The sequence below is a fragment of the Pan paniscus genome, chromosome 8, assembly GCF_029289425.2.
Source record: "Pan paniscus chromosome 8, NHGRI_mPanPan1-v2.0_pri, whole genome shotgun sequence".
Taxonomy (NCBI): domain Eukaryota; kingdom Metazoa; phylum Chordata; class Mammalia; order Primates; family Hominidae; genus Pan; species Pan paniscus.
Window position 1 is genome coordinate 122084645 of NC_073257.2, and position 144179 is coordinate 122228823.

Sequence of the window (144179 nt, forward strand, 5' to 3'; positions counted from 1 at the left end):
TCAGCACTTTTTTGTAGATTTTCTTCAAGCCATTGTTTATTTTGGCTTTGGTCAGATCCGTGGCCCAGCTTGAAGATTCCCACTGGGCTTTCTGAAACTCGCAGACCTATGAGAGATGGAACAGGGATAAATAAATAATTACAAAACACCCTTCTCCCACCATGGCACTCATGCATGCGTGTGCCTGTCTTGGTGGCGCATGTATGTTGCAGTACTATACATCTGACCCGTGCCACCACTGGGCAATTAAAGAGAAAGCAAGGTTTTCTCTGGGCTTAGCTGGTTCATTGTCTCAGTACCATCTTTCATTTGGGGCAAGAGAGATCAGAGCTGTTTCACACAAGGGCCAGTTTTTGCAAAATGGCATTGGAGAAAGCTTGTTTGAAACTGTGCATACATGAGGTCTTCCTAACATTTTTAGATGTTTACAGGCATTTCAACACGAATAACTCAGGTTGTGGTTCTCACAGAAGCAAAAAATCAGTAATTGTTCTAATAATGGAAGATAAACTTTTTTTTTTTTTTTTTTTTTTGAGACGGAGTCTGGCTCTGTCGCCCAGGCTGGAGTGCAGTAGCGCTATCTCGGCTCACTACAAGCTCCGCCTCCCGGGTTCACGCCATTCTCCTGCCTCAGCCTCTGGAGTAGCTGGGATTACAGGCATGCGCCACCACGCCCGGCTAATTTTGTATTTTTGGTAGAGACAGGGTTTCTCTACGTTGGTCAGGCTGGTCGCGAACTCCCAACCTCAGGTGATCTGCCCGCTTTGGCCTCCCAAAGTGCTGGGATTACAGGCGTGAGCCACTGCGCCCGGCCATCAAGAGTTTTTATGACAATGTGTATGAAGCTGCCTTTGAGTAGTGTGGCTGCATCGCACACCTCCAGGGGGCAGCATTGTCTTTGTCCTCTATATAAATTGTTCCCCTGGAGGAAAACTCCAGGTGACTTTGCAAAGTAACCATATTTAGATGGGCTTGTCATAGAGATATTTTCCAAGGAAGTGCAGAAGAGTCTTGTTCACTACATCTTGTTCCTTTCTTAGATACAAGTTACATCAGAATAGGGGACTCAGGCTCTTGCCTGGGTCTGGATTGGAAGAAAAAGAGCTTACCATGGGCCAGAGTGTGCTAAGTCAGATACAATACACAAGCATCTTATCACACATTTCAATGATGTGGAAACTTAGGCCAAGAGAGGTTAAGGGACGTGTCCAAGTTCACACAGTCTGTATGCAGCAGAGCTGGGATTTGAACCCTTTCCTATGGCACTCTAGAGCAGCCTTCAATCATCACCTGACGCCTCCAGTACTTCCCAGGGCTGGAAAGCATCCATGATTGCGGACAGCAGTGGCAGTGAAACAATGTCAGCTGGGGTAGGGGTTTTCAGAGGCAAAAGGTGGAATTCAGCTGGGGAGGGGGGTGGTTCCTGAGCTGCCACTTCTGCCTCTCAAATTAAAGGGAGCCAGGTGTGGAGGCATCCTGGTGTGAGCTTTGCACAGCTGAACCAAGGCTGGGCAGAGGAGTGTGGAGAGGGATGCTGACATCTCCTCCCACTTCTGGAAAATAACTTTGCATTTGAAGGGAGAAAGGCATGAGTAAATCTGTAACTCGGATTTGGACGGCCTGGGATTTCATTTGGCTGTGTGAAGGCACACACAGGTGCCTCGCAAGTGTGTGCGTGATTACGTATGTATGTGTGTCTGTGAGTAGGAGTGTTTGTGTTGGGGGTGGGGGGATCTTCTGGTTACACACTGGTTCCCTTCTTCCCATTTGGATTGGGGAGCTTTTATTTATTTTTAAGTCATAGCAGCCACCATGAATGGGGACCTAACTATGTGCCAGGCATTGTGCTGGACACTTTTTGAGGCATTATTTTTCTGTGAAAAAAGTAGTTTGTTTTTATGCAGGTGCACCCAGAGACATCAGGTATTTTTTTCCATTCCGGTTAAAAGACAGTGTTCTACTCTGTGGTAAGCCTTGGGGAGAGGCAGGGAAGGCTGCGGGTACGGGCAGGGGCGGTCCCTGCCTCGCTCGCTAGTCTCCACCTTTTATTTTGACCGGTCCGATGGCGACAGGCTCGCACTAGGACCCAGGCGCCAGAGTGCCTCCGTCTGTCCTGTAGGTTCATTCAATCTCCCATACACACAGACCCACAGCGAGACCGACACACACTCCCATACACTCACACACACAACTGCAGGCAGCGAGGCTCGGGAAGTCAGGCCGGCTCTTCGCCCCGGCGCCTTCTCTGCTCCAGCCGGCCGGGTCTCCCTGGGGGCCCGGAGCTCGGCCGGGCCGCGCAGCCCCGTTAGAGGACGAGCTCGGCGGACCCCCGCTCCTCCATGGGCAAACGCGGGCGGCCGCGCAAGGAGGCGCGCTGCGAGGGCGCGGGGCTGGCCCCCGCCGCGCCCCCGGCTGTGCCCCCCGCCGCGGCCGCGCCCCAGCCCCCGGCCCTGCCCGAGGACCCCGCTGGGGCCAAGCCCAGGTGCCCCTTCTCAGACATTTTCAACACCAGCGAGAACTCGATGGAGAAGCACATCAACACTTTTCTGCAGAACGTGCAGATTCTGCTCGAGGCCGCCAGCTACCTGGAGCAGATCGAGAAAGAAAACAAAAGTAAGTTTGGGGGCCCCTGCTCTTCCTCGGCGCCCGGTTCTTTCTTTCTCGCCCACTTGGGCGACCCCTGTTGCGAGCTCGGCCCGTCCCCCCCCCGCCCAACATACACATCCAGCCCTTGGCAGTAAAGCCGATGACACCGGAGAAAGGACACGCACGCACAAAGCTGCTAAAGATGTAACAAAGACGGGCGAGGGGGAGAGGGGCCTGTCGGTGCGTCGGTCTGTCCTCTCCGGCGGGCTGGGGCTGGGAGGATGGCCCAGCGGAGGAGCGGGGGAGTGTTGTTGTTTGCTGACAACTGAGCCGAGAGCTCATCTCTTTGAGGTCGCTTTTCTTCCTTTTTTTTTTTTTTTTTTTTTTTTTCCGGAGCCTTCTCAGGCAGACAAGTGGTGTTTTTCTGTTGCTCGTTCCTGGGTGGGGTGGGGATTAGAAGCCGAAAGTTGGAAACCATAGGCAGAGCTCAGAGGTTCCAGAAAGAAAACACACAGACACACACTACAACAATAACAACCAAACAGCTCTCCACGGCGTGGGCTCGGCTCTGTCTCTCTCTGTCCCTCCTACTTCGCCTTTTTCCTTCCCTCTCGCAGCAGGACTAGGCTCAGGCCATCACGTCTACGGACACAGTCCCCCTGCACGTCCGTTGCCCTGGGGTGCCACCGCCGCCCCCCCCCCCAAAGAAGGAGGCCGGCGGGGCCAAGCAACGCCAGCAGCTCGCCCCGGACACGCCGTCCCGAGCCCGGGAAACTTGGCCGTGGGGACGCGGCTAGAAGGAAACTTTGGGATCTTTGAGAAACAATAGTTGGGGAAGAAGGTGTGGGCTGTTCTGTGCTTTTTCTTTATTTTCCGGGAGACGGCTCCTGAGTGAGCGCACAGGGCAAGCAAGGCAAACGCCTTCCTGGTCGATTTCTACCCCCCCCCACCCGCCCACCCCCAGATTCACGTGGATAGTAGTGCGTGGGTGGGGGTGTGCTGGGAACCCCACCCTGGCCTGGCCTCTTTTTTGTATTCATTTGTTTCATTTTTGCCCCTACCAGCCAGGTCCCCCAGCTTTCCCCAGGCAGTCGACTCAGCGCCCTAACGGGGGCACGCGTGTGCAGCGTATCCGGCACGGTCCTCAGAATAATAGCTGTGAAAAGGAGGAAGGGAACTAGGCAGACAGACCGACAGATAGGGGGAAACCGGGATGTTTAATGTGTCCGAACAAGTAGGAAGATCAATGAGGCGCGAGTGTGTGTGTGTACGTGTGCGCGTGTGTGTGAGAGAGAGAGAAAGAAAGAAAAAAGGTCCCGATTGCAACGTGTCAGATCTTGCAACCTTCCCCCCACCCAACACAACAACCCTCAGACACAAAAACACCATTGCTGACTGATACCCCAGGTCTTCAGGGTTAAAGGAACCGTGTGTTGGCAGCGCAATTGTGCAGACGCTGTAAGGCCAAAACGAGGATTTGTGTTGTGAGGTCGGTGGTGCGTTCTTTTCTTTCTCTTCTCGCCTGTTTTCCCGGAGTGCCTGGGTTGCGAGAAAGGCGCATCGCAGGCTATGCAGCCGAATCGCTTCGCAATTATTCATGCTGGTCGGAGGGGGATGGGGCGCGGGAAGCTACGTGTGCATTTGTCTGGAGGGTAGTTTCTGAAAAGCCAGAGCTGGTGGGGAGCTGGGTGAAGACGTGGTTTTGTTTGGTGTGTTTGCTTTTGTTGCAGGGGGGAGGGGCGCGATTTCTTCAGCTACCCCCATCCCCGGCTACCAGTTCTCTGGAGTCTGTCCCGTGGCGTTGGCTCTGACTAGGGGTACACCCCATGAGGGCACGTTGGCAGTGTGTGGCAAACCTGGCTTGCCCCCCTACCCCAGCCACCCCCCCTCACCAGCGAGGTGTATGGAAGAGGCGGTCGGAGATTCCTCAGCGTCCCGCCCCCCACTTCGCACCCGCAGACAATCGGAGACCTCCCCCCGCCCCACCCCCCACCCCGCCGCCCTGGCCGCCGCCACCTCGTTGTTTACCCCGTGCCGGGGCTCCGGCGTGGCCACCAGTCACGTAAGCAGAGAGCCGGGCGCGCCGGGCTTGGGCTGCCCCGCGCGGGGCGGGCCCGTGGCGGCGTAACCGGGCTCCAGAAGCTGGTGAAGCCGAGGGGCTTCCTCCCAGCCCATCGCCCGAGGCGTCCGCCCTGCAAATCTGCCAGCCCCCGAGAGGGGTTTGGAACCTTAGCACCTAAGTCTAAGTCAACTTCATGTGCGTAATAGGTCCCTCGGCCCCGCAGCCCCCCTCCTCCGGCCGGCTCCCAGCGGGAGTATTTTTAGCTCTCTTGCTTCTTTTCGCCGCTGCTGTTTGGCTCTAAATGACGTGATGCCAACGGCCCCCAGATTTCCCCGAGAGCTTGGGGCGCCGCGCTGTGCCCAGTTTGGCTGCAGAGACCCCGCTCCAGGCCCTCGCCCCGTCCCCAACAGCTCGAACAGGCTGGGGTGACCTCCGGCAAACTCCGTGCGACCATCCGCCAGGCCCTCTGTTATCCCCCTTGCAAAGAGAAGCGGTCCACGGGGGCCACTTTATCCCACCCCCTCTCCTCCCCTCCTCCTGCCCGGTCTAGGTCTCTGGGTACGGAAAACGGCGGGCCCTACATCTGCCTCGTTTTATGGGGGGCGCTTCTTCGCGCTGGCGGCGCTCGTCGTTGTTTTCTGCTCGCTGCACACAATGCCCGCGCGTCACGGCAATCCGCGTGTGCACAGCAATAACGCGAGTCGGGGGGCGGGTCGTGCGTGCGCCCGGCTCGGGCACTGCGGGTCGCTCGGCGCGCGCGGGGCTTGTTTTGCTCCCGAGCTCTGCTTTCCGAAACGCTTACATCATTCAGTCGTTGGGGGAGGGAGAGGGATCTGGGCGTTCCGATAGGATTCCAGCATCTACCGGGTCCCTGGTTTCTGGAAGGAAGCAGGGACCCTAGCTTTTTAGTAGTTATTATTGGGGGTGGGGTTGGGTAGTTTGTTGTGTACGTCTTTTTTTTTTTTTTTTTTTAGGTCACTACTGCAAAAGGGCATCGGTGGCCGACTCAGGTGCACAACCTCCCCGCCTTCATTTCAGCGAGTTCCCCTATAATCACTTGATCTCGGTTTCTCCGCCTTCTCCTCCTCCCCCTCCCAGCTAGAGACACATGGTTTCCACATGGAGACAAACTTCTTTCCTCCGACTGGACTTGACCTAGCTGCGTCGTTCAGCCAATCGGCAGCTCCAGCCTCTTCTGACGTCACGCGTTGCTGGGGCCGGAGGCTGGGGGTGGGGTGGAGCCAGGCTGCAAGCCAGGAAATCTCTGGGAGCTGTAGTGCGGCCAGCTGGTCCAGTCTCTTCTTAAAGGGACGCTCTTCTGTCCGGAGATGAGTGTCGGGCCCCGATTCTCCATTTCGGGTTCGGTGAGACCTTTCTGAGATGCATGGTGGACCCTGGTCACGAGTTAACACGTTCCGTTTTTACTGCTGTTTGCGAAGTACTTACTTGGCGGGAGCTTGCCTTATTTTCCATCGTAGCCAGAACTGCTTTTCGTTCCCTTGTTGAGGTTTCCGTACTGGTAGTGTTCACCAAGTTGTGGCCACATTGCTGAATTATTTCCAGTGGAGAGGTTGAGTTTTCTTGGAGGAGGGGTTCAAATTAAGTCACCTATTGTTGACTGTCTGCTGTGTGCAAGGCAGGGGGGATTCCCTAGGAAAGGCAGGTACATTCTCCCAAAACTCCAACTGATGTGAATCTCCACGGATCACAAATTGAAGGCCTCCAGAAATATTAATCATGAAGGCTGTGATCCTATTACCACAAATTCAGAAATTATATGTAAATAATCTCTGACATCATCACCTATATGCATTTTGAGTCCAGTGGAAGGGTGGGAATTAAGGACTGACTAATAAGTAGAAAAAGATCTTGGAAAAGGTTAAAACTAAAAGAGAAGAAGAGATCCATAAAGGGATGTTATGTGCATAAGAGCCGACTGGCAGGTAAGTGAAAGAAGCTGTGAGAGCAGGTAAGGTCTGGAGGAGAGAAATGGGCTTCCTAGTGTCTGGAGGAGGTTGCTTTGGAGGCAACACTTCAGATAGGGAAGGACGATCAGATGAGAGTAGAAAGCCATAAGGCTCCTTGGAGTGGATCACCTGGGTTTGAGGGTGGGGTGCTTTCCTAGGGGCACGGACAGCCCAAGAAACAGCCTGTTCCTCCTGGTAGAGGAAGCTGCTGTTGTGTGGTGTCATTTGGCCCCACCCTGCCTTCTGACTTAATCTCCTCTTCCTTGCCCTGAAACTTCTGTGTCTGTGCAGCAGATCCACCAGCAAGCAGGCTTCACAGTCGAACCTCTGTGCTCGACTTAGACTCTTCCACTGTCTAGAATGCTTTCATTCTCTTACTCCCCTAGGGATATCTGTATCCTACCTTCTCTTCAAGACTTAGATCAGTTCCCACCTCCTCCAGGAAGCTTCCCCTAGCTATTTCAGCCCATTTGGCTCTATTTGTTAAGTCATTGTACTTGAGAGAATGAAACCTTTGCAGTCACATGGAGCAGGGCCCAGCTTGCTACTCTACTGCTTACTGGCTTTGTGACTTTGGACACAACTTACTTAGCCTGAGGTTCCATTTCCTTTTTGCAAAATGGGGATAACAATAGTATGACCCTCATATCATTGTCAAACAACTCAATGAGGCACTGCACTTAAATATTTAACGTACCTGAAATATAATAGGTGCTCAATAAATAGCAACTTCTCTGAGCTTTGATAATCAGTACCATGCACTTCTCTACTTGCTTCCTGTGTGTTAGCTTTACCTTTACAAGGAGTTTATTAGTAACTTAAGAGAAAAGATCACTTACAGTATTCAATGCATGTTACCCATTGCATATAGCACACCACTGGGCATACAGTAGTAGATCCTTAATATAAATGTTTTGATTGGTTAGATTTGTCATTTACTGCTAGCTATGGCACGAGGATCAGGTTTGGAGGCCAGGGGACACATGACAGCCTTTCCGAAGATTTGGAGACGAGTCAGAAATACTGATCTCCAACTCCCTTGGGTGGTGAGACCAATCCCTGCAAGAAGATGATAGTTCAGACCTGAAGAGCTGAGACTGCATCCTGTGAACAGCTGTGACCCTGAGAAACAAATAAGAAAGAAGGAGACTAGAGTGACTTCTGCTGAAATCGAGGGCTTTGATGGCAACTAATGTTCAAGCTGGTCACGTTTTTGCATGGCAACAATCTTATGAATTCATACATTCTTCAAATGTACATTGAATGTCTACTATGTGCAGATGCTTCTTTCTGAAAACTTTGTAGGTTGAAGTATGGTGGGGGTGGAGTAGGGTATTTGTCTTTAGTGGAGTTATGTGAAGAGCATTCTTAAATCAGGCCCTATTTCCTCTGCATCCCAAATTATGTTCCCCAGATTCAACTTATTTTTTCCAGTTTTAAATATGATCTCTGCTGACTGGTAAATACCAGAAGAAGGCTTTTTTGAGGATATTGTTACGGCTTTCAGAATCACGGAGCTCCCAAGGACTGTGTGTCCTGGAAAGGAGATCCAGGGAAAGGGGACAGGGCCTTGGAAGTTAGAGAAGTTGAATTGAGCCATTCCTGGTTTGGGAGCAAAAAGGAGGCTCCATTAGCTACCAAGGCAAAACAGTAGCTGCTCATCCATCTCTCATCTCTGATCGAAACAGTCTCCCACTGACACGTCCAGAAATGGGGATTCATCTGGAGATGCCTGGGCAAAAGTCTAGAGGTGAAACTGAGGAAAATGAAGAGGGTGCCGGCGTGCAGCAGCAGCAACTAATTGTATGGCATAATATCAATAATGGCTACAATTTATTGAACACTGACTGTATTCCAAGTATGGGGCTGTGCATTCATTATCTCCCCTGATCTTCACAACAACCTTCTGATGGATGCAATTTTATTACCCCCTTTTATGGAGGAGGGAACTGAGGAGCAGGGATGCCAGGTAATTTGCCCAAAGGATATATAGCTAGTAAGTGGCGGAGCTGAGTTTTGAACTTAGGCCTCTGATTCCAGAGCCTGTGCTCTTAACCATATACACATGTACTCATTTTACAGCCAAGGAATGAAGTCCAGAGAGGTGAAATGACTTACTCAAGGTCACCCAGGAACCTGAAGCAGAGCTGGCATTTGAAACACCTTGTTTATTGTCCAAGGTCTTCCTGCACACACCTTGCTTAGAAAAGGTTTCAAAGTGAGGCTGGAGTCAGAAGAGCCAACCAGAGAGGCTTTTTTTTTTTTTTTTTTTTTTTGTCTTTCAGAGTTGTTCAACTCTCCTGGCCTTAACTCAAGTTTAGGGCTCCTAGGAAACACCACCCCCCTCCTGCTGCCTTTCCCAAGTCTGTCCTCTGGGCATATTAGAGGACTTGGGGCTGTTGCTATGGTACTGGGGCCAACAGCAGGTTCATCAAAAGCGGGGTCTTTTGCCTTTTGAAAAAAAAACCCAGCCCTGCAGAAGCGAATTGGCCACAAAGATTTGCATCAGTCATTGTGGCTTGTTCTGTTTTAGATCCCCCTGCCTCCCTACCCCACCCCCTCCTCCCTACCACCACCACTTTCTATAAATACAGTTGGATAAATATTGATTTAAACTGGGTTTCTGGAGGAGAAGCACATGCTTGCCCTGGCTTGGTCTTCACTTAGATACCACCAGTATGTCAGGCCTGACACACCTAACCCCTGACAGCTCTGGCTTCCAAATGTCCTGTTTTGGGGAGATGAATTGTGGTTTTGTGGCTTTTGAGTTTTTTTTTTTTTTTTTTTTTAAAGGAGAGAAAGAAAAAGAAATAAAAATGTAACAACCCAGCAAGAAATGGGAGTCTTCCTGCAGAATGAGGAAAGCAATTTTCAGCAGGCAGAAATGGGGGAGCTTTATAGTAATATGGCCTCCTGAACCATTCTTCTCCTTTCCCATTTTTCTTTCCGCTCCACTTCAGTTTTTTTTTTTTTTTTTGAGATGGAGTCTCACTCTGTTGCCCAGGCTGGAGTGCATTGGCACAATCTTGGCTCACTGCAACCTCCACCTCCTGGGTTCAAGTGATTCTCCTGCCTCAGCCTCCCAAGTAGCTGGGACTACAGGTGGTTGCCACCACGCCTGGCTAATTTTTGTATTTTTAGTAGAGACAGGTTTTCACCGTGCTGGCTAGGCTGGTCTTGAACTCCTGACCTTGTGATCCGCCCACCTTGACCTCCCAAAGTGCTAGGATTACAGGCGTGAGCCACCACACTGGGTCCAGGTTTTGTTTTTAAAGGAGGCAGGTATTAGCACAGAGCATCAGGGCCAGAAGGAGCCCCAGAGGTCACAGAGCATCCATCATCTGTACAGTCATGGAGTCTGAGACCCAGAGAGGGACACTGGCTTGCCCAAGATGACACAGCAGAGGCAGAACCAGGTCCTTCTGGGCTGTGTTCCCTCCTACCTGATACGAGAATGGGTTCCAGGTAGAGTCCCAACCTGGGCATTTGTTTCACAGGTCCAGTGCTCATAAAGTCAGCAATTTTCAAACCTGGTTTACTGATCCCAGGGTGTGTCCGGTTATTGCAAAGGTCGTTGCAACATTCTCAATAGTCTTTCAAAATGAAGCTAATTTCAATTTGCCATACTTAGAAAAATACTATCTTTTACATTTGGGGGCTGGGAGGAGGGAGGAGCTAGAAGGTGGTGGCAGTGATGAGGTGGCTATCCCAAGCCTTGACTGAGGAGGAGGAATTCAAGTCTTGGGGGATCCTTCTGGAGGTGGAGCTCTAGGCTCACAGTGGGGAGAGAGAAAAAAAAGAGAGGGAGGGAGGATGGAAGGGAATGGGAGAGGCTTCAATTCCCTGTCCCAGGGACAGACACCTGCTCTCTGGCTCTTCTAACTTAAAGGAAGCAATTGTCTCTGATGTCATTGTACCCGAGTGGCCTGGCTAGAGGTGTTAAAGCTGTCAACAGCTGACTTGATCTTTGTGGTCAAAAATAATGGGCATTTGCCATCATCATGCTGAGCAGGAGGCTCCTTCTTTGCTTCCTCATCTTGGCAGAAGTGTGCTGGGCCCCTTGCTTATGAAATGTTTTGAAAGTTCAGGTGACCCTTGGTTTGAGCAGTACGCTCCAGGGAATATATGTAAACAGAATCCTTTTTCAAAAAAATTTAGAGAAACTCTCTTGAAAAGCCCTTGTGGCAACTATTTTGGTAAGATGTGGAATTATGTTGTGAGCCATTCTCCCTAAATTTGTGTTTATTCATTCATTAATTAAACCAGTACATAAGGAGTACATACTTGCTTAATGGGAGGCACTGTGCTAGGTCTTGGAGGTAGAGTCCCTGCCCTCATGGAGTGTATTATTCCAGTGCCAGGTTTTAGAGGTAGAGTTCCTGTCTTCATGGAGTGTACTGTTCCACTGCCAGGTTTTAGAACTTCACTTGTCTTAAAGTGAACCCCAACAATGCAGGATGGCATTTGACTTGAGTATTTTTGTCTTTGGTTCTAGCTATCATTATAGACAGAATAAAAATTTAGCCTGGGCTTCCAAAAGGAGTAGTTCTTTCCCTCCCTGTCTCCCCTATCTGTGTTTAATGTTTTTTTTTTTTTTTTTTTTTTTGGAGACAGGGTCTTGCTCTGTTACCCAAGCTGGAGTACAGTGGCACAATCTCAGCTCACTGCAACCTCTACCTTCTGGGCTCAAGTGATCCTCCTGCCTCAGCCTCCCGAGTAGCTGGGACTATAGGTGTGTGCCACCTTGCCCCACTGATTTTTTGTATTTTCTGTAGATACAAGGTTTTGCTATATTGTCGAGGCTGATCTCGAACTCCTGGGCTCAAGCCATCGACCCACCTCGGCCTCCAAAAGTGCTGGGATTACAGGCATGAGCCACCGTGCCCGGCCTACAATCCTTTGTGTTTTTGTGTTTGTCCTTGTAATTTCTACAGATGTTTTTTTTTTCTTTCACTGCCTGAGCTTAGGAAACTGTGTAAGCAACCTTGTAAGTAAATACATTCCACTCTCAGTTCTTTACAGATAGGGGCCTTCTGCACTTGGAGGATTGTCCACACCAGCATTCCTCCCAAGTCCACTCTCCTGTACAACATGCTCTTGGCCACAGACCTCTAATATCCAACTCCAGTGTCTGTAAGGAAATTTAGACACAGCAAAATTAGAAAGATAAACACACTGTCCTGAGGGAGAGGGAGATTGAGAAATTCAAACTGAAGCCAATTAAAGGGGATCTGGATTACCTACTATTTGAAATTTCTTTTTCTGTGTCTTTATTGCCATTAGCAAGGATACTTGAATAAAGGTGATTTGGGAGTAGGAAGGCTATTGTATTAAAGTGGAGGACATGCCCAGGGCTGCTCTGGGCAAGTGAGAGCTGGTGTGGACTTTGTTTTTATTTCTACAGGGGCCCAGAACTACCTTATGGTGCCCCTGTGTTATCTTCCTCTTACCTCCACCACAGCCTGACCGTCCTGCCATATTTCTTGGCTCCCAAGACTGTGTGTGCCTTGCATACAACTTACTTTCATTTTTTTCTGCCAGTGGTACTGAGCTAAGTTTTTGTTGAACTGAGCTAAGTTCAACAAATAATTTCTAAAACCTGCCAGGGAGCCAAGCTCTGTGCTTGGTGATTCCAAAGTGAAGCATGTATGATCTCCAGTTCCAGGTCTATCTTCTAGTTCAAATGATAGACGAATAGAAATCAGTCAACAATTCTTGTCTGTCTTCTGGGAGAGTGTGATAACCTGTCCCCAAGAGAGCTGCTGACAAGTGCAATGTCTTCTCTGTTTTCCAAAGGAGTGGTGATAATGCCCTCCTAGTATTGAGCATTTACTATGGGCCAGCACAATGCTACGTGCTTTATATTAAATTCTCACAAACATCCAATATGCAGGTGCTATAATAACCCTCATGTTGTAGATGAGGAAAGCCTTAGCTTTAGCAAGACTAACTTTCCTAAGGCCACAGTCTAATAAATAGTGGAGTAGAGACGAAAACCCCAGATTTTTCTTTCTTCCTAGAGAGACCTTAGGGCTCTGGGAAAAGCCCCAGGGAGTAAGAAATGTGCAAGAGTCAAGAATTGGAATCTGGAGGCTGGGCACGGTGGCTCACGTCTGTAATCCCAGCACTTTGGGAGGCCGAGGTGGGCGGATCACGAGGTCAGGAGATCGAGACCATTCTGGCTAACACGCTGAAATCCCGTCTCTACTAAAAATACAAAAAATTAGCTGGGTGTGGTGGCGGGCGCCTGTAGTCCCAGCTACTCGGGAGGCTGAAGCAGGAGAATGGCGTGAACCCGGGAGGCGGTGCTTGCAGTGAGCCGAGATCGCACCACTGCACTCCAGCCTGGGTGACAGAGTGAGACTCCATCTCAAAAAAAAAAAAAAAAAAAAAAAAAAAAAAAAAGATTTGGAATCTGGAATGTTTTAAGTTAGGCTGAGGGTGCCCTTGAGGATGCCTCCCTGGAGCGACTTCCTTTTCTCCCCACTCTTGCTAGGGTAGAGAGTGGGCTGTCAGAACCTCCAGGGCCCTTTGGGTGTTGACAGTGGAGCCAAATGGCTCCTTTCTCTAGACGGAGATGGTCTAGGGTGTCACTGCTTGCACCTGCAGTAGTACCTTGCCCAGCACCCCCTGGGGAACTCACCCAACCAGTAGATCTCCTGTGGTTCTGCATACTAGGGTGTCAGGGTGTGAATCCACACCCTGTCAGACTTATTAGGCTTCCTGGAGGCGCCCGAGCTTGTAAGGCAACTGGGCTGGCCCATACATGGAGCCAAGGGCTTCTGCCAGGGAAGCCAGAGGAGAGAGGCAAGTGTGAGCTGCAGAGATGAGCATTAGGTCCTCGCTGCCACCGTGACAGTGTGGGCCAGCTGGTTCCAGTCAGACGATGACATAGGCCAACCACTTCCTCTCGCTGATCCAGAGCTAGGAAACAAGGGATCTTAAATATAACTGGATTTGTCTGGGCGAGGTGGCTCATGCCTGTAATCCCAGCACTTTGGGAGGCCGAAGTGGGTGGATCAACTGAGGTCAGGAGTTCGAGACCAGCCTGGCCAATATGGTGAAACCCTGTCTCTACTAAAAGTACAAAAATTAGCTGGGCATGGTGATGGGTGCCTGTAATCCCAGCTACTTGGGAGGCTGAGGCAGGAGAATTGCTTGAACCCGAGAGGCGGAGCTTGCAGTGAGCCAAGGTCGTGCCACTGCACTCCAGCCTGGGAGACAGAGTGAGACTCCGTGTCAAAAAACAAAAACAAATACAAAAACAAAAAACCCAAAATATAACTGGGTTCCTATTACTCACTTTTCAAAAGCCCTTCAATAGCTTCTTTCCTGCCTCACTTAAAATAAAATCCAAACTCCTTGTCATGGCCTTCATCATTGCCGTTCAGAGTGAGTGTGACTGGAGGATGGAGAGCCTTGGTACCCCCTGGGAGCTTGTCAGAAATGAGACTCCAGGTCTGCTGCAGCAGAATCTGCATTTGCCACAATACCCAGGTGATTTGTGTGCTCCTTAAAGTTTGAGAAGATGTCTTAAACAGTCTTTGTGATCATCCCAGAACTCCTCACCCAGCCACCTAACCTTATCCCATTTTTATCATTTATCCCATATCCTGCTCATCACAATTTACACTTACTCTACTTGCTTATCATCAGTCTGGAGGGCTAGAATATAAGCACATAGAGGACAGGGACCATAAGTAGTTTTGTTCATTATTTTATCTTTGGCATCTAGCTTAGTGCCTGGCACATAACAGATGCTTAAGGAATATTTATTGAATAAATGATTAGTTTTCTGTCTTTATCTTTCTGACCTAGTGTTTCTCAACACAGGAGCTGTTGGTGTGACAGTTCTTGTACAGATTAGTTTGGAATATGGCAGGATTTAACATCCTTGGTTCCCACCCACTAAACGCCACTGGAACCCCCCCAGTCATTGTGACAATAAAAAAGACACTCCTACAATGTTTCTACCGCCTCCTAGTGTGATGGGATTGCCCTTGGTTGAGACCATTGCTTTAACCAATTTCATTTGACCTGACGCGATTGAACATAACATGATGTATGCTGTAGGGTCCAAGGGTCAGAAAATTCAAGTTCCAATCTGTTCATAGCCTGTGTGACCTTGGGCAAATCACCTAACCTTTCTGGGCCTTATTTGTAAAATAGGAATCTCAGAGGTGTGCTGAGGATTAAATGAACTGACTGGAGGAGCAGCACCGTGCATGTTGGCCCTAGTTATGTGGCAGCTAGTAGGCAAATGGATGTGTATTGTTCTAGGATCTAGGGACAATCCCAGCTTCCTCAAATCAAAACACTATTGCTGGAAGAGCTGGTGAGATCAGCTATACCTTGGACAGGCAAGAGAATGGTATTTTTATTATAAGTGCTGCATCTGAGGCTGAGAGAACGCAGATACAAGGCGGCAGGAGCTGGTTGTGTGGTTTAGTGTTCAGGGCCTGGCTAGACCTAAGTGTGACCTCCACAAGTTTCTGCTGCCTGGAAAAGGGTGGTGATGCCAAGGGGTGGGGGCAGGGCAACTCGAGGCCAGCTCCTGGCAGGGGAGGGAGGGTTACCCAGGGCTTTGGCAAGAATGTGGGGCATCCTCTTAGCAGCAGGAGAAGGCCTTAAAAACAAGTTACATCTAACTTTGAAAGAACAGACTATTGCAATACCAACATCTAGGAAACACAACAAAAAATACAGTTTACTTTTGCTTTCAAATATGGATGCAGAAATCCTAAACAAAAATATCAACTCTTGGAACTGAACAGTGCTTCAAAACAATAACACACCGTGGCTGACCAGGTTATTTGCTAGATATTGCTGAAAGTCACAAAATCTACCAGCATAGATGATTACAGGCACAAATTAAAGAATAAAATGTGTTTACACTAACAAATGTTGAAAAGTATTTGGGAGGCATTTCTAATGAAGAAAACTAATTCGGCACAACAAAGATTGTTTCCTGTGGTGGTCTTTTAATTTTAGTGGAAGGGTGAGGTTGGGCCCAAGGTTTGCGGTCATCATCAGGAGGGAAGGAGTTGACTCTGATGGCAACCTTTCCTTGGGGAAGAATGAACCATGAACAGAAAAAAACAGCATTTGGATCCTTTGGGAATGCAACTTCGTCTTGATATTTAAAGGAATGGGCCCCACGGGTTTAAAAAAGCCTGAGTTCTAACCTTTATTCCATCAGTTTGATAGACAGCTGTTGTCCTTGGGCAAGTTACCATACCTCTCTGAGCCTCAGCTTTCTCAAGTGAAAAATGGGGACTGTATTGAGAAACAAGCTTAATGACACAAACTTCTATGACATAAACCTTGAAATGTTATTTGGGGAAATATTCACTTGGCATGGCCCTAGCAAAATCCTCCCAAATACCTTATCAGTAGCACCCTGGTGTCACCCCAAGTGGGGTGCTCCAAAGTAAGCAAGCCGCTTAGATGTGCATGTTAATTGAGTCCTGCAATGCAGATGTCTTCTTGGATCCAAGTTCATGCAAAAAAGAAGGAAAAGGACATTTGAGAGATTAACACATCCATTATAATCACTGAAATAGGCTGCTGTAATAAGGGCCATTTAATAAAATGTAAGAAGCCCTTTTCTAAGAGGGAAGAGATGGGTCAGGATGGAAGTCAAGTGCAGCTGTTTGAGCCTTTGCCAGTGGTCTGATCTCACCAGTAAAACTGGAGTTAAAAAGCAACAAACTTCCAGATTCAGCCGTCTCAGATAAACACTGCCTCCCCCTGGCGTTCCCCCCACCCCATGTCCTTTCCCTTTCTCCCCAGCTCGGGCAGCACCTGAGTCGCTTGGTGCGTTTCCGTGTGGTTGGGATGTCAGCCGGCAGCCCTGGCGACAGGAGCCCTGGGAGGCGGCAGCTACCTCTCGGGTTTAGCATTACGTCATCCCTTCTAGACCCAAATTTATCTCGGCTGCACACAGATCCGCAGCTCTGAGCTGCCGCTGACTTGAGGAGAGCTTACGCATGAACTTAGGCAAGGCTGACTCACTGGGCGAGGGAAATGTTTTCTGCTGTTCTTCACGTTTCTGGGCTCTGGGGGAAGAGGAGGGGAGGAGGCTGCAGTAGTCATTTTGGGATGGGGGATGGAAAAATGTATAACTGTTAACGGTTCTCATTTAAGAGCTTGGAGTTCACCTCCCGTGTCCCCAGTGTTGATTATTTGAAAACGCCCATCCTTAAAGATAATTGCAGAAAACAGTGCCCTACTCAGTAAACACTTTGCAGTTTCAGGGAAGTTCTCCTAAGTGCAAGGTGTCATCAACACAGTAACTTTGGACTTGTAACTTAACCTCATGGCCCCTTCCTCTCTCCCCATCTCGCCTCCCTGAAGAAAAGATACAACACATCAGCCTCCATTGTTTATGAATCTGCAATAAATCACTTGGAAATTGTCACTAAGTAAACTGTGCTGAGAAAGGACCCTTAAGAATTGAGGGCTTTGCCTGCTTCCTTCAGAAGGCAGATTGTCCCCATCCGTGGCTGTGATCGTTATAGGCCTGGGGTATTCTGGGGGACTTTCTCCATTTTCAAATGACTCCCTTGAGAGAGAGATATACTTTAGGGAGAGGACAGAACAGAGACTATGGGTAGGATTCCAGATTCTTATGTCAGTAGACTTTGGAAGCCTTGCTTTTCCTGTTTCCCCATCTGCATTTGTAGTGCAAACTAGTTCATCGGAACAAAAGAAAGGCTATGGCTGCCTCTGGGTTCCTCCGGGCTGAGACTGTTGCTGAGGGATGGTTTGTGGGTAGCATTACTTTCCTGTGGATAGAGCCCTAAGCTTTGTGCTGGAGAGGCCCTTATAGCTGATGTCCAAGGAAGGACTCCAGGAGGCAGCCAGCGCAGGGAGAAGGAAGTGGCACCTCAATTGCTTTTAGAAAAGGCTGGAGATTTCTGTACATGAACCAGCCGTTAATACTGCCCACCATGATCATCATCTCTCCCCTTCTTCAATGCAGGTGGGCTTTTGGTGAGTCTCGCTCTACTTTCCATGTCCTCATCTCCCTCTTGGCCATGGCTCTAGAAGAAGGGCTCTAGGTTAGTTCACCTGGAGGTCAACTGTGGAAGGCCATGCATAGGCCCCAGGCCTCTTGCATGTAGCCATCTCTTCCTAACCAGCTATGGTTCTGTGACCTCTGGAATTAAAGCCATCTTGAATTCATGTATATTTTCAGTTTGTACTACTTTTCTTGATTGCTCGTCACACAAGTTTACCTCCTATTGGGAAAAGTAGAGTTGTATTTGTCCTAGCCAGGGACACTTTGGGAGGCTGAGGTGGGCGAGTCACGAGGTCAGGAGTTTGAGACCAGTGTGGCCAACATGGTGAAACCCTGTCTCTACGAAAACACAAAAAATTAGCTGGGCGTGGTGGCAGGCGCCTATAACCCCAGCTACTTGGGAGGCTGTGTCAGGAGAACCCGGGAGGTGGAGGTTGCAATGAGCCGAGATCGCGCCACTGCACTCCAGCTGGGGTGACAGAGTAAGACTCCGTCTCAAAAAATAAATAAATAAATAAATAAAAAATAAATAAATTCTACCCTCAACTAACAGATGTTCTAAATGAATGGTATTTTCTTTAAAATAATCCAGTCCCACCCCTACCGAACATGGCCCTTGTTGAGGGTGAAGGGAGGTTGTTACCAACACCCAGTGGGAAAGTCCAGATCCAAAACGACCTGGGAAAGTCCAGATCCAAAACGACCTAGTCAAGAGCTAAAAGAACAGTCCCTTTTTGAAAGCCTTTACAAAAAAAAAAAAAAAAAAAAGTTCTTCTGTGGCTTGCGAACACCTCTCATTTTGGGTCTGCTTGCATTTGATGGAACGTCTATTTGGTCTTAAATGTGGTGCCAAGTGTAATATTTAAAAGGACTGGCAGAATTTTGCAGCTTGTGACCTCACTGGAGATTTTGTTCACTTTACCAAAAAGAAAGAAAAGAAAAAAGAAAACAAAAGGTATGAGGGAAAGGTAAGAAAACAAAAGGTATGAGGGAAAGGTATATTAAAATGCAGCATGAAGCCGATAACATTTTTAAGAGGGTAAGATTTCCATCTCAAGATGGTATTTTCTGCAGGAGCCAATGGAATGACCACGGGAGGGGGAAACTCCCCCCTCACCAGGAGCTTCCTGTTATTTTGGATGTGATGTCAAGCAGCAGGTTAATATAATTGGGGTGGAAAAAAGTTATGGGTATGTTTGCACGGTTCCCAGCTTGTTCCTAGAGCATTCAAGTACGATTCTCTTGTTCTTCCTCTCCCTAGATCCCTTGTTCTCAACTGGGGGACAAGGGAGGGATTTTGTGCCCCAGGAGATATTTGGCAATGTCTAGAGGCATTTTTGGTTGTCACACCTGAGGGGTGGTGGTGTGCTACTGGCATCTAGTGGGTAGAGGCCAGGGATGCTCCTAAACATCCTGCAAAGCACGGAACAGAGCTCCTGCTCCAAGGAGGAATTACCCAGATCAAAATGTCAGTGATGCTAAAGTTGAGAAACCCTGGTCTAGATTTTGAGGATTTTTTAGATGGAGGACTTAGAAAGAGAGTGGCCATGAGAGCAGTCAGTGGCTTTTTTTTTTTTTTTTTTTTTGAGACTGAGTCTTGCTCTGTTGCCCAGGCTGGAGGCTGGAGTGCAGTGGCGTGATCTCGGCTCACTGCAACCTCCGCCTCCCGGGTTCAAGCGATTCTCGTGCCTCAGCCTCCCGAGTAGCTTGGATTACAGGCACCGGCCACCATGCCCGGCTAATTTTTGTATTTTTAGTAGAGACAGGGTTTCACCATGTTGGCAAAGCTGGTCTCGAACTCCTGACCTCAGGTGATCGGCCCACCTCAGCCTCCCAAAGTGCTGGGATTACAGGCGTGAGCCACCGTGCCCGGCCAGTGGTAGTCTTTTAATGTGGTCTCCGCTCTCTAACTTCCTTTTTAGCTACAGAGGAGAGCATAAGAGAAAACATAATCATCGCTTCTATTTACTGAGTGCCTAGTATATACTAAGTGCTGGAATTATTATATTTAATCTTTGCAAAAAGCACTACTGAATACACAAACCTCGAGAGCAGGTCTGCGTCTGTTTCTCTCTTACTATGCAAACTAAGTCTAGTACAGTGCCTGGCACACGGCACGCCCTCAAGGCCGTGGATATGATCATATCCATTTTATACATAAGGAAAATGAGGCTGGAAGAGTTCACACAGGTCTCAGTGTAAGTAGCAGAGTCAGGATTTGAACCAAACTCTGTTCCGCACCAGGGAGAATTTTCTGGCGTCTAAAAGCACTAGTGAGGGACTGAGGGAGGAGAAAGTTTTAAAAAGTAAGATTAAAGAAAAAAGTAACTACTTGTCTGTGTGGAAGCTGAGGTGGAAGAAGGGCTTCATGGAAACCCTCTCTGATGAAATCATCCCTCGTTTTTGAACAGCAATTTTGGCTTTTCCAGTTTCTGTGTGCGCTGTTGGTGCAGGTGTGTTACTCTTCTTATTTTGCAGATGAGCAAACTGAGGCACATAAGTTACATGAGAAAGTAGGAGATAGAGGACTGGAACATGATACTTCGAATAAAGAATGTCTCAGCCCCTGGGCAACCGCAGGGAGTCGCTGAGAAACAAGTTTCCCCGGGAGTAGACTCCCAGCTCGCTCAAATCCTTCCCATTCCACATCGTGTCTGGAGGGAGGAAAAAAAAATTCTTCCCTCCCAGAAGCAAAGTCCCGCAACTTCTTAGTCTTCCCTAGAGACAGGAAAGGAAACCCAGCGGGACTACACCTTCCGACGACCTTTGCGAATCTTGCGGAACGCAGGCGCCCTGAAACGGCGTGCGCACTACGATTCCCGGCAGCCGCGGGCGGGTGCGGGACTACATTTCCCAGGGGGCAAAGGCAGGGGCGGGAGGGGGCGGGCCCCGGCGCTGCTCCCGCCCCTCCCCCGTGCTCGCGGGGAGAGGTAAACAAACCACGCGCGGGCTGCCCGCGGCACGGCAGGCGCGGCTGGCGCGGCTGGGGCGGCAGGGGCGGCGGAGAGCGCGCCGAGCCGCGGCCGGGCTGGCCCGCCAGCCCGTCGCACATGTTCCGGAACGGCGCCCGGCCGTAGCCGCCTGCGGCGCCTCCTGTCGGCCCGAGAAGGGAGTGCGGAGAGGCGCCGGTCGCCACCCGCGGTGCCCATGGAGCGGGTGAGGATGATCAACGTGCAGCGTCTGCTGGAGGCTGCCGAGTTTTTGGAGCGCCGGGAGCGAGGTAATGGCTGGGCGCCGCTGCGTGAGCCCGAGCGCTACTAATCTTTTTCGGGAATGCGGTGCGGCCGGTAAGGGAGGGCACGCGTGTGAGGTGCGCGCATGAGGTGAGGGGTGCGCGCATGTGAGGGGAGGGGTGTGCGCGCGTGAGGGTAGAGGAGCGCGCGTGTGTGGGGAGGGGCGTGTGTGGGAGGGGCGTGTGAGGGAGGGGTGCGCACGTGTGAGGGGAGCGCGCGTGTGAGGGGAGGGGCGTGTGAGGGAGGGGTGCGCGCGTGTGAGGGGAGGGGCGTGTGAGGGAGGGGACGCGCGTGTGAGGAGGGGCGTGTGGGTAGGGGAGCGCGCGTGTAAGGGGGGCGTGTGAGGAGCGCGCGCGTGAGGGGAGGGGCGTGTGAAGGAGGGGAGCGCGCTTGTGATTGGAGGGGCATGTGGGGAAGGGAGCGCGCGTGAGGGGAGGGGCGTATGAGGGAAGGGGAGCGCGCGTGAGGGGAGGGGCGTGCACATGTGAGGGGAGGAGTGTGTGAGGGGAGGGGAGGGGCATGTGAGGGGAGGGGAGCTCGCGTGTGAGGGAGGGGTGCGCGCGTGTGAGGGAGGGGTGCGCGCGTGTGAGGGGAGGGGCGTACGCGTGTGGGGAGGGGCGTGTGAGGGGAGGGCCATGCGTGTGTGCGGGGAGGGTCGCGCGTGTGTGAGGGGTGCGCGCGTGGGAGGGATGGTGCGCGGGGGGGAGGGGCGTGTGCGGGAAGGGCGTGCGCGTGTGGGAGGGGCGTGCGCGTGTGGGAGGGGCGTGTGCGGGGAGGGGCGCGCGTGCTTGGGGAGGTGTGTGTGCTGAGATCGTGAGTGGAGGCGTGTGTGAGAGGTCGCGCAGGTGCTGGGGGAGGTGCGAGGGTGCGCACGGAGGGTGGGGTGCGGCGAGCGGGAAGGAGACGGGTGGAGGGAAGTTGGAGAGAGGGCGGTCTGGGGCTGGAGAGAGGGTGACCGTGGAGAAGCCGGGAGGGCCCCGGAGCGGGAGAGGGTGCTGGGAGATAAGAGGAAGGAGGAACAGGGATGCTGGGGGCGGTCAGGGGAAGGGACGAGGCCGGGAGAACACTGAGCGGGGGAAAACCGGTGGAGAGGGGCCTTTGAATACCTGCGGGGTGATGAGATGGGGTCCCTTTAGCGGTGGCAGCCCAAGGGGCTGTAGAGATGGCGCAGAAAGAGCAGGAACTCGGAGACTGTGGTGTCGAGAGAGAAAATGTCTTTCTAAGACTTGTTCGAAGTACACAAAAATATTGGGCTTAAAGAGACTCTTTAGAACAGAGAGAGTTGAAAGTAAAGGGGAATTTTTGAGGCAAGCGAAGTCAATGAGGTGAATGGTAACTGGTCACAAAATTTTTGTTCTAAAGCATCTGAAATCTCAAAAAAGTTCTTGGGAGAGAAGGATTTTGGAAAGGGGGGATAAACTCTTTGGTTTAGAGGAGGTATCAAAACACCTTCCAGCTGATGGGGTGTCACAGGATTGATGTCCAGGCGAGGGACATTAATTTTCTAACCAAAAAGAGTGGAAACATTTTACCTCTTTTCCTGCTTTCAAAAACCTGTTACTGCAAAGACCTCGGATTTGTGGGTCAATGGATTTGGGTACTATATTCTTCTTACCGTATCTTTTTTTCTTGCTTTCTTCAGAGTGTGAACATGGCTACGCCTCTTCATTCCCGTCCATGCCGAGCCCCCGACTGCAGCATTCAAAGCCCCCACGGAGGTTGAGCCGGGCACAGAAACACAGCAGCGGGAGCAGCAACACCAGCACTGCCAACAGGTAGCAAGCTGGGAACGCTTAGAAGAGGGAACTGGAGGGAAGGAGCACATTTCTCCTGTAATCCCAAGTCTGAAGGAGCAGCACTTGATGGGTTCCTTTACCACTACCCTGGGGATTTGGCCCTTTTAAAATAATGAAGTCTAGAAATCATAACCTGGTTTTGCATGGAAGGAAAGGAATATAATCTGGAAAGACAACCAAAGAAGTTCTTGCTGGGATTATTAAGATGGCTATGCCAAGTTGAGAGACTTGGCAGCATGTGTCCATGCATGCAGCCACCTGCTAAAAGTAATTGTGGGCTGGCTTTCAATATTCTGGCCAAGTTTTGGACAGTCCAAGAAGATTAAAAAAAAAATCAGAAATAGGTCTGGCAGGGTATAAAGCAGAATCAAGGGTTTGTTAAAGGAATAAAAATATTTAGGTAGAATTGGTAGTGAGCGGATGTGGTTATTTGTTGAGGAGAAAAGGGAAGACCATGCTGTGAAAGTTTTGCCTCTTTAAATGATGAGATCGGATTGGTTGGTGGGCTCTTAAAGCAAAAAGGAAAAAAAAATCTGTTTATCTTTCAAGCAGAATAGATCTTTAAAAATATACTTGTCTAGATGTACTTGGAAAGGCTGGGCCTAGTGGCTCACGCCTGTAATTCCAGCACTTTGGGAGGCTGAGGTGGGAGGATTGCTTGAGCTTAGGAGTTCAAGACCAACCTGGATGACATAGTGAAACTTTGTGTCAAAAAGAGAAAAAAATAGATGTACTAAGATGTAGCTGACTTCCATTTTTGAAAACTTTTGAGTAGTATGTGGCTATCTCTTCGGTGTTTTTATTCTAGGGAGCCAGTGAATTCCTAGGATTCATCTCATAGGAAGTTTTCAAAAGGCCTTTCTTAACAGAAGATTAACAGATGGCTGCCTTTTCCATTGATAAGGGGAATTAAATGAGACCTTTATTTCTGTTTCCCAGAGCTTTGTCTAGAGAATATAATAAACATTCATTTTGAGGAGGACAGAGCAATCCCTGGGTAACCAAATTTCCCTGAAGGCTTTGGGGAGCTTCAGTCAGGTGGTTGGTTAGTCATTTGGGACAGCAGATTGGGTCAGAATGGGGCTCTTGATTCAGAAAGCCTGAGGCTTCTACAGATAATAATTGGAACTCATGAGGTTGGATCATCCCACTCTGTATTTCAGACATCACCGAGGAAAAACTAGGATTCACTTTTCTCCTTTGACTTCTCTGTAGAGCTGCACGTTTCCTTTTTTAGCTTCTTTTCATTAAGACTACTATATAGTTTTAAAACTTAATTTCTTAAGTTATAAAAATAATTAACCATAAGCTTGATGTACTATCTGTGTTGTGTGTGGGTCTAGAGATTTTGTTGTAGTATGGTGTATTTGAGATGAAAATATGTAGTATGATATACAGCATTTTTAAAAATGTACATTTGCTTGCCCTTACGGTTTCAATGTTTAAGCTATCAAGAATTAAGACCTATTCAGGAATTTATGTGTCTTTCAATCCACATAGATTAAAAAACTTTTTTTTTCAACTTGGAGACATAGGAAGAGTACACATAGGAAACCAGACCTGGGTTCTGTCATGCTGCAAGTATTTAAGCCTTTCCTATTTTCTAGAAATTAGGTATATAATTTCAGTACATTTCCCATCCCTTACTGTATTCATCTGTAAAATAAGATGCATTAGAGTCTCACCAAGGTCCCTCGTTCTCCTGAACTTCTGTGACTCTGATTTATTGACAGTTTTAGAGATTGGTTACTATATTAGTAATTTAGTATGTCTCCCATCATTGCAGATGTGACATTTTTAGGAACTCAAGGATTATAGAGGCATAAATAAGATGCACATTCCTAAGTTTTATCAATTATGTTACCAGTCATTAATAAGAAACTCTTAGTCATCTGTTGACTTACGCTTTGCTCAGCTTGGGGTTTGGGCTAAGTGATGTTTCTTTCATGCTAGTGTCTCTGTTAGGATTCTAATATTATGTGTGGGACCACAGTGCTAATTAGTGTGTTTTAGCATAGCATGTCGGAAAATTTGTAAAACTGCAAGCATGCCATATTGTTCTGATAGTGCCCAAAGGAGAATATGTGTACATTAGACCACCTAAAACAGGAGAAGATACTTTTTTTATGGGAATATAAGTAGCAAGAAAGGGAGAGAGAGAGAAAAATATATTTTAGAATATATGATCTCAAGATCCACCAATGTGTGGGTTTTGGGCTGGGGCTTATGAGAGAGAACTAGTATGTTAAAATGAAAAACTAGAAATTATTTCTCCTTTGCCACTTATTTAAAATGCCTGCTTCATGGAAGTAAGAGCTGAGGTAGAAATTCCAATACTGGGGTATTTGGACAATAGTGTTGGTCCATTTGAAAGAGGACACTGTAGGCTTCTTCTTAATTTTAAGTTTACTATTGGATTTTAATGAGATTTTATTATGTTGGTTACATAAAGCAGAAAGTTAGAAGACTTACAGAAATTTCCATGTGTTTATCATCTGAAACAAGGAAAGGAATGGACTTCATAAGTATATATGTCTTATTTTTTGCTGATCAAAAAGCTACTAGTGTGGAAGTAGCTGTTATTTTATTACTATACATCTTGAACACTGATGTATGTTATAAAATGACATTTGTTTCTCTGACATCGTAGCATCTTTAAGATATAATGGTGATTGACTATTTTACCCCTGATATTCTCAGGTATTATATGATATGCCTGATAAAATGTTGCTTTAGGCAGGGTGCAGTGGCTCACGCCTGTAATTCCAGCACTTTGGGAGGCTGAGGTAGGTGGATTGCCTGAGGTCAGGAGTTCGAGACCAGCCTGGCCAACATGATGAAACCCTGTCTCTACTAAAAATACAGAAATTAGCCAGGTGTGGTAGTGTGTGCCTGTAATCTCTGCTACTTGGGAGGCTGAGACAGGATAATTGCTGGAACTTGGGAGGCGGAGGTTGCAGTGAGCTGAGATTGCATCACTGCATTCCAGCCTGGGCAACAGAGCGATAATCCATCCCCCCTCTCAAAAAAGTAACTTTATAAATTTATGCTGAAAGTTAACTCCTAATATTATAAATTCCTATTCCCCTTTCCCCCATTCCTTAAAATCTTATTTTCAAAGAAGTAAAAAGGAGAGAAAATAAATGATATAATGTGATATTACAAATATGTTCCTTGCAAATACCAGTAATTTTATCATTTGGGATCCTTCTGATAGTTGGAAGTGGCACCTATAATATATAATTATTTTTAAAATAAATGCTTGATTTTACTGTGGTCTTGGTCACAGCCTTCTGGCACACTTCCAAAAATCAACATTGCTAAGATGTTACTGCTGTTAGAGAATGTGGCTGCAATAGCTATCTGGCTTTTTGGGGAGCATCAGATAAGTTCAAATTCCAGCTTCTTTACTATTTGGTACCACAGGTGAAAAATCTCAAGGTCTGTCATCCTTAAAACTCTACTAAATAAGCCATGACTGCAGTGTAACACTGATTTCTTCCTAAATATCTCTTCAGTCGGCCTTCTTTCCTGTTACCCTCATTACTATCCTCCTAATCTCGGCTACCATCATCTCTTACTTGGACGACTGCGGTAACTTCCTACCTGGTGTCCCTGCAACTACAGTTTTTTTTTTTTTTTGGTCTGGTTCTGTTGCCCAGGCTGGAGTGCAGTGGCGCGATCTCAGCTCGCTGCAAGCTCTGCCTTCTGGGTTCACGCCATTCTCCTGCCTCAGCCTCCCGAGTAGCTAGGACTACAGGTGCCTGCCACCATGCCCGGCTAATTTTTTGTATTTTTAGTAGAGACAGGGTTTCACTGTGTTAGCCAGGATGGTCTCAATCTCCTGACCTCATGAACCGCCCGGCTCGGCCTCCCAAAGTGCTGGGATTACAGGTGTGACCCACCGCACCTGGCCAGTTCTTATGAATTACATTGGCCAGCCTTCTTTTGATTCCTTCAGTACGCGTTTTCTTCTACCTCAAGATCTTTGCATACTTTCTGTTCCCTGCGGGGAATCATTTTCCCTCCCCCTTTGTTATCTCTGTTGAATAACACTCTTCCTTCAGCTCAATCATAAGTTCCTCAGGAATGTTTCCTCATCTGCCGTAGTAGATCAGGTCTTCACATACTTCATGGCACCCCTATTTTTCCTTCATAGTGTTCATCACATTTGTAGAAATACAGTTATCCAGTTGTTTCTTAAATTCATGTCCTATTCACTGGATTAAAAACCCTGCGAGGCGGGCAGGGATTGAGTCTCTTCTGCTTAAACATTTATCCCTATTACTTATCACAGTGCCCCGTAAATAGTATGTGTTTCTTAAAGAATGGAAGGTTTTCAAACTCCAAGCAGACTGTCTTAAATTGAGTTTCTTTTTTGTGCTGAGTACCATATTAGACTGGAAGGAAAAGTGATAAAACCCCTGCTTTGGCAAACTCTGATTACTTTGTGTTCCAAGGGATGTTAATGATACATTTGGAAAAACAGCATGTAGTATTTAAAGAATAAAAATCTCTAACCTGTCAATTCTTTTAAGCAAGCAGGCTACAGAATGCTACACTTAATTTTGAAGAACATTCAGTGTCATCCTGTGTCATGAAAATAAAATAATACCAAACTTGCATATTGAAAGAACCAGAAGTCTTTCAGATATTGGCAATAAATATTCATATGAGCCTGTGACACACACATAGTAATTGCATTGTTTTAAGGTAATCTGGGAAGTAGTAAATAGCCAATTTATGCTTTAATTTCAAGCTGATATATTTCTTCTCTTTAGTGTCCTATGGATACTAAAGAATCTCATAAAAGCAGTATCTCAGTTCCACTTTCTAAGATTGAGGACACTAAAAAACAACTTTTCTGTTGTTTATAAGGCTTTAGTTTAATTTTTCTTAAACTGTAGAATAAAGAAATGCTTTAGTCTTATTTTAGATAGAATTATTGTATTGTTTTTTTTTAGCTTTGCATCCTTTTCGGCTATCTTCATGGATTTTTAGTTTTTCTGGGGAGAGGGATGGTGGTGAATTATTTTCCTAGGATAGTTTCAAAGGATTTTTTCCAGTAGTAATTTGAGATGCTTTATCTTCTCTTTATTCTACGTGAACCTATTTGTTCACAGAAGAATTGAATGAACCCTTATTTTTATTTTTGTGTAATTTTTTTCTACTATTCTGTGTTTTTCAAATTTTTTTATATTAAAAAATAGTTTCTGGGTCTTTGTTCCGTAGAAAACTCCCAAAGTTTCAGGACAAAAATGTAGATTAGTAGCAGTTAAACTCTTAATGATGTTGTTATTATTCTTAAGTATTTTCTGCATTTTGAGTGATTAACACATCCAGTGAAATGTGTAGAAGTCTGTCTTCTACCAAAATTGACTTAAATGAAAAATTCCCAAGAATTACTTATATGCCTTTACTAAAAAAACTCAGGCTTTCCTTTAAATGCTTCTTTGAAGTGTAAGTTTGCTATTGCTGGGTTTCTTAAGGTTATATTCCTCTATGGAAGTACTGAAGGAGACTTGTATGATCATGCCTTGTAAGTCAGTAGGACAGCTGTTTCTGTTCCTAGTCGATGAAAGGCATTTTTGTCAAAATATTGAATATATGATGTAGAAGATCACAAAATGTAGAAAGGGAATTCTTTAGTACAATTCTCTGATTTATGAAGACAAAATATTATCACTCATTTTATGATTAAAGCACATGTGGCTTAGAGATGGTGATTGCTTAAGCCTTACAGCTGTAGATGATGGTTGACTTTATTGTCAAGCTGGATTTTAAGCAATATATGCATCATTGTTATAATCAGGCAGTACTGTTGACTGGAAGAAAGCTTTCTCTTCTAGATTTCTCCTTGCAAATGAAAGAACATTGCCTGCTTTTGAATATAGCATGATTCTTTGTCATTTCTTCAGTAAGGACAGTTTTCTAGATACTAATCTAATCAAAGAGGCTTGATGGTATGCTTTGACAGAGTGTATTTCCAGGTCCCATTTTTAGTGTGATTTTATAGTGCTGATGAAATATAAACATGCATTTTTTGTTAGATTGTTTTTTTGTTTTGGTTTCCTACATTTTAAAACACAGTTAGTGGTACCATAATTAACAGCATTACCCATAATATCAAACCTATTTTTTTGAAGTTGCTCCTAACTTTTATATTATTATTAATATACTCAGCTCCTCCCCATAGATGCAGGTGTTATACATCTATGGTACCACTCATTTTCCCCCCAACAGTTATTTACTGAATGTTTATTTCATGCCTGACTCTTAAAATGATTACCTTTGGAAGTCAGATGAGTTAGGAAATTGCTGATATTTTCTGTACTTTTAAAGGTTTTTTAGAATATTGCTCTGTAATAGAATTTGTTAACAAATGAAGTAGTCTAGATAATTAGTTGTTTACCTTAATGTGTTTTTTAACTTCGAGAATATGTTTAAGAGCAATTATTTTAACCTTCAAAATTCTCTGTAGTTTCTAGTGTTGCTGCCTTACCTAAGAAATATTATTTTACAAACAATATTTAACTTTAGAATGTATAAAATGCTTCTTAATTTCTGCCGCTACCAGGTGAACTAGTTATTTTAAATTCTTAACATTTTATAAAAGTAATATATGTATATAGTTTAAAAAGTCAATTAATACTAAATAGCTTATAAAGGAAAATAACATCCCCATGCCCCACCTCTCTCCATCCAATTTCTGCTTCTTAGAGACTACCACTTCCGATAATTTCACAGCTTCTTCTGTTGTTTGCTTTCATATTTCTAAATGAGAAGCTTTTCTTGCTATAGAAGATGAGAATTTGACTGTCATACTCTTTGACTAACAGCAGATTAATATGCCAGAAATGAAGATTTTTAAAAAGTACATGAGAGCAAATATTCTCCAAAGGAATGATGTTTCCAAATGAGATACTTTGTAGTACTGTTTATTATTAATCACCTACAGAAAAACATTGATATTTTACTCTCATCTCTGAGTACTTTATGGTAAATTATTGCCTCAGTTTCATGATGAGGTTTATTAGTTAAAAAAAATAAGCTTGGCCGGGCACGGTGGCTTACACCTGTAATCTCAGCACTTTGGGAGGCTGAGGCCAGCAGATCATGAGGTCAGGAGATCGAGACCATCCTGGCTAACATGGGGAAACCCTGTCTCTACTAAAAATACAAAAAAATTAGCCAGGCATGGTGGCGGGTGCCTGTAGTCCCAGCTACTCGGGAGGCTGAGGCAGGAGAATGGTGTGAACCCAAGAGGCAGAGCTTGCAGTGAGCCGAGATTGCACCACTGCACTCCAGCCTGGGTGATAGAGCAAGACTCTGTCTCAAAAAAAAAAAATAAATAAATAAATAAATAAGCTCTATTGGTCGGGTGTGGTGGCTTATGCCTGTGTTCCCAACACTCTGGGAGGACGAGGCAGGCGGATCATGAAGTCAGGAGTTCGAGACCAGCCTGACCAAAATGGTGAAGCCCGTCTCTACTAAAACACAAAAATTAGCCAGGCATGGTGGCACGCGCCAGTAATCCCAGCTACTTGGGAGGCTGAAGCAGGAGAATCACTTGAACACGGATAGTGGAGTCTACAGTGAGTTGAGATCATGCTACTGCACTCCAGCGTGGGCAACAGAGTGAGACTCCATCTCAAAAAAAATTTTTTTCTCTATTTTCTTCTAGCAGTTTATAATATTAGGGTTTACATTTAGATTTAAAATTCATTTAGAGTTAATTTTTGTAGAGGGTGTGAAGTAAAGGTTGAAGTTCTTTTTTTTTTTTTTTTTTTTTTTTTTTTTTTTTTTTTTTGCAAATGGACATCCAGTTGTTCCAGTATCATTTGTTGAAAAGACTATACTTTATTCATTAAATGGCCTTGGCACCTTTGTGAAAATCAGTTGACCACAGACTTGTGAGCCTTATTTCTGGATTTTCTGTTCTGATCCTTTGATCTAAATATTCATCCTTATTCTAATGCCACACTGTCCTAATTATTATAGTTTTTCAAAAAGTTACGAAATCAGGTAATGAATGTATTCCGACTTGGTTCTTCTTTTTCAAAAGTTCCTTTGGCTATTCTAGGTCTTTTGCATTTTTATTTTAATTTATTTTTTTGAGACAGGGTTTCACTCTTTCACCCAGGCTGGAGTGCAGTGGCATGATCATGGCCCACTGCAGCCTTAACCTTCTCGGGCTCAGGTGATTCTCCCATCGCAGCCTCCTGAGTGCGGAGCTGGGACTACAGGTGTGCACTCCCACACTCCGCTAATTTTTATATTTTTTGTAGAGATAGGCTTTCACCATGTTGCCCAGGCTGGTCTTGAACTCCTGGGCTCATGCAGTCCTCCCACCTCTACCTTCCAAAGTGTTGGGATTACAGGCGTGAGCCACTGTGCGTGGCCTGCATTTTTACATAAATTTTAGAATCAGTTTGTCAGTTTCTACAACAGAGCCTGCTGGAATTTTTATTGGGATTGCACTGGATCTATAAATTAATTTGGGGAAACCCAACATGTCTTAACTATTGAATCTTCTAATTCATTAACATGAATTAACAGACATGGTATGTCTATTACTTAGATATTTTCAAATTTCAGCAGTATTTTTTAGGTTTTCAGAGTATGGGTCATACACATACTTTATTAAATTTTTCCTTAAGTATTCTTTGATGCTATTTTAAATAGCAATTAAATTTGGCATTTTGGTTTTGTGAACTGACTTCGCTAAACTTAATTGTTCTAATAGTCTGTATATTCCTTAGGATTTTCTAAATAGACAGTAATGTTGTTTGCAAGTAAAGACATTTTTATTTCTTCCATTTCCTTCTGTGTATTTCCTTTTCTTGTTTTATTTCACTGGCTAGAACCTCTAGTACAGTGCTGGATAGAAGTGATGAGAGTGGACATTCTTGCCCTGTTCCTGATCTTATGAAAAAATGCATTCTTTGACCATTGAGTGTGACTATAGTTTTTCTTAGATGCCTTTTAGGTTGAGTAAATTCCTTTCTTCCCTTATTTGCTAAGAGTTTTTATCATGAATGGATGGTAAATTTTATTTAAATGCTTTTTCTACATCTATTTAGGTGATACTGTCATTTTCTTTTTTATTCTGTTAATATGGAGGATTACATTGATGGATTTTTGAGTCTTAAACCTGCATTCCTGAAATAAATCCTACTTATTCATGTTGTATTTTGTACTGTTGCAGTACTGATACTAACAACACAGAGCTAAAACAAACTTCACAGGTTTAAGGATTTAGTCCCCAACATGTCTGCCCTCGCTACAGATGCCAGCCATAAGTTCAGGAGTCCTCAGGCCACTCTCACATCTGACCAACTGGCTGCAAATTCAGAGGTTCCTACAGCCCCTTCAGGTTTGATAATTTGCTGGAACTACTTATAACTCAGGAAAGTGCTACACTTTGTCTGTGTTTAGAGACAGAGTCTCAACTGTCACCCGGAGTAGAGTGCAGTGGTGAGATCAAAGCCCACTGCAACCTCAAACTCTGGGCTCAAGGCAGTCCTTCTGCCTCAGCCTTTCAAGTAGCTAGGAGTACAGGCATGCGCTACAATGTCCAGCTGCTATGCTTATAATTGCAAGTTTTATTATAAATGATACAGATCAGGACCAGCCAAATGCCCAGACACAGAGAGAGAGGTCTGGGAGGAACCTGGACACAGAGCCTCCGTGCTTTTTCCATGGAATCAGGATGCATTACTCTCCTGGCACATTTATGTGTTTACCAACCATGAAACTCACCCAAGTTTCAGGTTCCAGAGTTTTTATTGGGATATTATTACATAAGCATGATTGATTGAATCATTGGTTATATGGTTGTGAATTCCCAGTACTTCTCTCCCCTGTGTTGGGCCAGAATCAGTGACTCAAAGCCCCAACCCTCTAATCACATGGTTGGTCTTTCTGATGTGACCATCCCCTATCCTGAGTTATCTCTCCTTGGCATAAACTCAGGTGTAGTCCGAAGACCCACCATGAATAATGAAGACACTCCTAATTACTCAGAAAATTTCAAGGTTTTAGAAGCTCTGTCCCAGGAACTAGGGTACTTTCTGTATATTATTGGGTTCAATTTGGCAAAATTTTGTTAGAATTTTTGTGTCTGTGTTCATGAGAGATGTTAGTCTTTGTTTTGTTTGTTTTCTATGTAATTTGTCAGGTTTTGGTATCAGGCTAATACTGGTCTCATAAAATGATTTGGAAAATGTTCCCTCTCTCTTTATTTTTTCAAAGATTTTATGTAGGATTGGTTTTATTTATTCCTTAAATGCCTGGTAAAATTTGCCAATGAAGAACTTTCAGGCCTGGAGTTTTCTTTGTGGGAAGGTTTTTTTTAAAATTATTATTTTAATCTCTTTAATAGATGAAAGGCAATTCAGAGTTTCTGTTTCTTCTTGAGTCAGTTTTGATCATTTGTATCTTTCAAGAAATTTGTTCATATCATCTAAGTTATCAAATTTAGATGATGTGGACAATTATTGGCATAAAGTTGTTAATAATATTCTCTTATCCTTTTAATGTATGATGTATGTAGAATCTGTAATGATGTACACTCAATACTGTTTTTGTATTGTAATTTTTGTATTTTATTCTTCATCAGCCATAGAGGTAGTTTATCAATGTGTTGATTTTTTAAAGTCAGCTTTCAATTTTACTGATATTCACATTTCTCATTTTCCATGTCTTTCATTCCTGTCCTTGGTTTTTATATTTCTCTACTTCAGTTTCTCAACGTTAGCAGTCTTGACATTTGGGGTCAGATAATTCTGTTTTGTGCATCATAGGATGTTTAGCAGCATTCCTAGCATCTCCTCACAAAATGCCAGTAGCCTCCTCCTGGTTGTGATAACCAGAAGATCTCCAGACATTGTCAGATGTGTTGGTGGGCAAAATTGCTTACAGTTGAGAACCGTTGCTCAACTTCTTTCAGTTTAGTTTGTTCCTTTTTCTACTTTCTTAAGGTGGAATCTTGGATCATTGATTTTGGACACTACCCTCCCAACAGAAGGATTTAAAGCTAAACAGTTGTGTTTAAGCACTGCTTTAGCTACATTCAACAACTTTTGATATGTTGTGTCATTAAGTTCAGAATATTTTCTAATTTCTCTGCAATTTGTTCTTTGAGCTGTGATTTATGTTCCAAATATTGGGATTTTTCTAATTAGCTTACTGTTGCTGATTTCTAATTAAATTTCATTGTGATTGGAGAACTTACTCTGTATGATTTCAGTACTTTTAGATTTGTTAAAAATCATCCTTTACAAAGCACATTTGTTTGAGATGTAGTATGCCAAAAGATTTGTCAAGGACTTACATTAGGGTGTTTGCTATATTTGAAGTAAGAATTGATTTTTAAAGAATTCAGTTTGTATACTATTAAAAAATTTTTTCCTGTTTACCAAAGTAAAATGTACATACGAAAAAGCATACAAATCCTGTGTACAGCTCAATGAATTTTTACAAAAGCAAAGAAATATTACAAATCTTAGAAGCCCCCTCCTGACTTTTCCAGTCACTGTCACCCCTTCCCCAAGGTAACTGCAATTCCAACTTTTTTTTTTAATTCCAACTTTTTATGCCATAATTTAGTTTTGCCAGTTTTGAACTTTATGTGAATGGAGTTATGTAGTGTGTACTTTTTGTGTGTGTTTGGCTTTTTTCATTCAACATTATGTTGAAATTGTGTAGATTAATCCATGTTATTGCACAATAGTTGTAGTTTATTCTCATTGCTGTGTAATATTACATTGTATGAATATTTCACAATTTATCCATTCTACTATTGATGAATGCTTCCAGTTTGGGGCCAGTATGAATAGTTCTATACAAGCATTCTTTTGTATGTCCTTTGGTGAACATGTAAACATATATTGGCTTGGTATATGCCTGTAAGTGGAAATACTTAGTCATAAAGTATACATATATCCAGCTTTGATATGTAAGTTTTAAGGAAAAAGGTTATTGATTATAGTTATTGTTGTGCATCCTGTTTAGATACTTGATGTTCGTGGGCTTAGTTATTGTGGTGGTAATTGTTTTGTCATTGTTAAGAAAGAAGCAATACATTTCTTATGAGGCATTTTTTCTAAAAGTTTATAGTATTCAAATTTTACTGTTTTTAATGGTTTTTAAAAATGAGATGTACTTTTCGATGGAAACAAATGCACAAAACTACCGTCTTAAAAGAAGAATAATAATAAATAGAAGTTTTACTGTTCCACTAATCCCAGTATATTTTCAATCTCAACCCCTTTGGTATATCCTTGAAAGATACCTGCTCTACTATAGCTAAAATTTTCTGGTTTTTTTGCCCTCTACATATATGTGTAAGAATTGTAAGCTTTAGGATACCAGTTAGTTAGAATTTAGCTTTGTAGAATATGCTCTTTTCATTGTGTGGAGGGCAACATCTGTGAGGCACTTTAGGATTAGAAAGTAAGTTAAATGATGAAAATGTTAACAAAGTAGGGATTGGCTCATTATTTCTGCAAAATTAGAGGTCTTTTCTTTTGCTAGAAGAGAGTATTGAAATTCTGGAGTGGGGATTTTTATTTTCTTTCCACAGTGGTACTACTCTTGAGCCAAACTGTACCATTTCGTGTAGTTTCATTTCTATGGTTCATTTCTTTGACTGCCACCAAACTACACCCTAAATAATCACAAGTTTATGTATTGGAGCTATGTTGTAGTCAATGAAAAGTCACATATCTGGTTAAGGTAGTCACATTTCATAGATAATGACTCCCATTCAAATAGGGAATACATTAGGATGCCTCTCTTAAAGGGATGCTGTTTGCGAAAAAGATTACCTGTGATTCAATGATAAAATGATAGAAATGTCTTTTTCTCTGTCATTGGAAGTTGTTAAGCATTCAGGGTAAGGGTGTTTGAAAGGAAGACACAATTCATTAGTGTTTGCTCTCAGAGGTGCATTTTATTGGGAGAAGAAAAGTGGGCTAACTAGATGGGTTATTCAGAACATCTCAGCCTTACACAGGGAATTTATCATAATTGAATATTTCAATGGAACATTATTGGAAGGGCTTGGTTGGACACATAGCTCAGAGAAGCAAAGGGGTTGTTTCTGAATGTGCTAGTGTGTGATACATTTAATTACTTGTTTATTGCCTGTACTGTTTGGATTACTTTCTCTGTGTGCGTATAATTAGGCATCTCTCTCTGTAATATACTCCTAAACCTTGTACTGTCCTCACAGCTGACTAAATGATAAAGTAGCTTCAGTCACCTATCTTTTCTTTCAGTTTCTCTTTCCATCATTATGGTTGTTGTTTGCTTATTTCCAGGCTAATTCAAAGTAGTATTGAGAACCTATCAATTTGTTGTCCCATGTAGTATAGTTAATAACGTTTTGGGTAACATAATTTTAGTCTTTTAAAAAAGTAATAAAAATACTAACAGTAGCTAGCATCTATTAACTACTTATTAGGAGCTAGATGTTTTTACATCTGTTTCTCTAATTCTCACAGTAACCTGGCCAAGGCATGTGTAATACTCCAGTTTTACAGATGAGGAAACTGTAAACCAGCGAGGTTAAATAATTTGTCCCAAAGTTACACAGCCTGTGTGAGTGACAGAGTTAATATTTAGATTCAGGACTTTCTTTCTCTAACACCATGGGTCTTTATGATCTTTTTGTGTTGTTTGCTGGTTTTGCTTTGGACTTCACAACTCGACTTGTTTGCTTATCTTATCCCTTCCACTTGGAATGGCATCTCCTTAACAGTTTCAGACTCTACTAGTAGCAAATGTACCTATCATTTAAGCCTTAGACCAAATGCCACCCTTCTAAAGCTTTTCTTACAGTGCCATTTGGAAGTAAACTGTCTCTTTTGAGCTCCCACAATACTTTGTACCTTTCTTTGTATATTTATTTTGCCTTCAGTTATAATTATTGCTAAACATATCTTAATTTACCCAATGGAGACTGTCTTTGATTTCCTGTAGTGTAAGACAGCCTTGAACACTGAAGGTACTCAGTATTTGTTGACTTGACATTACAGGTAAAAACCCATCAAAATAGGAGTAAACACTATTGATGCTTTTGTAAAAAAAATTGGAAGAACATGGCAACATGGTAATGATTTGTATATTTATGATCATTTTTGCTTCTCGTTATTTGAAAATCTTGCTAAATTTTGCTGGTGGTATAATTAAATGTGGCATGCATTTCCTGGTTTGGTGAAAAGGTTCATAATCTTAGCTATCATTTTCTTTAAAAAAAGATAATAAAGAAATGTCTGTTTGGCAGGCAGGAAGAACCTGCTGTTTTAATTTTGTTCACAGCAGTGGGTCAGATTATGATCTTTTGGAGCTAGCTTTGATAATAGACTCAATATAATATTGGAATTCAACAATTGGTTATTGTTGAGTATATTATCTCTTGCACTGATGGCTGTCAGTGGGATTGCCAGACTGTTTAGAATAAGTTTATGGCTGTTTAGAATAAGTTTATGGCAAATAGTCTACGCTTCTCTAAATACAATGTTTCCATTTATTACTTACTGTAGTATTTTATATGTGCATTGTCTTTTTGTTTTGTTTTTAGTTTTCTTCTCAGAGAGAGGCAATTAAACCAAAACTTGCTCACCAGTGGGGGTGGGGAATCTTACTATTGATTATTTATTCAAATTTTGAATTATATTTTTTCTTCTAAACGTCTTTAAATAGGCCTTTTCCCTCTTCTAACTTGACTGATTAACATTTAATTCAAACAAAGATTAACAAAATTTTAAATAAACACTTTTATGGTGATAAAGGCACACTGTGGTTATAATTTATTGAATTTTGAGCTCCGAGTCTCTGTTACACTAGGATTTCTGACTGTGCTTTTATAGTTTCTTCTATCTGAATTCTTGAAACATCATAAGACTCTATTTACTTCCCTCAAAGGAGAAGTCCTTTTGTTAAGATAATATTTTTAAATGAATATCAGTCTTTTTCATTTCATGTCTCTTGGACTTGATGAAATTACTCATGAAGCAAAAGGTGGATAGGAGATAGTAACTCAAAGAAGTCTTTTGGCCCTTAAGCTAAGACAGTGGGTAAAATTTACACAAATTATGAGACCAGCAAAAGCACTCTTAATTTTAAGGTTTGAGAATCTGATTATTAAATATCCATTGAAATAATCAGATTAAAGCCATAAATATTCTTTACGCATTTGACATTAACCAGAATCTACAAAATGATTAAAGTTTTAGTTCTAGTGACAGGAATTTAAATTCTCCTTCATAAAATTCCTGTTGTTGTTAATGTTAAGTTATTGCAAAAGTAACACATGTTAATTCTAGGGAACTAGTATAACAATTCTAATAGTAGCTAACTTTAGAGTTCATTATATTTTGCTATTTAGCATAAACCTGTTAGTCCTTATAACAATCATATGAGGCAAATACTGTTATTTTTCCTATTTCATAGATGAGGAAACCGAGCACAGAGAAATGAAGGGACTTTACTGAGGCCATACAGTATTTGGACTCAGGCAGTTTGGCCTTAGAGTCTGTGCCCTTAACCTCTGTTCAGTATTGCTTCTCACTGAGTGGTTAAGATTTGGGGATTGTTAAGATAGACCTGGATTGAAATCATGGCTGCCACTTTATACTCTTGGGAGAGGAGTATATTTCTTGACTTCTCTGAGCTTCAGTATTCTTGTTTATAAAACAAAGGTTGTTTTAGGGATAAAATAAGATATATTAACTGCTTATCCCACTGTTCCCCAGATGCTGTGCTTGTTCAATAGAAGGTATCATTTAAAACAAATAATGAGAAACAAAATGAAAAAAGTCACCAAAACTAAACAATAACCATTGCTAACATTTCGAATTATCCAGTCTTGTAAAACATGTTTCTTGATTTTATTAATATATTTTTTCTTTATATTAATTTTCTTTCATGTATAACTTTTTCTTGTTTTTGTTTCACAAAATAAGGTGGGAAGACTTGGATTTGCCTGTATCACTAAGCAGTAACGCAAGCCTTTTTCAGCTTCTGTGCTAGCCAAAACTTTTTTTTCTCTGTTTAGAAGTGGGTAGATGGAGATAGAGGAGGACATGGAAGTACACCCACTTTTTTTTTTCCTTTTTAAATAAAAACAGGATTATGTTTAAAATTTCTTATATAACATCTGCAGATCAACAAAATCTAGGATGCTAGAAGTAGGGAGAACATGTGCTAGTATTACTTTTATTAAAATAACAATGAAACTCCAGTTTCAGACTGTTTAGAGTTGTTAACTGAAAATACTATATTTGAATAAACAATCCTAATGAATGTAGACTATTTCCTCTCGATGAGTGAGCTTGTAGAAGTCTGACCATGTGTTGCATTGTTAAATAAATTCACTAGGTGTAGCATAGCAATAACTAATCTGTCTTTCTATAGCTTTAGCAACAAAGCATGGCTAATGCTTTTTTTTTTTTTTTTTTCTTTTAGATCTACACACAATGAGCTGGAAAAGAATCGGTGAGTCAGTGATGAGGTACAGCTTTCACTTATGTTTAAAAGCAAACTCACCATTTTACCTGTGAAAATAATGTAATAGTGCATATGTAGTTGTAATTTTATTTTTCAGATGTATAGCCTATTGTGAACCTGATATATATGTATTTTCTCCAAAAAATGATTTAATAGTAAGCTTATAGCAGCTAGAAGACGTAAATACATTTTTAAAGCTTACTCGAATTTGAGTTTTAGGTATAGCCTTTATTTCTGTCTCTGAAAATGAGTTAATTGTTACAAGCTCATGGTTTAAATGTAGTTTTGCTAAAGGTAGGATTTCTAAAGAGTAGGTAATAAGCATTACAAATTGGAGGGCATTGAATTTTTCTTCCTTTGTAATTTGTTCATTCATTCATTCATTTATTCATGCATTCAACAACTATTTATCAAACATGAGCTGTATGTCAGTGCCAGGCAGGCAGAATGCTTTATATAGGAAATACAAGAATATATATGATAGTTTTTGTCCTTAAGGAATTCAGAACTTTGTAAGGGAAAGACAGGTAATTAAAGTACTATATAATGTGGTAAGTATGGTAATGGAGAAGCAGAAGGTACTAGAGGGTACTGAAAGATATTTTGGAAGGTCACCTGATGCCTTTTTGAAGGGAGTCTTGGAAAGTTCTGCAGAGGATGGTGAGTGAGCAGTGTATACTGAGGAAACTGCAAAAGGTTCAGTGTGACTATAAAAGATTGTAACATGAGTAAAGCATGCCAGGTGTTGAAGAGTCTTGTCTACCATGCCCAAGAGTTTAGACTTCCTGAGACCCATAGGGAGCAGTTAAATAATTTTAAAGTGGATTATCATATGATCAGCCTGTGTCTTGGAAATATCATTTTGGCTACAGCTTGAAGAATTGGTTGGTTGGGAGAAGGGATACCAGAGGCATAAAGATGCTTTTGAAGGCTATTGCAGTAATCTAGGTAAGAGATGATGGTGGCCACTGAGATAGAAGTAGACAAAGTAAAGAGTATGGAATGGAGTCAATAGAAATTGGTGATTAGTTAGCTATGGATAGTTGAGTCTTAGATGATATTACTGTTAATCAAGAAAAGAAATAGAAGAAGAGGACAAATTTGGAAGAGAACATAAGAATTGTAAGAGTAAAATACTTTCTTTTTGGTGTAGAGATTAGATTAATAGCAGCCAGGCATGGTGGCTCATGCTTGTAATCCCAAAACTTTGGAAAGCCCAGGTGGGAGGAGCGCTTGAAGCAAAGAGTTCGAGACCAGCCTGGGCAGCAAAGTGAGATGCCCTCCATCTCTACCAAAAAAATAAAAATAAATTAGCTGGTGTGGTGGCATGCAGTCCCAGCTACTCAGGAGGCTAAGGCAAGAGGATCACTTGAGCCCAGGAGTTGAAGGTTTCAGTGAGCCATGATCATGCCACTGCACTCCAACCTGTGTGACAGAGAGTGAGACCCTGTCTTAAAAAAAAAATGAGAGAGATTAGATTAATAACAAACTGAAATCATATGTACCAGCTGTTTTTGACAAATAAGATCTCATGACCTTCAACTTTTTGTCCTCCCTTTAACAAAAAATAGATTGGCTAGCCCAACTGCCTCATTGCAAGTAAGTTTAAATGTCAAATCCCCTTGAAAAGGCTTAGCATAGTTTTTCAGGCAGACTCAGTGGCTTTTACTACTTTGCACGGTGCTGTGTTCTTGTCTCTTATTGTAAGGCTGAATAGGTAGCATTGTAATTATTTCTGCCAAATGACTATGCCCCAAATGCAAAGATACTGTTTTTGTTCAATTTTGTATCCTCAGTGCCTAGCATTTGAGGCATGTATAGGAGACAATGGCTCTAGTATTGAGTGAAGGGTAAAACTGGAACTCAAAGTTGAGTGGTCTAGTCAAAGACATTTTGGTAGTTAGTGGTAGAAACTCCTTCGTTTTAAAGAATCTCTTTTCTGCCTTTTATTTCTGATTTATTAAAGATCTGGATGGATAAAGGAAGGACATATCTGGCTATTTTAAACATAACAAAAAAGACTAAGAAATGAAACTTCTGAGGATCCTAAAAATAAAACCTTAAATTGAAGTTTACTCTAAATTAGATCATAGAGTATGTTTTGGGCCCATGGATTAAATATTGATAAACATGTGGCTTTTATAGTTATTTCATTTGAATGTGGTCCTTGGGAGACCTTCATTGGAAACCTGGCGAAAACCATTAACACTGGACTAGGGACTCTTTTTAGTAACTATTTGGAATGGAGCTTTAAAAATCTTTGATTCAGTGATGATGAGCATTTTTTCATGTGTCTTTTGGCTGCATAAACGTCTTCTTTCGAGAAGTGTCTGTCCATATCCTTTGCCCACTTTTTGATGGGGTTGTTTGTTTTTTTCTTGTAAATTTGTTTGAGTTCATTGTAGATTCTGGATATTAGCCCTTTGTCAGATGAGTAGATTGCAAAAATTTTCTTCCATTCTGTAGGTTGCCTGTTCACTCTGATGGTAGTTTCTTTTGCTCTGCAGAAGCCCTTTAGTTTAATTAGATCCCATTTGTCAATTTTGGCTTTTGTTGCCATTGCTTTTGGTGTTTTAGACATGAAGTCCTTGCCCATGCCTATGTCCTGAATGGTATTACCGAGGTTTTCTTCTAGGGTTTTTATGGTTTTAGGTCTAACATTTAAGTCTTTAATCCATCTTGAATTAATTTTTGTATAAGGTGTAAGGAAGGGATCCAGTTTCAGCTTTCTACATATGGCTAGCCATCAGAGAAATGCAAATCAAAACCACAATGAGATGCCATCTCACACCAGTTAGAATGGCGATCATTACAAAGTCAGGAAACAACAGATGCTGGAGAGGATGTGGAGAAATAGGAACACTTTTACACTGTTGGTGGGACTGTAAATTAGTTCATCCATTGTGGAAGTCAGTGTGGTGATTCCTCAGGGATCTAGAACTAGAAATACCATTTGACCCAGCAATCCCATTACTGGGTATATACCAAAAGGATTATAAATCATGCTGCTATAAAGACACATGCACACGTATGTTTATCGTGGCACTATTCACAATAGCAAAGACTTGGAACCAAGCCAAATGTCCAACAGTGATAGACTGGATTAAGAAAATGTGGCACATATACACCATGGAATACTATGCAGTCATAAAAAATGATGAGTTCATGTCCTTTGTAGGGACATGGATGAAGCTGGAAACCATCATTCTCAGCAAACTATCGCAAGGACAAAAAAACAAACACCGTGTGTTCTCACTCATAGGTGGGAATTGAACAATGACAACACATGGACACAGGAAGGGGAACATCACACACCGGGGCCTGTTGTGGGGTGGTGGAAGGGGGGAGGGATAGCATTAGGAGATATACCTAATGCTAAATGATGAGTTAATGGGTGCAGCACACCAACATGGCACATGTATACATATGTAACTAATCTGCACGTTGTGCACATGTACCCTAAAACTTAAAAGTATAAAAAAAAAAAATCTTTGATTCAGTTTTGTTTAATGCATTTTGCAGATTATTTCTGACTCATTGATAACCTTTTTAAAAACCCTCACAGAAGATGTGTGCATCACTCATAGTATTACTTTGGTATGCCATTATAAGTTGTTTAATCTAGCATCTAGCTGTGGCATAGGTATAACACATGTGGTTTTATTACCTGGGCTGTGTGTAATCTCCAATAAAAGTCATTTGTTCCTATTTTATTTACTTAGATATAAGACTTTCAGACTGGTTTCTTACCCTACCTTACTTCACTTAAGGCATGATTTCCTCATCATCTTCTAATAGCTTTGGAAGTGCTAATAGATATTCTTTATTAGCCCAAAGGACTAATAAACATTGTTTATTTCTCAAATTATTTCTTCCACTCTCTCTTTACTCTTTTTCCTCCTTTACTCTGTCTATTCCCTGAGGCTTCATTGAAAGATGATATAGAATTAACTTTTCCAAGATATATTTGTTTTTAAAAGGGATTTTTATCAACAAAAATAAAACTCGAATTTAGAATAATAATCTGTACCCTACTTCTGGGAAGTTACCAGTGGTGGTCTGGCAAAAAAACAAAAATACTGGTAGACTTGGGATAGGGGAGGTGGTTTAGCAAGAAGGTGGCACAGGAATATTTTTAAAATTTAACCCTATATTATTTTTACATTTTAAGGCCCCCATCCAGTTCTGTTTAACAGTCCTTTTTACCAAGGCATCATTTTTATTTGACGTGTTAAACAAAGAAAAGTTATTCTAGCTTTGGCATCCTTTAAAATAAATAGAATTTTGGCTTTACCTTTGATCTGCCTTTGAGTGTGATGTTATATGAAGATAGTAACTCACTATGAAAAGATTAGTTTTGTCTTTGTTCTGAAAAGACATTCCTGAAGTAATTCATATTCCTTAAAATTTGCCACTTTGTATAACATATTCATGTCAGAAATTGCTTTTTTCCTTTTTAGCGTGGTTCTGAAATCTTGGATATAAGCTTCTCTGAGTTAGATAAGCTGGAACAACTGATACCTCAGTATCAGTTGTTACTGATTACAGTATGTTAAATACAAAAATTAGCCAGGCATGGTGGTGCATCCTTGTAATCCCAACTTCTTGGGAGGCTGAGGCACAAGAATTGCTTGAACCTGGGAGGTAGAGGTTGCAATGAGCCAAGATCACACCACTGCATTCCAGCCTCGGTGACAGAGCAAGACTTTGTCAAAAAAAAAAAAAAAGAAGGTACACTAATAGTGTTTTTCATACTGAAAAATGAAACTCACTAGTGGTCTATGTGATCATTTAGTGAATCATTTTGAAAAAGAAATGGAAGAAAATACCAAAGTACACTGCATGAAGTAAAGTTAAATATGGAATTGTGAAACCTGTGTATACTGGATTATGATATAAAATACTGTGGGTCATAGTCAAAACCTACTACTCTGGATATAAGCTTGTCTGAGTTATGATAAAAAAAATAGATTATTTTTATTGGAGCAAATGCAGTGAGATTTGGAGTAGGTGATTTTAAATTGCTGGTGAATGGCTAAGTAACTCCAGATAGCTATCTCAAACAAAGCCGTGAGATTGTTGAAGCCCTGGGGTCTGGCCTTAATTAAGGAGATAATAGCCACCAAATGTTGAGGTTCATACTACCAGATCTCCAAGGGAAGCGTAATGGTGGAGATTTGGGTTTCGGCAGGCCCAGAGTAGTTGGTTGTGATCCACAATTACCCCAGGATTCCCATAGCCCATTAGGGAGCTCTAGGTAGTTTCAGGACTGATAGAGAAATTCAGATTTTTTTCTTGGATGGGTCTTGGGAGCTGATTTCTGCCCAAATCCTTGTTGGTTATACTGAGTATGCTCTAGATGGTTCAGAGCATTTGTTACCTATGTACCAACCCTGTCCCCCTAGGCCCACAACAAGTCATAATAGGCCTAGGAGATGGAGGGGAAGCAAAATACTTCAGTTGTTCTGCATTCCTCAGGAACCTATGTGAATCATCTCATGGTAAACTTAATGAGACTTTGAGATTGAAGAATTAAGATATTACTTTGCCCATTGGCTTATCTTACAGGTTGGGTCCTTTGCCAGATAAGACACAATTCAGTATCAGTACAGATTTTAGATTGCCTCATTGTTTTTTCATTTTCTTAATTCAAATTGCTGATGATGTTTTAGAAAGAATCAACAACTTTGGCCAGGCATGGTGGCTCATGCCTGTAATCCCAGCACTTTTGGGAGGCCGAGGCAGGTGGATTGCTTGAGGCCAGGAGTTTGAGACTAGCAGGGCCAACATGGTGAAACCCCATCTCTACTAAAAATACAAAAATTAGCCAGGCATGGTGGTGCATCCTTGTAATCCCAACTTCTTGGGAGGCTGAGGCACAAGAATTGCTTGAACCTGGGAGGTAGAGGTTGCAATGAGCCAAGATCACACCACTGCATTCCAGCCTCGGTGACAGAGCAAGACTTTGTCAAAAAAAAAAAAAAAATAACAACTTTAACAGGACTCTGATGGTCAAGAACCTTAGTGCTGACTGCAGGAGAGGCCATTTAACTTTAAATAGCTGTTATTCCATCAAAACAAAAGGCTTACCCTTATTATAACTTTGGCAAAGCTAGAAGGGCCAAGGAGAAGTGACTAAGTATTTGTTAAAAAAAAAAAAAAAAAAAAAGAGAAGGATGTCTAGTGAGTAGTAATAGGTATTCTCCATATAAGGACTTTCACCTACCTCTGAGGGAAAATTGGAAATTAGCATTTATAGAGTTCTTACTGTGTTCCTCCACTGTGCAAGGCTATTACATAATTCTGTAAGGTAGAAAGGCAGAAAGTTTGAGTCAAAGTGTCAAAAACTGGCCATTTTATCATCATAGCTACAATTTGAAACAAGATGGATACAAACACAAAACAGTTCTAATCATGATCCTTTTTGATCATGAATATGAGAGATACGGTTAATATCAATCTTTCAGCAACAATTAATAAATACCATGTGTGGCATCATGATAGATCAAATGAAGTATAAGATACCCTATTCTATTCTAGTTAAGGTTAAGGTCATTATAGTTTGGTATTTATATTTCACCTTTCAGTACCATGATCTAGTTAAGTTACCAGTAAATGTCTAGAAAGGTACACTAATAGTGTTTTTCATACTGAAAAATGAAACTCACTAGTGGTCTATGTGATCATTTAGTGAATCATTTTGAAAAAGAAATTGAAGAAAATACCAAAGTACACTGCATGAAGTAAAGTTAAATATGGAATTGTGAAACCTGTGTATACTGGATTATGATATAAAATACTGTGGGTCATAGTCAAAACCTACTACTCCGGGTAGTTAAGGAGAATGTATACTGAGCCGTGAAGAAGAGAGATAATTTGAATATAAGAAAAGAATAAGGAAAGGAGTCAGTGTGAGTAGAGCCATGGAAGCAGGAATGTAGCATCATAAGCTGTGTTCAGGAAGGAGTGGGTAGACCGTATTGAGTTAAATAGCAGAGTCTTATCAGATTAGTAGTGGAAGATGAGGCTGAAAAGGTGGTTTGGAATTAGACTGTGGAATGTTACTGAATGCCAAGTAATTTGGATTTTATTTTATTGGCAGTGGTGAATTTTTGAGGCTTTTGAAGCAAAGAGATAGGCATGTACAAAGCATTTAAAAAAGTACAATCTAGTAGCTGTAGAAGCAGGGAGACCAGTTTGGATGCTTTCTGAAGTAGTCCATATAATAAAAAGATATGAGTCAGCACTCAGGTGATAGAATTGGGAACAGAAAGGGAAACAAAGGTCTAAGAAACACTATAAATAAAAAGTATTTTCTGTTAATTGGTACTACTTATTTCTTCACATAGCTGCAAAAGTTATCTTCTCTTAGTGCCTACTGCAGCAAGGAAAAAAAAAGTGATCTTCTCAAAGAACATATCAAATTGAGTCATTTCTCTGTTGACAGTCTTCCATTGGCTTCTCACTACAATTAGATAAAATCTGTGGCCTACAAAGTGCACCACTCTATCCCTTCTGTAGCTCTTCTGACATTGCTTCCTTTCTTTTCTTTAAACACAGCGTGATCATTTCCATCTTAGGGCTTTTGCACTTGCTGTTCCTTCTGCTTGGAAAGCCCTGCTCTAGTTCTTCATCATTATTTAGTTCTCAACTCTCAGGTCATCTGCTTAGAGAATAATAATCACCTCCTGGTCACACTCTATCACATTACTTTTTATGTCGCCTTAACATTTATATCTGTCTGAGTTATTTATTCATTTATGCTGTCTGACTTCTTTCACTAAAATATAAGTTTCAGGAAGGCAGGACTTTGCCTTATTTACCCTAGCACATAGCAGTCATTAAGTAAAAATTCATTGAATGAAAAAATGATATGTGATAGTAGATTTATAATCAACATGTTTTCACATTATAATGACTTCAGTGAAAAGTGATGAAGATATATACTCTTGAGAGTTCAGTTGACATAATAAAAGAATTTTATAATAGGCAAATAGAAAATTTAATGAATTCTTAAAATGTAAATAAATTATATGAGAAAACTTGATAAGTAAGAACAGCTTAAAGGATTTTTACCATGCCGGAGTTTATCGTACTTTTTTAGAAGCATATGGACTCATTTAGTCCTTTAGGATACCATACAGTGCACTAAGATAAGGATAGGTAATTTTATAAAAGAGAACACTTTATCTGATGAAGTTTATGCTATACTTGTGGGATCTTTATTCCTTTCTCATCCCATGACTTGAAAATGGTAAGCATTTTTACAAGGAAAAGATCTGTTTATACTTGTAGGCAAGAATCCTGTAAAAAATTTCATATTTTTCATGTTAGAATTTTTGATGGATTAGTACTGTTTATTCCAATTGTTTGGACACGATAATGAATGCATTTTTTTTTTCTATACTGCCTATCATGTCCCCATTTTACATGGATGTTTTGAGAGAGTGATGGTTTTGGTCTGCCTTATCTTAGAACAAAACGTAAGAGTAAATCTTTATGACTGAGGGTTAGGCAGTGTTTTCTCTTGGTACATCATCAGACTAATTCAGGATTCCTTGGCAGGAAGAGCATATCTGAAATGGTTTTCACTGCCTATTTTGTATGCTTTTAAGATATTTGTTTAAAAAGGGCATACTTTTTTTTACACGGTGTATACATTCTACAAAAAAATGTACACTTGTTAGTAGGAAAGAAACAACATTGGTTTGACAGAACTTTCTTTAAAACTCTTACCTCAACTAATAGTACTTAAAGGGTATTTGCTTGCATTAAAGTCAGGTTGCAGGGTTAGGGAAGTCAAACTTTTATTTTAGGTTTGAAATTAACCTATAACTTCAGCTGGATTAAAAGTCTACAGTTTTAGATTGGGTCCTGTAATTTTGGAAAGTTTAGTCAAAATCCCATTTTAGCCTTGGTTTTTACTAAGATGCAAAGGGTATTAGTATGTCTCAATATGAAAATACCTTAGAGTAACTTTCTCAACCTGATAAACAGCATTAATGACAAACCCACAGCTTATGGCACTTGTAACGGTGAAAAACTGAATCCTTTCTCCCTAAGATCAGAAATAAGGTTGTCAACTTTCATGACTTATACTCAACATTGTACTGGAGCTTCTACCCAGGGCAGTTAGATAAGAAAAAAATAATAAAAGGCATCCAGATTGGAAAGAAAGAAGTAAAACCATTTCTGCTTGCAGATATCATGATCTTATGTACAGGTATACTTCATTTATTGCACTTTGCAGATGCTGCATTTTTTAGCAATTGAAGGTTTGTGTCAAGCAGGTCAATTTCTAATCGCATATGTTCACTTCATGTTTCTGTGTTGTATTTTGGTGATTCTTGCAATATTTTAAACTTTATTATAATTTTATACGTTATGATGATCTGTGGATCTGTAATCTTTGATGTTATTATTGTAATTGTTTTAGGGTGTCACAAACCATGCCCATATAAGATGCAGACTTAATAAATGTTGTGTGTGTTCTGATGGCTTCACTGACCGGCTGTTGCCCCATCTCTCTCCCTCTTACTGTCCCTGAGACACAGCTATATTGAAATTAGGCCAATTAATAACCCTACAATGGCCACTAAGTGTTCAAGTGAAACAAAGAGTCACATGTATTTCACTTTAAATTTAAAGCTAGAAATGGTTAAGCTTAGTGAGGAAGGCATGTCAAAAACCAGGATAGACTGAAAGCTAGATCTCTTGTGCCAAATAGCCAAATTGTGAATGCAAAGGGAAAGTTCTTAAAGGGAATTAAAAGTGCTACTCTGGTGAACATCCAAATATGAAAGTGAAACAGCCTTATGGGTGATATGGAGAAACTTTTAGTAGTCTGGATAGAAACCAGCCAGAACATTCTCTTAAGCCAAAGCCTAATCCAGAGCAAGGCCCTAACTCTATTTAATTCTGTGAAGGCTAAGAGGGGAGGAAGCTGCAGAAGAAAAGTTGGAAGCTAGCAGAGTTTGGTTCATGAGGTTTAAGAAAAGAAGTCATCTCCATACAAAAGTACAAAGTGAAGCAGCAGGTGCTAAGGTGGAAGCTGTAGCAAATTATTGAGAAAATCTAGCTAAAATAATCAACGAAGGTGGCAACAGATTTTCAAAGTAGACGAAACCATCAACTATTGGAAGAAGATGCCATCCAGGACTTTCATAGCTAGAGCAGAAGTCATAGAGAAGAGAAGTCGATGCTTGGCTTCAAAGCTTCAAAGGCTGGGCTGTCTTAATAGGGGCTGATGGGCTGATGCAGCTGGTGACTTGAAGTTGAAGACAGTGCTCATTTACCATTCTGAAAATTCTAGGCCCTTAAGAATGAGGCTAAATCTCCTCTGCCTGTGCTCTGTAAATGGAACAATAAAGCCTGAATGACAGCACATTGTTTATAGCATAGTTTACTATTTGACGCCTACTGTTGAGACATACTACTCAGAAAATTTTTTTAAAAAATTATTGCTCATTGACAATACACCTGGTTACCCAAGAGCTCTGATGGAGATGTACAAGGATATTAATGTTATTTTCATGTATGCTAACACAACATCCATTCTGCAGCCCATTGGACCAAGGTGTGATTTCAACTTTCAAGTCTTATTATTTCAGAAATACATTTCATAAGGCTGTATCTGCCATAGATAGTGAATCTTCTGATGGATTGGGCAAAGTAAGATGAAAATAATTACATGTACAATAGCATCTAAAAGAATAAAATACCAAGGAATAAATGTAACCAAGAAGATGAAAGCTTTGTACACTGAAAACTATTAATACAAAATACTTTTGAAATAAATTAAGGAAGACCTAAATAGATGAAAAGATATCCTGTGCTCATGGATTGGAAGACTTAATATTGTTAAGATGGCCGTACTTTCCAAATTGATCTATAGATTCAGTGCAAGCCCTATGAAAGTTCCAGCTTCCTTTTTTTTGCAGAAATTGACAGCTGATAATATAATTCATATGAAAATGCAAGGTACCCAGAATAACCAAAACAATCTTGAAAAGAATAAAGTTGGAGAGCTTGCATTTCCTGATTTCAAATCTCACTATAAAACTATAGTAATCAAGGCAGTATGGAACTGACCAAAGAACAGACTTACTGATTAGTGGAATAGAGTTGAGCGTGTAGAAATAATTTCTCACATTTATGGTCAACTAATTTTTAGCAAGGATCACAAGACAATGTAATGTATTTTCAACAAATAGAGCGGACACAATTGGATACCTACATACAAAATAATGAGGTTGGATCCCTACCTCACACCATACACAAAACTCAAAATGGATCATAGACCTGAATTTTTTAAGAGCTAAAACAATAAAATTCTTAGAATAAAACATAAGTGTAAATCTTTATGATGTTGCATTAGGCATTGGTTTTTTACATATGACACCAAAAACACAACCAACAAAAGAAAAAAATAGACACATTAGAATTTATCAAAGTGAGCTGGGCATGGTGGCTCACGCCTGTAATCCCAGCACTTTGGGAGGCTGAGGTGGGCGGATCACCTGAGGTCGGGAGTTCAAGACCAGCCTGACTAACATGGAGAAACCCCATCGCTACTAAAAATACAAAATTAGCCGGGCATGGTGGCGCATGCCTGTAATCCCAGCTACTCGGGAGGCTGAGGCAGGAGAATCGCTTGAACCAGGGCAGCAGAGGTTGCAGTGAGCTGACATTGTGCCACTGCACTCCAACCTAGGCAATAGAGTGAGACTCTGTCTCAAAAAAAAAAAAAAAAAAAAAAAAAGAAATGGCCAATATACATGTGAAATGCTTAATATCAGTAGTCATTAGGGAAATGTGAATCAAAACTATAAGATACCACTTCACAGTTACTAAGATGACCATCTAGGGTTGCTCACCAACTTTGTAGTCATCCATTCATCATACCAGTTACCACTGATCAGAGAAAGGTCTTGAAAAGTCCACTGAGTTTGCAGTTTGGCACTGAAAAACTGATAATGTCATCATCAGCTGATGGCACTGCACAGATGGCTCAACACTTTGCAATTACTTAAGACATGTAATTAACCACAGGTAAGTTTTCAATATATTATGTGGTGCCAGTATGTAATGTGGTATGAGTATTTAATAATGGAGAAAGATTAGTCTCTATTTAGCATATGAAAAGAATATACCTTTCTTTCAGCTGGAACTACCATCTTCCAGTAATTTACCAAAATAACAAACATAAAGGGAAAGAGGAAAGACTCCTGATATACGTTCTCTGGGTTTCTTAGAAAACATGGAATTGTTCCTTTGGCCACAGACATGCGATTCTACAAGAAAGATGATATTGTAGATATCAAAGGAATGGGTACTGTTCAAAAAGAAATGTCCACAAATGTTACCATGGCAAAATTGGAAGACTGCGAGCGTGCTATTAGCATTGTTGTACACAAACAAGTTAAGGGCAAGTTTTTTTTTTTTTTTTTGAGACGGAGTCTCCCTTTGTTGCCCTGGCTGGAGTGCAATGGCGCGATCTTGGCTCACTGCAACCTTCGTCTCCTGGGTTCAAGTGATTCTCCTACTTCAACCTCCCAAGTAGCTGGGATTACAGGCACCCACCACCACACCTGGCAGTTTTTTTCTATTTTTAGTAGAGATGGGGTTTTGCCATATAGGCCAAACTGGTCTCAAACTCCTGACCTGAAGTGATCCACCCGCTTTGGCCTCCCAGAGTGCTGGGATTACAGGCATGAGCCACTGCGAAGGGCAAGATTCTTGCCAAGAGAATTAACATGTGTATTGAGCATATTTTTTAAGCACTCTAAGAACTGAGGTAGCTTCATGAAATGCATGAAGGAAAATGATCAGAAAAATAAGCCAAAGAGAAAGGTTTCTGGGTTCAGCTGAAGCACCAGCCTGCTCTATCCAGAGACGTGTACTTTATAAGAACCAGTGGAAAGATGCCTGAGCTGCTGGAACCTATTCCCTGTGAATTCATGGCATAATAGGTGTTTAAAAAACAAACAAACAAACAAAAAACAAAAACCCTCTGGAAAAAAAAATAAGGGGGGAGGTATAGGTTTTAAGGATTTCTGATTAACAATGAAATCTAACAAAATTAAGACTAGATATTGAAAGAATTTACTAGTTTTATAAATTTCATTTAAGATGTAACAGAATATAACTTGATTATATTTGTTATGCCTTGAACAACAAAATTAAGAAGTATAGTTGTGGAGGAAAGGAAAAACAACATTGTCCAGTGATCAGGAAGTAGCTACTGATCCAGTTTTCTGGATTTTATTTCTGGCAAATAAAAATGGTGGTTACTTCCCATTTTTAGCCTAAAGGTAGAAAATTGATACCCATACTTTTAATTATTGCAAAAGTCCTGAAGAAGATAATTATATTCTTTGTACTTTTTTAGACAGTAGGAGTCCAGTTGCAGGGCTGAATTATAGAGGGTTACTGTAGAACACTTATGTCTTGGAAAGTAGGGGCCACTCATTTAATTGAATTTTCTTATGAAACTCTTAGAAAGTAGGTGACACTCATTTACTTGAATTTTCTTAGGAACCGGATAAATATGTAAATTAACATTATCAAACAGTATGAAGAACAGTATCATTTATCAGAGAGCTATATAATTCATGTATTTCTTTTTGTATGCAAGTAAATGAATATTTTAACTGTAATTTCTATAGGGATAGGAATACTGAAAACTGTAGACCAACTAAAAATAGTTGTCAGAGGGCAGAGATAGGCACCTGTTAGAGTTAGAATTGAATGCTATATGAGATAAAGATGAAGTAATGTGCAGGTTTTAGAGATAAAATAGAGGAAATGTAGCCAGGATAAAATTACACATCTAAAATGCAGTCTGTACAATGAAGTCATTGCAGTTGTGTCTAGATAGATTCACAGTTTCTATACTGACCTTTGTTAGAAATAGTTCATTAAGACTAAGCTTTCTTCTCCCTGACTTAGGTTACATATACAGCAAGGTGACAGAGGCTCATTCGGAGACAAAGACTGAATTGTAGGAACCAAGTGTTTTTAGTACTTCAGCTAGCCAGTTATTAAAGTTTAAAGCAATTCTACAACTGATGTGTGGGAAGAAATGAGATCATGAGATCTTAAAAAATAATCAGAATTACTGTAACTTGAAATTCAGCTTCTAAAATTTTGTATAGAAATAAACAAGTCAGACCTTGAATAATTGACATGGTATATTATAGCAAAGTTGTGGTAGCTTTTTATGCAAGTGATTGCAGAGTGCCTAACTTAAGCTGTAACTTGTTTAAGAAAACAATTCTTCTCAAACTATGAATTTGTAATTTAAAAAAACAACAGGAAGAGTTTAATTAATAGATTTTCTTGAGATATTTTAGATGATGCAATGTAAACAAATTTATTTTATATGCAGCTTTGAGGAATGTGTTTGATTCATAAACTGACTATACCTTTAGTACTGATGCTTGTAATAATTACACAGGAGAATCCTACTAGACTTTAAGGCAATATGTTATTTTGCTAAATTCTTTTGCTGCATATTGTAAAGGAATTTGTCCATTGTAAATGCTGTGATAAATATTGAAAATTGAATAGTAAGCACAATTCAAATACTTTTTCTTAAACTAGAATCTTCTTCATTTAAAGATAATTTCTATTCTGGTACAAATTTTGGCAATTAAAGCATGCCAAGAGGAAAATCAGTAAAAAATCTCTTTTTATTAGATGAGAGACTTTGTTAGTATCTTGCATTTATATTCTAAAAATGAAGAGATTCAGATATTTTGATATATTTTAGCTGTTTTGAGGAAGAGGATAATTCTTTACTGCTTGCTTATCTTTTTCTACTTATTCTAGTAAATAATGTCAATCCCATGACAGTGAAAGTCCCGTAAGTGTTACTAGTGAAAAACTTTAGGTCTAAACTAGGATTCAGTAATGACAACAGAATTTCCTAATCTGATTACTAGCTAACCAGTTCTTTAAGACGAATTTGTTTGGAAAATAATTAATCAGCACTATGACAAACACATGACATAGTGCTTATACTCACATCTTCTAAATCAAGAAAAGTTGGAACTTAACTCATAAGTAAATGACTTCCTTGTTTTGTTGTTATTTTGGGAAAAGCCAATGGAGAAAGATAGGTTTTAATACTAAACATGATTTTGGAGCCAAATTGTCAAAAATGATACCCAGAATCCAACACAGATGGCCCTTGGGAGATATGTAATGCATTGACATGAGTATCGTACCAGAAGTCAGAAGACATAATTTTTCCTTTCATCTCTACTACTGATAGGTTGTGAATGTTGTATAAGTTAAACCACTTCTTGGAGTCTTGCTTTTCTTGGCTATTAAAGGAGGAGCTCTAGAGATGATCTTTGAAATCCCTGCCTACATGTAAAGTTTTGTACAGTTTTGTGAATTTTTGAGTTAAGTAATTATTGGCATATTAGAAACTTAGTTGTTACTCTGCTGTTTCTGAAGCATTTTCCTTGATACAGATGTGTGTGTGTGTATACGCCCACAGATATATACATATATATAACACTTGAGACACACACACACACACACACGAAATGAAAGACCAGCAGGAAAAATCAGCTTAGAATCTCACTTCATTTAAAATTTGGTACTTTGTAAATATCTAAAGATTATTATAATACATGGTACTGGAGCTATAATAAGGTTTTAATTTATAATGAAGAACTTTGATAAGTAGTAAATATTTATATAAGACTAGAATTTGCCCTAAGAAACATATATTTGTGTGTATACTACAAACACATTCCTCAAAGCTGTGTGTACACATACACACACTCATATGGATAGATATAGATACAAATTCTGAAATTTAAATGCTCAGGAACATTCAGGACCCTGTCCCTTTTGGAAAACTACTTACCACTGACTTCTAAGGAGATGTAGTTAATCTGGTAAGCATTATTGTGTTATAACTTCTGGCCACTTTTTTGTATTCTCTGACAAGTTTATATTTGCTCAGGCTCCAGAAATCTGGTTTTGTGGTTGTAACTGTATTATATTGTTGTATCTCATCAGTCACTTTAATAGGCTCCAGTGATCACTGGATGGAGTGAGCCATATACCAGGAGGAAAGAGCACACTGCTCTTACACAAAACAAGGAGCACAGCTTAGCTCATCTAAAATATTTGTCTATAAACAATCTGAAGAGAAAGTAGCTACAGGTCAGTATGTTGGAATCTTTCTTCCTAACCATTTAGACAATAAAAGTAGCTTTTAAATAATGTCCTCACTGCTTTGATAATCTGCCAAGCCCCATTCCTAATTCTAGGACATGTCTACTGTTTATTTTTTTTGCTTGCAGAGTTGCTAAGCGTTGGAAATGAGAGCTGTGCTGACTGGGTCCACTAGATAGTTATGCTGTGTTTTAATTGCAGCCTTCTATGGATTGGCCATTTTCACTTCTCATTGTCCCCCTGTAGCATTTATCATAATGACTATTCAAACCTTTTTTTTTTTTTTTTTTTTTTTTTACCCTTCCAAGAGAGTGTGAGGCAAAAGCCAAAGCTCTAGAGGTCATCAAATCATATTGTGGTTTACAGACAGGACCTTAGTTCCTCTAAAATTACGTGATAGAGATGAATGATCTTTAAGATTTCTTCTAGACTAAAAATTTCTGCTATTTGAAGTACCCAATCCCACTTTTTACTCTTAGATCTAGTTTTTGAATCAATGGCTAGGACCCATATCTCCCATCTCCTAGTCTAAAGATATTTCCAGTATACCATTGTGACTCTTCATTTCTCCCTTTGCTGAAAATATGGATGCCTGGTCTGAGCTTTTTCATCTTCTCCTATATTTTCTACCTTTATAACTTCAGCTCAGATTGACTATATACTCCCCCTGCCTTGTGAACTTCTACTCATGTACAGATAGGCATGAACAAGAATAACAAAAGTGTTTATAATAAAAATTAGAAGTAACATGAATTTCTGTTAACAGGGGAATGACTAAATAAATGATGATACATCCATACTATGTAGCAAGTAAAAAGAATGATGTAGATGTGTATATGTGTATGTGGAGAGATTTCCAAGACATATTAAATGAAAATAAGCAAATTGCAAAATGGCATTTCAATATGATCTCATTTATGTTAAAAAATAACAAAGCAAAATCACATACAGTTGGCTCTTGTATCTGTGAACTCCACATCCATGGATTCAAACGACTATGGATTGAAAATATTTGGGGGGAAAATTGCATCTATGCTAAACATATACAGACTTTTTCCCTGTGTCCTTATTCCCTAAACAATACAATATAACAACTATTTACATGGTATTCACATTGTAGTGAGTATTATAAGTAATCTAGAGATGATTTAAGGTATAGAGGAGGATGTACATAGGTTATATGCAAATATTACACCATTTTATATCAGGGACTTCAGCATTTGGGGATTTTGGTATCCCCCATTGATACTGAGGGATGATTGTATTTCTATATGTACATGTATGTGTATGTAAATGCATGGAAAAGGCACACCTCAAAAGAGATGTCAAATGGATACACTTTTGTTACTTCTGGGGAAAGGAGTGAGATTCAAGGGGAAATGATCATGTTGATTTTATTGTCATGGTTTCTGTAGTAAGAGTGCATTAATTTGTGAACTTAAAAAAAGATTTTTTTTGAGCCACTTAGTTTACAGTACTTTAAAGTAAGATTTTTAAAAAGGCAATAGGTGTATTCTATTCATACATTTCCACAGATAATAAAGGTGGGAGAGACCTTAGAAGATCATCTAGTAGAGTACTGAAAATCTAAGTCCCTCTAAGTAATATGCTCTACCAGTCTGGTTAATGACAAAGTCAGGATGAGAAACTAGCTTTTCTGATTCGCAGACCAGAGTTTTTTACACTACCTTCAAGATGCACAGCTAAGATACATAATTTTTCACAAAGTGTTTCCTGATTATCCAAACTGATCTCTCTAAATTCCTATCTCAGATTCACTGTTTGTGTCACTTGTATGAATTTTAACCCATACTACTTTATACTGTTATTTCCTCCCTTTCTAGATCATTTATATTCTTGCTAGAGCATATATATTCCATGAGGGCAGAAACTGTAACTTGCTTGTCTTTGTATCTGACACGGTGCCTTGCACTTAGTACTTAAGGTGAATTAGTAAGGAACATTTCTGTAGCAGGCTCTGCACCTTTCGTTAGATTCAGAGAAAAAAGTTGACTTTGGCCAAGTCAAATAAATAGCTGAGTTTTTTTTGTTTTTGTCTTTGCTGGTAAAACCTGCCATGTCGAGATAGAAAATATTTTAGGAAGGCACATAGTGAGATATTTGCTACCCTGCAAATATATTCCCTTTCCAAGGAAAATAGTTTTGTTCTCCACTCCTGCTTCAAAGAGAACAGTTTGTCCCCATAGAATATTCTAGGTAATATGACCCACTTAGGAAATATGTGGTGATTGTGCTTCATAATGGGACCTCTTTGCTAAAGTTGTACCATGAGAAAATGCTTCTTGAGTGCAATGGTTTTACAGATGAAAGTACATTTTTTTTCTGTATTTGAATTGGTACAGCAGACCAAGAAACTCCATTGTGACTTCAAGTTTACTATAATTAGCATAGAAGCTGTGACAGATCTTTTCTGTTATGAAAACCTTTCCTTAGAATTTTTGGAATTTATACAAGTATCTGGCCCTTGAGGTGTTGTTACCCTGTTCTGTCTAAATAGCTCTATAATTTGATATAGCATGTTTGTAGATTTCAGCTTGCTTTACGAGATATACTCTTTTCTATGATTTTCATCTGCAGTTGTGTTAATCCTATTTTCCTTCTGATTTTTTTGTTTCTTCTCACAGCTATTTAATTTGACATCATTTAAGGCCTGTAGAATTATTTACAGAAATAGAATCTTTCATGGAAGTTTCCATGATCTGCTGGAACAGTGATCTTGGACAGAGCCTTAGGAAGACCCATTCCTTTTTGGAAAGCTAATTGTCTCTCTTAGTTTAGAATTAATAGCTTTAGGAAAATATCTCAGGATGTTCTAAATTTCCATACATGCTGCTAGCTACAGAGATGGTTATTGAAGTGGCCAATGGGTTCATCTGGAGCCATTTTTCTGTTACCATAATTTAAAAGTGTGTGTGTGTGTGTGTGTGTGTGTATGAGAGAGATACATATACACATCTTTTTTTCCACAAAGGTATATGAGTTACATATATGTGAGTTCTGAGTTTGATTCATTTGAAGGCTGTGAAGCAATTAGAGATAAGAGGTTATTAAAAAGAAAGTAATTTATAACTATTTTAGTGAGTTTCAAATATGGTATACCAAAACTTGTTCCTGCTGTATTGGGCATTGTATTAGAAATTTTGAAAGTAGTTTTGTTTAGCACATTCTGATTTGCTGTGCTTAGAAGGAAATATATTAGTAATTGATTTTTTTTTTTTTTGAGATGGAGTCTCGCTCTGTCACCAGGCTGGAGTACAATGGTGTGATCTTGGCTCACTGCAACTTCCGCCTCCCGGGTTTAAACGATTCTCTTGCCTCAGCCTCCCGAGTTGCTGGAATTACAGGCACCCGCCACCACGCCCAGCTAATGTTTATATTTTTCATAGAGATGGGGTTTCACCATGTTGGCCAGGCTGGTCTCAAACTCCTGACCTCGTGATCCGCCTGCCTCAGCCTCCCAAAGTGCTGGGATGAGCCACCACGCCCGTCCTAGTAATTGATTTTTAAATATTCTTGAGATCATAACATTTTAAACTTCATCCAGATGAAGATTTCTTATGTAGATTAATTTACTCAGGCAAATTCCTGTTAACTTTATCATATTATTTTTCTAGATTTTAACTGGCTTTATAATTTGCCATAATAAAATTCCATTCATTTAAAATTGTAGTCAACAATGTTTTAGTTTAGTATTAGTTGAATGGAATAGAAAAAAATTGATTTTTAAACATTAGCTTGAGGCTAGTGCTGGTTAGTGCTTTATGTTAAAAAAAATTTTTTTTTCAAATGGTGGTCCTCGATGGAGAAATGTTTTCTAGAAATGGTATACAGAACTGTATTCTACTTCTATTTAGGATTTTTTAGTTCGGATATGAAAAAGCTGGAGCTCAAATATATGTTTGAGTTTGGCACCTTCAATTTGCAAAATGGACACATCTTTCTTGACAGGTGAAGGTTTTGATAGAGCTCTGAGTACGGAGGAGTTAGATGCTAGTACAGGCCCAACATTGGTTAGGAATAAATAATAGTTAAGAATTGTTTATCTTTTAGCAACAGTTTTACTATATTCAATAAAGTACAATTTGGCTCCTCTCTCTGACTCTTCTTCCTCACCCTTTGCACTTTAGATGACATAACAAGGAAATACGTTAAAACTTTAGATTTAGGGTTTGTTTCAAACTTCCTTGATTACTTGATCTTGAAAATTTAGGATTTGTTTTGAACTTCCTTTGATTATCAATCTAGGGTGACTTGCAAGTAATGGGTAATTATGCTAATGTCTCTTAACAGTCTTATATACCCCAAGATGATGTTTTCTGATTTGAAATTTTTGGTGGAAATGGGAGTTCATTTGAAGTGGTATAGTTCCTGACACTGACAGAGGACTTATAAAGATAATTACAAATCAACTGACAAGCACTTATTAGACATTGACTGTGTGCTAGGTAATGGGAATAGGATAAAAGAAGTAGAAGTCCTGAGCCCTGCTCTGGAGGATTATAGTCTAGGTAGAAGACAAAAGATATTATAAGCTCCTGTAAGCAGCATATAATTAAGTGCTAAGTTGTATGTGTTTGAGATGGGAGTTGAGGTAAACTCATAGCAGGGGGTTATCACGGGCTGAGGCTAATATGAACTGCTTAGACATGAGTGGTTATTCCTCTGCATGGTTCTCTCTTGGAGTTTGCCGTAATTGGTTTTTATCATGTTTTCAGTATGTTTAAAAGGGCTTTCAGGAGAAATACTACATCTGAGTCTCTTTTGCTCTTTTAATCATTATAGTTGTCACTTACTCTGGGGTGAAAGTGAACTTGCAGCTTTTCAGCATGGATAAGATAGATATAGGCCTGAGAGTACATTTGGAGAATGTGATACAACCTTCTTATTAATTTATGGTCGCTTTTCTGGTATGTCTCTGATGACAGCTAAAATACAGAGTCTTTTTCTTTTCTTTCTTTTTTTTTTTTGAGACAGAGTCTCACTCAGTTGCCCAGGCTGGAATGCAGTGGCATGATCTTGGCTCACTGCAACCTCTGCCTCCCAGGTTCAAGCAGTTCTCCTGCTTCAGCCTCCTGAGTAGCTGGGATTAAGGGCATGTGCCACCATGCCCAGCTAATTTTTTTGGATTTTTAGTAGAGACGGGGTTTCACCATGCTGGCCAGGCTGGTCTCGAACTCCTGACCTCGTGATCCGCCCACCTCGGCCTCCCAAAGTGCTGGGATTACAGGTGTGAGCCACCGTGCCCGGCCTAATACAGTGTCATTTTTAATGGCTGTGTTTTCTATGAAGGAGTGTCTACAATGGTTCTCCCTCTTTTTGTGGTGGCAAAGTTGGTGACTGCCCAAATGTCTTGTGAAAACAACCAAAAGCCTCAACTGGGACAGATCAATCTATCATTACCTCTGAGTAAATGAGGATACCTGAACATCCAGTTCCTTAGCCCTCCATAATTTCTTAGAGGTCATTCTGTTTTGGAGTACTATTGAAGATGTCAACTTTATTCTAGCAGGCCCTATATGATGAAGAGCCTACTAACTTTTGAGATCATGTATTTCACGTTGTACATTATATTTTATCTGAGTGCTTCTCATCCTTTAATAGAGAACCCCAAGCAAGATGTTTGCATGGGAAATCTTGTGCCTTTTAAAACTTTCTGCCTGCTTTAGTGCATCAACCTGTGATTATTGATTTTTAAAAATTTTAACCCATAACCTATCTCTTATAAGCTTCCCTAAAAACTAAGATTGATAGGGGATTTTATGCCATTACAGAAAAATATATGTTTAATAGAATCCTTTATTTTCTGATACTTTTATCCTGAAGTAACTAGAGTAAAGCTGACCCTTTAAAATCTAAAATCAAATGAGAAAGATACAGGCTTTCTAATGTTGAAGTGTAATGGCTAAATTAAGATAAGGGAGAAACTTGGAAATTAGGAAAAGGTACACTTAGATTTCTTCATCAGAAATCATAATGACTAAAATGAGGGTGTCTATTCCCTTTGAATCCTAAAAGAGGAATTCTCAAATTAAAAAAGGCAGTCTTAATACAATATGTGGTAACTATATGGGGACTTATTACCCCAATAAAAAATAGAAATAAAATCAAACCAAGTTTAGATCAGTTCTTTGATAAAATATTGCTATTGGGCTTTAGTAAGGAGATGTTAGGGGTATGTTTCTGTAATATATTGGTTACTGTCTTGGAGGACAGCCATCATAGTTTTTTCTGAGCCATCTGTTGGTGTCATTGTCAAAAGTGAACTCTTTGGCATTTGGACCATTGATGCAACCAAATATGTCATTTTTCTTTAGAATTGTAATGTTTGTAGGCTTTTTCCATCTTGATTCACTTTATTCCAGCCTGACTCACAATTATTCCTTTACAGAACAGCTTGTATTCGACAAAGCTGTGAAAAAAATCACTCTTCTCTAAATCAGGTTCTTTTTTTGATTAGAAATCCCATCTTTGCAGTTAAAACATTTGTAAACATAACACAATTTAGATAGAGCTGATTGACTTTTCAAGACTGCTATTTTTATAATGGAAAAGAATTTTTCTTAAAGAAGCAATTTGGTGATGGGGCCCTTAGAATGTCCTTGAAAACAGTTGGAATTTACTGCTAGCATATATTGGGTCAGATGAATGAGGGAGCATGGGTTTGGCTGATTTGCAATGTTCAAGAAATATTGATATTCTTAGAAGACAACACAGAATATATGTTGGGTCTTATTTTCCAAAATGTCAAAGTATCCTTCATATGCCTTTTGTTCTGTGAGATAACAGTTGTTGGTGATCCTGAAAGATGTTTTAGAACTTTCATCCTGCAGTATCTGAAAGGAAATGTAGCCAAGATTGGAAAATTTAACCTCCATACTCTACTGGCTTCTTTAGTTGGAGTAGTGGTCAATATGTTCTTGCTGTTGGAATATACTTAGGCGAGAGAGCCACACAACCTGCCTGATGAACAACTAAAATATTGACTGGCAATGGTAACAAAATAAAACATGTTCCCCTCCGCCTGTCTCTTCCTTCTTTTCTCAAATCCCTGGAACTGTATAGATTTTTCAGGGCTGTTCTCCTGAGCTATTGATGAAATGAAAATAATAGCACTTGTGTAGCAGTCCTTAGAAAACTGTAATGGTATTGAGCTGAGGCTGGAATCATATAAAATAAATACTAGAGCTTTGATTCCTCTCTCATTTAATCTTTTCCTGGGCTTTTCTAGAGGAGAGTCAAACTAAGATTTAGACAAATATAAACAGAAGCAAGTCACACAGTGTAATGTTGCAACCCAGATATAACTTGAACCCAGTCTTTTACTTGATAAAGAGGAGATAATTGTAATTGTTGTTAATCTATCAAACACCTTTCCCTTTTCAGAAGGGTTTTAAAAAATAAAGTAGTTCTTAAGGCATGTTCACTTTCTATCTACCTAAAAGTGCTAATCTGTAAGTGCCCTACTATATATAACACTGAGAAAATTTCTGCCTTATCAGAGGAGGGCATGCCCAGGATTGGTGCCAGGTGTTGTGTTATGCTAGGCTGCCTCCAAAAGTTACTCTCAAAAACTACTCTTCAGTTGGGCCCTTTGTGGTCAGGAAAAAAAAAAAGTGATACAGTATAATGAAAGAGAGGTCAAAACAGTTAAGTAATTTAGAAATGAAAAGATATACCAAAACATTGATTCTCTATTATTATCAGGGACTATGGCATATTTTAAATTCTGTAAATTTTATTTTTCCAGAGGTTGCAAATGGCCTGTAAATGCTTCAGTTATTAACAACAACAACAACAACACATACACACATACACACTGGCCAACAATTCCTCTTTGTTACCCTTTTTCTACCGCAAATTTTATCTCCTCCTCACCAAAAAACAAACTGCATTTTGATTTTGGGAAAATTGTTCTAAAATGGGACTTTAAAAATAATTCCTGGCTGGCTTGACTGGATTGGCAGATGTCCAGCAATGCCAAACCATTTGCCATCTGCCAGTAGTAAGCATGGTTACCACTTTTAATCGTTTAGCTCTCTATTTCAGGTTGCTCATATTCAGTACAAATTATGAATATTCGCCTTCCAGGGATGAATTAATTCTTGGGCCAGATTGTTCCTGTTCCATTTAATAAAATGTCTTGACCTCCTATATGAATACTCCCCTTAAAATGAGCTATTATACAACTCACGTCTTATTAGTAGGGCCACTTTTAAAGGTGCTTTGCTATTTTCATTTTCTGCTTCTAGATGAACAGCTATATTACAAAGCATTCTTTAAATGTGCTATTTTGTGCTATGTAAGATCACCATTTTAATTAGAGATCAGTAACAGTATTTCATCATTTCCCTCTTCCATCCTGGACAATAATTTGATATAATAAAGCAATTACACTGGGCTCTGGGTGGGAATAGAGCTGTGAGAGTTAGACTTAAACTTTTGTAGAAGAGAAGACTTAATTCTTGCATTTTGTATATAAAATTAGGTCAGTGTCTTGTAGAACATTATCACTGCGTCTCAGATCTCACTTGCCAGCACGTAGGAAGTTTGTTTTGGTTTCAAAATGTACTTTACCCCATGGTGGCTGGCAGGGTACAATACTATTGACATCACTGTGTTTCAAATAGAAAGTTAACAAGTAGCTACTGTTGTGATTGCAGATTGCCTTCCCAGTCCCTGTGAGAGAATGCTTTTTCTTTTGGACAGCAACACTTCTCAGCCCCTTGGTACCATTAAATCAGCCAATGGGGGCTGCCAGAATAGAGATGAACACCAACAAAAGGCCAAAGAGTAGAAAAACTGTTAATAAGGCAAAAATCTTTAATCAGTTTCCAAATTGATGTGAAAGATAATTAAAAAATATTCTCTCCCATCGATGGCTAAGTTTTGACAGTAGTCCAGGTTCAGAGCCTGATCTCTCTAGAGAGGAGTATCCCTTCCCTCTACCCAGACCCCTGGAAAGTTGCCAAAGGAAAATAAGCTATTTTGTATTTAGAACAAATTGCCACTGTTTTCTCCAGTGATGTAGCCCTATTTCCCAGACTTTGAAACTTGGAATACAGAAAGTTCTTGTGTGACCAAAGAAGAAATATGGTGAATGAATGATCAAGTTTTTCTTTTTAACTAAATCCTTATAAACAGATAAGAGAGGGGAAGTATGCATAGAAACTAAATTTAGCACAGAATGGATGTCAAGTGAGCAATTTCTGTTAAATCACTTTGGAGATTGGGTTCCTTGTGGGAGTTCCAGTGAAGAACAAATGCCTCTGGAACAAGATTTAATTATTATTTTTTTTCAAATGAGGCTGTCAAAAATGAAGTCTTCCTTAGACATGAATGCAGGATAATTAAAAAAATAGTTGTTTATATGTTCTGCACTATAGTCTTCAACTTAGCAAGCAGTCCATGGATCTGGTAAGCATACACTAGTTTCTGATTTATTACATGGGATTAAGAACTGTTGATTTAATTTTTTTCTTCTTTGCATTGTGGAATATTGCTTTTTAGACTTTCCCTTCTCATACCTTGGTTTTCTTAGCTGTTTCTTTTGTTTTCCTAGTCTAGGCCCCTTTCACTGTAAATACTTTGATAAAGTCATTCTGTTGTAAAAGCTGCAGTTCTTAAACCCTTTGCTTCACTATTAAAAAAGGTGTTGGCCGGTTGCGGTGGCTCATGCCTATAATCCTAGCACTTTGGGAGGCCGAGGCGGGCAGATTGCCTGAGCTCAGGAGTCCGAAACCACCCTGGGCAATATGGTGAAACCCCGTCTCTAGTAAAATAAAATAAAAAAAAATTAGCTAGGCTTGGTGGCACATGCCTGTAATCCCAGCTACTCAGGAGGCTGAGGCAGGAGAATTGCTTGAGCCTGGGAGGCGGAGGTTGCAGTGAGCCGAGATCGCGCCACTGCACTCCAGCTTGGGCAACAGAGTGAAACTACGTCTCAAAAAAAAAAAAAAAGTGTTGACTCTCATCAAGAGTTAGGTTGGAGACTGTTGGTTACTCTACATGTAGACATCTTTGGTGGTATGCACCTTATTAACATTTGCTGGTGACTTCAGCTGCACCAGAAAAAAAAAAGGTTAAGAGTTCTGGCATTCATAAATAGATCTCTCACAAATGCTGGCCTGGCATCTGATTATACTGTTTGGAGGTCCTAGTATTGATTGTTACCTCAACTTTGGTGAGTTAGAGAGTCCCAGAAACATCCACTAGAAGTATTACATCTCTCCTCCCCACTGTGTGCCAGTCATTCTGTTTATTTGAAAAACAGAAATGACTAAAAGTATGGATTCACTCTCAATTGAAATACAGTGTGATTAGTATGAAATCAAGTATCATCTGAGGAAGGAGTATGGCAAGGATGATCTTGTGGAAGAAATTGTTTGGCCATGGCCTGAAAATGAGTTAGATGCCCACCAGGTGGACATTTGGAGAGAATGCATTCCAGGTAGAGATATTGGCAAGTATAAAAGCACATTTGGTTATGGAAGAGGTTTGCAAGGGTATGAGTTATGGGAAATGAGGCTGGAAAGGTGGTAGGCAGAGGACTAAATTATAGTCTTCAAACAGGTAAAGATTATACTACTGACAACTTGAAAAATCGTTATAGCATTTAGCTCAGTGGTATAATAAGGCACTATTGTTTACTGATGATAATTGTTATTGACTGAGTGGCACTTCATGTTCTTCATATTTCTGAGTTGTAAAGACTAAATGACATTTCAGCCTATGTGGTATCTGTGTAGTTTGAGAAAGAATATGTGACTATTTTGTCATCGTTAATTTACATCTCCCTTTCCTCTCTCTTCCATATCTTCTCTCCCTTCTCCCCTGTCCCTTCTTTTTTCCTCCCCAAACCTTTGAGAGACATAATCCCAGTCATGAGTCAAAAATGATGTTCCAAAGTCCATAGTGATGTGTTGTGATTTGCTGTAGCAGTTTGAACATAGATTCCTGGAGGCCCTGGGATGTAGTACAGGTTGAGCATCCCAAGTCCACAAATCTGAAATGCTCCAAAATCTGAAACATTTTGAGTGTCAACATGACTCTCAACAGAAATGCTCACTGGAGCATATCAGATTTAGGATTTTTGGATTTGGGATGCTCAGCTGAGTATAATGCAAATATTCCAAAATCTGAAAAAATGAGAAATCCAAAACATTTCTGGTCCTAAGCATTTCACATAAGGAATACTCAACCTGTCTGAAATAGTATGAAATTTGAAGTCTTCTTTTAAAAACACATTTTGCATTATCTGTGTTTGTTTTTATATAGAATATTTTTCTTCCAAATTTTTGAAAAAATTATGACTTCTGGAAAGGATAGTATAACCCTGTGGCTTCAAATATCCTCTGGCTCAGTGTTGAATACCTCTAGAGGTATATATAGCCTATGCTAAGAACTATTTATATTTTATTGAAAGAAAGTGGTTTTAAAAAGTCTCCCAAGAATAAGTAACATGCATCTCAACCATTTTAATTCTTATTTGTATACAGATAAGCCCTTTCATGCTGAGGCTGACAATGTGACAGAATAATTTATATTATTATATATTATATGTAATTTGTAGAATTTGCAGCTTTATTATACCACTTGTTAATATTTCTATTTGATTATTTTATAAGATACCAATTAAGAAGGCTATTTAAGTGAAAGCTGTTTCTTTTTGAAAAGTGAGAAGAGAGTCCCAGCTATTTTCCTAAGTTTTTATTTCTGTCATCATTGAGTCCCATGACAACCACAATCAGATCTGACACTAGGGACCTGCCACTTGCCACGTTACTACCTGGGAGTTAACAGTCTATTTTCTGTGAAGTAGATAATATATGAGTTGTAGGTGAAACATACGATTATCAAATGCCATTTTGTAGAAATAGCTTGTTTAGCTTTTTTTTTTTTTTTTTTTTTTTTGTGAGATGGAGTCTCGCTCTGTCACCCTGGCTCGAGTGCAGTGATGCGATCTCGGCTCACTGCAACCTCCGCCTCCCAGGTTCAAGTGACTCTCCTGCTTCAGCCTCCCAAGTAGCTGGGACTACAGGCATGTGCCACCACGCCTGGCTAATTTTTTGTGTTTTTAGTAGAGATGGGGTTTCACCGTGTTAGCCACAATGGTCTCGATCTCCTGACCTCATGATCCGCCCGCCTCGGCCTCCCAAAGTGCTGAGATTACAGGCATGAGCCACCGTGCCTGGCCTTTGTTTAGCTTTCTTATTTCATGAACCGAATAAGCTGAACAGCAGAATATGATCATACATGTTTTAGTAAATAAAACTCATGAACCACAATATGCTTTTGATATATCAGGATCCATTTTTAATGTCATTTTTCATTAGGAAAACAGGCAGGCAGGGTTTTTTGGGGGGATAAATTTGGGTTTTCAGAAGATTCTCAACACATTAAGTTTTAGAGACACTTTGGTATATATGTGTAGGAAAAGTAGCTAGCTGCTGCCACGTGCAGGAGTGTGTGTTGGGAGTTGAGAAACCTGGCCACAAGCCACTGCAGCTTTGAAGAATGTGGCTCATGAGAGGACTCATAGTTCATTACGTAACATTCAGCAGAGAGGAAAATATAAGCACTGTCTCCATCACTTGACTTGCTTTCCATTTTGATTTAGTTATATGGTAAAGTCTAGGTATCCTATAGTGGAAGAATGAAAGACAAGCAGGTTCCAATGAAGGACCATGCCTCCAAAGGCATCAGCCAGTGGATCGTTTGTGGGGCCAGGCGGGGGTTAGATCTATTATTGTTGGACAGGGGTATTAGAGTTTTGAAAGACTACTTGAAAAACATAATCAAATGATACTTGGAGTTTGCTTCCGAAAGGGTATTCTTTCCTCTCTCTTCCCACAACAGTGTGCGCTTCCTATTATAGTTGATATACCTGTGCTTTAAAATAGCACAGCTACTAGTAGAGGCCATTTTATACCAAAATCATTTCCCTTCATGTTCTGTGGTGCATCAGTTTGGCAGTAGAGGTTACAGAGTTTGAAATCAAAAGGAGCATTGGTTCCTTCAGGGAAAAATGATACCAATCTACCAAAATAAAAGCCAAACAGACTCTCATTGTTCTTTATCCCACAAGGGGCTTGCCCTTTTTGAAGGTGTGGTTAATTTTGATAGGACTCTTCTCTCTAACAGGGTTAGTGGCTGGGAATTACCTTTTCCCCTGGGCAAAACCCACTTTAAAATCTCATTTTAAAACAGAACTCAAAGTGTCTTTGAAAATAAAAGTACTTTGGGAACTCTTCATTGTGTAACCCCATCCCTCTCAGCAAGGGGACTCCAGTTTTCTCACAGGGCACTTCCTGCTGCAGTACCTAATTCTAACTTTGTTTTACTATAACTCATGCTAAAATAGGAAAGGTTTCAGCTTTACAGTTTTTATTAGCTGTTCATGTGTTTTTAAAAAGTATGTGTTAAATAAAAATAAAGTAAACGTCCACCAAGGAGCTAAATTTTTAAAAATCAGTTTCCATTAAGTCTAGTTCTATAAATGTTTCAGTACCAGGTTTTTTCTACTTGCTGTTTGTCTAGTGTTCATCATAATATTCAGAAGAGCAGCCTTAACTTTCCCCAACCTTCTTTCCCTTCTTTTACTAGAGGTGCAGGACCATGCCTTTCATGAATCGTTATTCTCTATGTCAGCTCTTCTCTTCCTTGGAGACTTGAAAAACATCATCATATGATACTTGCAGTTTTTTTCCTCAGTGAATAAGGATTTTTTTTTTTTTTTTTTTTGGTGGAGTCTCGCACTGTCACCCAGGCTGGAGTGCACTGGCACAATCTCAGCTCACTTGCAACCTCTGCCTCCCGGGTTCAAGCGATTCTCCTGCCTCAGCCGCCAGAGTAGCTGGGATTACAGGCACGGACCACCATGCTTGGCTAATTTTTGTATTTTTAGTAGACACAGGGTTTCACCATGTTGGCCAGACTGGTCTCGAACTCCTGACCTCAGAAGATCCACCCACCTCGGCCCCCCAAAGTGCTGGGATTACAGGCATGAGCTACCGCACCCAGCCTGTGAATAAGGATTTTCAAATCAAACCAAGCTTTTTTCTTCTATTGCTTGTCCTTTTTCCTTCCCCCAAAGTCTTACAGCACCCATGATTTGGCAGCCTCATACAGGAGGCTCTTGAGCTACCAGTCACATGAGAATGAAGGCAAGAAAAGAAGGGACCAGATGGCATCAAAAGATATGCCTTTCTAGGTCACTGGTGGTTAAGCTTGCAATCTGGTTACCAACAGGGAGACTTATGGGGGAGAGGGTGGAGAGCAGCATCATTGAAAAGGAAGAATAATTTTGCCATACAATTGCTGTTCTAAGAATTTGCAGGAGAGAAAAAAAACTTAGACATTGAGGAGAATGGATTTTTCTGATTTAACTCTTTCCAGTTTACAGTTACAGGGCATCCATTGCTCTTGGAAGGGTACATTTACCTAAGTGGCAGCTAAGGACATGTGGTAACTGTGTGCATTATTTGGATGGGACTCTCCCTCTTGGTCAGCTGCTGTTCTTCAACTGCCATTAACCATTTGTTATTCTACTCTCCAAATGCCTGTTTCATTTAAATACAAAAACCTAAGGAAATGACATTTATCTTCCACAGGTACACCTCTGTCCACAAGAGCAGAGGAAATAATTCACTGTTCATCTTTCATATTAATATCGATTTTGGAGGACTGTATTTACAAAATATGAAGAATGGCATCACTGGCCTTTGTGAGATATCTCAGGGTATATTTTCTTGGTGTAAGCTGTATCTCAGAGCAGATGAATAATTATTTGACAATAAAATGTTCAGTAGTGGCTAAAAAAAATATCTTTTAGAGCATTCTGCCTTCCCTGTTCATTTGGGCATTTTTCAGACTTTGGTCTGGGTACCTCCTGATTTGTCAGTGCATTGCAGATCCTCAGACAGCTGAAACTAGCTGATTATTTCCATATAGAATTCCAGCTCAGTTGTTTTCCCTTGAAGGAGAGAAAATAAGGCATTTAAAATTTTATGTTTAAACTTGGTCCCAGTCTATAAATTTAGGTCCTTTACTTTTTAAATTACCTAGAAAATCCTCGCTTTTTCGTACACAAATTCTATATTATTCAAGTCCAAAGTCAAATTTGAACCTCTTTTACAGGTCTACCTCCTCCAATTACAATCTCTCCATTTATTCAGATTTTTTCAATTTTATGTTTAAACTTGGTCCCAATCCATAAATTTAGGTCCTTTACTTTTAAAATTACCTAGCAAATCCTCACTTTTTCATAGACAAATTCAATATTCTTTAAGTCCAAAGTCAGATTTCAACCTCTTTTACAAGTCTCCCTCCTCTGATTACAATCTCTCCATTTATTCAGATTCTGTTGTCCTTGATATCTGTATGACTCATTCAGTATGGACCAAATGAAACAAAGCAATATGTTTCTTTCTGTAGTCTTGAGTGTAAACTCTTAAAGTTAACATTTTTTTTTTTTACTTTTCCTTCTCAAGCAAGTGTCTGGAACAGTGCTGAGTATGTAAAATCCATGTAATAAATACGTGGAATGATTAAAGAGAGAAAAAAATTTAATATGTTAGTTATTTTCATTCTAGGTTTTAGCAAGTATCACAAAACGGAAAATAGACTCACCTTTCTTTTCCTTGATGTGAAAGTTTACGGAATCATTTTGATTTTCCTTTCTTTCTTTTCTTTTTTTTTTTTTTTTCTTCCTGAGGCAGAGTTTCACTCTGTGGCGCAGGTAGAATGCAGTGGCACCATCTTGGCTCACTGCAACCTCCACCTGCTGGGTTCAAGCGATTGTTGTGCCGCAGCCTCCCGAGTAGCTGGGATTACAGGCATGCACCACCATGGGCAGCTAACTTTTATATTTTTAGTAGAGATGAGGTTTTACTGTGTTGGCCAGGCTGGTCTCGAACTCTTGGCCTCAGTCTGCCCACCTTGGCCTCCCAAAGTGCTGGGATTATAGGCGTGAGCCACCATGCCCAGCCCATTTTAAGTTTCTTAAAAACTAAAAAATAAAAGATAATTCTTACATATACTGAAGTTTTGGAGTTAATTTGAACAAAATTGACAAGGTATTCTTGCGGCAATGTGCTTGTTAACTTTACTAGTTGCTTTGTTGAGTTTTTTAGAAGACTGAATTTAAAGCAGGAATGTCTATTAGTGTAGCTGCCAGTCTTTGTTTCCACGCTCCAGTCATATTATATGAGTGCAGTTGTTATCATATGCCATAATAATCTTAATGAAGAGTTTAAAGGCACTTTTTACTCTGGTGTTTTGTTGTTGTTGCTGTTTGTTTGCTTTTTTTGGTCTGCTGAGCAAGAGCACTGTGGTCACATGAGAATCCTCACCTAAGACATTTTCCAGTTAAAAATGAAAATTTTGTTAAAGGTTCTATGCATTTGGGTAGTACAGCAGGGGAGGAAAGTGACTTTGAAGTTGTTAAATATCATTAAGGAGAATCCATTGATATACCTTTGATTTAGGGATTCCTTTATCCACACCAGTTACGTCAGGTTTCAGCCTGGACCCAATTATTAGACCTGAGGTACTGAACTCAATAAAGAAATTTGAAATGGAAATACTGTCAGACCTTGAACTATAGTTAGGTTAGTAGGTGCTAGAAGAATCTTAATTCATTAGCCAAACCTCTGACCTCACTACCCTTAATCATCCTTGCTTGTCATGACATAATTGGCTGCTTATTGCCTTCTCCTACCTCTCTTTTCAAATTGCTAGCCTTTGAGAATTTCACTTGACATTATTTCTTGTCTATTAAGACAGAGAAAGCGCATAGTTTGGTGTGTGAATTAGCAAAACCATTTTAGTCCTCTTTCAGAGGAGAATGGAGGGTGTGTGTTTTGTTCTTGATGCAGTTAAGACAGTTACCAAAAGTTCAATTATAGGTCTTTAAGGACTAGGGGTAAACTGTGAACGTATTTGTGGATTTTCTTTTCAGATATGCTGTTAACTGCTGAATTACCTTACCCCTTATGAAACACAGGACCAAAGATGTGGACTAGTATTGTTTTAGGATGAAGTTAAATACTCAGAACTCTCTCATCACCATGATCATAGTTCTTTTAGGGCACAGGGAAGGTAAATCCATGAGGTTCTCTGCTAGCATTTCTAGGAGAAATTTCCCTCAACTTTCCCACAGGAAGGATAGATTAGAGAATGCAGTGACTTTCAGTAAGTAATTTTTGTCACCTGTTGTCCTTGTGGATTGGAGGCAGGTAGTGAGAGAGACGAGAGAGGAAGAGAAAAAAGAAATAAAAATTAAGCTAACAAGCTGGCACACTTAGATAGGAAGCAGGGGATTATTTTATGGGTTATTTCTGTGGCTAGAATTGACCACAGGGCATATATTTTGTCTAACCCTACCCTAGCTGGTCACAGAATTTTGCTGTTTCTGTTGTATTGGAGTATAAGAAATCAACATTTTTGTAAGTGAAAAGTGGTTGAATATCAGAAATTTCATATGGTTCAAACTAATATATAACAACATGTAACACACTGTAGGATGGCTACAGTTGTAGAGAGGTAGGGTGTGTGTGTGTGTGTGTGTGTGCATGCCCACACACACACGTGCAAGCAAGTAAAAGGTGGGAGGGGGGGAAATAGAAACTTGTGAGCATATTATATTCCCTTGGGGTACCATAGCTGAAAACCTCTCCTCTCGCCTGTGGTTTTAGTTATTCAAGATCAAATACAATTGTCCTGGTATGTTTTCACACTTCCATATTAATACAGTTGAGACAGTTTATGGGGTGAGTTAAAAAATAAACCATCTTGACAGAGATTACCATTGGGGATAATAATCTAAAGTGAGTGTTGTCTAAAGAGTACAACAGAAATAGCAGAGACTGAAATGCGGCCACCCCTACATTCTTTGACAGTGGTGAATTAGGGGTGTAACATCTATCCTATAGGCTGAATAAATGCAAATTATTGTTTATCTTAAAATAGGTTTTATGATATTTCTAGTGAAATAACCAGACTGTGCTGAATTGACTTCTTGTCTTTCTTAGACGAGCTCATCTGCGCCTTTGTTTAGAACGCTTAAAAGTTCTGATTCCACTAGGACCAGACTGCACCCGGCACACAACACTTGGTTTGCTCAACAAAGCCAAAGCACACATCAAGGTGAGAATTTTTACTTTCAGATTTGCACAATTCCCTCAGTTCTGGTTTAATTATTGGCACTGATTCCTATTCATATACATCAGCTAGTTCACCATGCCCTCCTTAATAACTGACCTCAAGAGAAGTCTTTCTAAAAACTTACCAGCTAATCTGATGGGAACAACATAACCTGATTAAACTAAATTGTTTTGACAGCGTGGCCATTTGAAGAACTGAGAACACTAGGAAAATAACAATTACCCTCTTCATACTCAGAAGGCAGGCAGTTGTGCCCTCTGGTGGAGATGACTTCATTTGGCTGTGTCCTTCAGTATTTTTCCATCAAATACCATACTAGAGGAAGTTTCTCCGTGGAGATTACTTTACAGACTTTTAGAAGTCCATCTTGTTCAAGTAACATAGCATTCATTACATACACACAAAAGTAAAGACAAAACTATTTTTTATTTTTAAAAATATGTATTTATATGCATTCTCATTTTGGAGGCTTTAAAATGTATTTATATATTTTTATACACACTCACACATGTATATTCATTCATGTTTTCTCTGCTAAAGGAGGAATCAGTTTTATTGTTTGTACTGGACTATACACAAATGTAAAAATCATTTCATCATTTCAGAAACTTGAAGAAGCTGAAAGAAAAAGCCAGCACCAGCTCGAGAATTTGGAACGAGAACAGAGATTTTTAAAGTGGCGACTGGAACAGCTGCAGGGTCCTCAGGAGATGGAACGAATACGAATGGACAGCATTGGATCAACTATTTCTTCAGATCGTTCTGATTCAGAGCGAGGTAGGCAGCTTGCCTCTTCTCTAATGAAATACTAAACATCTCTGTATCTGGATTTAGGGAAGGTATGTTGGGAGGCACTGTATTTGCTTTCTTTCTAGCCAACAGAGTAACATTGTAGGTTTTATGCAATCATAATATTGTCTAGCAGTGCCAGTGTGGACTATAAAACTTTTTGTTTTTTCCTTGAAAAAAAATATATTTATATATTTATATTATAAATTATATAATGTCCCTCAATTTAGGTTTGTCTGATGTTTTCAAATGATTAGATTGAGGGTATACAGTTGGGGTAAGGAATATCACAGAAATGATGTTGTGCCCGGTGGCTCATGCCTGTAATCCCAGCACTCTGGGAGGCCAAGGCGGGCAGATCACAAGGTCAGGAGATCGAGGCCATCCTGGCTAACATGGTAAAATCCTGTCTCTACTAAAAATACAAAAAATTAGACGGGCGTGGTGGCAGGCGCCTGTAGTCCTAGCTACTCGGGAGGCTGAGGCAGGAGAATGGCGTGAACCCGGGAGGCGGAGCTTGCAGTGAGCCGAGATCATGCCACTGCACTCCAGCCTGGGCAACAGAGTGAGGTTCCGTCTCAAAAAAAAAAAAAAAAAGAAAAGAAATGATGTTTGTGCCTTTCTCAATCCATTGTGTCAGGAAGATACATGATGTCGAAGTTTTTACTACTGGTGATGTGAATTTTTATATGTAGATTTTAAAGTACAACACCCTTTATTTCTCTTTCCATCTATCCTAGAATATTTATCTTTGACAGAGTTAAAGAACAGAAGTCAACCAAAAAAGAATGGTTTGACTTTTACTGATTGTTCTTCCCAAAGCTTCCACCACATCAGGCTTCATATCACATTAAAAGATCCCAGAGGTGAACACTGGTGATTTGAAGTCTTACATTTGGAGAAAAGAGCTCATGAGCTCTTTAGGATTCTAAAACATGAGACAAGTGACAGAGTTTTTTTGTTTGTTTGTTTTTAGGACTCTGATTTTGTTTTTTGTTTTTGACTTTTTTAAGTGGAAATTTTCAAACATACTTAGAATAGAATAATGAACTCCTGTATACCCACCATTCAGTTTGAATAGCTGTCAACTTGTTTCATCTGTTCTTCACTACGCTCACCCTCAATATTTTTTCTGGAATGCTTTAACTCTGAATCCCAGATAACATCATTTTGCCCCTAAATACTTTAGTATGTATCTTGAATAAATAAGATTTTTAAAAATGTAATTATAATGCTATTATAATACCCCACAAAATTAATTAAATCAGATAATCTTTTTTAATATCATCTAATACCCAGTCTGTGATACATTTTCTCCAGTTGTCTCAAAAATGGCATTTTACCATTGGTATGTTTAAATCAGGATCCAAAGGCCACATTGCATTTGTTTGATGTGCCTTTTAAGATATTAATCTATAATAATTTTTTCTCTTCCCCCTACACCGTTTTGGTAGAAACAAAAACTGATTTCTACATAACATCTCAAAAAGACTTCTTTGGCAGAGAAAACATGAAGGAATATATAGGTATAGATCTGTGTGTGTATATATGTACATATTTTTTTAAACATCAAGAGACTGAGTCATTTTTCTTATAGAATTTCCCACATCCTAGATTTGGCTGGTTGAATCCTCATGGTGTCATTTAACATGTTATGTCCTTTATATTGACTGTAAACTGGTTGGTAGATGCAGAATACTTCATAGGTGGTGCTTTGTACTTCCTGTTACGTCAGTATTGTGTGTAGTTGTTGTTGCACTTTTAATATTAATCAATAGGTTCAGGTAAGGTCATTTTAATACATTTATATAAATGTATAGCCTTTAACTTAACAGTTTTAGCAATTATTGCCCTTATTTCACTGGGTGTCATAAAATAGTGATTTTCTAATTGTGTCATTCCTCTTGTATTTATTAACTGTTTTTCTCCTATAAACATTTTCTCATCAACTTTTCGGTTATCCTGAAATAAAGTTCATACAGGGAAGGTGGGATAAATGCTTGGTCTTGTTTTTTGCTTTATCAGTTTCCCAAATCCAGAAGTAACAAGTTTTGGTTTTACTATTTTTTGATTATATCATGAACTCATGTTTTGCTGTACTGAATGTGTTCCAATCCATTGCAGTCATCCTTTTAAATTCTTTTGAATGCTCAAACTGTCCCAGATTTGCTGAGTAGGAGCCTTTCAAATAGTTTTTTCATCCTTTTTAACGCAACCTTTTTAACACAACCCTAGGAGTTCTTGTTTTTCTGTTTTGTTATTTTTCTATGTAAAAGTTTATTTTTGTGTGGCACTCAGTTTTCAAGAAAAGTCTACCAGAGGCAGTAGCAAGAACCTGAAGGACATGCTACATTTATCAGTAACAGTGAAATATAGCAGAAATAACCCTGACCTTGGTGTCCCAGTCTTTCCTCTATTGCTAACTAGCGGAAACCTCTTCTTAGGTCTTTAGGTTTTAGCTGTCCTTCCTGTTACCTCCTCCTTGTACCCACCCCAACTACCTCCAAATTTCAGAGAGGAGGGTGTATTTTCATCACTATAGCTCTCATTTTTTTTTAGTGTTCCCAGTGTACCTTACTTTAGTGGTACCTTACCAAGTACCATCCTTATCCTGAGCTGGCAACCTCCTTTTTGTAGTGTTATGGGGGCTTTTAGTTAACATCTGTGGTACACTTGGCTAAAGCAGTTTCTCATTTTACTTTGTTTTTTGGGGTTTTTAAAAAAATTCTTTAAACATATTTTTAAATTTTATTAAAATAGAGATGGGCCTTGTTGCCCAAGTGGTCTCAAACTCCTGGGCTCAAGCAATCCTCCTGCCTTGGCTTCCCAAAGTGCTGGGATTATAGGTGTGAGCCACTGTGTTGGCCATCATTTTACTTTGTTTTGACTGAGTTCAGCATGCTCTTTTGGATAGTGTGCCTTGTTATTATCTTCTAGTTGTAAGTTGGATGAGTGTTCAGTGGTGCTGGGAAACAATGGCTTCTGAAGCAATTCGGATATAGAGCCAATATATGAATTCATAGATTATTTGGACAGCTGCCTACATTTTAAAAACATCTCTAGAATCTCTAAAACTTTTGAAGCAACAAGCCCTTTTGAAAAGTATATTCCTGGAAATAGCTTCACCCTGTCCTTTTGGCCTCACAAGAATCCACTTTTTTTTTTTTTTGAGAGAGTGTCTCGCTCTGTCGCCTAGGCTGGAGTGCAGTGGCGTGATCTTGGCTCACTGCAACCTCTGCCTCCTGAGTTCAAGTGTTTCTGCTGCGTCAGCCTCCCAAGTAGCTGGGACTATAGGCGCGTGCCACCATGCCCAGCTAATTTTTGTATTTTTAGCCTAGACACGGGGTTTCACCATATTGGTCAGGCTGGTCTTGAACTCCTGACCTCGTGATCCACCTGCCTCAGCCTCCCAAAGTGCTTGGCCGCACCCGGCTGAATCCACTTTTTTTTTTTTTAAAGCAGTTGTGATTAGTGTGAACCCTTAAAAAGTCAGTGCCAAATGTGAAACATCAGGCTTTGAATTTGTTTTAAGTAAGGTAACTGAAAAATCCTGGGTTTCACTCTAGCTCTGATGGGAGAAAACAACTTTTTAACTCCTTTTTGTTTTTAACATGTGTATTGATTTATGTATATTATTGATGATTGAATATCTAGTATTTAACAATTAAGATTTTTTTTTTTATTTTTAAGAGACAGGGTCTCACTCTGTCACACAGGCTGAAGTGCAGTGGTGAGACCTTGGCACACTGCAGCCTCAACCTCCTGGGCTCAAGAGTGATCCTCCCACCTTGGCCTCCCGAGTAGCTGGGACTACTGGATCACCCACTATACCCAGCTAATTTTTGTGAGGTTTTTTTTTTTTTTTTTTGGTAGAAATGAGGTCTCACTTTGTTACCCAGGCTTGTCTCAAACTCCTGCGCTCAAGTGATCTTCCTGCCTTAGCCTCCCAAAGTGCTGGGATTACGGACGTGAGCCACTGCGTCCAGCAACATTATCTATTGATAGCTGAGTCAAATATGTATTTGTGTGTGTTTTTTTTTTTTAATGTTTGGCTTTTAAGTCTGTATACTACCACCAAAATGGATCTCACTATAATCTGAAGACTTTTAAGTCTCAGGCCCTTATTTCAAGCTATATTTGATGCAAGAAAATTAAATCTAAGACATATACCTCAAACTCTACTTTATAATGACTTGTTTGACTGACTAGTTGAAGATCTTTATGATGAATCCTAGAAGTCTGTTGAACTATCTGTAGAATGGCACCACCAAAGGCTTGGATGGGTAAATTTTCTAGTTTGCCTATATTAAGTTTATGCTCCTGCCCACCTTTAAGGCAACCCTGATTAATAAACAGAACTGAGAATTAGTTTGTGGTTTAATGCAAAACAGATGTTTTTAAACCACTTGGGGGTTGGGACCTTTTAATATTAAGCACTAATTCCCAAATACGCCAAGTGCTTTAGGGAGGTCCAGACGGACTGGCGTCAAAGGATTTAGGAAATTTGCTGCCTAAATTAAGACCACCACTGTATATCAGACATTCCCCTTGGCAAAAAATATTCCTGTCTCTTCACCTTGTTCCTCTGTTCTCCAGACATCACTGATAATAAGCTTGTTGTGTAACATTTCTTATACCTCTTTTCCTCATGCTGTTAGTTTTTGAAGGTGCGCTATACTCGATAATTAATGTTCTTCTTTTTTTTTTTTCCTTTGGCAGAGGAGATTGAAGTGGATGTTGAAAGCACAGAGTTCTCCCATGGAGAAGTGGACAATATAAGTACCACCAGCATCAGTGACATTGATGACCACAGCAGCCTGCCGAGTATTGGGAGTGACGAGGGTTACTCCAGTGCCAGTGTCAAACTTTCATTCACTTCATAGAACCCAGCATGACATAACAGTGCAGGGCAAAATATTCACTGGGCCAATTCAATACAAACAATCTCTTAAATTGGGTTCATGATGCAGTCTCCTCTTTAAAACAAAACAAAACAAAACTATACTTGAACAAAAGGGTCAGAGGACCTGTATTTAAGCAAATACTTAGCAAAAAGTGGGGCAGAGCCTCCCAAGGAGAACAAATATTCAGAATATTCATATTGGAAAAATCACAATTTTTAATGGCAGCAGAAAACTTGTGTGAAATTTTCTTGATTTGAGTTGATTGAGAAGAGGACACTGGAGATGCCATCCTCTTTCTCTTTTCTAGTTTGCTCATACTACATTGAGTAGACACATTTAAGGATGGGGTTATGAACCCTTCCTGAGCTTTATGGTCCTAAAAGCAAAATAAAAACTATTCGAATGAAAAGACAAGAAAATCAGGTATTAATCTTGGATAGCTAATAATGAGCTATTAAAACTCAGCCTGGGACAGTTTATCATGAAGCCTGTGGATGATCAATCCTTTATTATTTTTTTTTTTTTTTGAAAAAAGCTCATTTCACGCTCTGCAAAAGGAGAGACTCCCATGAAGCCTTTTGAAAGGGATCATCATGCAGCTCAACTTTCTGTTGGATTCCATGCTAAGCAAGCTAACCTTATCCTGCATTGTTAGCACTAGGCACCCAGCTGCCACCTCTCCATCCTGCTGCCCTTAGGCCACATGGGAGCAGTCCATGCATGACAGCCTCTATCCTACAAGGCCTATGAGTATGGATTGGGGGGCCAAAAGGAAAAAGCTCCACGTGCCTCTTTGTCTGCGTGGGTCAGAAGAGTTGTGCACGCAGATTAGCAGGCCAAGGTCTGAGCCACAGCAGCATTTTTATTTCAGATTTTGATAACTGTTTATATGTGTTGAAAACCAAAATGACATCTTTTTAAAGCTTATCCATAAAAAAAAATAGATGTCTTTTATAGTGGAAAAACACATGGGGAAAAAAATCATCTATTTTGATGCAGCATTTGATAATGATAAAACACCTCACACCTCACTCTTTATAGTGCACAAAATGAATGAGGTCTGGGCTAGGTAGAAAAAGGGTCAATGCTATTTTTGTTTTTAGAATCATTACCTTTTACCAGCTTTTAACCATCTGATATCTATAGTAGACACACTATCATAGTTAACATAGTTAAGTTCAGCACTTGTCTCATTTTAATGTAAAGATTTGCTTCCATTTTCCTACAGGCAGTCTCTCTCTTCCTCACAGTCCCACTGTGCAGGTGCTATTGTTACTCTTACGAATATTTTCAGTAATGTTATTTTCTTCTAAGTGAAATTTCTAGCCTGCACTTTGATGTCATGTGTTCCCTTTGTCTTTCAAACTCCAAGGTTCCCCTGTGGCCCTCTCCCTTACCCTGGGAAGGCCTCTTGGAGACCTTACCCCTGGCTGTTTGGACTTTGTATACTTTAAATAATTTAACTACCCTTAATTACTTAAAAAAAAAAAAGCTTTATGATTTTCATAACTTATTGCTGATTTTAATGGATTGTTAATTTCAGTCCTGTAGTTTTATTTTATGTTTAGATAGGGCTGGGCAAGGAAAAAGAAAATAAAGACAACCATATTTAGCAGTGCAGTTGAGTTGTGTGTTGTTAGACTATCCCTTTGTGAGTGACACTTTAACAGCATTCACTGCTTCTATATATAGTGTACCATCTTGGTCATACATTACGCCTCAACATATACTTGTGCTCTTCCTTTGCCTCCAGAAGAAGTTTTTCCTTGATTGTGCTATGTTTCAGTGGAAGAAATTCTTTGAAGTAGATGTGAGTGAAAAACTGCATGCCTTTAGAAGCCCAGTATCAGAACTTGCTACGTTTCAGGTGCTAGGGACTTAATGAAAAACAGGACAAAACAATTCCTTTTTGTGGCCCAGGTAAATTATTTCTGGTTTCACTTATAATTACTAATGGCTGAGTCAAGATGTTGTCTCTGTGTTTGCTTACTCTTGATCAAGTGTGAGACAGTTTGAAGACTGTGCTACCATGCAAAGTGAATGAAGCCAGTGACTAAGCTTGTGTTTGTTTTGTTATTCTCATGGCCTTCGCTTGCATTATTTGGGCCTTCATTCAGATGAACTTGAGGTGCCATTTTGTTGCATATGTACAGGATTATGGGCTGGAAAGCATTTGTTATAAACCTATAGTGCACATTTTAACTGCCCCCTAAATTACCCTTCCCTGGGTTTGTTTTCCTTGGGGTGGTGTAGATTGTATGAGTAAGAAGTATTAATTTAATTTTTTAAAAGACAAATCAACTTTGAAGACACAAAAGTTAATTGGAAGAAATAAAAACTGTGAACGAAGAATACTTTTCTTTTTGTACCATCCTTCTTTATGAAGGCAAAAACATGAATGGGTATCCACACCTTAAGAGGTAACTATCTCCTAAATGTCTGTTGATACCAACTCAGTATCAATGCCAAATCAAATGGCAGTTTGAATTGTAATTGCCATTCCTGTTCTGCAATTTAAACAGGAGCCTGACTGGTAACTCCATATAACCTAACTGCATGTGGTTTAATGTGCCACATTAATAATAATATTAACTGCCTCAGGTAGGACACAAAGCCATTCTCATGATCTGTTCTCTAACTTTTGGGAGCATCCCTTTAGCTACACTATTATTCAAATTGCAAACAAGTCTGGAAGTTCCACTAATCTTATTTAGGGTACCCTATTTATAGAACACCTGAGTGACATTTATATTAAAAGGTACAGGTAGGCCAGGTGCAATGGCTCACACCTGTAATCCCAGCACTTTGGAAGGCAGAGGTGGGCAGATCACTTGAGGTCAGGAGTTTGAAACCACCCTGGCCAACATGATGAAATTCCGTTATCCACTAAAAAAAAAAAAACAAAACGAAAAATTAGCTGGGCATGGTGGCATGCACCTGTAGTCCCAGCTACTCAGGAGGCTGAGGCAGGAGAATCTTGAACCTGGGAGGCGGAGGCTGCAGTGAGCTGAGATCGAGCCACTGCACTCCAGCCTGGGCAACAGAGCGAGACTCCGTCTCAAAAAGGTACAGGTAAAACCTACTGTAGCGCGTTATGACTAGAGGATTCTGAAGTCACTGCAACTCAAGTTTCTGGTTAGAATAGGTATGAGAACTCCTACAGAAATGCCTTTCTAATCTCCCTGACAATGACTGCTTTTAGCATTATGAAGGAATTTTAAGAGGCAGTGAGGATTATTGAGGCAAAGTTGCTGACCAAAATCAGGTTCCCAACAGTTAACCCAGAACAGTAAAATGTGGGAAAAGCAAGTGTTTTAATTACACTTTAATCCCAGTTCCAACACTGCTGACCCTAGTTAAGTTGCTTGATTTCTTCATGGAGCCCTTTTCTTCCTGAAAAGCTATTGTAAGTACTACCTCTATCTTGGGTTGTAAGGATTTAAGCTGATATATATAAACTACCACCCCACTCCCTGACTGCCATCTAGGAAGATGTAGCACTAAGGAAATTAAAAGGGGTGTATTTCTCTAGTTTCTCTGATGAATGCAACCTTTTAATGCATCCTTAATCCTGAATTTTAGTTACTTTGACTCCAGATCTTACAGAAAAAGACTGTTCCTAAATATTGGTTCACTTAAACAAAATTCCATGGTAGGTAATACTTTAATATAAAGTAGTTATTTTTTATTTCCTATAGAATTTCTTTCTGTCACCCAGGCTGTAGTGCAGTGGTGTGACCTCGGCTCACTGCAACCTCCACCTTTTGGGTTCAAGCAATTCTCCTGCCTCAGCCTCCTGAGTAGCTGGGACTATGGCATGTGCCACCACACCCGGCTAATTTTTGTATTTGTTAGTAGAGAGGGCATTTCACCATGTTGGCCAGGCTGGTCTCGAACTCCTGGCCTTATGTGATCCGCCCACCTTGGCCTCCCAAAGTGCTGAGATTACAGGTGTGAGCCACTGCACCCAGCCTCCTATAGAATTTCTTAAATGAAGGCTTTATAAGATTAATGCAGCATCAGTTTTAGTGATTAGTTGGTCTTTCTAGAAAAAACAAAAAGGACTAATCTCAAGTTGAACATATTATACACTGATAATAATGTGCCCTAGGTCAGTATTTAGTGCTGACTTTGCCAAGAAAAGACAATCAGCAGCTATCTCCTTTCCTATGTATCAGAACTAATAGGAAACTGGTTTTCTTGTGGAATATGTCAGATTGTTTTAAATAGGCAGCGTAGTTCAAAATAAATGTACTGGCTGAAAACTTCACTTCCTGTTGTTTTACCTTTCTATACAGTCATAAATTAGAGAAAATGGCTTTAAATGAAGTTTTAAGATACTGCCAACTAACTTACTGTAGTTTTGGAATTTTTTCCATATCCTCAAGCTCATAACTCTTTGCCATGGGGAATGCTTTAAAAATCTTTATTGGTAGGGTAATAATTGAGATTTATTTCAGATGCTCACACCAGGGCACAGAATAGCACTGTAAAAATATAACAAAACCTATAAAAGTACCTCTAAAATTATAAGAAGAATATACATTTAAGATCAGTCGTTTCTAAATTAGTAGCTTCATCACACTTAGAAAGCTAGGTCAACTAAACCTGAGGGGCGATTTTGGAGGGAAAAACTCCAGGCAAAAGAATTAAAGGGATACTTACTCCTTCCTGCTACTTCTGAACAATGAACATTTGGACAGTTACCATCTATTAAAGTGATTACTAGCCTAGCTTCAGATCTCAGGCTTCAACTCTAGTTTCCCAGGATATGGAGTCAAGTGTTTCCTCCAAGCCTGAATTATTTTGTTTCTCTGGTCAGAAATTCACTGCATCTTGCTAAAGTAAGTTCAGGGCTTGAAAGGGGAAAAAACAAAAGCACATCAGTTTTACCAAGAAAGGGAAATCCTGAGCCAGCAAACAACAACCATAACTTTCAGCCCCAAGTTGAGAAAATAGCTCTTCAAACAAAATACCAACCTTCTCTCCTAATGATTATCACCATGGCTCTTTCAGCCGTATTCTTAAAAAAGACTAAGTGGAGAAACAAATTATAGTTTAAATAATTCCAGTGACTATACTGGTTTTGTTTTAAATGAACTGGTAAGGTGTGTGGTGGAACTAAGTTTCCAGTTTTTGTTGCCTGGGAACTGAAAGATTAATTAAATATCCAAAACTTCGTATTTTTAGCTAGTTCAGCTGTCAACTACCACAAACCCCTATTATTCTCAGTTCTGCTTTACCCCAATCAAGGCCACAAAAGAACCACCTTTATATACATAAGTTAAAAGGCAGAAAAGGCAATTAAAACACCTCACAGAAATCTAACACTATTTTGTTTTATTTTACTCTTTTGGCTAGGCCAAAACGAATTATTAAAATGTTCCATCTATAAAATTGATTTCTGAACCTCTTAAGATGTTTCTTAAGAACATAACTATACACATACATAGGCCTTTTAAAAGATGATTGGATAAAGGGCGCCAATTACTTGGGTTTTTCTGTTTGTTTAAAATACAGTATTACCTGTTATTTTGCCTGCTATGCTCCTCCTCTCTACTGCAGTAAAAATTCAGTTTAACTTGCAACTCAAAAATCCTAGATACAAAGAATGTTTACATTTACTGTTGAACTTGTAAATTGCCATTTATACTAATTGATTGCTTCGTAGTACCATACAGATACTTAATTCAGCTGATATTTATTGAATCAAGATTTAAAAAAATATAAAACCTCATTGGTTTTAATAGATTTTCTTCCTTTATATTTCAATTACTACCCAAGTTAAAGCAAAAAGCTAAATCAAAGCTTTAAATTTTTTTTGGTTGAATTTACAACTGGTAGTTTTTTATCTTATAAAAATTGTAATTATAAAATTACAATCTACAGACACATGAGTCACAAAACTACAGTTTTCCTTTATGTTAACCTGATGGTCTCCTTTGCTATTTTTAAGGCAGACATTTGGCATTAGAATTGCATACTGGAAACAGATACACACCCTTCATTGTGACAACAAGCAATTTTTTTTAAAAAATGTGTTGCTACAGTAACTGATGCATCTTGTTTTGGTTTGACGCCTAGTCTTCATGATTAGGCTAAAAGGTAATTTTTCTTCATTTCACAAATTCCTCTTTAATTTTAAACAAGCATTAGGGGTGACTTTTATTATAACCTTCACCCCCTTCCCATTAAGAAACATGCCCTAGTATACAAATTAGTTCAAACCTTTAACTAGGAATACTAAATATACCCTACAGCCTTGGTAATTTGATAACACTTCAATAATACAGTTATAATCGGATGCCTCAAATCATAAACAATGGGTATTGTTATCCATTGTAATGTGGATTGCTATTCAAGTTAAGGAAAAAATATCAGATAATTCACCACTGCCACTCTGCAGAGTAATAGCAGACGCTTCTATAGTGCTTATGCCGGATACTCTTAAGCTATTTACACATTTGAATTCAATCCTTAAAACTGAAACCGATTTTTCCATTCTACAGCTGAGAAAAATGAATCAGAGGAATACACAGGTAATAAATGGGAATACACAGGTAATAAATGGTAATAAACAAACACTAGTCTGGCTCTACAGTCCTTGCTGTTTTCCAGTATGCTCTGTGGCCTCCCTACATGTTAATTAAAATAGCACTTGTTACCTGTGATTACTACTAAAACTCAACATTTTATTTTCGGGAGGTTAGGACTGTTCTTTCCTTGAAATGGTAACAACAGTCAAACGTCAAGCTTTGGTAAGTTACATGCAACCATTTCTACTTAGGGGCCCATAACTCAATATTTAACATTTCAGTCTGTCACAGTTTCAAAGCTTCAAGTCTCCTTTCTTAATGGGGAAAACTCTACATTAAATTTTCTAACAAAGCTTTTTAAGGTCAAGGTTTATATTTTGTTTCAGAATATAGAGAGCTTAACCACCTTCAACTGTAAAATACTGTGGGTGTCATGCTTCTCATTGAGCATCTTCTCAAATTCAGTATCACACTGTGACAGGTAGTCTCCCCAGGAGTCCTGCCTCTTAGTTCAGAGACACAAACATCATCCTGACACTAGGATTTTCCAAAGGGCCACATCTAGATCTTTGACACAAAGGTTGCTGATTTCATTCTAAAGGTCTATTTTCAAAACATTTTTTTTTAAGGTCACTTTTATTCTTTTTCTCTCTCCTACTGCAAAGTCCTCTGGGAAAACTAAGGCCCCCAGGGTCAAAAGAGGGACAAGACTGTTAACAGTCCTGCCTACACAAACATCAAGTGAATTACTATTCTAATACCACCAAGGTAATCTCAACAACCATTTTCTGGGGTCACACAATGACACCAAATTTCTTCCCAGTGCTTTTTAATTCAAAGGATTCTCTTGCAATCCATCAAGGCTACTCTTGATTATTGATAAGCTCTTAAGATGTTACAATAACAAAGTATATTTTATTTAGAAGTTTACAGGCTTCAACAAACCCTTTTTCTACTGCAGTTTGTGCCTTTCTGTCCTTTGGTGTCCTACCCTGTGGCCACGAATTATATGAAGAAAAAGTGACCCTCCTGGGTTGAGAGGGGTGGGTGTGGAAGGGAGAGATGAAGAATTCTACCTACCACTGTCCTAAGTTTCAATTTATAAAAAAAATTAAAATTCATGAAATAAAAACTTATTTTCCCCTTCCACCAAAAATCTACAAACACCCATTAAAATGAGGACATCCTATAAACACAGGCCTGGTTTGCCCTTTAAGATCCAATTTCTTCTAATGGAAGGAATACTTAAGCATTTACTGAAACCTCTCACACACTCAGTATTCTCTTCCATGAATGCTGTGTGCAAGTACTTGGAGGTTTAATTGCTTTAAGTGCTGACAGCTAAAGACTTTACCCTTTTGTTAACATACCCTGGAGATTTTAAAAACACTTTATTTAATAAAAGTTAAACATACAAAACTGAAATAATACACATCCTAAAAATTACCTTCTTCCATTAATAGGAAGACCCTTTTCTATGCATGTATTTGGCTTAAACTCAACTCAGGATAACTGTGATGATGTTCACTTACACCAACAAATGCAGACAACCTGATCTAATTAACAAAAATTACAAACAGCTAAATGAACATAATATACAGGGAAATTATCGTCAGATTAATGCACAAGAAATACAAGAAATTTTTAATGATGAAATATTCAGTATTCTTGTTCATTAATTTAGCCTTGTGTTTTTACAAAAATAGTATCTACACTGTATACAGGGCTATACATCAGCTTTTTGTTCTCCCATATAAACATCACACATCCAAAACATGGTACCACTGCCATAAATGGAAAAAACAAAAAACAGGAAAAAAGCAAACATACAAAAAACAAAAACACCTTAGAAAAGGGAGCTCATCCTAAGGTTTCTTACATAAAACTAAGAGTACATAAAAATAAAACAGCTAGATCAATTTTAGAGATGGCCTAATAGGCCTGGGAAACAAGTTATTGAGGAAAAACCTCAAAACAAACTTTGCCATTTACAAATTAACCTATCTTTAAGCTTAACTGAACGACAGCTAAGTTTTAAAGCTGAAAATAAGAAAAATGAAAAGATCTCTTTTAGCAGGTTGGTGTTTTTGCCTTGGTGTTCCAATGAATTGCTAGAGTATGTGTCAAATTCAAAGCATCTGAAAATTTCAAGTTACAACTTACAAAAAGTACATACCATAGGTTAAGTAGGCGCCTGATATTAGGAAGATCAATAATTCATCTAAGTGCTGTATGAAACAGCATCTACAAAAGTTGCTTTATTCAACAAACTTTGAGGGAACCGTGGTACTGATAATGAGAAAAGTTAAATGAATAGCAGTTATCAAATGCAATTTCTTCACGTTTCATTCTACTGAACCCAACCAATGACGACAATGGTATCTTGCTTACTCATCTAACAAATAATTTACCTTTAGAAAAATATAAGGATAAAAAGGTAAATGTAAAGCCCTGCAGAGATGAAATCCAACAGTTTTTCTGATTATTGAGGCATCAAATGCCTGACATTGTATTTAGAGGTATCTTGATATTGTGTCATAGGTTTATCAGCAATTCCACAGGTTCCTACTCCAACTTTACCAGTCACACTCTCAGGTGAAGCAAAAATACTCCTCTTTACCTAAGGGAAAGAAAACAGAAATCATTCCTGATTAGTGTTGGAAAAAATAAAAAATTTCAAATTTTAAGTAATGTTAAAATATATTCTGGTTTCAATGTTTAAAAGAAGAAAAACATATTGCCTTTGTTTAGTGTTAAAAAATGGGTACAGTAGTGGTCCCATGCTGGAAGCCATTTACTCTAACTTCTAAGTTGTGGAAAATATCATTACATTTACTAATACTCATAACACTTGCCTTCTGATACGTCAAAATTTTAGTTTTGTAAACGCAAATCCTAACTTCAGCTGTGAGCTAGCCATTCTAGCATGATTAAAGCTCTGGCTGTATTGTGGTTTACTGTGGGGCCTGTTATGATAGCTAAATTGTGAAGTCCCTTGGCCTTTGTCACAAAATAAACATCTTTATGAAAAGGAAGCGCTTCTTTCCAGAAGCCATGTCCATCAATGGAAGGGCTACCTTGATGGCAGTGAAGAGTAACACATGGGTGAAAGTCAGGTTATCCTTATTCTCAACTTCCTATATGAATGCTACAGTTATTTTCTACCCAACACACACAAGGTAAGTGTATCAAGGGAAACTGAATGCACTTTTAAATAACATCTACCAGTGATGCCCAGCATGAAGGCATGTTAACAAAGCAGACAGAGTTAAGCACACTGCCTCTAAGTAGCAACTATTTTTTCAAATATTAGTTTATAGAAGGAAAAGAACATAGACCTTTTGTAATTCCTGATATAAATTCTCTCATTTGTAATATTTTTATTGCAGAGACAATGGCTAACATTTTTCAATAAGTTAAATTGAGCATCAACAAGGATTCGGAATACAAAATCTGAGTTAATCATACTTTACAAAAAATCTACATCTCTTTTCATTTTAAAGTTATTTTAATGACAGTTGCATTTCTCAAATTTACAAAGTGTCATAAAAAGATTTACCAACCTGGCCTTTTTTGTTTTTAGAATAGGCTCTGTTGTTGAATTGTTGCCATTTCACTTTCTGGTCCTCTCTTTCCTGCTCAAGTTCTTTTATTCTCTGAGCTTTTTTCAAAGCTTTCTTCTTTTTATATTCACGCTGCTGGGCAATCATTTCTTTTCTGCATGAAAAAAAGTTAAATGTCAACTGTTAAGACTTATCATACAAGAATGACTTCCTTGAAGACACCGGCAGTGCAAAAAAAAAAATCTAATAAACATATACAATGGTCTATGAATAAAAAGTACTAAATCATTAAAATCAGTACCAATCACCCAGAATTACTAAGAAATTTTTTTTAAAAAAATAGCATCCTTGGAAGCTTTCAAACATAACTGTAATCTATTTACCCATATAAGGTAAATATTTCAACTATGCCTTTTTTTTTTTTTTGCGACAAAGTCTCGTTCTGTCGCCCAGACTGGAGTTGGAGTACAGTGGCACAATCTTGGCTCACAGCAACCTCCACCTCCTGGGTTCAAGAGATTCTTGTGCCTCACCCTCCCGAGTAGCTGGGACTACAGGCACATGCCACCATGCCCAGCTAACTTTTATATTTTTAGTAGAGATAGGGTTTCACCATGTTGGCCAGAATGGTCTTGAACTCCTGGCCTCAAGTGATCTGCCTGCCTTGGCCTCCCAAAGTGTTGGGATTACAGGCTTCAGCCACTGTGCCCAGCCTTAATTATGACTTTCTATTTTACTTTTGTATAGCTGTTGCCAGCTGTTTTAGGAATAAGTTGAGTTTCAGTATTAATGGGTATCTAAGCCTTCAACTACTTCCAAATAGACATAGTTAAGTGCAGCATTTAGAAAAAATGTATGAAGAGATTCGATGCAGATAAAATATTTTACCTACATTGGAAGAATGCAGCAGCACAAATGGAAATCATAGCTAATAATTCTCACCAAAACAAAACACCTGGGGGTTTCAAAAACATTCTAAATAAGATTCTAAATAGGATCAGAGCCTAAAACCCCCAATAATTTCTGCTCAGTTAACACTGACTTCTCACCAAAAGGATGAAAAAAAAGATCTTTAAGAGGGGCAATATCTGGACTCCCCGGTACCATATTACCACCATGAAGCTATGGCTTTTTACACAGATGACAAAGACATTAAAATATATATATATACATTGTTCTAGAATTTTATTTTATTGGAATGCTTACATTAATATATAATTTTTGCATACTCAAATATAAATATGTAGCAACTTAAGTTTCAAAAACTCTTGACAAATCAAAAGACTAAGTTGTGGCAAATATGCAGAAGTTCACCAAAATATTGTTAATTCTGCCTCTTACTTTTCAAAACTGCATAGTTCCCCATTCCCATTGCAACTCCCTGGGTTCAGGCCATCATCTTATACCTGGATCACAGCAGTAGTTGCCTCTCCCTACTGACAGTGATCATTCTAAAGCTCAAAAGTGATCACGTCATATCCCCTCTACTTAAAATGTTATCGGTGGCTTACAAGCTCTTTATGTTCTAGACTTTACCTCTCTAATCTCTTCTCAGACCACCCACCTTCCAGGCCCCAAGTTTTTACCACAGGGATTTGTTACTTGTACGTGCTCACCTCCCCCCTTTAAAAAAAATTTACTAAGCTCTTACTACATGTAAAGAACTGTTACAAGCTTTACTAACATTTATCGTTTGAATCCTCACAACCCAATAATGTACTGCCCCTATCTTACAGATGAGGAAACAGAGTTAAACAGCTTCTCCAAGGTCATAATGCTCATTAATAACAAAGAATTCAAGCCCAGATCAACATCATACCGCCTTGTAGCTTTGTACTTTGGCTATCTCTTATTCTTTTCAAATCTCAGTTTAGATGTCATTTTCTCAAAGAAATCTGCCCTAATAATAAAAGTGGAGGCTGAGTACCTCTTGTTCCCTTACAGTACCTGTTATAGCTCCTTTGTAATGTTTACACTGTACTATTAAAGCACTTCATTAATGATGAGTTTTCTTCTCTAAATATAAACTCAGTTGGGACAAGGCCTGAGGTGGTCTCCTGTGGTATAGCCCCAGTACCTGGCTTATAAAATATGCTGGGAAGATGTTCATTGTACATACTTATCTTCTTAATATTTACTGAATGCCTAAATGGGAATCAAAATTATCTTCATTTTACTTAGGCACACTTACACAGACAATGTTGACCCTTTGTTGCTAATCTTCAAAACAACGGTAAAACAGTATTACAACTTTCTTATGCATAGATTCTCTCTGCAGACTACTTCAAGTATGCAAATGGGGAAGATTGCACCTAAAATGGAAAAGTCAAAGTCACTTACTTTGACATGGGTTTGTTGCCACTGTCCTCCTTTGCCTTCCTTCCTTCTTCTACAGGCTTGAGGTTCAACAGTGGAGTCACTTCAGCATTGCCATAACCAGCAAAGGTGATTGCAGCGGTGCCATTTTCTTCATCTATCTCCTCAATCTCCGCTTCATAACACCTGTAAAGATATCATGGCTGTAAGCAGGTGAGTAAAGGTTTAGTACTCAGCCTACAAGACTTATACTGTAGTGATAAAATTATTACGTGTCTATAATGAAACTTCTATAATCACATGGTTGTTTCAGCAAAGAGAATACAAAAGAGTGGTTGAAGTTAGTTATCTGCTATCAAAAAAGGACATCCTAATCATAATATTGCTGGGCAAGTCTCTTACATGTACCTACTCAACGTGATTTAATGTCTTTGAGAATAGAGGTTTCTTTTCTTCTCTTTTTTGCGACAGAGTCTCACTGTCGCCCAGGCTGGAGTGCAGTAGTGCAATCTCAGCTCACTTCAACCTCCGCCTCCCAGGTTCAAACAATTCTCATGCCTCAGTCTCCCAAGTAGCTGGGATTACAGGCACACGCCACCACACCTAACTGATTTTTGTATTTTTAGTAGAGATGGGGTTTCACCATGTTGGTCAGGCTGCTCTCCAACTCCTGACCTCAAGCGATCTGCCTGCCTCAGCCTCCCAAAGTGCTGAGATTACAGGCATGAGCCACCACACCCAGCGAAAAGATATTTCTTATAGGAATGATGTCAGTGTATGCTCTTCACAGAATTCTCAGAAAAACCAACCATTCACTCAATTTTCAATTTGAGAAAACAATTTAGATTATTTTAGAAAACACCCATTCATTGTCCTGTTTTTCTTTCCTCCAGAATCCCAGCCATTCTTCTCCCCAAAACTTAATCTAAAGCTAAAACTAAACTGTATTAATGGCAACCACCCAAGAATCAAATTGGCTCTATAAATCATACTGCCTAATAGAAGTCAAGATTAAAATAGGGTAGTTAAAACTGAATAAAAACTTCTTACCATTGTATTTTATTATTTCATGTTATAGTTAGAGTTTTTTTTTCTACACTTACTGTCCATCTTCACTCCAGATTGCCATACACTTGTCTCCTACTTTCCATGAATGAGTAGGTTGAGTAGAAGCAAAACTGTCTGAACTTGCAAGCGTCTCAGAAGGTTGAGTTGACAGAAGGTCTTTGGTTAGTTCTATAACTTCCTAAAAAAGAAAAACAAAAACTACAACATTATTTTTATAATTCTCATTGTCAACTTAGTTTCTGATGACAGCTTTCATACTGTACGTTAAGTACTCTACATATATTTCATTTGCAGCTCATAACACTATTAAGCAAGTACTGTGATTATCCCCATGTAGAAACTGATACAGTATTGTCTACCAGTTAAGTGGCAGAGCTGTGACTTAAGCCCATATAGTTGCCTTTCAACTTAACCACAAATACTAATGAAAATATAAGACTTGAGCTTATACCATGCATTATTTCTAAGTGCCTATTTTAGCTGAATAGATCTCTCTAAAGATGAGAAAGTCAAGTATGAGGCACTGAATTAGATACTCTTATTGTAACATATATTTTATGCAACTGTACTGTTTTATAGGGCATTACTCAGCAGTATTAACTGCCAAGCAATCCCAAAACACTTTAAGCAGCTTTATTAGTAACAAAAATGTTCCTACTTATACATATCTCGACTAAAATACTACAGGCAATGTAAAAGAAACCAGTGGTCTTCCTATTCAATTATTGTAAAACTCACCCCATCTGGGTAAGCAAATTACCAGGTTAGATTTTAAATGTTCCATACCTTAATGTTAAGCACATTAGCACAGCTTCATTTAAAAGGGGGAAAAAAAGGTAACACACAAAGGCAATGCCTTTCTGTGTGGCAAATATTTTTTTCTAATTCAGGCTTACATTTATTGGCTTCATTCAAAGATGTTTGGTGTAGGGATGGCTAAAAAATTGAGAATAGTACAAGCTGACAGATTCTGCTACCTGTCTACTATATTGTTACTCTAATGAAGATCCACACTATGCATCTTATCTGATCTAAGAACTTGCATAGCTGTTCACCCATCGTTGCATTTAAAACATCATACTGTGTGTTTGGGGAGAAAAATTAACAAAGTTAAACTATGTACTGAGTTTCTTCTAGTTCCCACTGAGGTTTCATAATAGTAATTTTGATTCCAGTAGCCAAGAAAGTTAAATATTACCTCTCTCCTAAAGATTCTAAATCTTCCTGGCTATTTCTGAAAAAACTAATATTTGAGTCTTAAATCTCTTGAAGAAAGGTTAGTTTTATAAATAAATAAATAGAACACTTAGGTTTGAATTAAAAATTTAGTAGGAATAATATCTCTTAAGTTTTATTAGTTGCCAACTAGCCATTAATTAGATCTTTTTAATTAGATAGTCCTTTGCAAATAAAGCAAAGAACCTTCCAAATAACTAGATCAAGTAGTACACAACAGAAGAGTAAATTATCTGGTCTTATTTTTAACCACTTTTAGGGGTAGGAATGTAATCCAGTAAGCCTGACTCAAGAGCCCACACAAATCTCTATCATTAAATACTTCCAGATCCACCTAGGGATCATTTAACTTAAGCACAGACATGAATTCTGCACTTGTAGGTTTCAGATTTAGAACTCTATTTCTTTTAGGACAGAACTATTTTCCAAATATATTTTGTTAAAGAAATATATTTCATCAAAGAAAAGGGTCCTGAAAAGCTGTGCATATTAGTGAATTCAGAGGCCTGTGCTGAAATGACCCTTTTTTAGAAAAAATCCAGAGCATTTACTCCTAATGTCCTTTAACTTTGCCATGGTTTTACATAACCCTCCCAACAAACTATGAAGAACCTTCTAAATTTCTATTCTTCACATGTGCGTATGGACCAAAGTATTAGAAAAACTATTTTATGTGTGAGGGGGTTCTTGAAGGTACATACCATTAATTACTTTTCCTCCCTCAAGTCTGAGTTCTGAAACTGCTCCTTCATCGACAGATGGGCAGCAGTTACAGTAATCGGCAATTCCAGGAAGCATCAGGTGTTGTGATCTACATATCAGCAGGTCAAATGGGGTGCACTCAAGCACTCTGCTTACTGAAGGAAGGCGTTTCGGGGATGCAGAGAGCCACTGTAATATATGAGACAAGTGACTTGACCCCTGCCTCCTTTAGAACCAGCTTATTCAGCAAAACAGCCTAATAAATTGACTATCTCTGATTATCATAGACTGCCCGGGGAGCTAGTCAGTTAGCTAGCCTGGATTTTATCACACCCACTTTTTTAAGTGAAAAAAGAAAGGCAGGACTTTAGTAGATTATTTTGCTGCCTGCTGAATAACTTTAGTCTCTATGAAAGACAGTACATGAAAGAGATAAACATGGAAACCTTACTGGCAAAATGAAGTCATTGAAAAGATGCAAAAAAAGCATTTTGTCATAAAACAAAGGGCAAACAAATTAATAACTGGGATAAGGATCTAATTCTATAGAGGAACACAAGAAATTAGAAACCATATGATGGTCAAAAAATATTAATATGAGGAAGCCACAAAATCAGTCTGAACAGACTTTTCACCAAATATAACAAGCTGAATTAAATACCCATAGCATGAGATACATCCCAGAAGGCAGAGAAGGAAAAAAGAGGGGAACGAGGGGGGGAACCCCACAGCAAAATAGAAGCTGTTAAGTGTAGTCTCAATGGAGACAACAATTACTGGGTGGAAGCATATAGCCAAATACTTTTCAGAGTATTACCTCATCTTAAAACATGGTTTCCGTTTTTGAGTAGTTTTCAATTCAAAACAGACCTTATCTAGGGACCAAAATGAAATTTCTAATGATAGAATAAAATGGGAAGAAACTCTGATCAAGACTGGTCGGGAAAAACATTCTGTTATTACTATTATTCTGTTATTACTATTATTCTAAGTGTATTAGAACTTGCACTTCTAAATCCTTGCCATCCAGTATGGTAGTCACGTGCGGCTAATTAAGTTATACTAAAAACTCAGCTCCTAAGTAAACCTAGCTGTATTTCAAATATCCAACCAAATGTGGCTAGTGGCTATGGTACTGAATAGCAGATATAGAACATTTCCATCATCACAGAAAGTTCTACTGGACAGTGCTGTTTTAAATGGTTATAGAAAAGAGGATACTTTACAGAAAAATGATTTCCAGGTCATTATTAACTGAACCCCTGCAAGCAAGCCTTTTAGGGGCTTACTACAGTGTTTATCACAATGGTTTCCCCCTACAGTACTTTCCACTACGATGATCGACATGGTAAGGCAGTTCTGCTCAGACTCTAATGAGGAATTATTCTAGAAATATTAAAAAGACCTGATGATAATGCTATTTCTAACTCCACTCCCAACTTCCCCAACCCAACCAGTTCAACAAATACCCCTCCTCCCACTGCCCAAGAAGCAATATACAAAACATTGGCACCCAATGTTTTCTTTTCCTAAAAAAAGACTGCTTAAGTTGGTAAAGGTAGTCAAGGCATCTCTCTTTGGGGCAAACAGAAAGCACTTTACAGAGTGTAAGAAAATAAGAGGTCGGTGTGCCTCTGTTGCCTCATCTTCAATGTATACTCACAACATATGAGCAAATCAAATGGACAGGTGGCAAACCACTGGGTTATTTCTCACTTAAGGGCCTGGGAGTGGGAGAAACTGCTCCCAAAACATCTTTTTCGTATTGACTGGCACCCTGAAGCCCACAGGCCTGGCTTCTACGTATCGAAGAGGGGTCTTGTTCATATTGAAATTAACCCAGATAGTTTGTGTGTGTTTAAAAATAACATACTACTGCAATTTTATTCTAAATCTAGAACTTGAAAGTATTCAACTCATCTTAATTACGCCCAGATAAGCAGTTCCAGAATCCCAAATCCGGACCCTATTTCAGTTAAGTTTGTTTGCAGTTCTGATATTCCTAAAATAGTAATAGTTTTAACGGGCAGTGGGATAATAAAGGGAGGGAATGAATTTTTAGACAGGATACAGATTTGAGTTTAGTACTCAGTCGGTAAAGCAATCTCTAATCAAAACACCCTTGAAACTTTTTAAAAATCAGGTTCAGAATTTAAAGGAAGCTCTTAAAAGTCATATATATTTGCAAATTATATATGGCATTTTTCTGAATCAGTCTGGTGTCCTGAAACACAAAAGGTATTTACTATGATGGCTCTATGTTTGTCTTGAAATCCCGGTGCAGGTTTTTAAAAAAAGGTTTCATTATCTACTAAACTCTACCATGACAAAGATCTCCTTTTCACCACATAGTTCAATTTCCACAAGTGTCAACAACTTTACTGTAAAACCTAGCCTTAAGTCTGAACATCTATGTAACAATTATACAAAGCACTTGTCTCTCTTTAGGCATTTTTGTGGTGTGTTTTCAATACAAAATGTAATCCACTAGCTTTGGGGAAAAAAAAAAGGCACGCATTTTCAAAGAATCTTGTATTAAAAAGAATCTTAAGGTTCTATTTTTCTCCTTCAATCTTTGTTACTTTTTGAACTAAATTTCATTTGCCAGGTCTTAAAAACTAAAAGCGTTTTTCATTGTGAAGTTACATGTACCTCTCGTCTTGAAAATCTGACAGACTTGGAAATTTCTATCAACTTTAGTTTTTAAAAATTATGTAAGCACACAAGATTTATATAACAAAGAACAATATTTCACTCTGATGTACAGAAACCTGAGAACTGGGGAAGCAACCCTACTTCTACAAGCAATAGTACCTACAGAATTTACATATATACATAGGGTGGGGTGTAACCCCTCAAAAGGCGCTTTGGGTACTTAGGGATTCAAGCAATAATTTGAAAAACAGAGAAAAACTACAATTGTCTACCCATACTTACTTGTAAATCTTTCTTCAATTTTAGCAAATCTTCATTTTCTCCATTTCCAGATAATGCAGCTTCAACTTGCTGGAGCTGAGCTTTGTAGCTTGCCAGCTGCTTTGCTAAATCCTCTGACATCTGGGGAAAATAAAAAGGGTTAGACCATGAAAACTAAACCAAAAATCAAGGCATAAAAAACTAACTTCCCTGTCTGCCTGAATTACCAGTTTTTGCCTCTAACTCCTTCTAACACTGCAGCTTAATTTACCATTACCTTTACTCTCAGTTTAGACTTCAGCTAAACCACAAACTTCAAGGCAACAGATTCTGAGGATTATAAACTTGAGATACATTCCATACTTTAAAAAAGCATACAGATACAAAGAAATTTCTAATTTTCTTTTAACTCCTATCCACAGGGTAGGTGCTGAATTAGGCTCAATAATCAGTGTTATCTTTTTAAAAAGCACTACTCTGTTGGAAAAGTCGAAACTTCCAAAAACAATCCAAATACTTATTTTTAAGCACTACAGTACGCTTCCAAAGCCGAACAAGTGCGTTTTTAAATTAACTACACAAACTACGATCTTTACTTGAACTATTCAATTAAGAGTGTATTTAAAAGTGCCTCTCCAAAACAAAAATCTTTCGCCCAGTCGCTTAAATATTTATCGGTGCATTATCTTCAGCAAAAAGAACAGCACAGGTACTCTCCCATTTAGGCATTCTAAGGAATGTGCCTTTCGCCAAATCCAGCTCAGTCATTTTCCTGAAAATAAGATACCAATTAACCTTTTTTGATGGTTTATAAGCAAATGTACGACGTTTCCGAGGACCCTTCTCCTTCGTAAAATTCCCGTCCAACCAAAGGCTGGGAGCCTGGAAAGGCCCCCTAAGAGTTACAGCGACCCAGGCTGCTCTCCTCCCCGCCACGCAGCACCTCAAAGCCCGCCACAACTCGATCACTCGGACGTGGAAATCCACACGCCAGCTCCAAGACCACCGCCGGAGCCCCGCCGCGCTCCAACAGGCAGGCTCCACAGGCAGCCGCGCGGCGCCCAGCCCCACCCGACCCGGTCCCCTGCGGGCCGTGTTTGCCGCCGCCGCACGGAGGCCAGCGCCGGCCGGGCCGCCGAGGCTCAGCTCTGGCTGAGAGACGGCCGTGGCTCCGGGATCCAGGGCCAGCGCCTGGGCGTCTCCGGCGAGGCGGGCTCCTCAGCCTTGGGCCTCCGCTTCACCTCGGGAGGGACCCGGGCCCGGCCAGGCCTTACTCTCTCCCTCAGGGGGGTTGTTACCTTGTGTGGGGCTGGGGGCGGGGCGGCGGGAAGGGGTCGGGGCAAATGAGCCCAGTGGTAGTGGCGGCGGCAGCAGCAGCAGTAGCAGTAGCAGGAAAATCACCGCGACGACAGCAAGGCGACCCGGTCTGAAAAGGAAGAACTCGGTCGGCGGCGAGGGGGAGGGGAGGAACGCCGGGCACTGGAAGGAGGAAAAGACATAGACGGTGAAGTCTCGCGAGAAATACAAACTCTCGCGCGAGGTCGCTCGACTCACGTGACTCTGCGCGCCCTCTAGCCAGTCCCTGGCTGTCAGGGACACGAAGTAGGCGGGGCCTAGGAAGGAAATGGCGTAGCTGGGCTTCGCCTGGCGCGGAATGTAGGTTATCTTCCTGGAGTTCCGGCTTGGAATTTATTGGAAATGCAAACTCTCAAGCCCCACCCCAGACCTCCTGAATCCAGAGACTCTTGTTTTAATAAGCCCACCAGATGATACCAATGTCCGCTGACGTTTGAGAACCACTGCTTTTCCGGGGCGGTGGTGGTGGGTGGGGGGGGGGTGTTGGTGGGGGCTCTCTTTACGTTGCCCTGGCTGGTCTCCAGCTCCTGGGCTCAAGCTATCCTCCTGCATCGGCATCCCAAAATGCTAGGATTACAGGCGTGAGCCACCGCGCCCAGCCTGAGAACCACTACTTTATATGATATAAGCCTTAGTAGTAACAGAAAGCTAATTAAATCGTGACAGAAATAACCTATTGCAGAGAAGATTGATTTCTTTAAAATCTGTTTTGTTAAAACCTACTTGGTTTTAATTAAGTTAGTTGGGTTAATCTCGCCTGATAGGGAACAACGTCCAAGTTAGTCTAGAATGGTAAAGAGTGGCAGGAATACTGACATTTGTGTTCAAAAAGAAATGCCCCTTGTGTATGTTTGTAATAATATATACGCTTTCTGGACGGATACACAAACCTGTTCAGAGGTTTAGAGTGGAAGCCAAATGTTTTATTGATTACCCTCTTTGCTGTTTACCCTTTTTCCTTTTCTTTTTTTTAAAAACCATATATATATAATTTTATTTCAATTAAAAAAGCAATAAAGGCCTGAGACACAAAGTTTTATATAGATGCCAGGAAGCAACCTTTCCTGGGAGGTTGGGAGTTTGTTGCTGGATCCATAAAAAGGCCCACTTCTCGCGGATCACCTGAGGTCAGGAGTTCGAGACCAGCCCGACCACATGGAGAAACCCCCGTCTCTACTAAAAATACAAAAAAAAAAAACCAACAACAACAACAACAACAAAAAGCCGAGCATGTTGATGCATGCCTGTAATCCCAGCTGCTCGGGTGGCTGAGGCAGGAGAATCGCTTGAACCTGGAGGCGGAGGTTGCGGTGAGCCGAGATCGTGCCATTGCACTCCAGCCTGGGCAGCAAGAGTGAAACTCCGTCTCAAAAAAAAAAAAAGGCCCACTTCTCAGATGGGCTCTTTTGAACTGTGCCAACATCTTTAGTTCCTAGTTTTCTTTTCAAGGAGCCTTCCCTTTTGTTTTCTACATGCACACACATAACCCTTGCAGTGAGTCAGATAACCTGTATAGATGGAAACTAGGTCGGGTTTGTGAGTGTGAAAGATTGAAATTGCAGCAGAGGGCAGCAGTGTGTAGCTAGAATTAAGAAGGCAGACAAAACAGAAAGCATGTGCTTTTAAATAAATATTCGTTTAAAATAAAATGTAGTTTTAGAGAACTTCTGTTATTGTAATTGTGTGTTTTAAGAACCGATGCGAGGAGGAACTTCCTTGAATATAAAGTCAACCTTATTGTGTAAAAATCTCTTAAATGAGAACTTTTCCTGAACCCCATAGATCAGAAAATAGGCAAATATTCATTATAAGTTCCATCATAGATTTCTATACCATCTTAATAATTTTTTCAGGATTGTTTTTAGGATTGTTTTTATCTATGCAACATTCATTTATAAAGAAAAGCTATATTGAATTTTAATTTTCACAAAGAAATAACAGTTTATATGTGCCAGATACCATGCTAAGCACTTTACACAGGTTCATTTAATTTTCACAATTGTATGCGGTGTTGCTCCAGACAAAACTGGAGCAGACAAAACTAAGAGCAATACTTCAAATAGGCTTTCTGAATTACTATTTCCTTTGAAGTGTCAAAATTTACTTTCAGTGTCTGATTTTTCTTAAAACATTTGCGTTCAAACTTAATCATGTTTATTTAAAAAAAGCAGTATCTTAAACCTTTAGTTTTGAAACGTGATATTTATTTTATTGAAAGACAGTACATAAATAAAATGTAAAGGCTCCAAATTGTCATCAGAATATACAGCTATTTCCTTTCTACTAAAGAAAATTAAAGTATGGCATGATGGCACCCAGCTACTTGGAAGGCTGAGAAGGGCGTCCAGAAGTTTGAGGCTGCAGCACACACTGACTGTGCCTGTGAATAGCCGCTGCATTCCAGCTCGGGCAACATAGTGAGATCCTGTCACAAATTTTAAAAAATTAATTTTTTTTTAGATGGATTCTCCCTCTGTCACCCAGGTTGGAGTGTAGTGGTGCAGTCTCAGCTCATTGCAACCTCCACCTCCCTGGTTCAAGCAATTCCCTTGCCTCAGCCTCCCAAGTAGCTGGGATTACAGATGTGTGCCACCACGCCTGGCTAATTTTTTTGTATTTTTAGTAGAAATGGGGTTTCACCATGTTCGCCAGACTGGTCTTGAACTCCTGACCTCAGGCAGTCCGCCCGCCTCAGCCTCCCAAAGTGCTGAGATTACAGGCTTGAGCCACAGAGCCTGGCCTAAATTAAAAAAAAAAATTTAAGTATAGCTCTTTGGAAATGTGCCAGCCCACTGTAAAGCAGAAGAATATGCAATAAAGTAATACATGTTGGTCAAATAGGTTTTTTTTTTTTTTTTTTTTTTTTTTTTTTTTTTTGGAGACTGGGTCTTACTCTGTTGCCCAGGCTGGAGTGTAGTGGTTTAATCTCAGCTCGCTGCAACCTCTGCCTCCCAGACTCAAGCAAACCTCCTGCCTCAGCCTCCCTAGTAGCTGGGACTACAGGCATACACCACCATGCCCGGCTAATTTTTGTATTATTTGTTTTTTGCTAGAGACAGAGTTTCGCTATGTTGCCCAGGTTGCTCTCAAACTCCTGGGCTCAAGTGATCTGCCCACCTTGTCTTCCCAAAGTGCTGGAATTACAGGGTGAGCCACCTCCCTGGGGCAGAGACTGCATTCTTTATCTCAGCTTTTATTGTGTCATTTCCTGACTAAAAGTAGCCCCAGATTTGGCCGCGTTTTTTCTATCTTGACAAAATGCCAAAGGTGATGAATTAGAGTTGTGTACGTAATCATAGTAATTGTTTTATGCTCCTTTCTTTAGTCCTAATAAGTGATTTGAATCTTTGCATAATTTGCTGCAGGACAAGCTACTTGCCTTTTTGTGCTTATTGAGTGTTTTTGGATACAGTACATGGAACACATATATCCTGGGATGAAGCTTAGGTGGCATCATCCATTTAAAGTTGATGGAAAACAACCTGAAAATGGTGTTGGTCAGCGCAGGTCTTCAGATGTTCATCAGTCATAGCAATCCTGAATTGTTTGCTTAAATTTGTATTGCACTGCTAGCCTTAGGATGTGCATTTCAATTATTCTGTATTTTACACGTACCATTGAGGAACAGAAGACTGTACCACTAAAAAACAAAAATATGCCACTAAAAACGGAAAACGAGAATTTCTTCAGGTTGAAAAAGATTATAGTCTAAGGCTTTACAGGATAAGAAATGTCAGGCTTTGTTTGTTGTTTGTTTGTTTTTTGAGATGGAGTCTCTCTCTGTCGCCCAGGCTGGAGTGCAGTGGCACAATCTCGGCTCACTACAACCTCCTGGGTTCAAGCCATTCTCCTGTCTCAGCCTCCTGAGTAGCTCAGATTACAGGCATTTGCCACCACGCCTGGCTAATTTTTATACTTTTAGTAGAGACGGAGTTTCACCATGTTGGCCAGGCTGGTCTTGAACTCCTGACCTCAGGTAATCCACCCCCCCTCAGCCTCCCAAAGTGCTAGGATTACAGGCATGAGCCACCGGGCCTGGCCAGAAATGGCAGTTCTTTTTTTTTTTTTTTGAGACGAGTCTCGCTCTGTCGCCTAGGCTGGAGTGCAGTGGCGCAATCTTGGCTCACTGCAACCTCTGCCTGCCAGGTTCAAACAATTCTCCTGCCTCAGCCTCCCAAGTAGCTGGGACTATAGGCGTGTGCCACCATGCCCGGCTAATTTTGTTTCGTATTTTTAGTAGAGACAGGGTTTCACCATGCTGGCCAGGCTGGTCTCAAACTCTTGACCTCTGATCCGCCGGCCTCGGCCTCCCAAAGTGCTGGAATTACAGGCGTGAGCCACCGCGCCTGGCCTTGAAATGGCAGTTCTTTACTACTTATTTAGAAGTGGTGCTTAATAGTACTCCAACCATACATTCTTAGTGGTTTATATTCTGAGAGCAAAAAGAACAAAAACAAGCAAAAGCCCTCAAACACCACATATTTATTGCCAGTAGTGGTATTGGTAATGTAATTTTGAAACTCAGGCCTACAATAAAACAAACAAGAAATTTATTAGTAGAAACTCTAAGAGGAAAGAAATACAAATATCCTTTTTGTATTTTTAAAAGAAGATCCACCTTCTTTTATATTTGTACTTCTTTCCTCTTATAGTGGGAAAAACTGATGTTAAAACCTCTGATGTTAAATTGAATTAGAATTTTTCATATGTATATTTCTTAGAAGCAATGTCACCCACCTAGAGAATGCCCACAGCTTGATATCTAAATACCAATCCCCACTAAGAGGAAACAATGTTTCTTAGAGAAATGGCTAATTTCCGGTTTCAGGCGCATAAAGTACAAAAAAAGAAAGTTAAGCCTGAAATACCTTACCAGAAATCAGGGAAGTGCCCCAAAATGAATAAGGTCAACTAAAAAGCCCACAGAGCCCAGCTCAAGTGGGCTCCACTAGCCAAATATGAGTCAATTTGGCCACTAAAAATAATAATAATTCATAGATCATCAAAGCCTTCAATACATTTTAAAAATCTATTAAGTCCAGAGTGATACTCAAAGAGTTTGGGAAGGGAGTTTCTCTTTAAACAAGAATGCCAGCCAATTCATATAAATAAAATGACGGAATCAGAAAAATCACCGTTTGCAATTCCAATAATTCAGGCAAGTATCAAGAGAAGCTAAAAACCATCTGGTGAAAGGAGGTAGGGAAAAGGAGGATGTTGGCATAATGTCAAAGTATCACACCTACATACAAAGTATCCCCACAGACCATCCAATAATTACAAAGGGGAAATATACCTTACTATGATGAAATTCAGCTGTCACCAACTTAACCCAGAGATCAAGTTTAGCAGAGATCAAGTTTAGCACCGCTAATTGTGGAACAACCTGATTTCATATGCCTGTTGTTTTGATGCAACATGAAGCACTAATAGCATTACCTGTGAAGGAAGGTTGCCAAAAATGCTTAACCTGAATACAATCAAGTTTATTGACCCAACTTCCAGTATACAAGAAATAGGGGCATAAAGGAACAAGTAAATTGAGCATGAGGGAAGAATTACATCCAGAATATGGGACATTGTATAAGAAAACACCTAAATTCTTCCAAAGGTCAGTGACATTGAAAAGCGTGGGAACTGTTCTAGATTAAGAGGTAAACAGATGTAACAAGTGCAATGGATAAATCTTGATTGATCTTGGTTTTGAAAAACAAAGCTGTAAAAAAAATTTAGGGATCACTGGAAAATTTAAATATGGACTCAATATTAGATTATATTAAATTATTGCTAATTTTATTAGATGTAAAAACTATTTTATGGCTTCTTATGAGAATGTCCTATACTGACTATAGAAGTGTCCTATAGAAGTGATTGTTTCAAATTTTTCAAAATGAAAAGTATAGATAGACTGGCTAAAACGCCTTTTAGAATAGTTTTGGGAGGTGTGTACGTGTGTGTTTGGGGATGATGGGGAAGAGCAGAAGATAGTTGCAGGGAACTCTGGGCATTAGCAATAGCTTAACAAGCTCAGAAGTAATACAGGAGATTACAAAAGCATTGTCAGAAACAAAAGACAATAGAAAGCCAGATGGGTCAGTGTTTAGCAGGAAAGATGTGGGCAGGAGGCTGTAGCAGTCACCAGGAGCTCTTTGAAGGGCAGGAAGGAAAGCATGATTAATGTGAAAGAATTACTTTGACTTCCCCACATGCAGGAGAGTCAAGTGGGTCTTGCCTTCTGATGTTGTGATAGGAATTTTTTTTTCATTTTTTGGCCCTGTTTAACTTTCTCGTATAGCAGCTCCAGCAGCAGTCTTAAGACAGTCTTTTAAACTCGGAACTCATTGGATTCGTTTGCATCACAGCCCCTGAAAGTACCTTTCTTATCTGGATATTCCCCACCCCATATTCATGTCACTTACAGATCATTTATCTTAGAAAAAAGAGGAATGGTGTGAAATAGTCCACATTATTTGTATTGCACAGTGGATAATAGAGCAATCTTTTAATGAAGGTTGCTTAAACTGAACAACCATGAGTGGCAGGGGATGTACATTCCCAAATGTAGACAGGAAAAAATAAGGCAGTTAACTTGACTTTTTCCAAAAAGCAAAATGAATCCCAGAGTTTTGCCCCATGAAGACTAGTGGGCATAATTTGACATGGTCACATTTGCCATTTTGTTGATATGTCAGCAGTTGAAAAACCCCAAAAAACTACACAATGGAGACCTTAATGCTCAAAGATTCCATTAGGTGGCAGTCAGGATACAGGAATCTTTCAATGTCTGATTTCTCCGCCCCCTCCCCCGCCTCCTCCAGCCTTAGTGAAGGAATATTGCCAGGTAGCGTGGTGGGGAGAGAGGAGTTAGGGAAAAACAAACACCCCCAAAAAACTATGGCTCGCAGTATCCAAATGATGAAGAACAGCAAGTTTTCTGTGCTCAACTTCCATTTTGGTTCTAATATATATGTTTTTCTTTGGCCTTCCTGTGATTCCTTCCTTTATAGATTCTTCTATATCTAAAGCCCTTTATAGACCACTTGTAATGCTGTTTACATCTCTGTGTTATTAGTCTTAGAGCATAAAGTAGGAAGTGTGGCTCATTTTGTTAAAGACCTGTAAGAGTTCAAGGGACTTTTGTAGTGACACTCTCATCCTCTGTAATTATTGCTCATGAAAGGCTCCTGGTGGTCCTGGTTGGCTTTGTACATTGGGTTTCATGGGGAAAGGACTCTAAGATTTCTGCGCGAAAGGTAAAGTTTTGGAGAGTGCCCTTGGGAACATCACCTGTGACGGCTGATGGGCAGGACTGGACAGAGGAAGAAGGTGAACTGTTAGGCGCTTGAAATAGGGACCTTAATCAGTCCCATAGAAGCTCTGGAACTGGGATGGCCCTTCTGTAACTGAGATGCCCCTGTCCCTTAAGTCAAGGGGCCAGGGCTTTATGTTCACCCATCATCAATTGACCAGCCAATAGATGGGGGCTATCCCTGTGAAAGGGGCTAAGAGCAATTCAGCTAAGAGCTGTCAGCTACTAGCACTCCCAACTGCTAGGAAGATGAGTACCTCAGTCCTAAAGAGGGAATCTGGGAAGCATACCATAACATCTGCTACACAGAGGAAAACGGCATACTTTCTGAGTATCACCCCTATTTTTGGTATCTCTGACATTGTCTCTCTTGCAAAAGCTACCCATATTAGAGATCATGAAACATCACCTTCTCATCTTGTTTTCCTTGGATTAAAACTAATGGAGAAATGCCTCAGCACTTCCTGCAGATGATATGTTTGTTTCAAATTGATTTCTGATATATATATATTTTATGCTGTAGGAGAGTTTGCTTATGCAGAAGCATCTCAGGTACAAAGATTAAGCATTTCCTCTGTTGCAGAATACTCCAAAATATTTTGGCACAATTGGTGATGATTTACTCCATTTCATCAAAAAGCCATTAGAGTGAGTTTTATAAAAAGAGAAAGAAAACGGAGAATAAATGATATTTTCTGAAAATAGCCTATTTGCAGGTAGTAAATGTATGATTGGCTAGAAAGAAGATTTTAAATTGATATTTTTGCCTGACCTTGGCTTTTATTGTATTTCGTGACACTGATGCTCTTCCTAATTTTTTTTTCTAGTTTTAGCTGAAGAAATCACTTTCCTCCCTTATGGTCATTTAACTAGTTTTAAAGACCCTCTGAAAGTCTTTTGGATGTATTCTCTTTCCTCTATCCCCTGTGTTGCAAACCAGGCTGCCATCATTTCTCACTTCGTCTAATGCAATAGCCTAAGAATGAATTCCTTCCTGAGATGCATCCTCCACTCTTGGTTGTCAGATTGATCTTCTGGAAACACCAATCTTAGCAAGCCCACACCTACTCATTGAAATCCTTTGTTAGCCCACCATATAAGGCCACTGGGGATGCTGTCACAGCCTTAGCACTGGCACACACTCCATATGTAAACCTGCCCTGTCTTTTCATGCATTATTGCCTTTGCTCCAAGTGTCTGCTTTACCTCACATGCCTTTCCCCACTTCCCTGCCTGGAAGAATGCCTTTAAAGACCCAGTTTTTTGTTTGTTTTTGTTTTTGTTTTGTTTTGTTTGTTTTTGGTACAGAGTCTCACTCTGTCACCCAGGCTGGAGTGCAGTGGCCCGATCTCAACTCACTACAATCTCCAAACCTCCACCTCCTGGGTTCAAGTGATTCTCCTGCCTCAGCTTCCCGAGTAGCTGGGACTACAGGCACCCGCCACCACGCCGGGCTAATATTTTTTTGTGTGTTTTTAGTAGAGATGGGGTTTCGCCATGTTGGCCAAGCTGGTCTCAAACTCCTGACCTCAGCCTCCCAAAGTGCTGGGATTACGGGCGTGAGCCACCACGCCCCACCAAAAGACCCAATTCTAATGGGCATTGGTGACAACTTACCAGCTTTCAGGAGTAGAGCTCCTTGCTTCTCTTTTCTGCTCCCTTAGTCTTTTTATATTTGTTAAGAGAACCCTGAACTACTGGGTTTAGAACTGGGAGCCTTGAGACATTATATCCAAGGGGTAGGGGGTAGTCACATCCTGTTCTTTGCATCTTCAACACCTGGCGAGATGAGCCTCCTTGATAACGTGACTGTTTAGTTGGACTACATTTGATCTGCTTGAGAACACAGAGAAAGTATATTTTTGGTATCAGTGAACACTATATTTGACTTTGGCAAATATTCTAAAGATTTCTTGTAATTGGTGTTATAATACTTCTCTGACACTTGGACACATGATATCAATTTCTTCATAAGTTTATTACTATAGTAAAAAGTAAGGAGTGAATGTTTTAGGCATTTTCATTATGGAAAGAACTTCTGATTAATCCTAGTGATAGCATGTTTTTTTACAGCCAATTGAAAGTGATTTTTACATTCATTTGTGCTGGTAAGTATATAGATATGAAAAATGAGAGCTGTAATAGCAGCTTGGTTATGAGCAATTTAATCAACATAGCTCTGGTCTATATTTTCAGCGCTACTGGCTGCCCAAGTCTGATGCTGTCTCTACAGGCAACATTAAGTAGAACCAATTAACCTGGCTTTCAGTAGAAGAACAATGTTCATGTAACTGAGACAAGAAAGTAGCTATGATGTATAGATACATGTGGCCATTGATCCTGTGGCTTATGAAAGAATTGAACATGTTCTTTGTGTCTTATCTGGAAAAAAAATGAAGATAACATATTTCCCTATATCCTCATAAAACAAACAAATGGATGTGAATATAATAGCTGTTTCTAACAGTTTCTGTGCCACATTTAATGGTCATGGGCTTTTTTGGGGTGTTGATGTTCTGTTTTGACTAATTAGTTTTTTCTTCACATCACTCTCAAAACTATTTTACCATCAAAGGAAGATATGTCAACATTCTTTTTTTTTTGAGACAGAGTTTCGCTCTTGTTGCCCAGGCTAGAGTGCAATGGCGTAATCTCAGTTTACCACAACCTCTGCCTCCTGGGTTCAAGCAATTCTCTTGCCTCAGCCTCCCGAGTAGCTGGGATTACAGGCATGCACCACCATGCCTGGCTAAATTTGTATTTTTAGTAGAGACGGGGTTTCTCCATGTTGGTCAGGCTGGTCTCGAACCCCTGACAGCAGGTGATTCGCCCACCTCGGCCCCCCAGAGTGCTGGGATTACAGGCATCAACCACCGTGCCCAGCCCTCTTTTTTTTTTTTTTTTTTTTTTTTTTTTTTTGAGATGAGGTCTCACTCTATTGCCCAGGCTGGAATGCATTGGCACAATCATGGCTCAGTGCGACCTCCATCTCCAGGGCTCAAGCAATCCGCCCACCTCAGCCTCCCGAGTAGCTGGGACCACAGGTATGTGCCATCATGCCTGGCTAATTTTTTGTATTTTTGGTGGAGATGGGGTTTTGCCATGTTGCCCAGGCTGGACTTGGACTCCTGAGCTCAAACAATTCACCCAATTCAGCCTCCCGAAGTGCTGAGATTACAGCCACCACGCCCGGCCCCATGTCAGCATTCTTAATGAGCAGGTGAGACAGCACCCTGGATGGGAATCTGTAGTTCTAGTATGGATTCTGCCTCTCACTAGCTGTGAGACCTTCTGCAGAGAGACCTTAATTTCAGTGGGCCTCCATTTCCTTCCTTATGTTTATTTTTCCCCCCACATTTAAAATTTGTTTTTATTTTACCTAAAATTACCAGAATAGTTATTCCCAACCTACTTTACCTCATTGCCTTATGTAGGATATCACCTCATGAACATTTTTAATTGGTGTAACACTTAAATGTAATACAGATAAAGAGATAGATGTTTTAACTGTATACATTTATTATCTTTAAAAAATAATTTCAGAATTTATTAAATGTAGTTTTAAACACTTTTAAAAATGAAGACATTTAACCAACAGTAGGAATTAAAAAAAGTTGTTAGCAAGTTTTTTCTGGACATATGTCATATTCTTTTACATAATAAGGTCATTTAGACAAATTAGTTTGTGTGCACATCACATTCATAAAGTGAAATACCTAGTTTTATGGAATTAGTCACTTCTGATACTGTTAATATTTAATGAATTCAACCTAAGACATATTTAATCAAAATACAAAATTGTTACGTCTTTTATAACTACTATATCTAAATCTCCTTATAAAATATTTATATGAAATCTATAGATGAAGATTTTCCTTCCATGGTCAATTGACCACCAGTTATCTATTAATTTTCTTTAATGAAACTTCCCACAATTTAAAAAATTTTAATGGTTTTAAATATAAAATATAAATATATAATTATAAATATAATATATACTATATATAATACCACGGTTTAAAATATAAATGTAAAGATACCTTTTGTAGGCATAATTTCAATATAATTTTATATATTATACTTTAATATACTTTTTCTCCTTTCATTAACTAAGATATTATCCATGAATACTCTTACTTATATTTCATTGCAGCCTAAGACTCTGTGATTCCTGAGTGTACAGGAAGTCATAAAATTTGACATACAGTCTGTCTGCCCTGATGAATCCAGTCCATAGACAATTACTCAATCCTATCCCAATCTCTCCTTCCTCAAGTTTCTACTGCAGTATTTCAGAGCTACACAGTCTAATGCTTATTAGTCCTCTGATGGTAAGTTCTAGTAAGGCAGGGTTCCATGTATGAAATCCTACCTCGTCCCCCTCCCCTCAACCCCAGCCAACTCCCAGGTCTAGGCATTTGGTGTGGACTCAGTTAATACAAGGTGATGGAAGGTGGAATCTCAGGAACTCTACAGCTATATCTAAGAGTTGTCCTCCCCTTTCATTTTACAGAGAAAAGAAAGATCATTTGGCAAGAATTTCCTAAGATACCCTCCCCACCCAGCACATACACCTTCAGGTTTTATTCATCCTTGAAAATATTGAAAAAATATGACTAGATTAAAATGTAATCATGTATACAAAGACATTCTTAAAAAGTTAAAGACAAGCCGCAGACCATGAGAAGTTACTTGTGATAAAGAATTAGTAGCCATAATAATAATAATTTAAAAAATCCTATGTATCATTTAGAAAATAAATAACCCAATGGAAAAATGAAAAGTAGAAGAAAGAAGGAAAGTAGGAGGTTATCTAAACAAACAACTTACAAAAGAAAGAACCCCAAATGGCTGATAACATATGAAAAATACTCAAACTTATGAATAATCAGGGATATATCCACAAAAACTATAGCCCCTCAGGTAGGAGAAAATGTTAAAGTCTGAAAAGAAAACACTCAGCAAATGGTAACACTCATACACAACTAGTGGAACTACATATGGTCATACCCACCGTGGAGGCCAGTTTGGCGTTATCTAGTAAGGGTAAGGTGGGTGCTCCTGTAGCCAGCAATTCTATTCTTAGGGAAGCTCTTGGATATGTAATAAGGAGACACATAAAACTGATTACAGCTTTAATTTTAAAAAGGGAAACTTTAAAACAAAACCTGAATCCCCATCAACAGGAAACTGCTGGGAAAAGTGTGGTATATTTATTCAATGGAGTATTGAATAAACATTTTATGAAATGAAAAGAAGACAAATGAACTAGAGGTACAAATATCAACATGGATAAATCTCAAAAAAATGTTAAGCAACAACAAAAAAAGAAAATTTCAGTATAATATATATAGTTGGAGACCATTTATACAAATTTTAAAGTCATGGAAAAATATTTCATATTGTTTATGGGAACACACTGGTAGCAGAGTGTAAGACCATGCATGAAAATGAAAAATACCAACTTCAGGATAGTGGTTGTCTCCAGGGAAGAAGGAGGGGCATTGGGGTACTACAGAAAGCTTTTCACTATGTCTGTAATATTTTATTTCTTCGATATATGATGTGTCATATGTCTAAAAAGCAGAGAAATCAAGATCTCATAAGAGTCCTCATGGCATATTTATTTAAAAATATGTAAGTTCAATACAAGGACACTTTTGTAAATTTTAGAAAAAGGCGATATGAGAGGGGGGCAGGGAAGTGCTGGGTAGAGAAGGGTGAGGTCCCTGGTGAGGGCTCCACCTTCGGGCCTGTGCCCAAGGACCTAAGGGAGGACAAGCATTCCTGGTTTCCTGCCCAAATGTTGCATTTTCCAAGACCACCCTGGCCTGCCACACCCCGCATCGTGTGCCCACAAAAACCTGAAGATCCTAGCGGGCCTACACACAAGCGGCTGGATGCCAAGAGGATCAGAGGAGAAGAGGAGCACACTGACAGACACCAGCAGACGCTGGCAGGCCATTGATGACAGGACATTTTGGAATTCGGTGGGGGGGGGGGCGGCGGTTGGAAGAGTCCAGCCAACTGGAAGACAGGGGACAGGGGAAGACAGCCTTCCCACACCATCTCCCTCCTGGCCTCCCCATCCATCTCGCTGAGGGCTACTTCTACCACTTAATAAAAAACTTTGCACCCATCCTCCAAGCCCACGTGTGACCCAATTTTTCCGATACACTAAGGCAAGAACCTGGGATACAGAAATCCTCTGTCCTTGCAATAAGGGAGAGGGTCTAATTGAGCAGATTAACACAAGCCACCTGCAGATAGCAAAACTGAAAGAGCGCACTGTAACACACGCCCACTGGGGCTTTGGGAGCTGTACACACTTAACCTTAGATGCTGCCATGGGGTCAAAGCCCAAAAGCACTCCCCATGACCTGCCTGTTTGCATGTTTCTGCTAGGAGTTTGAGCAGCAGGATACCAAAAAAACAAGCCACAGCCCTGTCACATGCTTTGCAAAGGGGATAAGGGAAAACTCCTCTCATTTCAAAAGTACCCTCTCCCTTCAACAAATGTGATGCCACAGAGACATGTTTAGATAGTACGTGACTAAGGATGCCTCTTCCTCTAGGTAGACACAGCCCCACATCAGGGCTTATAGCTTGGAGAGCAGAATGCTCCTCTCAGCCAGGGATCCACATACAGGACATGACCAATATAACCATATGTAGCAGCCCTGACTCTATATCAAAGAAACCCTTCTTCCCCTCCTTTCTTGCATCTCAGAGTCAAAGGGAGAAGTCTCCTTGCTCTTGTCCAAGGCAAACAGCTCCAGCTGGGCTAAGCTTATCTCTCCCCCAACTTTCCTCTCTCATTATTCCCTCATTCCTGCAGCTTCAGCCTTGCTTCCCTTCTAGCCCCTTTTCCTAGCCTTTGACCTTATGTTTCTATTTGCTGCCACTTCTCAGCCCATTGTAGTCTTCTACTGTATCACTGAAATGACTGTCATACACAAAGTCATCAAAGCCCTCCTAACTCTCAGAGAGCCACTCTGCCATTCACTTGATCTTTGCAATATTTGACACCTTCCTTATGAAAACTCCTCTTGTGAGGCCAGGCGCGGTGGCTCCCGCCTGTAATCAATCCCAGTACTTTGGGAAGCTGAGGCGGGCGGATCGCGAGGTCAGGAGATCGAGACCATCCTGGCTAACACGGTAAGACCCTGTCTCTACTAAAAAAAAAATACAAAAAATTAGCTGGGCGTGGTGGCCGGCGCCTGTAGTCCTAGCTACTCCCGAGGCTGAGGCAAGAGAATGGCGTGAACCTGGGAGGCGGAGCTTGCAGTGAGCCGAGATCATGCCACTGCACTTCAGCCTGGGAGACAGAGCGAGACTCTGTCTCAACAACAAAAAAAAAAAAAAAAAAAAAGGGGGGGTGTCAGAAAGAAAACTCCTCTTGTGGCTTCTGTGACATTATTCTCTCCTGGATTTTCTCCCTTTGGCTGATGGAACTCTTTGTTTTTATAGGCTCTTGTTCTACCACATGGCTTGTAAATATTAGTGTTCCTTCTTTACGCAAGTTTTCATCTCACTTTGATTCAAGTAGTTTCAACCTTCATTTAACAACTATTTATTGAACGCCTACTCTATACCATGCTCTTTGCTCAGTGTTTGGGAGAAAGCAGTGAAAAGGCCCTGCTCTTGCAGACCTTATATGGTAGTGAGGGGAGACAGACAGCAACAATTTAAAAAGCAGATACTAGTTACGTGAAGATAAGTGCTATGGGGAAAAGCAGAGCAAGGAGATAGGTAGTGCAAAGGAGGGAAGGAGTTGTATTTGTTTTATAGCAAACGGTCAGGAAAGCCTCATTGAAAAGTTGACTTTGGGGCTGAGACCTGAAGGGAGTGAGAATTGTGAACCATGTGGCTACCTGGTGGAAGATCATTCCATGCAGGGGGAACAGCAAGTGGAAAGACCCTGAGGTGGGCATATTCCCGTTTTGAATATGTTGAATTTGAAAGGCCTATTATTTATTCAAGTGGAAATGTCAAGGCAGTTGGAAATATATTCAGACTTGGGGAGGAGCAGGTTGGCGGGAGGTAGGAATGAGAGAGAGAACCAGGAGTTTAGTTAATTTGTGCTAGATGAAGCATATGTTGTCTATCAGTGATCAACACGTAGCTATAAAGTGGGTACTTGAATCTATTCAATAAATATTTATTAAACACCTGGAATTCCATCTCTGTTAATAGCAGGTAGTTCATATTGGATCAGCCCTTCTGCAAATAACAATTATAAACTCTGGAGGAAAAAAATTGACCTAAAGGCATTACAGAGTGACCAAACTAGAAACCAGAGGATAATTTACAATTGGAAGAAGGAAATGGTGCTGGATGAGTTTGCTTTTTTTTTTTTTTTCCCCTAATGAATTTTTGCCTGAGGAAAGGCCTCAGTCAGCTCTGTGATGGGATAGTTAGAATTTGGATAGAAATATACAATTTTGAGGAATTGGAAGTCAGACCTTGAGGTTATCACAGCTGTTGCAACAACTGGGAAATTGTTGTGGTGGTGGGTATCCTAAAAAGGAGAGAGCCACAGAAGAGAAGCCAAAAATTCTGTGTATAAACTTTCCCCAAATCTCTGACTGTCCTCCAGATTATACACATAAAGGGCAGACCTCAAATAGCCTAGCTAATGACAAAAGAACTGAACGGACATTTTAACTCTTGCACATTATACAAGAGAAAGAGTTTGAAGTTTTAGTATAGCCAAGTTAACTGTTTTGTAAAACAAAAAATTAAAAGCTTTCCAGAGGAACATAACAGAAACCATGGTCTCTATAATGTATAATTTACCATGTGCAGGTCACAATCCAAAATTACTGGACAATCAAAGAAAACAGAAAAACATGGCCTATATTCAAAAGAAAAGGCAATCAATAGAGATTGAATCTAAGATGATGTAAAAGTTTGAATGAGGATACAATTATTTTAACTATTGTAAACTATTTTAACTCTGCTCAAGGACATAGACAAATATATGCTCATAATGAATGAACAGAGAGGAAACCTCAGCAGAGGGACAGAAACTACAAAAATGAACTAATAGAAGATTCTAGAAGTAAAAAATAACAACATCTAAAATTAAAAATTCACTCAATGCACTTGACCGAAGATTAGAAATGGCAGATCAAAATCAGTGAGCTTGAAGATAGACCAACAGACATTATCAGAACAGAAGATAAAAGAGAAAAAAAAGATTGAAGAAAAATTAAGAGCTTCAGTGACCTCTGGGTCAACACAGAAAATTCTAACATAAGCACACTTGTAATCCCTAATGAAGAGAAAATAATACAGAAAATGTATTAGAAAATAGTGGCTGAGATTGGGTGCAGTGGCTCATGCCTGTAATCCCAACACTTTGGGAGGCTAAGGAAGGAGGACTGCTTGAACCCAGGAGTTCAAGACCAGCCTGGTAAACATAGAGAGACCCCAGCTCTATTGAATACAAATTTAAAAATTAGCCAAGTGTGGTGGTGCACGCCCATAGTCTAAGCTACTCAGGAGGCTGAGACAAGAGGATCGCTTGAGCAGGAAGTTGAGGCTACAGTGAGTTATGATCACACCACTGCACTCCAGCCTGGGCAACAGAGTAAGACCCTTTCTCAAAAAACAGACAAACAAGCAAAAAAAGAAATTAGGCCAGGCACGGTGGCTAATGCCTGTAATCCCAGCACTTTGGAAGGCTGAGATGTGTGGACCACTTGGGGCCAGGAGTTTGGGACCAGTCTGGCCAACATGGTGAAACTCCATCTCTATTAAAAACTCAACATTTAGCTGGGTGTGATGGCATGCACAGGTAGTCCCAGCTATTTAGGAGGCTGAGGCAAGAAAGTCGCTTGAACCTGGGAGGCAGAAGTTGCAGTGAGCTGAGATTGCACCATTGCACTCCAGCCTGAATGACAGAGCAAGACTCTGTATCAAAAAAGAAAAAATAAGAAAATAGCAGCTGAAGTTTTTCCAAATTTGGTGAAAGACATAAAGTTACATATCCAAGAATCTTAGTAAATCCCAAGCAGGATAAATACAAAGAAAAGCATACTTTGGAACACTTTACTCAAACTGCTAAAAGTGAAAGAAGCCACAGACATTTTGCACACATGTCCAAAATGGAATTTATCCTCTTCCCTCTGAATTTGCTCCTCTTCTTATATTTACTTTTTCAGGAAATGATGCCACCTGCTGCATTCTACAAGAGAGAACCCTGGAGTCCCTCTGAACTCATTCTTCTCCTTTCTTTTCTACTTCAGTAGGACACCAACTCCATCTACTATGTCATTACATAGCTCAAGCCTCTTTCCTTTCTCACAGCTGCTGTCTTAGTACAATTCCATATTTATAGCCTGGGAGTCTCCTAAATTGTCATCCTGATCTCTTCCCTTTCTGCTGCCAGAATGGTTATTTTAAGCCCTAATTCTGACCTTGTCACTTTCCAGTTTAAAATCTTCCAGTGATTTTCCATCCCTTTGGAAACAGAATTTCTATACCGTAGCATATTGCTTCAAGATCTGGGTCCTGATGTCATCTCTAGCCTTAGTTATGCCACTTAGAGGTCTCCAAATGAGCCACAGTGTCACACCTCTGTGGTTTGCCAATGTTGATCTTTTTTAGTGGAAGTTTATTCTCTTGTTTCTCAGGCTAATCTGTACTCATCCTTCAGTCATCAACTCAAGGGTCATCTTCTCTTGGAAAACGTCCCTGACCCCTTTCCCTAGGTGGAACTGGATGCCCCCTGCTCATCCTGCGTAGTGCTGTGGTATCTGCGCTCCTTTACCTCTATTATATCTGGTGTTCCATTGTACTCTTGCCATTGATTTTCCTTTAGCATCAGGTCTTATTCATCTGTAGATCTCCAGAACATGGCAAATAGCTGGGGCTGAATGTTTGTTGAATGAGCAAATGGCTGAGTGAAACAGAGTTTGAATTGATTCCCTATGTGGAGCCTATCTGTTTCTCAGGCAGTAAGTTCTTCTTTTGCCATGATAAACCTCCCTAAATAATATTATCCAGGTGAGAAAACCAGCAAAGAACCTGAGGCAAAGGCCCAAGGAGGGGAACTTTGTACACAAGCTTACGTAATGGACAGTGAGGCAACTGAGCTTATTTTTCCACCAAGGAGATGCGTCAGGCTAAGCAATTCACGTGTAACTTTGGTCACTAGCACATGAGTAGACCAACAATAAGCTTAAACTAGGAGAGTGATCTCTTTCAATGAAACCGTTTTGGACTCTTTTCTGCTGTAGGTGAGAAACTACCCTTCTTTGCTTTTTATACCACTTTTTGTGGACTAGTACTCATGTCCATCACTCATATCCCTAGGATTCTTCCTTCTAACTCTTAAGCCACTCATTTGCCAAAACAAAGCCCAAATTTCTCCAAAATATTGTCTTTTGTTTGCAGTCATTTTCAGCTCATCAGCATTATTGATTTTATGTCCACTCTGAAGGGAAGGCCACAGAGTTGACACCCAGGAAAATGATTCTCACTCAACTTACAGACCAGCTTAAACCAGGAAAAATGGGACCTGCAGAAAGATCTGGCTGCCCCAGACAAATGGGCATGAGTCAGGTTTAGCTCTGTCAGGAGGCCTCTCTGCTGCTGCATCACTGCCACATCAGCTGCCCTCCCGCACATTCCTGCTCTTGCTCCTTGTCTTCTGGAGCTGGTTGAGCATAGGCCCAGGGACCTAGTGAGTCAGCTCACTATGCCAGTTCCCTCCTCTGTGACCTGGTGCTTTTCTTTCCATCCTTTCTTTCCTTTCTATCATCCTCCCAGATGATAACATTTCTCTTATAAAGATTATATTATGACCATACTTGAAAGATTTGTACATATTTTGTTTATTTTCATTGCCGGAGCTAATTCCCACACTAGTGCTTTCTGTAGATATCTCTTGTCTATCCCAGAATTCTTATCCTGAGTCCACTTAATAGATAACATAGGTGGGAGTCCTGAGACCTGGAAGAGGCAATATTCCTCCAATGTCCAGCCCAAGCCATATACTGAACATCTGTTGCCAACTCTCTTTGTACCCCCAAGAAACTCCTTTCACATGAGGGAGACCCCTTCACGGTTTACTAAAAAGCAATTTAGAAGTAGCAGAAGTAGCATCAACAAAGGTAAGTCAAAGAAGGAAAATAAGTTGTCAAGAACAGTGAGCAATGATAGAGCTCAAAAAAATCAGACCACATATTTCTTTTTTTTTTTTTGAGATGGAGTTTCACTCTGGTTGCCCAGGCTGGAGTGCAATGGCGTGATCTCGGCTCACTGCAACTTTCGCCTCCTGGGTTAAGGTGATTCTCCTGCCTCAAACTTCCGGTAGCTGGGATTACAGGCATGCGCCACCATGCCCAGCTAATTTTGTATTTTTAGTAGAGACAGGGTTTCTCCATGTTGGTCAGGCTGGTCTCGAACTCCCATTGACCACATATTTCTATGCTTGGGATGTATCCATCAAAGTGAGTGGGTGACATTTGTCCCAGCCCAAAACTGAATGACTCACTTTCTGTGCTATCAGCAAACAACCAAGGCTCTGCCCGGTAGTTAACAAACTCACCGAAGGAAACGCTATTCTGAATCTGTCACTAATTGAATTTTTAAACGTAATCCAATTGCCAGCCAATTTACAAATTTCCTCTGTATTCTCCAGGTTGTTTCCAGCCTTCCTCCTAATCACTTTTGCAGCCTGGCTGGATTTGATCAGGTTTATCTTTGTTTGGTTTGAGAAGGAATTGAAATGCCTCCTTCTCTTAAGAAGATGATTGTATATCCCTTGCAGTTTGCTTAGGGCACAGAGGTGATCTCATAGGGTTTTTCCACTCGGTGTATTTGATTTTAAAAACATAAATATGTGAAAGCCCCAATGTTGCCTCTTAAAATCCCCTTTGTGCTCAAAGAGGAAGTTTGGTGAACAGTTTCAGCAAAGTATCAGGAATATCAGATTGCATTGATTCACCGAGTTCTGGAAACAAACCTCAGCTTCTCCAGTCATTGGCTTATGATAAGAAAACTTCCCTTCCCACAAACTAATATGACAAAAAAGAGAGATCAGCCTGTCCTCTGATAAAGATGACACATGAATTTGACGAGTGTTCCATCTTTTTTTTACCCCAGCTCATGCTGTGCCCTTCTGGCTACATCATTGCCCTTGCTTCTCTACACAAAAGCCTTCTTCATTCTCACTCTTGCCCAGTAACCTTCACCAACATTCTGTCCTGTGGGGAGCTCTTCCTCCCCTGAACAACTCTGGCTTGTATGTAAAAATCTCCTAACATACACACACAGTATAGACTTTCCAAGGCAGGGACTCTGCTGAATTCTTATTTGCACACCTGTGGGATAAGCTGCTTAGCTCACAGCCCTGGTGTGCAATGCAGGCTGGGCATCAGAACTACCCATATAGCTTTTAAGAACTACAAATGTCTAGGTTGGGTACAGTGGCTCACTCTGTAATCCCAGTGGAGGCCGAGGTGGGAGGATTGCTTGAGCCCAGGAATTCAAAACCAGCCTAGACAACATAGTGAGACACCATCTCTACAAAATAAAAAATTTAAAAAATTAGCCAGGTATGGTGGCATGCACCTGTGGTCCCAGCTACTCGGGAGGCTGAGGTGGGAGGATTGCTTGAGCTCAGGAGTTTGAGGCTACAGTGAGCCATGTTCACATCACTGCACTCCAGCCTGGGTGACAGAGTAAGACCCCAACTCAAACAGCAACAACAACAACAACAACAACAAATAAACTACAAATGTCCAGACCCCACTCCGGGCCTTCTGAATCAAGATCACTCCATAGGTGACTCTGACTTGCGGCTGAAATGAGAACCACTAGCTTACCATCATTGGAAGGATTAAACGAGTTAACATACAGACAGATATTTTTTAAACTATAGACTTTCATGACAAATGCTAGTTATGATTCGTAGTGAATGCTACAGTTGCCCTCCACCCCATCCAACCCCTCTAACTCCTCCTCCCTTTCTCAAAGGTTCTGTTCAGAGGGTTACTCCTCCTCCACGCAGCCCCGTGGCTTCCGGGAAGCTGACCCCGCCTTCAGTGTCAGGTGAGGGGCTGATTTGTCTGAGCCTAAATCCATGATTCAGGAATGGGATGTGACGGCCATTGCGACCCAGAAGGACTGCTGGAGGCATCTGGGAAGAGTTTCCCTCACTTTGGGAAGCTTTGCTCTCCTGTCATGATTCTAGTTGTTACTGACAGCCATTCTGCGACCTTTCTCTCTCTCTTTCCTCTCTCCTTTCCCCAGAGGTAACAGGGCTTAGGATAATGCTGTGAAAACACCTTGGTCTTTGACGGTGGATGGAGCAACCCTGAGCTGATCTCCATTTGGATTTCCATTTCTGTGCACCAGGAAATGCCTCATGGTTTAAGGCAGCTCTGTTACTTGTGTCTGAAATATCCTCCTGGCTACATTTGCTTTTAATTCCTTCTCAAGTATCATCTGACACAATGCCCTCTTTAGTAAATGCTTCAATAAGCATTTGTTGAATGAATGAATGACTTCATCGTCATTGAGTGCCTAGACTTGCTGGGTACTGTATCTCCAGTAGCAACTAAAAGAAGTCCCTTTCCTTATGGATTTTATATTCTGGTGGGAATAAAACTGCACTTGTGGGTCAGGTTAGCAGCTTCTCTAGAGAAATAAACTTTATGTTTCTAGTTGTACAAATAGATGGTTCAACCCACATTAGGGGTTAGAATGGTAACACTTGTGCTAAAGAATCACTGCTTAGGAATTCACCTGACCACCAGAGTGACTTTCTGCAGCTAAAGAAAAAGGAAATGACAAGAAGAATCATGAAGAATACTTTGTCCCTAAGTTTATGACTCAGAGGAAAAACTACAGGGCTCTTGTTCTCAGATCTCAACACCAGAGCATGAGACAGGTCCTCGATTGCAGAAGACAAAGTGAGGAGTAACAATCTGAAAGATTCAGGATAACTCGATTTTAACAAATGAATGAAACTGGAAGAAGGGGAAACTGACGACCTGCTGAATGTTAATATTTGAGTCAGTGCAAGGTATCACGAGAGGTAGGGATCAGCTCATCTCTAGGTCTTCTGTCTGCAAGAAAGCAGGCAAAGGGAGGATGCTTCCAACTTACAGATTGTCTAGTGCAGCTTAAACTGAGGAACAGCCTTTCTTCTTTATTTTTGTATAGGATAGCCTCTTTTTCAAGATTGCCTTAGATGTATTCTTTGCACAAATGTTGGGATGATCCCATAACTTCTCCGGGGAAGTCAACGCTAGCTAGGGTGGCTACATTCACCACTCAGATTAAGGAAAGAGTCACCTGGCAAGTAAAATGACTGAAATGAAGAAATGTTTGGGGCAGCAACAGGCCTGGTGATTCAGCTGGGCTGGCCAGAGAGCAAATTCCAAGGGGTAGGATAGGAGGGGAAGCAGTCCAGCAACCTGAGGTAAGGGCCAAATTCAGGAAGATTAGTGATAACGCAAGGCAAAGGTAAACACGCTAGACCTGGAAGATGAGGGCTTCATAGAGCAGGGCTCAGGAACTTTAAGCCTGGACACTTGGGGAGCAAGAGGTAAGGACTTTGACCCTAAGATCCTGAGGTTAGGTCCCAGTAATAAAACTCAGCACCAGCTGACAGAAAGGACAATGACAAAGGGTGTGCCCTTCAAGGGTAGGAGGAGTCCTACAGGCTTTGTGAGATATGGCACACAGTCAGTGCTGTGTAAATGTTAAAAGGGTGAATGAAGTCACTAGGCTGGGCTGTACGATGGCAGCAATCAGACTCTTTTTCATCCTTAAGCTCTAAAACTACTGGTTCTTCTGGAACTGGCAAAATTTTCAGTAAGATGCTTTAGTTCCCCAAAACAGATAATTGAGATAGTTTTTGTTTTGTTTTTGCCCAACCTGCTTCTATTCCCCTGGAGATAGCATTGCAGTTTTCTTTGGGGGACTGTGCCTCCTCTGCCTTCAAACCATGCAGCTCAGGTAATGCCCTGTTTACTAAATGCTTCAGTAAGCATTTATTGAATGAATGAAAAAATTCGGCCAGGTGTGGTGGCTCACGCCTGTAATCCCAGCACTTCGGGAGGCCGAGGTGGGCAGATCACGAGGTCAGGAGATGGAGACCATCCTGGCTAACACGGTGAAATCCCGTCTCTACTAAAAATACAAAAAATTAGTCGGGCGTGGTGGCGGGCGCCTGTAGTTCCAGCTACTTGGGAGGCTGAGGCAGAATGGCATGAACCCAGGAGGTGGAGCTTGCAGTGAGCCGAGATCACGCCACTGCACTCCAGCCTGGGCTACAGAGCGAGACTCAATCCCCCCCTCAAAAAAAAAATTCATTGTCATTGAATGCCTAGACTTACCGAGTACTGGAGATAAAGTAGTAACTAAACCAAGTCCTTGTCCTTATGGATTTTATATTCTGGTGGGAATAAAACTGCACTTGTGGGTCAGGTTAGCAGCTTCTCTAGAGAAATAAGCTTTATGTTTCTAGTTGTACAAATAGATCGGTTCAACCAACAAAAGTGGTTCAAATGGGAACCCTTGTGCCAAAGGATCACTGCCAACCATGCTCTCCTATCTAGGAGTGGGCAAGTGGCTTGGCTAATTAGCATATTCCATTCCTCTATACACTGTGATTAGTTCGGGGATGGGCACATGATCTACGTTGTTCCAATGGAAGTTAATTCTGAGACTTTTGCTAGAACTACTGAGAAGGGGCCAGTTTTTCTCTGCTGAGGTTGCCAAGCTATACAATGTAGAATGTAAACCCAGGGTTGGCAGGAATCACTGCATGGAGCTGGCCTGGCAGCAAATGGAACCAACTCAGAGAAAAGCATAGCTCGGGAAGTAGGGGATAGATTGAAAGACAATAATTCTGGTGACATAATTTGAGTTTCTGGTACCAGTGCCTGAAGAGAGGCCTACTACTGGTCTTCTCTATGACTATTGCTTAAGCCAGCCTGAATTGGGTTTCCATTACTAACAACTTGGTGTCCTGAAATGATAAACAATGGAGACTGTATGATAAGTAACTGCTTTCCCATCTTGTCAGAGCTGATGAACTCCAGGCCAGGCACAGTGGCTCACACCTGTAATCCCAGCACTTTGGGAGGCCAAGGTGGGTGGATTACTTGAGACCAGGAGGAGTTTGAGACCAGCCTGGCCAACATGGTGAATCCCCGTCTCTACTAGAAATACAAAAATTAGCCAGGTGTGGTGGTGCGTGCCTGTAATCCCAGCTACTTGGGAGGCTGAGGCACGAAAATTGCTTGAACCCAGGAGGCGGAGGTTGCAGTGAGCTGAGATTGCGCCACTGCACTCCAGCCTGGGTGACAGAGAGAGACTCCATCTTAAAAAAAAAAAAAAAAGAGTTGAGGAAATCCAGCCAATCAACTAATACTTATGTAGTGATTTCTATTGCCAGATATTGTTCTAAGTACTGGGGATACAGCTATAAACAGAAGTTCTTGCCCTCAAAGAGCTTATATTCCAGCAGGAGGAGACAATTGTTAAAGTAGTCAACAATAAATACATACGAAAAGTTTAGGTATAAATAAGAGCTATTAAGAAGATTAAATAGGAGCAAGCCACCTGCTCTCAGACAGGGCCCATCTCTCAGAGGGGGCAACATTTGAATTGCAGTCATAATGACAAGATACAAAGAAGCGGCCATTCAAAGATTGGGGCAAGAATGCCCTGAGGAGAATGAATAGCCGGTGCCAAGGCTCTAAGACAGGAACAAGACTGGCCTGTTCAAGAGACTAAAAAAAGGCACGTGTGGCTGGAATGTCTCGAGTAAGGAGACCAGTAGAGAGAGGAAGATGGGGCAGAGAGGTAAGCTGAGGCAGTCCCCTCAATTTTGTGAGAATTTGAATTTTATTCTGAATGCAACAGACCTTCACTGGAGTTACTGAGACCTGATTTACCTTTTAAAAACATTATTCTAGGCCGGGTGCGGTGGCTCATGCCTGTAATCCCAGCACTTTGGGAGGCCAAGGTGGGCGGATCACTTGAGGTCAGGAGTTCAAGACCAGCCTGCCCAATATGGTGAAACCCTCTCTCTACTAAAAATACAAAAAAAGTAGCCAGGCATGGTGGCAGGCGTCTGTAATCCCAGCTACTCGGGAGGCTGAGGCAGGAGAATTGCTTGAACCTGGGAGGCAGAGGTTGCAGTCAGCCGAGATTGCGCCATTGCACTCCAGCCTGGGTGACAAGAGTGAAATTCCGTCTCAAAAAAAAAAAAAAATTATTCTAGATGTGGGTTGAAGGTTGGACTTAAGGAAGGCAAGAGGGATGTAAGGAGGACCTATTAGGAGATAATGCAGTAGTCCAGGAAAGAGATGATGGAGGGGCCCCAGGCCAGGGTTGGAGCAGTGGAGATGGAAATAGAGAAAGGGGGTTGCATTCAGGATACATTTTGGAGGCTTAGTCAATAGAATGTACTGTGGGTTAAAGGGAGGTGTGAGGAAAAGATGATTTAAGCCTGATGACTAAGTTTTAGCCTGAGCAGCCAGGTGAATGATGGCGCCATTTACAAAAATGAGAAAGTCAAGGCAGGGTGTGATGGAATCCATATTGTTGGGAGAAAAGCTGAGTCGTTGGGAGAGAAGCTGAGGTGGAGCTTACATGTCTGCTAGACTTGCTGGATCCTTGCTTCTAGCACTCCCATTATCTCAAGTAGCCATATGTTTCTCATTCACTTGATACACCATTTCGTTTCAACCCCCACATCCTCACCACCTGTTTCTTTGATCACCAACAAATAGCGGGGGCTCCTATAGCTCAGGGCCTTCCCAGCCTCCACACTCGCGATGGCCCCCTGGTCCCACTTTCTCTCTCAAACTGTCTTTTTCTCATTCCTTTGACTCTGCTGGATTTCGTTGCCCCCATGACCTGGTGTTGAGTCTGATCACCCCAACACATATTGCTGCCTCAGCTATGCAAGACATTCCAGTGTAGATGTCAAATGGGCAAAGGGATAGAACATTCCTGGAGTTCCTTTTTTCTTTTTCTTGCTTAAACAACAAATTTATTTTCTCACAGTTCTGGAGACTAGAAACCTAAGTCCGAGATCACAGTGTCAGCAGGGCTGCTTTCTTCTGAGGGCTCTCTCCTGGGCTTAGAGATGCCCATCTTCTCTCTGTGTATTTGCATGGTCTTCTGTCTGTTTGTGTCTGCATCCTAATCTCTTCTTTGTATAAGCAAGAGGTGACAGCGTGCTGGTAGCCCTTGCAGCCCTCGCTCGCTCTTGGCACCTCCTCGGCCTCGGCGCCCACTCTGTCTACACTTGAGGAGTCCTTCAGCCCTCTGCTGCACTGTGGGAGCCCCTTTCTGGGCTGGCCAAGGCCGGAGCTGGCTCCCTCAGCTTGTGGGGAGGTGTGGAGGGAGAGGCGTGGGCGGAACCGTGGAACCGGGGCTGCTCATGGCGCTTGTGGGCCAGCACGAGTTCCGGGTGGGCGTGGACTCAGCGGCCCCGCACCCGGAGTGGCCAGCTGGCCCCACCGGCCCTGGGCAGTGAGGGGCTTAGCACCCGGACGAGCAGCTGTGGAGGGTGCGCTGGGTCCCCCAGCAGTGCCAGCCCACCAGCGCTACACTGGCTTTCTCGCTGGGCCTTAGCTGCCTCCCCACGGGGCAGGGCTCAGGACCTGCAGCCCGCCATGCCTGAGCCTCCCCTGCCCTGCCCCCTGCTGTGGGTTCCTGTGCTGCCTGAGCCTCCCCGACGAGCACCGCCCCCTGCTCCACGGCGCCCGGTCCCATCGACTGCCCAAGGGCTGAGGAGTGTGGGTGCAAGGCGTGGGACTGGCAGGCAGCTCCACCTGCGGCCCCAGTGCGGGATCCACTGGGTGAAGCCAGCTGGGCTCCTGAGTCTTGTGGGGACTTGGAGAACTTTTAAGTCTAGCTGGGGGATTGTATATGCATCAATCAGCACCCTGTGTCTAGTCGGGGTTTGTAAATGCACCAATCAGCACTCTGTGTCTAGCTCAAGGTTTGTAAACACACCAATCAGCACCCTGTGTCTAGCTCAAGGTTTGTAAATGCACCAATCAGTGCTTTGTGTCTAGCTGATCTGGTGGGGACTTGGAGAACCTTTATGTCTAGCTAACGGATTGTGAATGCACCAATCAGCACTCTGTGTCTAGCTCAGGGTTTGTAAATGCACCAATCAGCACCCTGTGTCTAGCTCAGGGTTTGTGAATGCACCAATCAGTGCTCTGTGTCTAGCTAATCTAGTGGGGACTTGGAGAACTTTTGGGTCTAGTTCAGGGACTGTAAATGCACCAATCAGTACCCTGTCAAAACGGACCAATCAGCTCTCTGTAAAACAGACCAATCAGCTCTCTGTAAAATGGACCAATCAGCAGAATGTGGGTGGGGCCAGATAAGGGAATAAAAGCAGGCTGGGAGCTAGCAGTGGCAACCCGTTCAGGTCTGTTTCCACGCTGTGGAAGCTTTGTTCTTTTGCTCTTTGCAATAACTCTTCCTGTTGCTCACTCTTTGGATCCACACTGCCTTTATGAGCTGTAACACTCACGATGAAGGTCTGCAGCTTCACTCCTGAAGCCAGCGAGACCACAAACCCACCAGAAGGGAAAAACTCTGAACACATCCGAACATCAGAAGGAACAAACTCCGGACATGCCGCCTTTAAGAACCGTAACACTCACCGCGAGGGTCCACAGCTTCATTCTTGAAGTCAGTGAGACCAAGAACCCGCCAATTCTGGACACATAAGGAAGTCAATCCTATTTGATTAGGGCCCACCCGTATGATTTCATTTAATCCTAATTACTTGTTTCTAAGAAATCAATCAATTTATTTTTTTTGAGACAGGATCTCACTCTATCATCCATGCTGGAGTGCAGTGGTGCGATCAGAGCTCACTGTAACTTTGACCTCCTGCGTTCACTCAGTCCTCCCACCCCAGCCTCCCAAGTAGCTAGGGCTAAAGGCAAGTGCCCTACCACACTCACCTATTTTTACAATTTTTTTGTAGAGATAGGGTTGCACTATGTTGCCCAGGCTAGTCTGGAACTCCCGGCCTCAAGCAATCCTCCTGCCTCAGCCTCCCAAAGTGCTGGGATTACAGGCATGTGCCACTGTACCGGGCCTAATTTACCCTTTTTTTTGAGATGGGGTCTCACTCAGTCTCCCAGGCTGGAGTGCAGTGCAACCTCTGCTTCCTGGGTTCCAGCAATTCTCCTGCCTCAGCCTTCCAAGTAGCTGGGATTACAGGTGTGTGCCACCACACCTGGCTAATTTTTTGTATTTTTAGTAGAGATGGGGTTTCACCATGTTAGCCAGGCTGGTCTCAAACTCCTGACCTCAAGTGATCTGCCTGCCTTGCCCTCCCAAAGTGCTGGGATTGCAGGCGTGAGCTACCGAGCCCGGCCCAAATTTACTTTTTAAATTAACATGTAATTATACATATTTATGGAGTACATAGTGATGTTTTGATACATATGATGTATAGTGCTCAGCTCAGGATAATTAGCGTATTCATCATATCAAACATGTATCATTTCTCCTTGTTAGGAACATTCAATATCCTTGTAGCTATTTGAAACTATGTATTATTAGCTTTAGTCATACTCCAGTAGTATGGACCACTAGAACTAATTCCTCTTGTTTAGCTGTAATTTTGTATCCCTTAACAAATGGGACATGTTTTCTTAATATACCATTTAACACACTCTATGAAAGAACAAGTTTCATTTTTCAGCTTTAAATACATGAGCTTTACATAAAATAGCTCTTTATTCAAAAAACATTGGCCAAACCAATCTACTGCGTTAGAAGTCAGGATCAGGAGGAGGAGAGAGTGTGTAGTGATGGGAAAGGAAATATCAGGAGCTTCTGGGGTGCTAGAGATGTTCTGTTCCTTTCACCTGGGTAGTGGTTACATGGCCCACTTAAAGATAATTAAGCTGTACACTCACGATATGTATACTTTTCTGTATGTATGCCTCAATTAAAATTTTTTTTTAAAAAAACAAAGGAATCAGGAGGCCTGTGCTTCAGTTCCAGTACTAAAGGTAACTAGCTGTGCGATCACAGGCAAGTTACTTACCCTCTCTGGACCTCAAGTTTTCTCACCTGTCAGTGGAGAGGATTGAACCAGATGCTCACCAAGATCCCGTCCACCCAACATGGTTCCACAGGCAGCTTCCTCCATTTGAGATCGGGCACTTGTGCTGCTGGAGTCAGCCTGAAGCCCTCTCTGACCTTCGCCAAGGAGGAGCTGGTCCTTTTTCATGTTCTTCCTTTCAGAAACTAACAGTTGTGGCTGATGTCTCTGTGGTACCACTTGTTACTAACAAGGCAGCTGTGAAGTTAATGATAGTGCAAATAAAAAGCTGCTGGTAATTAGGTGGCTGGATGTTCAGGCATTATTGTTATTTTTTAAAAAATCGGCTGGGCACAGTGGCTCACTCCTGTAATCCCAGCACTTTGGGAGGCTGAGGTGGGTGGATCACCTGAGGTCAGGAGTTTGAGACCAGCCTGAACAACATGGTGAAACACCGTCTCTACTAAATATATATTTAAAAAAATTAGCTGGGCGTGGTGGCACATGCCTGTAATCCCAGCTCCTTGGGAGGCTGAGGCAGGAGAATCGCTAGAACCCCGGAGGCGGAGGTTGCAGTGAGCTAAGATTGCACCATTGCACCCCAGCCTGGGCAACAAGAGTGAAACTCCATCTGAAAAAAAAAAAAGAAAGAAAGAAAAAATCAATTAGCTGAATAAGAAAATGCCATTGAGATGAACATTTATTTTTCTCCTTAGCATGATTCCGGTTGGATAGGAGGTTAATGTGGTCAATTCCAGAAGGGAAAAATATGTTTCTTATATATTAGAACTTAACATATACTTTTAAAACTGCATAGGGGGCCGGGCGTGGTGGCTCATGCCTGTAATTCCAGCATTTTGGAAGGCCGAGGCGGGTGGATCACAAGGTTAGGAGTTCGAGACCAGCCTGACCAACATGGTGAAACCCCTTCTCTACTAAAAATACAAAAATTAGCTGGGCATGGTGGCATGCGCCTGTAATCTCAGCTACTCGGGAGGCTGAGGCACGAGAATCGCTGGAACCCGGGAGGCAGAAGCTGCAGTGAGCCGAGATCTTGCCATTGCACTCCAGCCTGGGCAACGGACTGAGACTCCGTCTCAAAAAACAAACAAACAAACAAAAACTTCATAGGGGAAGATGGAGGCTTTTAATTTTTTACAAAAGGTTTCTGTAAGTGAGGGAGAAGCTTCATAATAATGACCTGTGATTTGTACCTACTGCTGACTTACTAACTAACTTCTGACTCTGGCAATGACCACATCCTCATTTCCTCCTTTTAGAAGGTAACCAAAAACACTTCTAGGAAGTCTGGGGTTATTGAGCCGTAGTCCTATCTCTAAGACCTAGATAGTCTATAAAGCAAAATAAATGAAGCAACAAAATTTTTTCCTTGTACTTCTGTTGTTCACTGTTCAAATAACTACATTTAACCAAGCAGATATTCTAATATGGCTGTGTTTATTTACGACTGTCTTCTGAAGACTGCCTGGATCTGTTTTAACCCGGTAACCCTCGGCAAGTTACTTACCCTTCCTGAGCCTTATTTCTTCATCTGTAAAAGGAGATAGTGACAGTACCCACCTCAACGTTTGTGTGTGTGCACGCATGTGTGTGTGCACAGACATGCATGTGAATTAGGTGACATAGCCCATAAAAATGCTTTGCACAATGCCTGGCATGTAACAGGCTCTCAAAAAATATGAACTATTTTTACCCTTGGGTAGAAGTGGTTCTTACACCTGTGGGAAGGGGCTGGGCAACGTTAGGCAGCAGAAAGTAGGTCTGGCTGTTTTCCTTTTGTGTGGCCTTGAGAACTCCTGCATATAAGGGCTCTTGTCCATCCTGGCTCTCACAGGACCCCCAGCAGGGCTTTTAGACTTCTCTGGGTTTATCAGTTTTCAGTCCCTGCTTGTCGCGCTTTTGGAACTACAAATAGCCTCGGAGAGAGGGCGTCAGATGTTTTGAATCTCCCCCTGCTAATGGATGGGACCACACCCCCTGCCGCCACAGCTGGTAACACAGGCCTTTAGGATAATGGAAGGCATTTGGGGATCTATTTTTCTCTCACTGTGCAGAGCATTACTCACCTCACTCCTCTGTGTTACAAGGAAGGCGAAGGAGAAGAGCACAATAAGCTGCCAAGGATGAGTCAAATTTCAATAGAGCGTCTTTGCTCAGAGGCAGCGATTGCCAACTGCCATTTCTTATGCATTCCTGAGATTCACATTGCAAAATAAATCCTGAACTCCTGCCCCTTCTTTTTTTCCCCAGGGAAGGGCAACAAATGGAGCTGCATTTTGACTGCACTCTTTGTAGGTTGGAGAAGCAGGGAAAGTGATACTCCGGGAGCTGGTGTGTCTAAGGCCTCTGTGAGTCTGCATGGTCAACACAGCTGGCTCTGCCTTTGCGCTCAGCTTCTCCTGAGGCATCAACCTGCATCTAAGCTCTTCTGCCTCCTTTCCGGGAATGGCCTGGTCTATGGTTTCTCAGTTGACTCTAGATTCAGGAGAGTATGGAGAACTTCTCTTTCCCTGACCAGTGGTATACTGCTGTGGCCCTTGTAGCAGGGGAACAGCCTAACTGCTACAACATTCATTTCAGCCAAGAGATCAGTCCACTCCCACGTGGGAGCAGGTGTCTTCGCCCATGACCCTGACCTTCTTATAAAGCTTTCATTTCAGGATGGCATGAGGTCTTTCCTCAGAAGGTGTCAAGAGAGAGAAATGCTAAAGGAAGAGATGCAATCAGTTTTATGATCATTAAGTGTTTAAGCTAAAGGGCTTTTCTTATAACACCTTGTATCTGTGGTACAAAGCAATGGATGTATCAGAAGGGAAAGGATGAGGTTACGTTGAGAGTGTAGGGCAGGAAAAGAGAACACACAACATTACTGAATTAACTAGACTCTGTCTTGCATGAGGCATATTTTGAGCATCTCCATAGGCCATAGGAAACAACATTGCAGAAAACATTAATTTTAACTGAATGGGCGTACTTGAGGCTGGTGGTTCCCAAACTTGGCTGAGCCTGAGAGTCACAGGGAGCCTTCTGATGATACAAGTTCTCGGTTCTGTGTAAGGGAATTCTGATTCCCTGGGTCTTGGGCAGAAATATTCATTTTAGAAGTTCCCCAGGTGGTTCAGATGACCAGTCAGTTTTGGGAACTACTAAGGTGGGCCACATTTTGAAAGGACATGGTCCCATATCATCTACCATCAACAAGTCAGCTTTTAAACTTTTTATTGTGAAATAATGCACAGATACAGAAAAGCTTATAAAACAGAAATGTGGCTCAGCTCAGTGATTTAGCTCAAAGAAAATGCCCAACTGTCCACCTCCCCCTTGAGAAGTAGAACACTGCCAACAGATATATTTCCTGGCAACTAAATGAAATCTTGAAATTGTCCCCATTTATAAACCGTTGGAGCTATTTGACTTCTCTAGTACCTGGATTTCAAGCCTTGGGTTTTTTGTGTATCTCTGATACTCTCAGACTTTGCTTTGACTTAAGGAGCTGAGTTTTTCATCCTTTATAATCTTGCACTTGGAACTCATAATTAATCAGGAGTCAGAAAATCTCTCTTCAAATCTTAACTCCTCCACTTGCATGCAGTGTGATTGTGGGCAAGTTACTTAACATTTCTGGTTCTTAGGTTCCTTGTCTATTAAATAATGAGAATAACAATATGCACCCGATAGGAGTTTGTGACCATTAAATTTTTTGAACAAAATAATGCCTTACAACCGTAAAACACTTTTCTATCAGATCCCATTTTCATTTTGCTATTCTCCAAAATGACTCTTCCCAGCAATTATTCCCTCTCTCCCTTGCATCTGGGCCCTGTGCCAGAACCTGTGTCATTTCTGTACTGCTATGGTTTGAATGTGTTCCCAAAGTTCATGTGTTGGAAACTTAATCCTCAATGCCACAGTGTTGAGAAGTGGAGCCTAATAAGAGGCGATTGAATTAATGTCATCATTATAGGCTTGTTATAAAAGCAAGTTTGGCCCCTTCTTGCTCTACTACTTTTCCACCTTCTGCATGAGATGATATAGCAACAAGGACCTCACCAGATGCCAGCCCCTTGACCTTGGACTTCCCAGCCTCCAGAACTAGAAGAAATAAATCTCTGTTCTTTATAAATTATCCAGTCTCAGGAATTCTGTTACAGGAGACAATTCATTGCTGCCTTACCTCTGAATGGGATTACAGGTGTGAGCCACCGTGCCCAGCCAGGCAGGTGTGTTTTAATCCTCCTGCTGTCTTTGCCACACATCCCTACTACAGGCACATTTGCAGGCACACACTCAGCAGACCCACACACTCAACGCACACATTCAATACATATGCACACTTAATACACACTCAATAATATAAACACTCAACAGCCGAACAATTAATACACACAGACACACACACTCAGCACACATGCTAAACATACACACACCCAACAGAAACACAACTCAGTACACATGTACACACACACTCAACCCACAAGGTCAGCACCCACACATTCAGCACTCACAGACATTCATGCACAGTCCGAGCATTCATGATACTGATGGACCGTGAGTTATTTTCCATTTCTTTGCCTGTATTGCCCAGCAAGCTGAAAGTTGAACAACATGGAACACTGAAGTGAGTCAGGAAAGATTCACCATCTTCAATTATAAGTTCCTGCCACTTATCTGCCAGATCAGAGTCTGGTGAGATCAAGAAAAACGAGCAGGTAATTTTTACAAAGAAAGACACTACTGGCATAGCATGCTCACTTTTTCTATACATGTGTCTCTCTGACACTATCTCTCTATCTGTGTCTCTATCTTTGATTATGGAAAAGCTGGCCCAGAAGAGCGTCCCATTTAGAAATGAGCTAGACAAAAAGTTAACAAGTACTGTGACTTTTAAAGGAGACCTATTTGAAATAGGCCATCCTAAGTTAACTCCCAAAGCTTGAAAGGTTAGAGAATAATACTCCAGATACCATCTGGGCAAATTAACAACGCTGGATGATGCGAAACCAAAACTTTAATGAAGAATTCCATGAATAAGTAGAATAGATGATCTCGCCCTATCTAAAATTAATTTGCTTTCATTTCCAAACTCTGATGCTAGCAGAGTTCTTCCTCAAAATGACGAACCTGTAGAGCATTCTGGGCAATGGCATGCAAATGAGTAAGATCGCTGTGTTCCCTGCTTGGATTCTGGCAGACCACTTCATATGGCAAGAAATATGCTAGGGTAGAGCTTATTCCAATCTTAATCTGGTTGTTTTCAGATTTTCTGTTTGAGGACATTTTGTCATTATCCTAGTTTTCTAGTGTTCCTCTTTTTAATGTCTGGTAGCTCAATTGTCTTTTCTTTCATGCCTCTTTTCCAGCATTTCAGGCCAGTTTGATACCTTTATTCTCTCCATTTTAGATTCTAAAGCATCCATTGAGTGTCTAAATGTATCTGGCTTTATACAGGTGCTTTGTGTAAAGAAAACCTAGTAGAGTATTAAAAGCCAAAGTCGCAGAAAAGGATGCAGCAAATTTTCCTTGACAATTGTCTTAGCACTTAAAAAAATTTTCAATGTATTTTATAATCTTATTTTATCTTAGAACATATTGGTCTGCCACTAATGGAAATAAAACAAAAAACTGGTCCATCACCCATAGGTGAAATAGATAACATTAAAATTAAGAAATGCTAGCAATGAAAAGACATACAAGGATGAAAAAGCAAGTCATAAAATGGGAGAAAATTTTTCAACACATTCATTGTCAAAGGAGTTATAAGAATTAATTCAAACAAAAATGGGCCAGAAAAAAAAAAACAAAAACCCGTGGAGAGACACTTTACATGAGGAAATCCCAAGGCTCAAGGAACAGGTGAGTAGTGTCCTACCTGACTTTCACCAGTTAAATGAATATTAAAACCACAACGAAAGCCACAGAGCAACCAGAGCAACAAAAACTAAAACATCTCACAATCCCAGATGTCAGTGAGGATGCTGAGCAGCAGGAACACCCAAACACTCTGTTGGGAAGTAAACCCATCAAAGCCCTTCAGGGCACTCTTAGGTAGTATCCACCAAAGCTGAACATGAGAAGCCAAACTTGTGAGCAGCAGTTCCACTGCTAATCCTCATCCTAGGAACCAACAGCAGTGTGTGCACAAACCCCGTAGTGGGGATGGGCGCATTCATGCTTGGGCACCAAGCAGGGTTTGTGATGGCTGCAAAATGGAAACAGGCCAAATGTCCACCCAAGCTCACTGGATAAATGAAAGCTGTTGTATTCACACTTTGGAATAGTAAACAGCAGTAAAGATCATCAAGCCACAGCTTCAGATACCGTTGGTCTTGTCTGACTTCCCCACTGGATCTGCAGGGCATCCCAGGGACAGATTCTCCATGAATGCAGTCACGTCTTAGTGCTGGGGTTATTCCTGTCTGCAGAGCTTGCCCCTGCTTGGTGCCCAGACATCATAAGGGGTAAGAAAGGACCCCTGAAGAGGTTTTGGGTGGGAAGATCCCCCAGGCTCCCTACCACAAGCTTTGGCCCCTGGTAATTGCTGGGATGCTGTCCAGAGTATTTGGCCTGTTGGTTCATGAACCACAGGTGCTTGTTCAGGTTGAGTCCTGCAGCCCTTCTGCTCCTTGTAGGCTGGGTACCCACTTTTCTCCAAGTATTTCTCTATCTCCTGCTGTGATTCCCTGCTAGGACTCTGTGTTCCTGGTGCCACCTCCTCAAGGACTAAGGATGGTGTGAGGCCCTTGAGATTCTTAAGTTTTTGCCTCCTTCATTCCTTTGTTCCCTCCCCAAGAGCTTAATACATTTTTTGGTGTGTGTCATCTAAAATTTTCAAGCCATATACTTGTCCAAAAATAAGGCCTCCCAGAAGCATTAGACCATGAGGCAGTCATGGCCTTGGCCCCTGTGAAGATAGCCTGGATTGATGACTGAATAGAAGACACTTGATGAAAATGTTAAGACATTGAATAAATGCACACACAAAATACCAAGGGCCTCCCCTTTCCTCCTGAAAATAACCGGCCGCCTCTTTTCCTTCCCATTTGCATGTCCCTGCAGCCCCACTGCTTAACCACATCTTTCAGCGTTCCCCGACCCTCCCCAAATAGATTTCATTTACATTTTGCCTAATTGCTCCAATACCTTTGTGGCTTTTTCCTTCTAGGAGCACTCAAAATGGACTCCCAGTCGGCAACCCTGCCCCCTAAAAATCAGCATCCAGGTAGAACAAGCCCCAGCCCCAGCTTCTGGAAGGAGTGAAGTCACAGGGTTAAAAGCCCAGACACTCCTTAAAAGCTTTGTGATGTCTTCACACTAAAAATGTGTATTTTTTAAGTGGTTAGTTGTATTTCTTTTTGAAAAAAATTAGTTCATCTAATTGTAAAATAGGTAAAACATGTACATTTACAAAATTGAAAAGGTAGAAAGAGGTACATGGTGAAAAATGAAGTCTCTTTGCTTTCACCCCTGTCTGCAGACTCCCAAGCACCCTCTCCAGAGGTACCACTGTCACCAGTTTGTGCCAGAGACAGTCGATGTGTGTGTAAGATTATATGTACATAGACTTTCTCTTTCCCAAAATTACAAGCAATAGCATACCACACAGTGTTTGCTTTTTCACTTAGAACTATTTCTTGGCAATTGTATCATACAAGGACATTTTGCTCTGCCTCATTAAAGGCTTCATACTACTCTACTCCATAGAGGTGCCTATGGATGGACATTTAAGATTTTTAAATAATGTTTGGCTATTATAAATAAGACTGCAGTGAGTAAGAACCTCTCTGTTTCAATCGTTCTTCTCCAGACTCAGTCTCCTAGGGGTAATCTTTTAAATGTTTAAGAGAATGTAGACAAGGGAATGGTCTTCTTTGGTGCCTGCTGGGAAATTAGGACTCCTTTGTCTAGTACTGCGTCACCTTGGGAGAGTTGCTTATCGCATGGAGGTAAAGTGGGTAAACTCTCCTAAGAGGGGTCTGGATGAAAAGCAATAACACATTGGTTAAAATGCTTTAAGAAGTTGAATGCATTTTACAGATATAATAAGGTATGACTATAGACTAATGGGACAGATTTTACCAGAATCATATACTAGAACCAGCCACGTTGCTTTACATTGGATAGGTGATACTCAGAAGACAGTTCAGACTGACTTAGGAAAAAACTGGAAATTTATTCTCTTGTGTAGCATAGAAGCCCATGGAGTAGGGCTGTCTTTAGGTATGGCTGGATTCCAATGCTCAGATGACGTCACTAGGATTCAATTTCTCTGTCTTTGGCTCTGCCTTTACATGTATTGACTCCATTTTCATACGTACCCCCTTGTGTGGACAGGATGGTCATAGCAGCCCGTGTCATGTCCTCCCTGGTGTTACTGGCTGCAGTTGAGTCTCCTCGACTCTTATTGACCAGAATTAGGACAAGTGGCTGTCCCTCAATCAATCAGAGAATGTGGTCATCTGGTTGTGCCAGCCTCGGTATAATGCCTTCTCTAAGACTCAGCGCAGAGTCAACTCCACTGGAATCCAATGAACTAAGGGGGAAAGAGTGGTATCTGAACAAAAACCCAGTGCTCTCGGGCTTTACAGGGATGGATGCTGGGCTCTTTTCTTTATCTGTTTGTGTTGCTATAAAGGAATACCTGAAGCTGGGTAATTTATAAAGAAAAGAGGTTTAATTGGATCATGGTTGTGCAGGCTGCAAGGAGCATGGCATTGATATCTGCTTCTGGTGAGCTTCAGGAAGCTTCCACTCACGGCAGAAGGTGAAAGAGAACAGGCATCACATGGTGAGAGAGAAGGAAAGAGAGAGGAGAGGGGTGCCAGCTCTTGAGTGAACTAACAGAATGAGAACCCAATTACCACAGGGAAGGCATCAAGCCTTTCATGAGAGATCCTCCCCCATGACCCAAACACCTGCCACCAGCCCTACTGCCAACTTCGAGGATCAAATTTCAACATGAGATTTGAGGGGAGAAATATTCAAACTATATCAGCCATCAGGAAGCCACAAATATTCACTACCTTTTGGGGATTTGCTGTTCACAAGCCTGTCATTTCAAAATTCTGGCTCAGACAGCTGAGTTCCTTTCAAGGAATAGCTCTGCATTAGGTTTTAGGAGGTAGTGGAAATAAGCAATTAAAGGCATGCATGTGGCAAAAGAAGTGTTTGCATGTTGAAATAGCCTTTACAAATATTTCTTCCTTTATAAGATAGAAGAAGACTTCCTCCTGTCAAGTAAAGACGTTTGCCCTACAAAGGTCTGGCAAAACAAATTTAGTTCTTCATCTGCATTGCAGGAAAAACAAAACCACGAAGGCTGGCATGTTCCTTCTGCACAACTGGGAAGACATTAGGTGCTGGAAACCCCCAACACATGTAAGGACATTTAAATCTACAAAGAGGGAAGAAAATAATTGTTTTGGCCAAATACACGATTGTTATTAAGATAAGCTCAGCCATGTTTTTTTTCAGTTACACAGGGAAGGTGGAGGACGTCCCTAAAAATCTCCCTACCTCAAGCTTTGAAAGAGACAATAATGGCATGCAAATGACCCGAAATTACGCTAGGAAATTCATGTTGAAATAACCTATGAGGGTGTCAGCCCTCTAATCTTATTTTCTTGGTTTAGGTATCTGCTTCCATTCCTTTCTGCATCTTCCTTCTGTTTATTTCCCCAACTCCATCCTACCCTCAAGTCTCACGTCATGGGAGCTTGCCAGTCTCACTGAGCACAGGGAACCAGCAGTGCTTGTAGCCGGCAGACAGGCCTTCCTGAGTGGGGAGTGGCTGTGGGGGGCCCTGTTTCCATTTCACCATTCATGTTAATCAGCAGTTACTATCTTGTCCTCAACTCTGCTTTTGGGGAGAGTGGAGTGACTCCTGGGGACAGGTGAATTACAGGAGGCAAGCTGGAGGAACCACAAGGAACATGGGTAGAGAGCTGTTCATCTGACAGCCAAAGGGGCCTGCTCTCTCTCGCATTCTCTCTCTTTCACTCTCTCACTCTCTCTATTGCAGGAGGGGAAAGGGAGAGCTTTATTCTCTATGAAAAACAGTCTGCAGACTGGGGAGACAAAGCCTTTAGTATAAGTGAAATTGTGCTCTCCACAGACGGGCTCTTTTGACTCTTTTTCTGGCTGTGTGGCCAAGGAGCTCCCAGCTCTCCCCGTTCCCCCAAAACTCTTTGTTTCCAGGCAACTTGTTCCCCTGCAGTCAGGGACCCAAAACTGTTGGCTGGCAGACTTTGCTTTATTTGGCCAGCAACAGGTTTGAACATATTTTAAATTTAAATGCCTTTGGGCATAGTGTGTGTGTGTGTGTGTGTGTGTGTGTGTGTGTGTGTATGTATGTGTATCCTTCAGTTTTCCACAGTCTCCACCACTCCCTATTGCCTTTTACAGGCCTGCTCCACTCTGTCTTATCTGCCCAGCCCATGAGTTTGTGACTCTGACCTGCAGCTGATAGATGACATATTCATTCTTTCATTTTCATAATTTTAATTCTCTCCCCTCCATTCTTTCTGAAGCAAACAACCTCAAATGATGACTCCCAAACTTGACTGTATGCCCTCTTCCATGCCTCCACCACCTCACTGGGCCACACTCTTCATGTCTGCTTTTCCTGTCCTCAAACAGCCCTCCTGCTCAGGGTCCAGACACATTCTGGCCCCCTTTTCTGCTGTGCCTTTCAACCTCCCATTAATTAATTTAGACTCAGCCTCCAGAGCCCCTCCCAAATGTTACTTTCACAAGGAATCCCTTCCCTGACTGCTCTAGACAAGGGTAGATCCCGTCAAATGCTCAGAACACCTGCGCTTTTCCTTCACAGCCTTACCTAGATTGTCTTGTAATAATTAGTTATGAAATTAACTATTAACTGTTTGATATCTGCCTTCCCTCTTCCTCTGCTCCCCACCTCCATCACCTCCCAAACATGAGCTTGAAGAGGATAGTTGCCCTGATCACCTTATTCAGCTGCGTCTCCAGCTTCTGGTACAATTTGAGCACTCATTACATTTTGATGAATAAGGGAATGAATGAAGGAGTAAATGAAAGGATGGGTAGGCCAGGCATGATGGCGGAAGCTTGTAATCCCAGCACTTTAGGAGGCTGAGGTGGGAGGATCACTTGAACCCAGGAGTTCGAGACCAGCCTGGGTAACATGGTGAGACCCCATCTCTAATTAAAAAAAAAAGAAGAAGAAAGCATGGGTATGATGTCATCAGACTGAGATGGCAGGGAGGAGCGTTTCAGGAGAAAGACCGAGAACAAAGTCTCTGTTCAATTAAGTTTAGCCTAAAGCTGCCTCTTTACATATATTAAGTTAGGCCTAAAGGTTTCTCTGTACATAGTGAACTGTAACCTAACTGGATGTGTAAATGCACTGTAACCTACTCTTGTACCAATCACCAAGTTTCAGCTTATCAAAGGTGGCCAGCTGTCCAAACCATCTTCAAATTAGGCAGGTGCCAAACTGTAACCAATCCAGCTATTTCTATACCTCACTTCTAGTTTCTGTATGTCAGTTTCCTTTTTCTATCCATAAATCTTCTACAACCATGAGGCAGTGCCAATTCCTCCCAAACCTACTCTGGTTCAGGGGGCTTCCCAATCTATGAATCGTTCTTTTTTCAATTGTGTTAAATTTAATTTGCCTAAAATCAACAGGTCCAAGATGGTAAAGCATGGAGCATATGTAGGGACCATGTAGAACCACGTTCATTCATAAATCCAACCTCCCTGAATGAGCCGGACTTCCTGAAGGTGCCTGGGTGAACTGGAGGCTCTCATCCCATCATCCTTTCCCTCTTCACTCTGTCCCAAGTGCCCACCACACACGGGCAGAAGAGGGTTTCCCAGCTTCCATGGCTCCTTTTACTTTCCCCTTTTGCCCTCCCTCTAGGATGCTTCCCTCCTCTTCCCCACTCACGTTTAAACTCTTTACTCCATTCCTTCTCAAACTAAAGGCCATTTAGTGATAACTTCCTCAGTTTTTCTTTCTTTTCATCTCAATGCTGGCCCTCAGCAACACTTATGTAGGTAGAGCAGTCTTCTCAGGGCAAGTATTTTTTTTTAACTTCTGTGGTTTCATCTGAATTGTTTTTGTTTGAGGGTTAAATGGATCCATTGATTTTTCTGACCTATTCAGGAACTTTGCTATTTTTAAATAAAAGAGAGATGTGCCAAGGAATAGCAAGCCAAAACCACTTCCATTGGTGAAAATCACCTTCAAGAAGGACAGACTGACTTTCAGAGGCCCGGCAAAGTGGTGGAGTGGGGGCTCCAGTCTGAGTGCAGGAGGTCTGGGGGCTCGGCTGTTTGGAGCCCAGCCCCTGATGGGTGACCCTGCACATCATTGCCCTTCTCTGTACCATGAGGGGGTTGGTCAGGGGATTTCAAGCCAATTTCTAACTTTGACAACTCACCTGGGTCTCCTGAGCTTAGGGTCATTGGATGTCACCCTATCCCTGCAAGAGCAAAGCCCAGGGAAGCCCCAGAGCATGAGTCACATGGGGTGGCCTCAGTGGGCCTGCCTGTGTCCCTACACAAGACAATCATCCTGCCTGTCTGGGTAGGGCATGCATTGTGAGGTCCAATTTACAGGAATGGGAGGAAATTAGAGAAGTGGCTCTTCCTCAGTTTTGTAAAGACTCTAAATGAGCCAACCTCTCACTTCCACCTACCAGACCTGTGACTCAGGAGTGGCCTCATGGTTGGGTTGGAAGAAGGGTTCACTGCATACACAGGGTCTCCTCATAGCCCCTTCAGGGTCCCCTACATTTTCTTCCCTCTGCCACCTCTGGTCACCACTGACTGGAATATGCTTGGGTGGTCAGGTGGAAATGGAGAGAAGACTTCCTCCTTCTCTGTGCCCCATCCCTACTAGAATAGTATATTAATCACCAAAGGGGACTGTGTTAGTCCACTCTCGTGTTGCTGTAAAGAAATACCTGACACTGGGTAATTTATAAAGAAAAGAGGTTTAATTGGCTCACGGTTCTGCAGGCTACACAAGTATGGTGCCCGCATCTGCTCAGCTTCTTGGTAGGTCTCAGATAGCTTTTACTTATGGAGGAAGGCAAAGGGGGAGTCGGCACATCACATGGCAAAAGCAGGAGCAAAAGAGAGAAGGGCAGGGAGGTGCCACATACTTTTAAACAATTGGATCCCACTAGAACTTACTTACTATCATGAAGACAACACTAAGCCATGAGGGATGTACCCCCAGGACCTAAATACCTCCCACCAGGCCCCAACTTCAACACTGGGGGTTAAATTTCATCATGTGATTTTGAGGACAGATATCCAAACTAGATCAGGAACACAGAACTGGTCAATCATTAGATATTCACCATCCCCTGAGGACCACATCGCAGTGGAAAAGAAGAAACTCCTGGAAGAGTCAATGGCTCGGGTACACTTACAGCCTGGACAGTTAATAACAAAATATCAGGTTAATGTATCCCAAGACTGGAACATCTAAGATCCATTCACCCCCAGGGTTCCAGGAAGCAATGGCAGACACTCAAAGAAGCTTGGAGCTTGCTGAGGGCTCAGTGTTGGGCACTCGTGTTAGTCCATTCTCACACTGCTATAAAGACACTACCCGACACTGGTTAATTTATAAAGGAAAGAGGCTTAATTGACTCACAGTTCTGCATGGCTGGGAGGCATCAGGAAACTTACAATCAGGGTGGAAGGTGAAGGGGAAGCAAGGACCTTCTTCACATGGCTGCAGGAGAGAGAAAAACGTGTGAAGGAGGAACTGTCAAACATTTATAAAACCTTCAGATCTCATGAGAACTCACTCACTGTCATGAGAACAGCATGGAGGAACTGCCCCCATGATCCAATCATCTCCCACCAGGTACCTCCCTCAATACAGGGGATTATGGAGATTACAATTCAAGATGAGATTTGGGTGGGGACACAGACAAACCATATCAGCACTGGAAAGAAATTCTGGGTGGAGGAAGATATGGGATGGGGCTCAGGACTTCATGTGCCAAGTAGTGTAAGCCCTATCACCAAGTCATACTACCAACCCCTGCTTGTGAAGTGGGAGGAGGTTTGCAGCTTCAAGTATTGCAGAGTCCAAGCCTGGCTGACATTCTGACGCCAGGCTTGACTCATCCAGACCCTTCGATTCTTTCCAAATGCCTTTCGTGGGCCTTTCCCTGCTCAGAAAATTTTATGAGTCTCTAATTTTTGAAAGCAAAACAAATGCGACCTCCCCAGCTAGGCCAATGCTGAAAGCTGTCCTGGCTTTCCAGTATGGAGCCTCCCCAGCCCTTTTCCCACTCCTGCCCTCGGTAAGCCATCTGGGACAGTGAGTCACAAGCCTCCAAACCCCCAACTCATTTTCCTCTAGTCCTTGCTCCTTCTTCAAGTCCATGTCTGGGTCTTCTTCCTTCTTGAAGCCTCACCATCCACCTGGTCTCTGTGAGTCTTTACTTTCCCTGAGCTCTGTTGTAGGAAGGAAGTGTTGCAGCCTAGTTTTGACCCATGGATTAAAAGGGCATGAAGGCCAGGACCATTTTTGTTTTGTTCACCAATGTATAATATCCATCATCTAGGATAGTAGCTGGCACATAGGAGGTGCTCAATAAACATTTGCTGAGTTAACGAATCCCATTTTTTTTGTTTGTCTTGTTTCATGTATGCAATTTAGTTGCTCAATTAGACTACAAGCTTTTCAAAGCCTGACCCTGTTTCTATAACTTGTGAAGTTCTTGTCCATGGATTAAGGTCATCATCATAGCCCATGATAGTAGTCATTATGTAGGATTAGGTAATATTGAGCATCTCTGCTAATGCTTTTCTGGAAAGCAATTTGACAGTATAAACCAAGAGCCTTAAAATTGTCCACACCCTTTGATCTGGGAACAGCACTTATATGAATCCATCCTAAAGAAATGAACTGAGATGTCATCAATATTAATAAAACAAGAGTGGCTGCAATTTACTAAGCTCTTACTTGTGCCAAACATTCTGCCGCTGGCCACTTTACATATCTTCTTTCACGTGATCCTCCAAGTTACCTCAACAGGCAAGCATTATAATCTCCATTCTACAAATGAGAAAACTGAGGCTCAGAAAAGAAACTTGACTAAGGTCACATTCTTGGTAAATGACAGAGTCAGAATTTGATCTGGGAATATAAGACTTCAAAGCCCATGCAATGCATTCATCTTATAATGGTGAAAACTATGAATAACCTAACTGCCAAACAAGAGGAAAATGAATTAATTATAATATATCCACAACATGGAATGTTACTGGCCATGAAAATAGTGGTTTTGGTTGGATGTGGAGCCTCATGCCTGTAATCCCAGTATTTTGGGAGGCTGAGTCAGGAGGATCACTTGAGCCCAGGAGTTCAAGACCAGCCTGGGCAACATAGCAAGACCCTGTCTTTACAAATAATTTTAAAAATTAGCTGGAGGTGGTGGCATGTATCTATTGTCTCAGATACTCAGGAGTTTGAGGCAGGAGGATCACCTGAGCCCAGGAGGTTGAGGCTGCAGTGAGCGGTGATCATGTTACCACACTCCAGCCTCGGTGACAGAGTGAGACCCTGTCTCAAAATAATAATAATAATAATAATGTTTTTGGAAGACTGCTCAATGACATAGGAAATATTTAAGTAAAAAGTTAGGTAGAAGTAATAAGATACTGTGGTAGGTTTAATAGTGGCACCTAAAAGATCTGTCGACAAATCCTGGAAACCTGTGAATGTGACCTTATTTGGAAAAAAGGTCTTTGCAGATGTATGTAATTAAGTCAAAGATCTTGAGATAAGACATTCTAGATTACACAGGCAGGTCCTAAAACAAAA

At 40.8% G+C, this 144179-nt stretch overlaps 2 protein-coding genes across 10 annotated transcripts; one reads left to right on the forward strand and one right to left on the reverse strand.

Moving 5' to 3' along the window:
- The first annotated feature begins 411 nt into the window (after window positions 1-411).
- Window positions 412-80875, forward strand: MXI1 (MAX interactor 1, dimerization protein). 8 transcript variants are annotated; one of them, XM_034931448.3, is made up of 6 exons: window positions 412-2613; window positions 22514-22646; window positions 39141-39170; window positions 73430-73544; window positions 74168-74339; window positions 79071-80875. In XM_034931448.3, the coding sequence occupies exons 1-6, from the start codon at window positions 2340-2342 to the stop codon at window positions 79232-79234; spliced, it is 888 nt and encodes a 295-aa protein (XP_034787339.1). In that variant the 5' UTR covers window positions 412-2339; the 3' UTR covers window positions 79235-80875. The 8 variants fall into 8 exon arrangements, with proteins under 8 accessions (XP_034787339.1, XP_054949345.1, XP_034787340.1 ...); XM_055093370.1 differs by lacking the exon at window positions 412-2613 and adding an exon at window positions 5892-6007; XM_034931449.4 differs by lacking the exon at window positions 412-2613 and adding an exon at window positions 20547-20858.
- A 6290-nt stretch (window positions 80876-87165) lies between these two features.
- Window positions 87166-99149, reverse strand: SMNDC1 (survival motor neuron domain containing 1). Of its 2 annotated transcripts, none has more exons than XM_003825567.7 (6): window positions 98891-99149; window positions 97614-97733; window positions 92774-92916; window positions 91695-91856; window positions 89355-89508; window positions 87166-88411 (listed from the first exon to the last, which is right to left on the reverse strand). In XM_003825567.7, exons 2-6 carry the CDS (start codon window positions 97731-97733, stop codon window positions 88274-88276), a joined length of 717 nt encoding a protein of 238 aa, XP_003825615.1. In that variant the 5' UTR covers window positions 98891-99149; the 3' UTR covers window positions 87166-88273. The 2 variants fall into 2 exon arrangements, with proteins under 2 accessions (XP_003825615.1, XP_034787343.1); XM_034931452.3 differs by lacking the exon at window positions 98891-99149 and adding an exon at window positions 94676-94865 and having other exon boundaries at window positions 97614-97739.
- Between the last annotated feature and the right edge of the window lie 45030 nt (window positions 99150-144179).

Bases quoted from the DNA above. Each gene is read 5' to 3' on its own strand.
- MXI1 (XM_034931448.3), top strand. From the start codon at position 2,340: ATGGGCAAACGCGGGCGGCCGCGCAAGGAGGCGCGCTGCGAGGGCGCG. The intron at 22,647-39,140 runs GTAGCAAGCTGG...TTTTTCTTTTAG, and splicing joins AACACCAGCACTGCCAACAG to ATCTACACACAATGAGCTGG. The intron at 73,545-74,167 runs GTGAGAATTTTT...TCATCATTTCAG, and splicing joins AAGCCAAAGCACACATCAAG to AAACTTGAAGAAGCTGAAAG.
- SMNDC1 (XM_003825567.7), bottom strand. From the start codon at position 97,733: ATGTCAGAGGATTTAGCAAAGCAGCTGGCAAGCTACAAAGCTCAGCTC. The intron at 92,917-97,613 runs GTAAGTATGGGT...TTTCTTTTTTAG, and splicing joins AATTGAAGAAAGATTTACAA to GAAGTTATAGAACTAACCAA. The intron at 91,857-92,773 runs GTAAGTGTAGAA...ATATCTTTACAG, and splicing joins ATCTGGAGTGAAGATGGACA to GTGTTATGAAGCGGAGATTG.